General features: G+C 28.7%; 11 protein-coding genes and 1 pseudogene across 22 annotated transcripts; 7 read left to right on the plus strand and 5 right to left on the minus strand.

Annotated features, from left to right (window-relative positions):
- Positions 1-5,015: 5,015 nt before the first annotated feature.
- On the plus strand, positions 5,016-7,365 carry LOC132944682 (uncharacterized). Of its 4 annotated transcripts, none has more exons than XM_061014150.1 (7): positions 5,016-5,481; positions 5,541-5,671; positions 5,743-5,916; positions 5,996-6,346; positions 6,405-6,673; positions 6,743-6,961; positions 7,022-7,365. In XM_061014150.1, exons 2-7 carry the CDS (start codon positions 5,632-5,634, stop codon positions 7,073-7,075), a joined length of 1,107 nt encoding a protein of 368 aa, XP_060870133.1. In that variant the 5' UTR covers positions 5,016-5,481; positions 5,541-5,631; the 3' UTR covers positions 7,076-7,365. The 4 variants fall into 4 exon arrangements, with proteins under 4 accessions (XP_060870133.1, XP_060870135.1, XP_060870134.1 ...); XM_061014152.1 differs by having other exon boundaries at positions 5,016-5,462; XM_061014151.1 differs by having other exon boundaries at positions 5,016-5,445.
- A 2,252-nt stretch (positions 7,366-9,617) lies between these two features.
- Positions 9,618-14,681, minus strand: LOC132944494 (large ribosomal subunit protein eL15). Its single transcript, XM_061013863.1, has 5 exons — positions 14,522-14,681; positions 14,012-14,203; positions 13,794-13,930; positions 10,006-10,116; positions 9,618-9,896 (listed from the first exon to the last, which is right to left on the minus strand). Exons 2-5 carry the CDS (start codon positions 14,181-14,183, stop codon positions 9,702-9,704), a joined length of 615 nt encoding a protein of 204 aa, XP_060869846.1. The 5' UTR covers positions 14,184-14,203; positions 14,522-14,681; the 3' UTR covers positions 9,618-9,701.
- A 233-nt stretch (positions 14,682-14,914) lies between these two features.
- Positions 14,915-17,260, plus strand: LOC132944493 (proteasome subunit beta type-5). Its single transcript, XM_061013862.1, has 4 exons — positions 14,915-15,189; positions 16,257-16,652; positions 16,723-16,927; positions 17,008-17,260. Exons 1-4 carry the CDS (start codon positions 15,049-15,051, stop codon positions 17,094-17,096), a joined length of 831 nt encoding a protein of 276 aa, XP_060869845.1. The 5' UTR covers positions 14,915-15,048; the 3' UTR covers positions 17,097-17,260.
- Positions 17,261-27,226: 9,966 nt separating this feature from the next.
- LOC132944382 (E3 ubiquitin-protein ligase AMFR-like) lies at positions 27,227-51,005 on the plus strand. Its single transcript, XM_061013691.1, has 8 exons — positions 27,227-27,848; positions 40,059-40,316; positions 47,722-47,883; positions 47,967-48,274; positions 49,672-49,955; positions 50,256-50,362; positions 50,427-50,632; positions 50,792-51,005. The coding sequence occupies exons 1-8, from the start codon at positions 27,606-27,608 to the stop codon at positions 50,967-50,969; spliced, it is 1,746 nt and encodes a 581-aa protein (XP_060869674.1). The 5' UTR covers positions 27,227-27,605; the 3' UTR covers positions 50,970-51,005.
- A 1,985-nt stretch (positions 51,006-52,990) lies between these two features.
- On the minus strand, positions 52,991-55,965 carry LOC132944383 (dolichyl-diphosphooligosaccharide--protein glycosyltransferase subunit DAD1). The gene is made up of 2 exons (XM_061013692.1): positions 55,569-55,965; positions 52,991-53,233 (listed from the first exon to the last, which is right to left on the minus strand). Exons 1-2 carry the CDS (start codon positions 55,774-55,776, stop codon positions 53,103-53,105), a joined length of 339 nt encoding a protein of 112 aa, XP_060869675.1. The 5' UTR covers positions 55,777-55,965; the 3' UTR covers positions 52,991-53,102.
- A 1,861-nt stretch (positions 55,966-57,826) lies between these two features.
- Positions 57,827-66,015, plus strand: LOC132944401 (microtubule-associated protein RP/EB family member 1). 5 transcript variants are annotated; one of them, XM_061013719.1, is made up of 7 exons: positions 57,827-58,245; positions 60,159-60,332; positions 61,816-61,922; positions 62,192-62,426; positions 63,652-63,740; positions 63,805-63,954; positions 65,826-66,015. In XM_061013719.1, the coding sequence occupies exons 2-7, from the start codon at positions 60,173-60,175 to the stop codon at positions 65,886-65,888; spliced, it is 804 nt and encodes a 267-aa protein (XP_060869702.1). In that variant the 5' UTR covers positions 57,827-58,245; positions 60,159-60,172; the 3' UTR covers positions 65,889-66,015. The 5 variants fall into 5 exon arrangements, with proteins under 5 accessions (XP_060869702.1, XP_060869700.1, XP_060869701.1 ...); XM_061013717.1 differs by lacking the exon at positions 62,192-62,426 and adding an exon at positions 63,257-63,509 and having other exon boundaries at positions 57,837-58,245; XM_061013718.1 differs by lacking the exons at positions 57,827-58,245; positions 62,192-62,426 and adding exons at positions 58,987-59,181; positions 63,257-63,509.
- A 225-nt stretch (positions 66,016-66,240) lies between these two features.
- LOC132944400 (ubiquitin-like modifier-activating enzyme 5) lies at positions 66,241-68,763 on the minus strand. Its single transcript, XM_061013716.1, has 7 exons — positions 68,272-68,763; positions 68,073-68,208; positions 67,510-67,706; positions 67,255-67,441; positions 67,051-67,178; positions 66,772-66,986; positions 66,241-66,689 (listed from the first exon to the last, which is right to left on the minus strand). The coding sequence occupies exons 1-7, from the start codon at positions 68,421-68,423 to the stop codon at positions 66,451-66,453; spliced, it is 1,254 nt and encodes a 417-aa protein (XP_060869699.1). The 5' UTR covers positions 68,424-68,763; the 3' UTR covers positions 66,241-66,450.
- A 1,066-nt stretch (positions 68,764-69,829) lies between these two features.
- On the minus strand, positions 69,830-73,998 carry LOC132944986 (uncharacterized). Its single transcript, XM_061014565.1, has 4 exons — positions 73,660-73,998; positions 73,383-73,506; positions 72,315-72,473; positions 69,830-70,991 (listed from the first exon to the last, which is right to left on the minus strand). The coding sequence occupies exons 1-4, from the start codon at positions 73,773-73,775 to the stop codon at positions 70,383-70,385; spliced, it is 1,008 nt and encodes a 335-aa protein (XP_060870548.1). The 5' UTR covers positions 73,776-73,998; the 3' UTR covers positions 69,830-70,382.
- A 3,638-nt stretch (positions 73,999-77,636) lies between these two features.
- Positions 77,637-79,957, plus strand: LOC132944820 (uncharacterized; annotated as a pseudogene).
- Positions 79,958-82,296: 2,339 nt separating this feature from the next.
- Positions 82,297-87,338, plus strand: LOC132945947 (cyclin-dependent kinase 10-like). Its single transcript, XM_061015786.1, is given in 11 exon segments — positions 82,297-82,550; positions 82,657-82,823; positions 83,237-83,309; positions 83,464-83,644; positions 85,946-86,148; positions 86,219-86,238; positions 86,240-86,381; positions 86,454-86,616; positions 86,704-86,825; positions 86,943-87,069; positions 87,160-87,338. Coding segments are annotated over 11 exon segments (1,224 nt in total). The 5' UTR covers positions 82,297-82,534; the 3' UTR covers positions 87,170-87,338.
- Positions 87,184-88,462, minus strand: LOC132945948 (large ribosomal subunit protein mL42). Of its 4 annotated transcripts, none has more exons than XM_061015790.1 (2): positions 87,931-88,462; positions 87,184-87,698 (listed from the first exon to the last, which is right to left on the minus strand). In XM_061015790.1, the coding sequence occupies exon 2, from the start codon at positions 87,681-87,683 to the stop codon at positions 87,330-87,332; it is 354 nt and encodes a 117-aa protein (XP_060871773.1). In that variant the 5' UTR covers positions 87,684-87,698; positions 87,931-88,462; the 3' UTR covers positions 87,184-87,329. The 4 variants fall into 4 exon arrangements, with proteins under 4 accessions (XP_060871773.1, XP_060871771.1, XP_060871772.1 ...); XM_061015788.1 differs by having other exon boundaries at positions 87,922-88,462; XM_061015789.1 differs by having other exon boundaries at positions 87,184-87,728; positions 87,931-88,461.
- An 8,139-nt stretch (positions 88,463-96,601) lies between these two features.
- On the plus strand, positions 96,602-113,588 carry LOC132945946 (septin-7). 2 transcript variants are annotated; one of them, XM_061015784.1, is made up of 11 exons: positions 96,602-97,156; positions 107,897-108,095; positions 108,158-108,343; positions 108,499-108,739; positions 108,822-109,041; positions 109,129-109,318; positions 109,390-109,549; positions 111,278-111,322; positions 111,494-111,629; positions 111,692-111,846; positions 111,933-113,588. In XM_061015784.1, exons 1-11 carry the CDS (start codon positions 96,866-96,868, stop codon positions 111,979-111,981), a joined length of 1,872 nt encoding a protein of 623 aa, XP_060871767.1. In that variant the 5' UTR covers positions 96,602-96,865; the 3' UTR covers positions 111,982-113,588. The 2 variants fall into 2 exon arrangements, with proteins under 2 accessions (XP_060871767.1, XP_060871768.1); XM_061015785.1 differs by lacking the exon at positions 111,278-111,322 and having other exon boundaries at positions 96,605-97,156.
- Positions 113,589-121,896: the final 8,308 nt, after the last annotated feature.

Genomic DNA, 121,896 nt, shown 5'->3' on the forward strand with positions numbered 1-121,896 from the left:
CATATTATACGTAGTACGTACGCATGTAACACGGTTATGGTACAAACGTCGGTACTAATAAAGAAGTCGTGTGAAAAATCGTGTACTGAGTGAGCACGTAACACGCTCAGTTGTCGTAAAATTGGTGATTATAATAGAGTTATGTTTTATGTAACGGACACAACCAGTGGAACGGTGAAAAAAAAATACGCAAAAGCGGAACCTCCTCGATCTGTGACACCTCTCTCGCTCCAAACCCGGACCTTTACTACACTCAGTGAATTAAACGTAAAAAAAAGTACATTATAAGCACAGTCGACTTGGTTAATAGCTTTTATTTCTGGGCATCTTTGGCCACGGAGTGTTAATACGAGCGATTGAAAATATTATTTTACTATGGGTATTATAATTTATTGTTGTTTTTACTTTATGCGTTTCCATTCATGCTACGCAATATTCTTGAATCTTACGTTAATTTTACACGTCTTGTGCACGTACACTTAACATCTGCGTGATATCGGTAATCGGTATCACTTCTCAGGTATGCATAATATTATTATTATAAGATGCAGGGAAGGGTTAATATCTTAGGACAATGATGTAGCAAAATTGTCTATCCAATACGCCGTGTTACAATAATTTTTGGCACCATAGATACAATTAATAATTGTTAATTAGTATTAACGTACGCATATGTTACACGATCAGTGCCATAGCTAGGAGGTTAAGTGTAGAACCCCCCCCCCCCCCAAATTCCTTAATTTCAAATTTCTCAATTCCTATTCATTGCCAAAGTCTTGATTACAGCTATCTTTGTGTACATAATATTATACTATATCAGAATTCACAATTAACATATTATGCACAATATGCAGTATGTTTCTTTGCAACTTATGAGTTGACAATTTATCGTCTGAATAAATTCGTATAGGTACATGTTATGCTGTCTAAAGTTGAATTAAATATTTAGCTTAATAAAATATTATTAATTACTGTATTCACCGATAATTTTATTCAAATTGAATGTATTTCAAAAATATAATATTACACATTTTGTATACGACTGGCGAACTTAATATTTTAACGCTATCATTTTTTAATAATTTAAAATAGAACATTCTTAATAATTTGTTTGCCATCTTCATATATGCTTCATAAGCACAGTTGTTTATAGTAATTTTAAGTCGAAACTTGGACGAAATTAGATGTTTAAACGAAGATTAGCGTTATTTATTATAATTTAAAAACATTATTCGTAGTGACTTATAACTTTTACTTATATTATTCTATTTTATCAGGGCCAGCGTTAGGGGGGGGGGGGGCAAAGCGGTATGGAAACCCCGGTTAGGTTATTATATATATTAGTACATTAGAAAACGGAAATATCTAATATTCATAAACTAATAAATGTTCTCCTCTATGGCTTTATATTATATACTATATAATTTTTATTTACTTATTTATTTTTATCATCTGTATAAAAACATGATATCTTTCATAAAATATTGCTCTGATATTTAAACTCATACCATGTTTTTGGTAGCACTTGTACTTCGTATTCTTATGAGTTATGGGGTACTTTGGCATTTCTCATTTTAAAATTTTAAAATTCAAAAAATTACAGACTTACCAAATACCTACGGTAAATGTGATTGTTTTCAAAATGAGTAGTCGGCAGTGAGATAAGTATCGTAAATTTGATTCAGGTTACCAAAAACGAAAGGAAAAACAAAACCTTGAAAAAAATCTAAATGGTGCGTTAAACAAATTTGTTTTTTCTTCAGATACTCTGGACCGTCTGATTATTGAGCCAAGGCCGAATTCATAAAAATCCATCCCCGGGCTAAGTACGCACACATTATTATTGCTTCCGAATATGTATATTATATTTATTTTGTTTTTTATATCCTTTCTCAACAGATGTTTTTTTTTTTTTTTTTTACCATTATAATGTCATTTTCTGTATTATTTTACCGGCGTGGAATTTCCAAATAAATTATAAAAACATTTTACCTTTCAGTAAGTAAATCAATTTTCTTTTCGTTAACTCCGACGATTATCATTATCTCCGGTTTACCCTTTCGACAAATTTGTAACCAAAAAACTATCGACACACGCCATGGGCAATTTTAACAAGTACACATAATACCTATATGCATGAATTTAATCATATATTTTCGTAGCTTGCAACCGACCGAGCACGAGGAAATCATATTTATTATTCGGATAGCAAGACGATGGCGTAATTACATTATACGATCTCCTTAAACTAGACAGCTGCAGTGTAGTTGTCTCTCGGTGTGAGTGATTTTCCCACTGTTAGCTGCAATGAGAACCATAAAACACCATCCGAAAGCGAAAACGCTTCGCGCGCTGACATAAAATCTTATAATCTTATCGTATGTAATATATTATATAGTGAGGTCGAATCGTTTCATATTTTCTTGTCGCACTTCTCACGGAACTGCCACGTCCCTCCTTACACCCCTCAATTTCACCGTCACTTCCCGTCTGTTCCTCCACGACCATCTCTCCTGTTCCGACACCAACATATACGCACCTCGATCTGCACAGCCTGGCTTTCTCGTCCGGTTCGCCCGGCCGCTTTCCAATAACGCCACTGCAGAACGAACCCCGTCGTCGGGCGGGCCCGGTTTCAAGGACGCGGGCAGCATTTCCGTTACATATATTATGCTTTCGGCGGCGGCTGTTCTCCAAACTCGTCCTGCTCTTCCCGATCCTTTTTTTTCCCTTCCTGTGGCTGCTGCAAATGTCGCCGCTGCATGCCATATCTTATATTTATCTCCGCCGTCGAGCCATTCTCCTGCGCCTCCGTCTGATTCACTTTCGGCCGCATATGTTGTAGTGCACCACCCCCAAGCCGTCGTCGCGCCCAACGAGAAGTTGGCCGGTCACGTCCCCCGCATCCCGGTCCGACAGCCCGCCGGTAGTCCTCTCGTCGCCCTTGGTGCTGCAGTATGTCTCGTTTTAGGCGCCACTCCAGTTAGGCGCTAGTGGTGGGAATTATCGTTCCTTTTGTTGAATTGTTCCAATCGGTACAGTTACAATAAAGTAACGATTCCAAAATACTCGTTACATCGGTACAATCGGCACGTCATTCTTTATTTAGTTACACTTGTACTCACATTCGTATTGTTCCGCGTGGAACGATCAAAATAGATATATTTAAATGGGTACTCGTTATTCTTGCAATGGATATTTATGAACGAATAATATGCTTCATAGACCCTAACCTAACCAACCATTATACAACACTATTTTACTGTATTTTACTGCCTAATAGGCGCCCTCCAGTTCCACGGAATGGACATTCCTTACATAACCGGCGTTTCTTCTTATAAGTTTGTCCAGTCTTTCTTTGATCGTGTGCCTAGTCAGTGTAATATTTTGAATACTTGAGTTTAAATATACAAATCTCGTTACTACGATCCATGATAATATTATTTATAATACTATGACATTATTTAACTTTAACATATTATTTCGTTTTTAGCACATTTAAAACGGAAAATTTATTAATTCAACTATAGCCAGATGTAAAATATATTAGCTGTGTATTATTTATACCATATTAACGTTATGCCTATCTTATAAGTTATAACTAAAATCTGCAGGTAATTAATACAATGACGAACAATGGATATAGGAAACTTAAATATCAATAAGTAAATGTATTTAAGTAAATGCGAAAAATAAATGAAAATGAAAATTATTATTATTAATTTTTTTTTAATTTATAAATTGTAACAATTATAAATGCATAATATTCAGACTTTATTACGCTGTTTCAAATCCTCACGTTATACCCGTTTTCAATTACCTATATTTTCTATACCAAACGCGACGCACAAAAAATGTAATCACGGCAAAGGTATCACTATGCAGGGATATCGGATATGCAACAATCAATGATTATTCTACGAATACAATTTCATGAAATAACAGTACATTGCAATGGCGCCCAAGATATATTTTTCAGGTGTAGCAAGAAATAATTTCACCCACTCACCCACCCCCTTACAAACTCAAAATTTTATTATTTTTACATATTATCATATTTTAATTGACAATATTAGTAAATATTAAGGTATCAACCAATATAATCTGTGATTAATAATGAACATATTTCAAGTTAATTATTTTATGTTATCATACCTACCCACCCCTTATTTTCAATGTGTAGCGACCGCTACACCTAGTAATAGGGTTGGGCGCCACTGGTATATTGTGTGGCAAAGGCGAGAAGTGGGCTATTCCAGTCGATGTTTGTGATTGGTTTTTCATAATAACGTAGTTAGTAGTTACGTAGAGGTAGAGCTATAGGTAATACAGACGCATAAGCAACTTGCATTCGATTGTTCTATACCGAAATAACCATTATTCAGTGTGACACTGTCACGTATGCATTATGAAAAATGCTCACAAACTGTGTAATAATATGGCCCTCGGTCCTCCTATGGTGCTTTGCCTATATCACTTTAATATCTTAAACCTTGGTGGGCATCTACGATGTGCGTCGGTGGTGGCGCGGCGGGTGGCGGCCCATTTTCCCTACCGTGTAAAAAACCATCAAACATGTTATGCGTTTTAAATTAATTATTTCGTATTTGACTTGATTTTAGTCAAAAAAAACTTTCTTTTTTCAAGTGTAAGCAGTGCTTACTAACACTAGTAACACACTGGCACACTGCTTACATTCACCCTACACAGCTACATCGCTGTGCGTACCACAGGTTGAGAAACGCTGACGTAGACCATTAACTAGTTTTTTAGTTAGCTTTTTTTGTGCATATACTAATAACGTTGGACTATAAATTATAGACCAACGACACCGATACATAATAGTTATTACATATTATATCTGTGTGTAGGAAATGCGATCACAGATTACAGAATTGATAATAATATTATTATTGTGATTACCACTGCGCCACCTGCCGCACGACGTTGCATAATGCATTTGATATATGATAATGATAATAACGTAATCGTTATTACTTTATACTTATTAACGTATTATCGTTATTATTGTTTGATTTATTGTCTTTTTACAAACGTTCGGCTCAATTAGTGCACAACTGGGCACATATTATCTACCTATATATAATTGTCAATTGTCATACAGACATATAAAATATAAGTATGATTGATATTACAGTCATTGCAAATAACACAACAATGAATTACAAATTACGATAATGATAATTTAATATTTTAATGTAGGTATCTAATATTATATCACACGATAATAATATATTATGACGGGATGCCATTTTTTTAATAATAATAATAGTTCATAATTTATCATTATTCCGACCGCGCGTATCAGTGACCATTTCCTTTACACACGTCTTGCCGGAAGGCGGAAGATGACACAACTATGCGATCATCATTGACGGCCACCGGTACGCCACGTACGAATTTCTATTTCTATATATCACCGACGTAATAACATATTAAACGTATTTAATCTATTCTGTGGTAATAATAAACAACTCGTGTGTTTACTAATTGATATAATATTTGTGTACCTGTTGCAGTGTTGGGCCACAGGAAGTGTCGGGGAAATATTGATTTCGAACAATCGTTTTGCCTCCGCCACAGCAACAGTTGCAGCATTACACGTCCAGCATGTCAAAAGAGTCAAAAGACAGAATACTGATTTTGGGAGGTAATTTAAATTGTTTTGCTATTTTTTTTCTTTTAAGTATTTTGTTAAATTTGTTTTTTGCACGGTTTCAGGATGTGGCTTTATTGGTCGTCACCTGGTCAAGTATTTGGTGGACAACGATCTTGCATCGGCCGTGAGAGTAGTCGACAAAGTGCCACCCCAAATTGCTTGGCTCAACGACGACCACAAGGCGGCGTTCGAATCTCCCATAGTAGAATTTCTCAGTGCCAATTTGATAAATCAAAGTAAACTATATTTATTATAGGTATTTACTTATATCAAATAAAAAATATTAAATTAATTTGTTGACATTAAATTCGACAGGTTCTTGTGAGAATGTTTTTGAAGGTTTTTTTGATTATGCTATCAATTGTGCCGGAGAAACTCGTGTTGATTTACCAGACACCATCTATGAAGAGGGAGTCTATAAGCTCGGCATGAACTGTGCTCGTGCTGCTGCCAAGTTTGGTATAAAACGTTATGTTGAAGTGTCATCAGGTCAGTTGACTGCCAACCACAAAGGACCAATTAAAGAAGATGATAAAGTAATACCCCTCACATCCATTGCAAAGTACAAATATGAAGTAGAAAAACAAATGAAAACTATTCCGAATTTAAATTATACAATTGTCCGGCCAGCTATTGTGTACGGCATAGGTGACAGAACTGGGCTCAGTATGTCTATGCCGATGGAATATTGAGTATAAATATTTAACCAACATTTGTATTGTAGCACCAACTATTGCGATTGGTTCTTTATATCGTGGACTGGAAGAGCCTGTTCGAATACTCTGGAAAGGAAGTACGTCTTGTAACACAATACATGTTGAAGACATTAGTAGAGCTATATGGCATTTGTTGAAATCACCAGACGCTGTAGGGGAAACTTATAATTTAGTGGATTGTGGTCAGACCACACAAGATATGATAGCTGAAATTGTGTCCTCATTGTTTGGAGTTAAACACGAGTTTCTGGGCTCGGTTCTATCATCTTTATGTAGAGTATGTTAAATTGTAAATTAATTTATAGATTAATTGATGTTGATTAATTATTTTAATGTTTTGTTGAAGAATGATCTTGATGTTATTGCGTCCGAAGCAAATGACAAACATTCGGTGCCGTGGGCCGAGGCATGCTCAAAGTCTGATGTTCATAACACTCCTTTATCTCCATTTATTCACAAGGATCACTTGAACGGCTATCGCATTCAAATGAATGGCAGTAAATTTATGAATAATTCTAGTTTCACATTAAAACATCCAATTATCACAGTTGAACTACTGAAACAGGTTAGTACAAATTGTATATGCAAAGGATGGGTGTTAATTTTTAATGATATTTGTTTGCAGGTTGTTGATGACTACATTAAAATGAATCTTTTTCCTAAATCATTGCTAGATTAAACGTGTTGAAAGTTACCATTTCATTAAGCACAATTTATTGTAAACTTAATTTTGATATTTTCTGTGATATGTTATTAGTTATTACCATTATTTAATATTTATTTATATTGATTTATTCAAATTTATGAAACAATTATTAATGTTTATCAAGTGAACTTTATTATATAATTGAGTTACTCATACTTATTTTTGGGTATTAGGTATTTGTTTTCAATTATATTCATACATTTATGCTGTGTTAAGTGGGCCAAAGATTAAAAAATAAATAAATAGAATACAAAAGTACATTATTTCATGTGTTGATTATTCTGACTCATTCTACATTTATAAGATAGATGTTAAGTTTTTTTAAGCTATTCAAAAGTACCAACGTGGTAATGTGCACAATATTAAGCCACAATTACTTAATTTAGCAATTGAGTGCAAAACATCACTTAAAAATTAAACCATTAATTCAGAACTATTCTAAAAAAAAATCCCAAAGCTGTTTTCATTTATTATTGTTGTTTAATATTAATGTTTAAAATTCAAATACTTTAAATTTGAACCCTCTACTAAAAAACTTCATACATAATGTTTTTGACCATGAAAATTTTAATATCAAATTAAAGTAAAACCCAAGTTGCAATTTGGCATATGTTGGCGAGGATCTAGAAATTATTAATAGGGAGTGCCGAGTGATCAAGGAAATTGAATACTATCAGCGCAATATTTGTTTTCTCTCAGACCCACGCGCAACATAGACAAAACGCATTTAAGCAGAATCGTTTTTTTTTTGTCTGTTTTTAATTAATCTTAAATAAAATCACCCATTACAAAAACGATAAAGAATAATATTTTTGAGGGTTGACATATCAATTTTATATTTTATGATGTTTAATACTTTGTGACAATATTTAGACAAATCAATATTTCATACTATAAAAAATATTATTCTCTATTGTTTTTGTAATGGGCGATTTTACTCTAAGATTATTGAAAACATTAAAAAAAAACAATTCTGTGTAAATGCGTTTTGTCTATGTTGCGTGTGGACCAGAGAGAGAAAATAAATAGTGCACTGACATCCTCTCAATATGTTTTTAGATCACCACTTTGTACAAAAATGACCTGACATGCAACTTTTTTTTAAATTCTTACCTATAAGCTAATTTTAAGTTGTAACTCGTGTTTGTTAAAATTAACTTATGCTTTTGTCATTTAACAATAACATTATTTATAGAAATAGAAATATTGAAATAATAAATATAATCAATTTTAACAATGATTTTAAAAATCATACATAAAAAAACAAAAATGAACCGCATTTAATTTTAATAACTATATAATTTTAGAATTTATCATAATTTCATAGAACTAACTAACAAAAATACTAACATTGTTGATTAAGGGGTATGAATAGTATTGAAAAATTCTATGAAAATGTATTTTTGTATTTCCATTAATATGGTTTATTGAGTGGTTTAAGAGTAAATACACCTATTATCAATATTGTAGAAGAGAAGTTAATTTGTCTGTATAAAAGTCAATTTTAAATATTTTAAATACTAAACTCAATAATTCAAATTGAAATAGTAAAATATCACAAGTTTTAGAGTTAAATATTGGACTTTGAAAATAAAATATCGAAAATCGACTCCTATACAAGCCTGGATAAACTTCTTTTCAATTTGTATAATAGATGTTCATACTATAATGTCACTCAGTAAGCTATATTGTTGGAAATACGAAACTAAGTTTCAGTGTTTCACTAAAACTCACATTTGTAATATAGCGTGTAAAATGCTGTGTTATTGACATGTGCGGGTGCCCTTCGCTATTTAATTAGTCACTCACACTAATGGTCACTTCCTACGTGCCATAGATAATATAATATTATCTATGCTACTACACAATTACACGACCTGCATGCACACAAATAGAAAATTGCCTATATTGAACTCCTTAGAAACGGTCAGTATACCCCTTAAATTTGTATTGCTATATTTTCAATCTAAAACGAACATTTATTACATATTCTTGAGTGGTTATTTATTTGCAAATATTTCAATTTCTTCTTCTGGTGAAATTTGAGTATCAAATTGCACCATAGTTAATTTAATTAAGTATTCCAAAATTGTTTCGACAGAATATAACATCACCCACACTTCTTCAATTGAACAAATAAGATTTTGCAGCTTCAATAATTTTTTTCTCAATATTATGATTTACCATGTAAATAATTGGGTATACAATATTACAGATACATTATCACATAACGGTTCAAATGGACAAATCTATTCTTAAGTTCTAATATCAAATTATTAAAAAATTGCATCAGTGTTCTCAGTATTACAAACAAACAATGTAGAAAATTTGCATTTAACAGAACTAATTTTGCCTTGTTAACATGTTAATAAATTGGCCTATAATCAAACTTAATGTTTGTAATTGTAATTGCATTTTAATTTTTAACCGAGTAATAATTTTATATTCACATAATTTACTCATAACAAACTAAAATTGAAATAACAATCAAGGATTAAAAAAGACAAATGAAAAATTTTCAGATAAAACACCATTTTATTAACATATAATGTTGCCATATAAACGCAATACAAAAGAGCATAATATAATAATAATGGATTTATCGTTTTCTGTGAAGCTGCAAGGTGTTCTTGCGCTTCCAACATGCCTTCCTTGATCCACCGGTTGTCTGTGAGAAACCGTGACCTTTTCCAAGACCACGGGACGAGCGACCAGCTGATGTCTTTCCACGCAATTCTCTGTGCTTGTGAACAGCATTACAGATCCAATTGATCTTGGCATCTCTACGAATGGCCTGAAAAAAAGAAAAATAGGAATTTCATTAAATAAAAATAATATTCATTTTTAAAATAGATCAATGAATAAAGAATCATGATTTAAGTTTTAATTAATAAGGAACTTACTGGGTGTGCGGTATCAACAGTAATAACTTCGTAGAATTTGAAAGTTGAGTCTTGTCCTACCCAGTAAGAGTTAAGGACACGGAGACCTCCACAACGACGTCCAACTCTTTCCTATATTACAGAATAAAAATAGTTTTATATTAAATTACCATTAACTGACAACTAATAAGGTACAATTAAAATAATTTACTACAATAATACAAATGAAAAAGTAATTTCTCTCTCCTTGATGATAATTTAAAAAGTACAATTCAGATAGCCAAGGGAACAAAATGTATTTTTGTCCACATTGAAATTGTTCAGTGATTATAACAAAACACAATTTATCATCATCATTGCAACTTTTATATTTATGTATTTCACATCAATATTGATAATATTTCAGTTGGACAATTAAATATAGCTTAAAGTAAATATTTTTTATTCTATTTAAGTTCAGGAGGAACCTTGTGGCAGAAATATTTTTTGCCAGGCAACATCTTTGTCTTCTTTTTCTATCCCCTACCTATACTATCTAAATTTTTTTTTTTTTTTAGTTGATGAGACAATCAGAGTTTGATATTTTTAGTTATAATATTATGTAAGTTAGATTAACATAAGCCACAACTAATATTGATGCATCAACACTGAGTAGTGAGGGATGACTGAGGGGTACCATGAACAAACTTTCTGGATAACATTTACAAAAAGTATTCTTTTAGTTAAAACTAAATTTCAGATAGCCAAGGGAACAAGAATGTATTTTTGTCCACATAATTTTTCAGTGATTTATTAACAAAACACAAAGTATCATCATAATTTTCTATTTGTCATTAATCGAATGCATTTAACATGTTAAGTTAAACAAATATATTATAAGTATAATTTATAAATTTTAGATGGCCAAGGGAACAAAGTATGTATTTCTGTGCACATTATTATTCAGTGGTTATTAACAAAACACAAAGTATCATAATAATAATTTACTTTTTATTTAATGTAAGGCTGAACAAAAACAATGGAAATTTCAGATAGCCAAGGGAACAAGATTGTATTTTTGTCCACATAATTATTATTTCAGTGATTTAATTACAAAACACAAAGTATCATCATTAATTTTCTATTTATCATTAATCGTATGCATTTAACATGTTAAATTAAACAAATATATAAGTATAATTTCTAAATTTCAGATAGCCAAGGGAACAAGATTGTATTTTTGTCCACATAATTATTATTTCAGTGATTTAATTACAAAACACAAAGTATCATCATAATTTTCTATTTATCATTAATCGAATGAATTTTACATGTTTAAGTTAAACAAATATATAAGTATAATTTATAAATTTCAGATAGCCAAGGGAACAAAGTATGTATTTTTGTCCACATAATTTTTCAGTGGTTATTCACAAAACACAACTTATCATCATGATAATCACATATTATTTGCAACTTATTGCCATTAAAATATATAATAATATTATTACAAACTAAACCAATTAACTTGCAGAAATAGTTTTAAAATTATTTTTGTTTAAAAAATTAGAGGGAACATGAAAATTAAACTTTGAATCCTCAGACATCCAAGGAAGATAAACCCTTCACAAAATTACATCAGAAGTTATACTCATTTATCATCACTGGATTAAAATGCTATTTACATTAAAATTTTTTAAAATATGTTGAAGATCTTTATCTTAGTGTTATGGTCCAATATACATCATATTATATTAATATTTAGTTTTCAGACATCCAAGGAAGATTAACCCTTCACATTTAAATCAGTAGTTATTAACACATATTTGTCATCATGAAACTTACTTTTACAAATCCATAATAATGAGTATTGTCTAATACATAATTAAAATGTTTTAGTACAACACACTGTGAATTAAAATGTATCAACTTATCAGATATATGAAAATTATCCTCATCTAATGAAATAAGGAGTGGTGCATGGTACATAATCATCATAAAACCCCACATTTAACATTTTTTTTTTTATATAAACAAACAATGTATAGAATCAATCAGATATATGAAAATTATCCTCATCTAATGAAATAAGGAGTGGTGCATGGTACATAATCATCATAAAAACCCACATTTAACATTTTTTTTAAATATAAATAAACAAACTACAATGAATAGATTCAATCAGATATATGAAATATATCCTCATCTAATGAAATAAGGAGTGGTGCATGGTACATAATCATCATAAAACCCCACATTTAATTTTTTTTTTATAAACATAGAACTACAATGTATAGAATCAATCAGATATATGAAAATTATCCTCATCTTATGAAATAAGGAGTGGTGCATGGTACATAATCATCATATACAATAATTATAATTATTTTAACACTTTGTAAAATTGTAGTTAAAAATAAAAATTCAATCAGATATATGTAAATTATCCTCATCTAATAAATAAGGAGTGGTGCATGGTACATAATCATCATTAACAAATATTATTTTAACATCTCACAAAATGTTAGTTAAAAAATTAACTTTTATCAGATATATGAAAATTATCCTCATCTAATAAATAAGGAGTGGTGCATGGTACATAATCATCATTAACAAATCATTTTAACATCTCACAAAATGTTAGTTAAAAAATTAAAACTTTTATCAGATATATGAAAATTATCCTCATCTAATAAATAAGGAGTGGTGCATGGTACATAATCATCATTAACAAATATCATTTTAACATCTCAAAAAATGTTAGTTAAAAAATTAAAACTTTTATCAGATATATGAAAATTATCCTCATCTAATAAATAAGGAGTGGTGCATGGTACATAATCATCACATACAAGTAATTTAAATGTATTAGAAATACAGTATTTAATCTATCAGACATCCAAGGAAGTATAACCCCTCATAGACTATCAGCAGTTAGTAATGCATATTTTGTCATCATTAGATTTTAAGTATTTTGAAGTAAATATAAACTAATAATATTAACCATAATAGGTTAATGAAATAAGCTATCAGTGTTAAAAATATCTGCATTTATTAAATAAGGAGTGGTGCATCGTTCATAATACAACATATAGCTTAGTAATTAACCACATATGATGTATAATATAACAGATCTAATATGGCTTTTAATTTTAACAGCTTTAGCATAGCATACAAATTATTATTACAAAATTAGATTTTATAATATCCGAAATGAAAAATTGATTATAGTGCAAATTGCAAATACTATAAAATAACCTAAAAATCAACAAACATTTTCATATTAATCTTTTAAAATAAAAAAAAAAAAAAATATTAAATAGGTAATAGTCAAAAGCAAGTGCATATGCGATTTGGTTGGAATAAGAATAATAATCAAAATAGCAAGTAATGCAAAATTTAATAAAATATAAATTATGTTTTAGGTAACATTTAGAAATGAAACTCAGAATGTTACACAAAACATATTATATAGTTCTACAGTCTTTCGATTGGTGAACTGTCCTATACTTAGGCAACAGACATTATTCAACTCTGCTATTTAAAATACTCTTTATTTGAGTATAAATACTTAGAAACACTGAACGAGGTGGTATTATACTGTCGCCATTTTAAGGAGATATGGGGGTTCACCAACAGTTAACAATCAAGAAAACTTTAAACCACCTGTGACCAAGACATACATTGGGGATGTTGCACTAATCTTCCTTTACTAGACAACCCAGCCCCCACAGTGAATATACAGCAAATTGTAATTTTAAAAAGACATATTATAAATGTAAAACACATAAACCTAGTACAATGCATATTTAAAATAAAAGAAAAATTACCTCAGCAATTGACTGCAGACAGCGTTTAGGTTTCAATTCATTTACTCCATGGCTTTTGGGTTTACCATAAGTAGCACCTTTAGGTACTGGACGCTTGCGGCCACCACGCCTGATACGCACTCTAAATATGGAGAATCCTGTTCAAATAAATAAGTAAAATGTGTGGTATTAGAAAACATTTAATAACATTGGGGCTAAAGGTTAGTCAAAAACATTACCTTGTTTAGCTTTGTATCCCAACCGTCTAGCTTTATCGGGTCTAGTGGGACGTGGCGCACGGTGTACGCGAGTCATTTGTCTATACTGCCAGACGCGAATACGCAACAAATAACGTAAAACATCGCTCTGCTTCTTCCGGTACACTTCTTGCACGTACTTATAACCACCCATCTTAGGAGACCGACCTAATCCTGTAAATGAATAACATAACCTCAAAAAATATTCAATCTTATTTTGGAAAGCAAGACTTTCATCAAGTTTAGATAATTACAAAAAACAACAGCTACGAAGAACTACAGAGAAAACTTAAACAAACAGTTATAAAAGTAGAATTAGTTTTTAAGTTATAAACGTGAGGTTTTAGAAACCACACGTCGTAAAAACGTATAAATCTTAAAGAGTTACTTTTCGTATCTATTGAGACGGCAGATAAACCAATATTAATCAACGTGTAACTAATTAAACTGTTATAGAGAAATAAGATCATAAGAATTAAAAAAATTACTTACCTAAATTGAGTAACCAAAACGTGTGCCGAAAATTAGTAGAAAAGGAACAGGGTCTGTCCCGTTCCACAACAAGTAACAACACGAAATACGAATGAAGATTGAAGTGTGGACGCCGCAATGTTGCCAAAGTGCCAAAGTAAAATACATTTTTTGGTTATGAAATATTGTCATGAAAATAAATTTGAATAATTATAAAACCTTATTAAATTGAATTCATAATTTTCTTACTAATATATTATTTCAAAAATAATAAATTGAATAATGATTGAAAATCTTTAATTATTGAAAAAAATTTTTATATATTTTGTGTAAAAAAAAGACAACGTTGCATTTTAAATATTTTGTGAGGTTATGTGCATACTTTTTGATAATGATAAATCAACAAATATATTTTACATTATCATTTAAGAAACAACATTGAGATTAAATTAAAAGAATAGTTATTATTTATTAAGCCACAGACGTTAGTGGTTTTTTGAAAAACTTTTTACTCCAAAAAATAAAATTGAATTTGAATATTAGCAATCATGGCAATGTTATCTTTGTGTGGGTTATCCGATGATACTCTATTCAAGAGCAAATGCGAAGTTGAAGAAAATGAAGCATTCGAAACTTTCCGAAGTGACAATACTGTAAACCAAATGAATTTGTACTCACTTCCAGGAAACGTAAGTGTCAATCATTGTTATTTGGACATAAATGAGACTCTAATTGACAAATGTCTATGTCTTATATATTACTTAAAAATATATGTATGTTATTAGTTATTACTTATTAATATATTGTGCATTAGTGCTTCGATAATAGTACTTTAAAGTTTTCCATGACACAAAGTGGCAAGTACACTTAATTATTTTTATTCAAATATAATGCTTAAATGTCTAAATTATAAACCAAAATTAATTGTTTTCATAAAAACAAGGAAAAAACTACCAAACCAGTAGGTGAAAATGAAGAAATATATTAAATACTTACCATTTTCTTTTGTAAAATGATAATGCTAGTTATTTAGATGTAGTTTAACACATAATAATTTGGATCTTTTCGGTTGTACGTTAACCATTTATTACTTTACGGGACACCCCTTTTTTGAAATGACGTTAGTGATGCCACTCGCTTGGTGCGCTGCGCTTGGACAAAAAATCAAAAATATCCCTTGACTTGCTATGCAACACCACCAACCGCCATTTATCCACTCTTAATATGTATTATACGTATACCACTATTTGAATTGAACAGTTGTTATTAAGAGTGGATATACTGCGATTACCCTGTGATCAACTTGAGGTGGTGTTGCATAGCAAGTCAATGGATATTTTCGATTTTTTGTCCACGCGCAGGGAGCGAGTGGCAATGTGGGCATCACTGAGGTGGTATACTTATAACAGAAACAATCTTGTTTTTGTATGTTGACAAATAAATATACTTATAATTACAGCATTCATAATAATTATTTATACCTTATGATCTTAGCTAATTTAAAAACATTGGCAATCGGAAAAAGCCTATGATCTATTGAAACTATTTAAGTATTTTATATTCAATTACCTATTTACATAAAAAAAGTGTTGTACCAAACTTAATAATTTATAAATTTAATATTGCTTGTATCCTATGTATATAACTATAACTATATATATCTAACCTTAAAATATAAATCAGAATCAAAATTGGGTATATGAATATACTATTATTATTGAATTTTAATTAATTAAATATTTTCTTTATTCTCTAGCCTGTTGAAAACATGCGAATGATAACTGCTCGTGATACAATGGGTCGCCCAATCGAGTTAAACTTTCATCATGGTACTACAACATTGGGATTTTTATACCAAGGAGGCATAGTGTTAGCAGTTGATTCTCGTGCTACCGGAGGACAGTACATTGGTTCTCAATGTATGAAGAAAATTGTCGAAATAAATGATTTTATGTTGGGTACATTAGCTGGTGGTGCAGCAGATTGTGTTTACTGGGATCGTGTTCTCTCAAAACAATGCAGACTACATGAGTTAAGGAACAAAGAACGCATTAGTGTTACAGCTGCTTCCAAAATTATGTCAAACATGATTTATTACTATAAAGGATATGGATTATCTATTGGAATGATGTTAGCTGGATATGATAAAAATGTAATTATCTACTTTAATATTTACAAACTTGTAGAACTAATTAAAATGACAAGAAAAAACATTGTTTTAGGGTCCATCTTTATTTTACATTGACAATGATGGTTCCAGAACACCAGGTAAAGTGTTTTCGGTAGGTTCCGGATCAATATATGCATTTGGTGTTCTTGACTCTGGCTATAAATGGGATCTAACTGATGAAGAAGCTCAAAAACTTGGTCAAAGAGCTATCTTCCATGCTACTCATCGAGATGCTTACAGTGGTGGAATTGTTAGAGGTAATACATTTAAATTTAGATTATTTTTCTATTTTCTGTTATTTGATTTTCTAACTAAATTATTTTAAAATAAATTCTAGTGTATCACATCACTAAAGATGGATGGAAACATATAAAGAACGAAGATTGTGATGAAATATTTGATAGAGTTAAGAATGAAGCTAAATAATTAAATAGTTCTAAATGTTATAATTATAAGTACATAATTTTGTATGGTTTATAAGCATTCAAGTATAAAAAAATTAATTGTTTTATAAGTATTCTAATTTTTCAAAAATAAACTATCAATGAAGAATAATAATTACAATAAAAAAGAATTTTTCTTACAACATACTTCAACTATATTATATAAAATTATAATTTGTATGTTTAAAAAGACTATTCTATGTTAATTTAAACATACCAATTAAGGTATTATCCGAGTATTAACTTATAATGTCTTATATCTGATAAGTCTATGTCTATAATACATATTTAAAAAATACTATTCCTCGTCATTAAAATAGTTTTTATTTTTATATAACTCTTTTTTGTAAATTCGATATTTAATATACAGCAAATTAAATAATTGAATTTAAACCAAATGTTGTACATTTGTAATCTTAGATCTAGTTTTTGTAATTTAAAATTACTGACTAGGTTTGGTCAAACATTATTGAGTCAAAATATCTAAATGCTCTCCTGAAAATGTATGGCTGTATAGTAATTTTGTGTAAAGCAACAAAAACACATTACCGGTATCGAACAGAATTTGCTAAAGGCTAATCTCAAAAACTATCTGACCAATTTAAATAAATGTTATATCAATAGTTTCCTTGAGATTGAGGGTGTTTTTATTATTAGAGTACTTTTTTTGTTATCACTGTATACAATTTGACACCATGTCACCGGGTAACCGTCCATTGTACTCTTTTATATTATAATATTTAAACTTTGAGTATTATAAAAATTTACAGTTTTTCCATAAAAGATCACATATTAGAGATTAGACTTACCTACACGAGAGTCCTTTGTGAGATATTATTTCAAGGATACTTTCCATTTTGTATTAGTTTGTAAATACTTAATTTACATAAAGTTGTAGACTAATAATTTATTTATAGTTTCTAACATTAGTAAAATACTTTATTTGTTTATAATTTATCACTTTATAAAACTACAAATTTGAGTATTTATTGTATATTTATAATATGACTAGAGTGTAGACTATATATTTTATATAATATAGTCCATTTAAGTGCTCCTTTTTAGGATTCCGTACAGTAAAACGGGACCCAATTACTAAGGCTCCGCTGTCTGTCTAATGGCACACACTCAAAAATAAATAGGGGTAGCATATTGAATCGGTTACCTCTATATTGGCTGATTAACTAATGGCTATAGCCTATAATTATTCAATAGTTTATTTTACCTATTTTTATACGTAGTAGAATTTTTATGTTATAAATATTTTGGAGCTAGGGGGTCCACTAACCCACCTACCAAAAAAATCAAGGGTAGGAACTGCTAGTGTGCGCCACTGTGTCTGTCACCAGGCTGTATCTCATGAACCATGAAAGTTAGAAAGTTGACATTTTCACAGATTATGTATTTCTGTTGCCACTATAACAACAACTACTAAAAATCCTAGAACATATAATATAAGCAGTGTTGCCAACATGTTTATAGCTGATAATGGTACGAAACCCTCCAACTCACACTTGGCCGGTTTTTTCATTCTTAAATCAGCACTTGATTATGTCTAATTATGAAGGCGGGTTATATTTAATAGTATTATGGACATAGGACTATGGTAGTCATAGTCGGACTGGCCTATAGTATAGACGTGCAAATGTATGTTAAGCGCTTGACCGTATGGCCTTTCTACCAGTCTCTAAATAATAAAAATGTTTTATAATTTACTTATATTTAAAAATATTGAGCATGCTGCATGCAAAGGGTGTTTTGTTTGTTTACCCCCTCCCCCCTCCATTGACATTTTTTCCCTTAACAAATGTATTATTTATAAGCGAAAAATGTTATAACTAGGTTAAGTTAGAATACTAAACAAGTTCAAATCTTTTATTGATGGTCTTATATTATCCGTTACCTAGCGTTAAAATAGTGATTAGTTACTAAGTACAATTTATGAACAACTTTGAGAACTATATCTTACAACAAAATTGCTAAAAACTATAAGTCCATAAATGTAAAATTAGGTTGGTAAATAATTATGGGAATAACAAATAATTAAGAATGATTATTTACATAATTTTACAGGTCACAAACCCTGTGTTTTCTTTTGTTTTCTTATTCACCCTTACCTTTTCAAAAATCTAGCCAAAATAGCGTAGGTAACGCCTATGGGTTCAACTTAGAAAAAAATCTGTGGTATAATAACTGAAAAATGAGTACCCCTGCGTTAGTTCCTCCAAATCAAGCACTGCAAATATAATATGATCCCTATTTTCTGTATAATAATTAATATTATATAATATAATATATAAAATATAATAGGTATACACTTTAATACTTTATTTAAATTGATTAATATTCTGACTTCTGAGAAACATAATAATTATGATTTATGACAAATTATACTAGGTAGAGTACTAGAGTAGGAATATTCAATATAAAATAGCAAAAAGCGTCATAGCGATATAATAGATAGTCGTATTATTGTAATTTGTATAGTAATATATTTAGTTATAGCGGGCGTGTTTCAGTTTTCAATAACCTAGCTATATATAGGTAGCCGGTACTCGTTAGGTACTATATTATTTGTTACTAACCTAACAAAGGGGCGTCGTTTCGAGGACGGTATTATTAATAAGAACACCGCACTAAAAAATGTATGAACCGTGAAACAAAAAGAACAAAAGAAATGAGAGACGAGATTATAATATTCATTATGGGCGGCGACAGCGTGTAGATAGGTATCTAATAATGTAATATTGATATTTAATAACAGAACTTACAACTACTGCAGTTGTATCATAGTTGTATGTAAGGCGTATAGCTTGTTTACAGAGTGATTCTCTCTAAGCATGCTTCACCCCCAATTGGCCTATTATCCTTAACTAATGCATTTTACAACCCCGTACAATTGACCTTCCTCGATAGAATTTTAGGGGGCGATACATTTTTAGAATTTTTTTGTAAAATTTAATATTTAAATATAATGTAAATCTTTTTTGGTGTGCACCTAGGTACCTGTTATACATGTTTTGCCGATTTGTAGGGGGGAATTAAAAATAAAGTATACACGGTGAGATTGTGAGAAAGTAAACACATGTATGATTGAATGAATGGTACCATTATAATAGTACTAAATAATGTACCTATATCTAACCTATATTACCTACATACGTAGCTATACCCTAGAAATTACCAAAATAGGTACTCTCTAAAGTCTGCTATGAAAAATTAAAAATTCTAATATTTATTATTTTCTTTAAAAAATGTTTTCATTTTTTTGTTTATCTCGAAGCCATTGGCACGTAGGTATAAGTATATCTATTTCCTTAATAATTAATTTTTTAAAATATCAGTACAGCTATATAGGTGCTTTTAAGTTTTAATAACAGGTATATTAAATTATTAATATGTAATATTATATACCTATAGGCTATAATAATAAATATTTTTCTTATTTGAAACTCCAAACTGACTATATGCCCTACATTGACATAATATAGTCAGTTTATAGTTCATACATTTTTGAAAATTATCCTTGAATTTGTTTTCCTCCTGGCGTAGTGGCGTAGTTACTGCAGAGGCAACAGAGGCAGTTGCCTCGTGGCGCGAAATTCTTTGAGGGCGCACATGATATGTGGTAAGCAAGCACGGATTAAGGGGGGGGGTCTAGGGGGGGCCACGGCCCCTGGTCCTCGATAGTTAAAATTTATTTAGGGGTCTAAGATTTGTCCATTAACACTGCATAAATCACCTAAACAAAAATCGATGATTATTTAACAAGAAAAAAGCTTGTAAATTATAATTTATAAATAAAGTGATATACATTATTCATTATTTATTGCTATGTACCTAATACCTATATATATTTATTATAACAGGTACCTAATATTATTAAATAATATATACATTATTATGTTTTTTCCGTACAGGGACCTTATTTAAAACTGGCCTCTGGGCCTCAAAATGTCTTAATCCGGACTATTGGTGATAGGGGCCTGGTGGTTGTCAATTATTTAGTAGACAAATTATTATAGTTAAAATGTAATCAGTATATAAATTAGCATGTGAAGCAATCAGTCCTAATAGCCAAGTAGTTAAATTGGCTTATCCAAGAACGCCTCACAGGTCTTGCTTTACTGAGTATTGAAACTGAAAGAGCGCGAAAATTTTGATACGATAATCAACATTTTTGCCAGAAAAAAAATGTTTGATTAGTTTGTTTTTTTTATTGTAAAGACATTTGTTTTTTTTACTGTTTAATTATTATTAACTGATATTTTATAAATGTAATGTCCATTCTAGAGGATCAAAGAAAACAATTGTAATTTTATATAATTACCCGAGCAAAGTATTTCATAAGACTGTGTAATATAGAAAAAGTACAAATAATATTGGTTTTATGTACCTAATTTAAATTTATTTTTATTTAATTTGAAACAATATGTTTAATGTGATATAAGTGTGATTGGTTGATCTTATAAAAAAAACATACCCTAATATATAAAATTATGAATAATTAATTTGTACTTCACGGTTTTTATAGTTATAAAAACAACACTTTAGTAGTTTAGTACTATACTAAGTACCAATATTAGTAAAAATCAAAAATTTTCCTTAAAAATGTACCTACAAAATTCTAAAACAAATGCCCTAAGATTTCAAAAAAATATTATTCAGATTTGTTATGCCCTGAGACATTTGGTTTAAACTCAGTGTACTTGGCTATATTTTTTGACCTAACAATAAAAAACCGTAAAGTTATGGTATTTTATTGATATTATCTTTATGTAAGTTAAGATCATTTAGAAAAATTTAAATCTAATTTTAGAAATTACAGAGTAAAATGTATTATTGTGAACATAAAATTTGTCATGTTGTACGTTTGTAAGCCGGAGACGAACAAAATATATGTCCGTGTGCCGTTCTCTTTATAACTTATATTACTACCTTGTACCTATACCTATTATCAATTGGCAATAACCAATACCATGAGCTATTTTTGTTTATTATCCTTGTTGCTTGATTCTTAGTTTACTTAGGTTTAGTACTTCAACTTTCAAGCAAAACTACAATGAAACAGGTACTATAGGTATATACAATATAAACACTAAATAGTCTATAATTTATTTTTGGGTTGGTAAAATCACAGAATAGATTAAATTTCTATTATTTCTATTTCTATTCTGTGGTAAAATATAAAATACGCGTTGTATAAAAAAATTAACTCTTTTTAACTACCTATTAACTGTATTAATTAATTAATTTCTAACACACTAAATCGTCGTGTGATTGAGGGCGTACGACAAGTGCCCTGTAATCGCTATAGCAGATCGCAATTTGTGGTAGGTTGTAGGTAGACTGCGTACGACCAGATAGCCTATAATATTATGTAAATTATTAACATTGTGCAAATACGAATTTATTATTAGGTAGGTCACCGTACTGTCCGTACTAATTATTTTTATTATAGGGCTATTTTTTCACTATGTTATTTTTCCGGTGACCACGTTTCCGGGGTTATTTATTAAGCAAATTAAAAAAATCATTTGATTAAGTGATTGATTTTTGGCAATAAAAAAAATTTTCTTATTTAAAAAAAAGATAAGGACTATTTAAATTTAATAAAATATCTAATTGAAATTTGAAAATATGTATTAAAAATTCTAAAATCAGAATTTAAATAAATACATTTTTAAAAATGGGGGTGACTGATGAACCGATGAGTATACTTGGTGAATCAATAATCGCCCTGTATAGTGTATATAGCAAGCGCATATTGTCTCATATTGACCTCAAGTCTCATGACGGCATACCGATACCTAAATATACATACATTTTATAATAAAATTATACAAAGATTTCGAGTTTGTTCGATAGCAATGGCCAATGGGGCTGAGCGCTAACGTATAAACCAGTCGTCCTCGTCACCTCATCGTTCAACCAGCTGACAGTCACAATGACGAGTGACGACTGTCAAAATTCTAATTATTCCTATTTGTATATTATAAATTATAATATAGTACAATAATTTCATACACGATACACATGTCCATTTCTTGAATTCAGGCCTTCTATAAATACTAATATACTGCTACTTGAACGATCTACGATATAGTTCGAACGTGACCTAAGACCTGCAGTCACCTTTGACTGATTTTCTTTTTTTAGCAACCTAGGTAGAGACGTTTTCTCTCTCTGGTCCACGCACAAAATAGACGAAACGCATTTACGCAGAATCCTTTTTTCTATGTTTTTAAGTAATCTTAGAGTAAAATCATACATTACAAAAAAGATAGAGAATAATATTTTTGAGGGAATGTCATATTGATTTGTCTAAATATTGTCTCAAAACAATTTAAACACCATTTAAACGTACAACATTTTTTTTGTTTATTTTTAAAGTCGAATAACAATAAAATATAAAAACGATATCTATGTCATTCCCTCAAAAATACTATTCTCCATATTTGTTTGTAATTGGTGACTTTACTCTAAGATTACATAAAAACATAGAAAAAATGATTATGCGCGTGGGTCAGAGAGAGAAAACAAATAGTGCGCTGACATCCTCTTAAGTCAACATTTGAATGAGTTGTTTACTATAGTCTATAGTTAATCAGTTTTAAAAAGTTTATAATGATTAATGATCCGTAAGAGGACAATAGTCCTTAAAAATAGTTTTACAAAAGTATAAAATAAAATTTATTTAATGTTAAATTGGATCTGATTATATTGCACAACAAACACTTCAAAAATTGAAAAAAATATTTTTTTATTATTGTATAATATTTTATGGATTATCTTCATATAATTTTATTCATGGGGATTGATCAATACACCACACCATTATTAAATATTTAATATACTATAATGTAACCAGGCGTCCAACATTAGGGGAGATTATCCAGCATTTATAGAAATCGTTGCTGTTGTGTATACGGATAATAGCATGACCATTGAACAATAAAATCATTTATGATATTTTATGAAGCTGGTTGAAACTTGAAACTTGGTAGTACACCATTGTCAATTTGTTAATATACAGTGTGTCCCAAAAGTCCCGTATCACCCTTAATATCTCCATGTAAAATCACTATATTTAAACGCGGTTTTTTTTACAGTACTAAGTATGAAAATTCTGATTGAATGGCATAAAATTCATTTATATTTTTCTTTAAATTCAAAAATTTTCAAAAAATTTTTTTACGCATTTAAGAATTTAAAATTTTTAAGATAGCCATTTTGTTGAGCATATTTTTTAAAACAGTTCAAAAAAAAAAATACTAAAATTAAATAAAAATTAACCAAGTTAGAGCAAGTTATGTTTTTGAATAATTGTAGTAAAAAAATAAATATTATTATTAGATATGAAATTAGATATTCATTATTGAAATGTGAAATAATAATATTTATTTTTTTACTACAATTATTCAAAAACATAACTTGCTCTAACTTGGTTAATTTTTATTTAATTTTAGTATTTTTTTTTTTTGAACTGTTTTAAAAAATATGCTCAACAAAATGGCTATCTTAAAAATTTTAAATTCTTAAATGCGTAAAAAATTTTTTTGAAAATTTTTGAATTTAAAGAAAAAAATAAATGAATTTTATGCCATTCAATCAGAATTTTCATACTTAGTAGTGTAAAAAAAACCGCGTTTAAATATAGTGATTTTACATGGAGATATTAAGGGTGATACGGGACTTTTGGGACATACTGTATATCAACTTTATGGTAACGTGTTAAATTATGGACGACAAAATCAGAGTGGATCCGGGGAGGGGGATCTTCTCAATCACCGATGTTTCCCACTGTGTTAAGCTAATTGGTTACAACCTTTTTGTACTTTTTCCCCCCACCAAGAAAAATAAACACTGGATCCGCGGCGGATCATTCGCCACTGGACAAAATTTAATGAAAATTATAGTACCTATATACTGCATAATAAGGTAGCTTATTATCTATTGATACTTGATAGATACATTCAAATGTCATAAGAATTTGAAATAAATACAAATAAAATGATGTGTTGGTCGTTAGTCAATTGAAAAATAATATTGTAATGGTACTCATCATCAATATTCTATAATCTATATGAATATGGTAATTACCTAAATAAACAAAAATGTACCAAGAAAATAACTAAATAAGTGTATACTAAGTATTGGAGATCACCTTGTAATTTGTATACCTTTAAAGTTTAAGTATCCGTTTCTTGTAGACATTGACGCCGTCGTCGTGGTCAGTGGTCAATGCATAAAATGCTGAACCGGTCGTCGAGTTGTCATTACGATGTGCAGTTCAAGGGCATCTGTAAACAATATTTAACGCTAGTGAGTAATAATAATACCGGAATCGATCCGTAGCCTACAGCGCAGTGTTCCGGTTTTGTTTCGTTTCCGGTTATTTGTGTTAAAGAATATACAATTTCATTAACAAATTAATACCATTATAGTACATATACTTATTCTATTTTAAGTACTCCGTGAATTGAGATTCGAGTACTAATCTCAATTCACTATATATATTATAATCATTAAACTCTTCAGATGGGTATGTATGTATCCGGGAAGGTGAGGGGGCTATAATAGTTTAATTCTATAAAAAAAACATAACATGATTCAAGGAAACCTGTGGAGGGTACGAATAGCATATAATGACATGTCTTGACAACTTACCAAACAATAAACTGTAACTATATTGTGTACAAAATTAAAAACATTTCACAACAAAAATTTAAAACTGAAAAAAATCTAGGAAGTATGCTTCTTATAATCTCGCTAGTTATGCTAATTTGTGGCATAGGCGTATTCGCCTCAATAGGTGTGGCAGGGGTCATCATGAGGTTTGGACATCCCCTTCAAGCAACGAGACATTATAATTCTTTGGTTGGACTATTTGAGTACCTACCGATACCGAGTAAGGCTGTAAGAGACGTAAGGGATTTAAATTTGAAGCTATGCAAAAGCTATGCAAAATCCAAATATTTACCGATAAGTAGAAATAGTATATACAGCCATGTCTAAAAAATCTATAAAATAATTATCCAACCACCTTTACCAATAGTAAGCAATTAAGCCTAGCTAGGGAGAACCTATGTAATATATATCAATTTAGCAATATTAATTATTAAATTAGTACCTACCATATTATAGTGTCATCGCGAATTTCGTATAAGTTGAACAAAAAAACCAACTATAAAAAGAAAATTCTGAACACGGGTTAACAGAAATCGCCAAATCAGAATGATACGGTGACCGTGTAATATATTATTATCTAGAAAACTACCTATACAAATAGTGAATTTTACCTAGTACCTTTAGAAATAGGTCAGATATTGTAGATAGTAACAATTTTGTCATTTTGTAGTCAGTGTCACCTATAAGTTATAACTTATAACTATATAAATTATAAGATTTATAACTAAACAAAAAAATTGTATATTTGTATGTATCTATTGGCTATATAGCTATTATTATTTATTTATTAATTTATCTTTTACTTATTAATATCTTATTATTAAAAACGAAATTTATTTTTGGATTAATATTTACAATATTGCCGATATTGATTATTTGAAATTTCTTAATCCTAAAAATACATTAGAAGACGAAGATTATCTATTAGGTAGGTAAGGGTAACCATATTTTGTAAATATGTTATGAGTAGGTAATTATGAGTTATGACGCTTTAATAATTAATAACTAATAACTAATAAGTATAACCAATTTTTAAAGGATTAGACCTTTATGTCTTATAAAAACTAAAACACCTTATTGAGTTCCAATAATGGTATTTCATTTTTATATTTCATTCAATTTAGTTTTACTTAAAATCGATATTACGTTTTATGATGTGACGTGGGACCTGTAAATTGTGTAGATGGGCTTTATGACTTTGTTGTTCATTTCATTTGCATTTTAAATATTTAGTGAAATAATAAATATTAAATAGGTAGGACCGAGCGAACCAAAGCATCATGGTAGATAATTTATTCCTCCTTGAGTTGGATGTCTAAAATAATCCATAGAGGGAGCTACTAGCTCAAAACAAAATATCAAACGTGACGTTATGACGTCACATTTATTATCATGATACTGTTCTACTGAGTAGTGAGTACTGAGTACAACCACAGAACAACACGGTACGACTGACTTCTCACTAGTCACTACTGTATTGTTGTTTTATCAGCCAGTTTTATGTCCTATCCTGCTTGTTCGTTTTCAATGTTGTCGTTCTTGCGAATTACGATTTTTTGTCAATAGGTAAATTGTTTTTGAACATAAGATATTAAGATATAATATTAACGTATGTTAGTACGTCTATGGTGTAATTCTAGACTCTAGTGAAACTGTTGAAGTGTACCTACTATGGTTAATAAACAATAATTTTCTTTTAAATTATGTTCGAAATGTGAATTTGATACTAATCTCTGTTAATCAGTTCGTCTACCAAAAAAATTAGTAGACCTATTTTACAAATAGACCATCTGGAAAGAGCATGTCATTCATGATGGTTGACCGACTGCCTGTTCCTAAACTATCTACATATATTTCGGCTACTGTATTATCCATTTCAGCAGCTACCTATTATTCAGTTAAATACAGCTTTGATGCATCACATGAATCAAATTCTAATATTCAAGTTGATGAAGATCCGACAAAAACCGATCCAATGGATGTTTATTATGAACAAATGCTTAATGTATTGGCATTTATGTTGCAAGATCCTCTATGCTTTTTGGTAAGTTGACTCATTCGACATATTTAGTAATATTTAATTCATAAATATGATGATAAAATAGTAGATATTAAGTACCTAGTCAGTAAATTGACTTTGAATGGTTTTTATTTTATGATTCGAATGTTAAGATGTTATTTCTTCAGCTTATTGTAGTCTGTAGAAAAATATATATTATGTAAGTATAAATTGTAGGATTTTTAAAATTAAAACTAAAACATTTTAAATTATGTATGTATCCTTACATATATATTGTTATTTCTTATTTAATGTACCTATACAACTTTAATGTGAAGTAGTAATTACCTACAAGATAAACCTATAGATAAACCATACATTTTTTGTTTGTAACCTATTTTCCTTAGTGAATAATCCAAATATCCAATTAATTTCATTTTATTTTGATACTTAAATTAATAAATATTTAATATATTTAGGTAGGTACTATTTGGTACTACCTTTAGTTTGAATATTATATTTTTAATTAATCATGAATACATTTATTTAATCAACAACTTAAGGTTGAAAATGGCTTAATGATTATGGAAAATAAAAAAATCCAAATTAATTTATAATTGAATAATATTAAAGAATATAAACTGATCAATTATACATATTATCTACATACATTGCCACCTTGGGCTATATGACACATATTATGCAAAGGTTGTTTAGAATTCCAGCAATTGTAATATTTAATTCATGTAATCATGTGTGATAATAGAAATGAAGAATACTAATAAGAGTTTATTGTGTAACATTCATCTAGTTAAAATTAGTTATTATTTTTGTTAACCTCAGTATTTACTACAATAGAGAATATTTAACTAAATTAATTAAATTGATCTACCTTCGCATAAAATAACTTTCAAGGTAAACAAAATTTGAAAAAAAAAACTAGAATATAAAGATGTTATCCTTATAAATATTTGAATAATTTGGATTCCCATGTCTTTATTCTTATACATTATTCAGCTTTAGCTTATAATTTATTTATATGAAGTATTGATAACACAAAGTAAACAATTTCAATTTGTTTCTTTTTTTTTTCCATATTCTTTTATAATATAATATTTATTTAATAATTTTAACTGTTTTATACTAATTACTTTATTAGTGCAATAGGTAAATGAATTATGAATTTAATAAAAACAATTTAAAAGTTAATACATCCAATGCATTTTAGATTCTTATTTACTACCAAAAAAATTTAAGAAGAATTTCGGTGATTTTTATTCTAAATCTATTTTTTTTGTTTTTATATATTATATGTAGAGCTTCTCATAAAAACCTCTGTGTGTTTGCGTCCGTGGATCATATTGTTTTATTTATTTTGGACTTTATTATTTATTAAATTATATAAGATCGAATAATCCCTACATAGCTTACAGTAGAGAGCCTAGATAATAATCTTTAAAATATAATATTTCTTTTTTTTAAATAGCTAATAGAGTTTAACTTTAAATTTTGTATTATTCTGTAGTTCTATTTAAGTATTAAATAAAACGTACGGGTTATTTTTATTTCCTTCTTATAAATACTAGGATATAAGATTGAGGAAATAAAGGTATTTATTAATTTTATTTGAAAATAAATTATATGTTTTGAATATTATGTTTGACTATATAGCTTACTGAATACTGGTTACTGGGTGACCTTAACTATTTTGGTTCCGTATCTTAATAACGAAGTAATCGGCAATATAACTAAGAAGGACCATAGAAAACAATCATCTCCCTTATTATAAATAAATGTTATGAATAGAACCGGTTGCCGTTATCATTTTAATCATTTGCTTAATTTTTTTCGGAACTCAGTTGAATTTTCTTAATAAGTATAATAGAGTTAGGTATATATAAATATATTGTAATCTTATACTATAAACATTTTGTTTTAGGTATTTATTTAAAAATATACGGATCAAGCCCAACGTTAATATTTAATTTTATTACCTAGTTAATATTTTACGAATACTAGCTTAGTTATTTATTGGTTTATTTATGTATCCCCTGAAATTTTTGGCGGAATGAGAGCGGCATCATAATGTGTTCATACTATTTTTACAAAATTATATTAATATTATTATACCTTCTAGCTTCTGTAACAAAGAAGTAATTATAATATTATTAATCACTATAAATGATTTTAAAATTGATTTAACCTTGAACTCTAAAAATAATATAATAATAACCTATAGCATAATATGTTGTTAACTATTGGCCAATACTCCATGGTGTTTATCTTAAAATTATCTATTTTATATTGTTGTCAATTAATTATAATACTAAGTTCGAATATTAGATGAAACGTAAAGGTTTCTAAATTTTATCTTCTGTGAACAATCATACACCATCTTTCAAAATATCGTATTAATAATATTTAATAAATAAAATATTATAGGTATTATTGATTTACGACGTAACTCAATATATTATAAATTGTATGTTTTTGCTGATGTAGTAGTTGAAAGCCCCCTTGGTTTAGAAACTTTAGGGACTTAAAAGAATTATGAGTTGTTATTTTTGTCTATATAAATGAAGGATGACGGGTTAGTCTTGGCTTTATTGGCGATATGTTTTAATATTTTAAAAATTATTTTTTTTGTGATTGAAATTGGCTATGTAATATTTAATTACTTGGCTTTATTGGCGATATGTTTTAATGTTTTAAAAATTATTTTTTTTGTGATTAAAATTGGCTATGTAATATTTAATTACTACAAGACTAAAATTATATCAACTCAAAAATTAACGTATTTATTAAAAAAAATTTTTTTAAGAAAATTTCATACCACGTCTTAGATTATGTGCGGCCGTGGCGAAGCGAATAATACTATATTGTTTTTACAACGAAGTATATTGTTTTTTTTTTCGTTTAGACGATATTTTGATGCAGCAAAAATGCTTCAATCTTTGATATTTAGGATGGTTTCTGGTAACAAATTTGATCTAGTTGTCATTCTCAGGGATATAACTATTTAACACAGAACAAAACAATGTCTTAATAATCGGGAAAAATTTATAAGAAACAGTGGGTAAATAGAAATATTTTAACGTTTCGTTTATCCTCGCAACCAGTTTTCGAAAAAATTGAAATTTTTTTATTCAAAAATAATAACCTCGATAACAACTGTAAGGACAAGACTTTACTGAAAATATTTAACATTTCTTAAATACAAATTAAATATTTAAAATATTTGCCAATTTGGAGGTTAAAAAATATAAAAGTAAGTTATAGTCTACAGAATACAGTTATAGTTATACTTATAGTAGTTATTTATAGTTAAATAATTGAAGAGGACGTTTGTTGTCTCCGTCTGACAAACGTACGACATGGAAAATGTTCGTTCACTAGTTTCAATAGCGTGCTGTTAGTTTTGATATAAGAGTGAATTGGCCTATTATCAAACGATCGGTTTTTTACAATATTTTAATTTTTAAATGAGTTATAAGTATGTAAAGAATTAATTAAAATAAAAAATACTCATAATTAAATTAAAAATTAAAATATCGTAAAAACCGACCATGAGAACACAGATAAAGTTCTTAATTAAAAGTTTGATAATGGGTCAATTCACTCTAATATCTAAACTATTGAAACTAGTGAACGAGTGTTGAACGCTGTTGTACGTGTGTAAGGCGGATACAATAAATGCATGGGTAACGTCCACATAAGTTAAAAAAGAATATTTTGATAATAATACACCTAATCTCATAATTAATTAAATTTTAATACAATAATTGATGTGTAGGTATTTTAGTTATCTTACATTACATGAAAATATTTAATTCTATAATGTATAAATTACTTGGATGTATAAAAGTAATAACAGATTTACTTAATGTCAGATTAACTTAATTAGACACATTTTATTTACAAAAAATCATTTTGTTTTGATATGAAAAAGTATTATTTTTCATTTTCTAACAATTTTTAACTATATATCTGTAAAAAAATAAAATCCATTTTACATTATAAAAATTATATAATGTTAATTACGTACTTATCAAATTTAATGTAAATAATGGTAAATAAAAAATCTACCGTTATCTAAAACATGATGTGAATTATTTGTGTTCATTATTCGGGAAGAATATTATAATAGGTATATAAGTTATAACATCTAGAATACTGAATAGTGATACCTATAATTCAGTGAAATTTCATTTATTTCGTGACTTAGGTCAAGTTCCTAAGTCCATTAGCTCTTCTCGACTAAATATATATTAATACATATTTTATAACATGAAATGCTCAAATATGATAAATTCACTTTATGTGCCTACACAGTATATGTTTAATAAATATAATGTATATTATACATATTGTACATAATTGTGTACCAAGGTCGTGTTAAAATGTTGTGTCGAAGTAAAAAAAATGTTGGTCTGTTTAACTACCTATATTATTCTTTCAAATTTTAAGACTTCTATAAATTAATAATTTAGATATAGAATATTTTAATATTTTATAATATAACCGGAAATCGAAATAGTGTATAGTCAGAAGTAAGAACTAGGAAGAGTAAAGTATACCTTGGTAATTATAGCAATACGCTGATGTATGTGGGCTGCGAAAACTTTGATTTGGCCCTAAGCTAATAGATAAGTATAATATAACCTTATGAGATAATCGTTTATCATAAATGAAAACATTTGTTAAATGTGTGTGTAAGTATAACATTGACTATTGAAATTGAATCATTTAATAGTTATCAAATATCGAATTAAAATGGTGTGTGTTACTAAAACTAATGGAGTTATCCAGTCAGGTACACAGCTATTGAACTATATATAACTATATGGTATCTTTAGCTGTTACTTGTTGGAACCTAATGGCTAATACCACAGAACAATACCTATGTTGTTTTACATAAATTTGACGAACTTATCAACTACCTATAATATAATATAAAACGAAAACTTGAATAAATTAATAAAAGACTCAATAAGTACGTATCTTTATATTTATATCTATAGGTAAATAAATATAACAATTATTTGTGGATTAATATATATTTTTGGAGCTTTGTATTATAGAAATCTGTTTATAACTAAATAGTATCATAATATGTTCTTTTTTATTGGTAAAGCTTTTAGTCAGTAACTATGCAGCCCTACAGTCAGTTATTAATAAATCTACGATTTTGTTGGCCGTACCCTAATAAATAAATCCTTAACATTTTTATTTTTAACTAGCTGTCCTGCCTGAAGTTGTTCAGGCCAAAGATTTGTATTTTTAATAAATATATTTGTACAACATTTATATGCCATAATTCTTCTAATTTATTATAATATAGCTGATCCCGCACGCATCGTTGCCCGTAAAAAATGTCAAATTTAAAAAAAAAATTGTGATTGTTCAATTCGTTTTGGGTGTTATTCGCTGCAGTAAATGCAACTCAGCGACCCCGGTAGGCAATCCGACTACGTCGCTACGGTATTTTTCATATTTTAATAAGTAATAATAATATAAAATATCCACACTGACAAACCGTCTTAGCTCAGAATCGTTTTTCGTGTACAATAATATTATATCATTGAATTCAAATTTAGTACCATCCATTAAACAATGATCCACTGTACAGAAGAGCCACATCCACTTACCCACCTTTTTGTTATCATTTTTTACCACCCAATTAATTTTTCCAAAACAAATTATACATTAAGGGGCCTCCCTACTGCCGTAAATTTTAGCGGAAAAGACCTAAAGTATTGACAAAATTAAAGTTAGTTAACGTTGTTTGATTTTGAAAAAAAATTTGAACCCGCCAGAAAATTGTCTATAGATCCTACGAAGCACTTATTAAAAACGGAAAATGTTCCGTACGATCTACAGACATTTTTCTGCTGAATTCAAATATATTTTTCAGAATAAAAATCAGACAACGTTAACTAACCTTAATTTTGTCAAAACAAATATATGTTTTTGTAAAATTCGTGTAGTGAAATTGATATGGTTGTTGATTATTGACATGTGCATGCGCGTACGAGAGGATACCCGCATTTAATTTCACTTACATTAATAATCATTTACAACTAACTTATAAATTAAGAGTTTAGTATTTAATGGAGTGTGTTTGTTTTCGGAAATTAGCGTAACTTTTTACAAACGATTCCACTCAAAACTCCCTTCTCATACCAACCCCCTCATTTCAAATCTTGCCACTCTCACAATTCCTGGGAACCCTCCCATGAGGCTCAGAAGGAAATGGTGTCGAGATCTTCTCAATGAGTAATCTAAAATCTAAAGTATAGCAAAATACAAAAAAAAAATCATCAATAAGTGTAGTGTTACCACTGGGTGACTTCTCCCATCAAGTACTCATATATTATATTTTCTATCATCGCTTATTCTTATTGTTCCTAAAAAAACAGATTGTATATACCGTATAAAAAAATAATAAAAAAAAAATTTACAACTAACACATTGATCCTGGGCGGCTATGACGAGATTAGAAATTGCCTAAATGTTGCCCCTTAAATAATGACCGTAGCGAGGCCCCTTAAAACCTACCCCGTGACTCAACCGATCTATTAGTGAAAACCGTATTAAAATCCGTTGAGTACTTTTCGAGATATGCGCGTATATACAAAAAAGGACGTTATTGAAGTCTTAGTAGGGATCGCTAATTTTTACTGGTAATAAATATAGCTATGTTACTCAGAAATAATGTAACATTCTAATGGGAAAAGAATTTTTCAAATATGTCCAGTATTTTTTGAGTTTATTCGTTACAAACATACAAGTCTTCCCTCTTTATAATATTAAAATATAGATAGATTTAAAAAAAACGTTTGTTTCAAAATCATTGATTTTATATTTTTATGAAATTGAAATTGTCAGCAAAGCATTTATAATTAATGACGAAACATCTAGCTCTTACATGAGTTACATTGATTTTGCTTAAAATTTAAACTTTAGACATATCATAAGATTTATTTTTTTAGTTTCTATGAGAGTATATATCAAATAATGATTCGATGACCGAGACAATTTGACTGCTAATTTAATGCAGCCAGGCCTGGCTCAAGGGGTAGGCAACATAGGCCCACGCCTCACCCTAGGCGTACATATTGTTAGGGGCGGTAAAATTCGATTTTGCTTAGTTCACTATTTTCGCTTGAGCCAGCCCTGAATGCAGCCATGTTGGTAATATCAGGGAAAACATAAATTAGCCATGTAGGTAGGTATATTAGTTGTTTGTTGCTTATAATTTATAAATATAATATAATTGCTCAAAGTTTCACAGTATGAAGAAATGGTAGGTCATTATGCATTTTTTATGGCACTATAATTTTATTCAATATTTTTATTCTTAGAAAAAAGAAATATGAGAATAAAAAATAAAAAATTAAAGAGTTATCTCTGGTTTCATATAACGAAAGATAATAATAATTTATAACATTTTTAAAACAATAAAACATAGACTTATAATTTTTGAATGTTCATTCGAGTTAGATTCTGGACAAACTTTTGAAGTCAATCATTCGTTTTAAATTTTTTTAATAGTTGTGTGTCTTTTGTGTGATTGTTTTTAAGTATTATTATTTTATTTTCATAGCAGAAGAAGTGTCCTAAAAATGTCAAGTATTCCTATTATCTAAAGATCGTAAAATTGTAATTTTATAGATACTTGAAAATTTTCTTATGAAATTAAAAAAGGTGGATAAGTGGATGTCGCTCTGCTGTACAGTAGGTTACTAGTGGGTCACTGTAATGGATGGTGTTAAATTTGAATTCAATGATATAATATCATTGTATAAGAAAAACGATTCTGAGCGAAAACGGTCAGTCAGCCTATGATTTTACCAAGTATATTTGATGATATTATTGTGAATAAAGTAATTTATATATAACCTATTTACGTGGAACCTTGTTTTAAATTTTCAATCTTTAGCCATAAAAGTTAAACATTTTATACATTTTTAACCACAAAATAATTAATAAATTATAAATTTGATAAATGTTGTCAAAATTTGAACTTTAAATGCTTATAAAAAAAAATTGTGCCTATGTATTTTTAATATTTTTCAACTGCTATTAGAACGATATATCAGGAGCCTTATATTAAATTTTCACGCTTTTTTACCCAACAAATAAAAATTTATTGATATTTATAGAAAAAAAAACTAAAAAAATTGAAAACTGACAATGTCCGTAAATAGCTCAAAAAGAGTCAAAATATTTTCAACATTTTATGGTGTATAGAAAATGCTAATATGAACATTCAGTGAAATTTTCAAGTATCTACAGTCATTCGTTTTTTAATTACAATAAAATAAGAAAATTGTTACATGAGAAATCGAGTAAATATCAAATGTTGTAAAAATATAAATTTCAGACGCTCATAAAAATTTAATTTAAGTTTCTTCTAGACATTTTTTTTTTTGATAAAGGTAGACAAACTTATGAGTAATCTTTTATTACATTTTCAAATCTTAGATTTAAAAAGAAAAATTTTTATGAATTCTCAACTCAAAATAATTTGCTATTTTTCGTGATTTTTCCTTATTTTGTCAAAATTTGAACTTTAAATTCTTATAATAAAAACTGTGACTAAGGATTCTTAATTTTTTTCATCTGCCTTTGAAACAATAACCTAGGAGCCTTCTATTAAATTTTCAAGCTTTTTTAATCAACAGATAAAATTTTATTGATATTTATAGAAAAAAAAACTAAAAAAATTGAAAACTGACAATGGCCGTAAACAGCTCAAAAAGAGTCAAAATATTTTGTAAATTTTATGGTGTATAGAAAATGCTAATATAAACATTCAGTCAAAATGTCATGTCCCTACGGTCATTTGTTTTAGAGTTACACCAAAAACCAAAATCGATTTTCTCGAAAACAGATTTTGCGTAAAAATTCCCGTTTTTCCTTAATTTTTCTTTTGTTTTTCACGTCGCTTGTGAAAACTACTGGGAAATTTTTACTTTTGACCCCCCAAAGTACCAACTAGATTCACTTTCCTATCAGAAAAGTTACTATTGAAGAAAATCCAAGCACTTTTACTGTCCTAAAAGGTGATGACAGACACAAAAATAAAAAAAAAATAAAAAAAAAAACACACATCATTGTAGAATCAATACATTCATCGCTTCGCTCAGAATCTAAAATGTAGTGTATTATATTATATATTATGTGTTGTAGATTAACGATTAACTATATTATATTATCGTTTTTTTAAATACAAGTAAAAAATAAAATTCATTGTTCATTTGTTATTCAAATGAAATATCAAAAACCTTTTTTATAAGTTTGGATTTTGGTGAACGTGAAATCGAATAGTAACCTACACGAATTTTAAATTTATCATTAAAATGTATAAAATAAATCCGCAGTTGATACAGAGGAATGGAGAAATTGAAAATAATTTTCGCATCGGGTAATTTTGAAGTTTGTTATGAGTTATGACTTATGATTATCCTACGATGAATAAATTATCAATATTATTGTCTTATATTTAGTTCATCGAATTCAATCTTACTTCACTCTAATTTATCATTATCATTTATCATAATAATATTATGACTAGTTGTTATTTCAATAACACATAGCAATGGCGTATTGACATATCATAAGTTCATAATACATTTATTATATAGATACTACCCATCATTCTGTGTATTTTCAATACATTTGTAGTTTGTTTTCTCACAAATAAAAATAAATGAATAAATTTTCTTTTTATATCTAGATATTACATTGGTTTTAATTTATTGTGTTATTGACTTTAAATTTTTAATTAATTAAATATCTGTACATTTATTTTACCTATTACCATATTGATTATGAATACTATAGTATACATAGTATACTGTACTATACTATAGTATTCATAATCAATGATACCTATTACCTACACTGCCCACTTCATATTATATCGGCTAGTGATGATTCGCTTGTTGTATTGTTTTAGTAATGTCTAATGACAATTTGAACTAATGGATTTTTTATAATTAATAATGAGTATTTTAATGTATTTTCATTATTTAATTTAAAAGTTAATATTAAATTGATTTTTTTTTATAACCTTATTATAAAAGATAGAACTTGAACACTAATTATACTATTATTATAAAATATATCGAAATAATAAATATATCATCAAACAACAATACATTTATAGCAAAGTATCCTAATTAGAAAACTTACAAAACATTATAAAAAAAAATTAATTATTATGACAGCATTTATAGATAACGGATTAAATTTATAGTACCTACCAACAACTCATAGTTTGATGAACTCGAGCGTTACTTTTTTAAAGGAGTTAGGAGAGAGGTAATTTTAACTGTTAAGGTCAACTAGACACTAGTCGATAAAAACAAAATTAATACCCTTGACATTATTAAACAATAAATATGCAAAACTCAGACATTAGACAAAAAATCATGAGTAAATGCAATAATTTTTTTCATAATAAATTATTATAAATTATATAAAATGTATTTGCATTTTATATAAAATTTCAAAGATGGCCTCTGTGGCTCGACGGCAGATAGTGATCTGGTACTGTATGATAATATTAATTTTAATACGATCGGTAAAAACAAATTGAGTTGAGCTTGGTTTTCAGGAAAATATTTTATTTAAACCTTAAACCTGTACCATCCACCAGCGGCGGCGTAATTTAAGGGTGGACGGTCAGGGTATTAACTGTTTAGCAACAATGCTTTAAAAATATTCATTAATTGCCCGGCAGAAGTATAAATAGCTATAATTGCTTTCCCGACTTTTTACGCCCGTCACCTGACATACATATTAGGTTAGGTTAGGTATAAATATATTATCCATAGACATATTAATAAATTTATTAATATGTCTATGATATTATTATCTGACCATCAGCCACAGTGGCGTTTTTGAGACGGGAGGTAAAATTTTTGACTGGTCCAAAATAAAACTGAAAAAAAACCAATCGCTATCAATTACATTACATTATAATTGCATTTTTATCAATTAATTAATTTTTTTGAGAGATAACAATACCTAAATAATTAATACATATGTAGAGGGATACTTAAATATATTACCTATTAGCTTCTATATGAAGGCCCAAAACTAGCCCATACCGCTCATGACAAGGGGGTGGGCAAATGTCCATCCTGACCCCCTCCCCCCCCAAATGACGCCACTCATCAGCCATATCAGGGTATTGTAAAACCAATACAAAATGGCCTGGAATAGTACAAGTTGGAAATTTTATTTTAAATAAGCTCTTTCAAATTGAATTATACGATATTGTAGTTAATTGTTGGGGTGGGGATTTTTCACACTTACAATAATTTACAAGCCTACTTACATTAATTGAATTTAAATATTTATTATTTGTAGTTTATACACTTATTCGCACCCCGTTCATAACTATGTCTTGTAAAAATATAAATATGAATATTAAATATTTATAAAAATAGAAGTTAGTAGTTTAGTATTTAGTATTCATGTTGTTCATTATTATTATCATATAAACTAGATCTAGATTGAGTGTGTTTATTATTAAATTGCTATTTGTTATTGTCGACCTAGAAAAGTTATTTTTGTATTACTATTTTTGTAGTTAGTATATTTTTTGAAATTGTTTTGTTTGAACTTATTATAATTTATAACAAATCGTAATATAAAAATATAATATTATGTTATTGAGCATAATTAAAATTAAAATAGGTACCTAATATAAATTGATTTCATTCCGTTTTTTGCCATTTATCATAAACTACCTAGTGCCCGGTTTAGAATTATCGTTTATACCCCTTTATAATTTATAGTTATTCTTATTAGTTATTTTTTATTAGTCATTCCCGACACTGAAATATCGTAACGAATAGAATTTTATCAAGTTCAGGGAAATTATATATTATAATAATATACTATTAGCATTTAGCTGTTATACTGACTTTGACAGGATCAATTTCTATTAATAACTGTTTGAATATATAGACCGATAAAAATATTAAAGTATTATATTTTATTTTATCACTCTGATAGTCTGATCTCAATTTAATCAATTCTGTGGCCTGGTTTCTGGTACTCAGATGTTTTTAAAACTTGTATTTTCTATTTATTTATTATTACGCAATTTGAATAACGAGATTTAAATTAATAAATTTAATACAATAATTACAATTTCTCAAAATTATATTTGTGTGTTTTAGTAATCAACTGTTTTTGATGGTTGCTTTTATTAATTAATTTTTAAATATTTTTCAGGTTCTTTGTAATGGTGCAATTTGTAGCATTGTGATGATAGGCGCCGTTATACAGTCACTGGTTCTTGGTAACTTAAGACCCGTAGAACACGTACAATTTCGGGAACGTCTATGGAACTGGGTTATCTACAAATTCATTTTTATGTTTATAATCCTCAAAGCTTATACATTGGATAAAGTAGCTCTTTGGCTATTTTGGTATTCTACCCTAGGATTTCTTCATTTGATGACCAGTTTGTGTAAAGATCGATTTGAATATGTAAGTATGTCAATACTTTAATATTTTATTATATTATGTTATTACCGAGCAACACTTGCGAGTACGAGTGTACGACATCTAAAGGACTTCGTACACGTAACACTATAGTTTGTAATAAAAATGTTATACTTATTTGTTATTAAATATTGGCATATTGCGGTCGCTGATGCCGCAAATAAAGATATAGCCAGACATATAGGGAGTACTAAAACAATGTAATTTATTATAGAGCATTTTTTAGGTAGTAAAATAGTAAAATATATAAATAAAAGTAGGAAAAGTAGTTAACTGCTCTGCTGCAGTGTTGGGAAGGAACGCGTTCCTTTTATAGGAACGAAGCTCGGAACGCGTTCCATTTAAAATATAGGAACGAGGAACGGGAACGAGTTCCTATTTTGAAGGAACTTGAACGAAAATTTCTGTTCCTCAAATAATGAAAAAATTTTAACACGTTGAGTGCCACAGTATATTTTATGAAGCGCATATAGTGTGTTTCCGCGCCAAAACTGAGCCGCGACGCCGTCGGTCGACTACGTGTCGTGTTCCGGGTCGTTTCCGGTTCCGCGCGCCAAATTAGTTCTTCTCAAACAAAACAAAATGTCAGTATAAAAATATTTTTTCAAATAAATTGAATTAAAAAAAAAAACAGATTGTTGTATCATACTATGTCCTATACTCCTATGGGCTATAAGCCTATAACCTATAGCATATCTCTATGTGTGGTGTATCGTGTATAGTACACACTATACACTGTATACTATACTACTATAGTAATATACATGTATAATATTATGCAATTATGCAATATGAATGTATATATATAAAGTTTCAAGTCTACGCTATACAACTTTTGAATTATAACAAAAAAAATCTAAGACAAATCATTTTTGTTAAAAATCGGTGCTCCTAGAAAGGAGTGAGTTAACCGATTTCAGTGGTGGTCAATGGTGTTTTTTGCGAAAAATTTTTAAGTCAGAAATAATCGGTTAACTCTCGCGGTTCGATTATTTCTGACTTAAAAATTGTTCGCAAAATACACCATTGACCACCACTCAAATTGCAAAAAAAGGAACATGAAGGAACGGGAACGCGTTCCTTTTTAAAAAGGAACGGGAACGCGTTCTTTTTTCGGGACAGGAAAGAGGAACGGGAACGAGTTCCTTTCTTACAGTAGGAACGAGGAACGGGAACGAGTTCCTTTTTAAAAGGAACTTTCCCAACACTGCTCTGCTGTTGTAGGTATAGTAGGTGTACCTACTACCTACCTCTTCGCATCGTCATTGAGTCACTGTTATGTATGTGTTAATTTAAATTCAATGATAAATCACCAAGTATATGTTATGATATATTTATATTGCTCAAAAAGTCAACTAATAAGTAATAAAGTAATTTATTTTACTATAAGTATTTCGTAACAAGGTAGGTCTAATTAATTATTGCTAAAAACATTGCATTTCAAAATATCATTGTGTATAAATAAAATAATAATTAATATATGATAAAAGTTTCAAGTACCCACATATAATATTCTTAAATTACAACAAAATAACTAAAATCATTCTTATTCGTTTAATATCTAATTTTGACCAAATTTGAACTTCAAATGCTTGAAAAAAAAAATTGTATCTTTGCTTATCTTTAATATTTTTAAAAAAGTATACTAACAACTTATGAGGATCTTTCTACAATTATCAAATCACCAAGAAAGCTGAAGTTAGAAAAAACATTAATATTTATACATTTTCAAATTATTTTTTTAGAGGGTTTAATGTTAACAACTTATTACTCTTTAGGTAAAGAAATTGACTAAAATTAACATGATATATTCAAATTACTTTAAAAAAACAGGTTGTCATTTAATCCCTTTTAACTGCTTTTAACCATGTAACTATTAAACCATATGAAACCTTATAATCTATAATATTTAATTTTATTACGATTAAATAATTATATTAATTTCCTTATAATTGTATATGTATACAATTATACAAATATATAATGCAATTATCATAATGTGATAATATAGGCTATGGCATATTTCTGTTAGTTTCAAATCGTAAATCATTATTCATTACAGTTATAACGTTTAAAGAGATTATAAAACATTTATTTAAATAACTCACTTAAAAGTTTTTGATTTTTTAAGCAATTTAAATGTAAAATATGACTTAATTTATTCACATAGTAATTTGAATCCCCATTATTTTTCATTGAAATTACTACTAAATATTGGTCTAACTTGAAATATTAACCATTATATACCTACAGTCCATAACCTCTATACATTTTAAGATTATAATTTATAACGTTATAATATTAAATACAATTGTATATTATTTTTTCTCTATCAACCCATACAGAAAATTAATGTGATATAAAATTGTGCGTCACACTTTCACAGTTTTATCTTTCTTTGTATAAATAAGTGAGGGGGTATAGGAGGGGGGTTGCTCCTGATATTATAGTCATTATACTAGTTAGTAAATATTGAATAAATTACCTGACACTAAATCAATATAATTATTGTTCAGTATTCTAAAATAGTTAGGTATATTAATTTTAATGCTTGAATAATAATTTGTCTTCATTTATTTTTAAATGATGAATATTTTGGTATCCTTAATTCACAATAATAAAAATAAATATTCAATGAAAATAATTGAATCAGTCTAAAACTTTTTAAACTGTTAGGTTAGGTTAGGTTGACAGTTCAGTGGTTATATCAAACAATTGGTAAATATTTATGCAAAAATAATTTATATGTTTTATTTTTTTTATATATTTTAACAGACTAATTTCAAATCAAATATTTTAGATTGTTATTAACCTTGATAAGTGGAACTGGAACATTATAATATTTTAGATTCTGAGTGGAACAATGAATGTATTGATTTTACAATGATGTGTGTTTTTTTTTTGTATCTGTCATCACCTTTTAGGACCGTAAAAATGCTTATATTTTCTTCAACAGTATCTTTTCTGATAGGAAAGTGAATCTAATTGGTACTTTAGGGGGTCAAAAGTAAAAATTTCCCATTAATTTTCAAAAGCGCTGTGAAAAACAAAAGAAAAATTAAGGAAATACCGGAATTTTTAGGCAAAATCTGTTTTCGAGAAAATCGATTTTGGTTTTTAGTACAACTTTTAAACAAATGCCGTAGGTACATGAAATTTTTTCTGATTGTTTATATTAGCATTTTCTATACACCATAACATTTTCCAAATATTTTGACTTATTTTGAGCTGTTTACGCACATTTTCAGTTTCCATTTTTTTTAGTTTTTTTTCTATAAATATCAATAAAATTTTATCTATTGAGTAAAAAAGCTTGAACATTTAATAGAAGGCTCCTAGGTTATTGTTTCAAAGGCAGATGAAAAAAATTAAGAATCCTTAGTCACAGTTTTTATTATAAGAATTTAAAGTTCAAATTTTGACAAAATACGGAAAAACCACGAAAATTAGCAAATTATTTTGAGTTGAGAATTCATAAAAATTTTTATTTTTAAAACTAAGATTTGAAAATGTAATACAAGATTATCCATAAGTTTGTCTACCTTTATCAAAAAAAAAAAATGTCTACAAGAAAGTTAAATTAAATTTTTATGAGCGTTTGAAATTCATATTTTTACAACATTTGATATTCACTCGATATCTCATGTAACGATTTTCTTATTTTGTTGTAATTAAAATACAAATGACTGTAGATTCTTGAAAATTTCACTGAATGTTTATATTTTCATTTTCTTTACACCATACAATTTTGAAAATAATTTGACTCTTTTTGAGCTGTTTACGGACATTGTTAGTTTTCAATTTTTTTAGTTTTTTTTTCTATAAATATCAATAAATTTTTATTTGTTGGGTAAAAAAGCGTGAAAATTTAATATAAGGCTCCTGATATATCGTTCTAATAGCAGTTGAAAAATATTAAAAATACATACACACAATTTTTTTTTATAAGCATTTAAAATTCAAATTTTGACAACATTTATCAAATTTATAATTTATTAATTATTTTGTAGTTAAAAATGTATAAAATGTTTAACTTTTATGGCTAAGGATGTAAATTTAAAACAAGGTTCCACGTAAATAGGTTATATATAAATTACTTTATTCACAATAATATCATCAAATATACTTGGTAATATCATAGGCTGACTTACCGCTTTCGCTCAGAATCGTTTTTCTTATACAATGATATTATATCATTGAATTTAAATCTAACACCATCCATTACAGTGACCCACTTGTAACCTACTGTACAGCATAGCGACACCCACTTGCCCCCCTTTTTAATCTATTATAATTGTACTTAAAAATTTGAATATTTATTTATTACTGTAGTAAGTTAAATATATTATTTTGTCTGTTGTCTCCTATTTATTATACTTATAATCAATAAATTAAATTTTTGAGTTTTCTATTTCAGTACTGAATTTTAGATTCTGAGTGAAACGATGAATGTATTGATTTTACAATGATGTGTGTTTTTTTTTTAATTTTTTTTTTTTTTATTTTTTTATTTTTGTGTCTGTGTACACGATAAGTAGTCGAAATAATGCTTCGATTTTCGACTTCAGTATCTTGTTCGATGGGAAAGTGAATATCGTTGGTGCATTGGGGAGGTCAAAATTTTAATTTCCCAGTAGTTTTGCTGATGTGAAAAACAAAAGAAAAATTAAGGAAAAACGGGAATTTTTACGCAAAATCGATTTTTAACAAAATCGATTTTGGTTATTGGTGTAACTCTAAAACAAATGACCGTAGATGCATGAAATTTTCACTGGTTGTTTATATTTGCATTTTCTATACACAATACAATTTTGAAAATAATTTGACTTTTTTTGAACTGTTTACGGACATTGTCAGTTTTCAGTTTTTTTAAATTTTTTTTCTATAAATATCAATAAAATTTTATTTGTTGGGTAAAAAAGCTTGAAAATTTAATAGAAGGCTCCTAGGTTATTGTTTCAAAGGCAGATGAAAAAAATTAAAAATCCTTAGTCACAGTTTTTTTTTATACACGTTTAAAGTTCAAATTTTGACAAAATACGGAAAAATCACGAAAAATAGCAAATTATTTTGATGAGAATTCATAAAAATTTTTCTTTTTAAATCTAAGATTTGAAAATGTAATATAAGATTACTCATAAGTTTGTCTACCTTTATCAAAAAAAAAATGTCTAGAAGAAACTTAATTTAAATTTTTATGAGCGTCTGAAATTTATATTTTTACAACATTTGATATTTACTCGATTTCTCATGTAACTATTTTCTTATTTTATTCGTTTATTTTATTCGTTTTCGCTCAGAATCGTTTTTCTTATACAATGATATTATATCATTGAATTCAAATTTAACACCATCCATTACAGTGACCCACTTGTAACCTACTGTACAGCAGAGCGACATCCACTTATCCACCTTTTTTTTGATTATGAATACTATTGAATTATATTTTTATTTATGTAAAGTAAAGTTGTAAAATAGTGAATTGTTTCTCCGGGAAAATTAGAAAATTAGAAAACCTAACCTAACCTAACCTAACCTAACCTAACCTATACCTCCTATGTCTTTATGTGATAATGTGTTGGGTAATTATTTTAGTGATACAAATTATCACTGATTTTTTATTAATGATAAATTCAATACAGTTTTAAAATAATATTAACACGTTAAGTGCCATGCGGACGCCGGCGGTCACATCATCGGTATGCCAAGTATATTTTTCAGTGTCATTCCAAATTTGTATATTATACTATTTATTTGAAAAAAGTTTGAAAATATATCATAATATACATTAAAATATTTGTTATGTTTCACGCTACGGCGCTTTTTGGTGCATTATTGTAGCGCTATGGATAAGTTAATAATATAAAACCATATTCATTTACGGCCATCGGCGGTCATGTGGCATGGTAGTAATGATCAAGTGTGGCTGCTGGCGGTCTCAAAAGTATAAAATTTGAGATTTACAAATGAACGCCGACGGCCGCATGGCATTTAACGTGTTAAAACAATAAGCATATTTTTACATTACTTTATATTCCAATTCAAAAAGTATATATATTTGAACATGTACCATTGTACCTAAATTGTATCTTTTAAGCTATTTTTTTTTTTTAGTTTATAGTCTATTTTTTTGAACAGCTTAGAGTCCTGTGTACTAGGAAACTTATAAGAAGTAATTTCTAGTTGGAATCTGCACAAGTTTTATTAATATTGTTTATTAACTTTAAATTTTTATTAAAACAAATAATAGAGTTATGATATCGACCTATTGGCTATTATATCCAGGTCACGTGAACACGATAATATTAAGTGATTTTTTGATATCCACTGATTCCCTATATATATTTAGCCATATGCGACTACTGACCAGACTTCTCAATAGCAGGTGTGCTGAAGTTAAAATGTTCCAAAAAAGTTGTCATTAATTTTACAATGTATACTGTGATGAAGGACCAGCCAGCATCATAATATGATAGTATCATAAGGTTAACTTATTAATGTTAATAGGTCTATGGATAGTATAGGTACTTTAAGGCTTAAGTTATAAAAAATACCCCTTGAAAGTTATGTGTAATTAAATTTTTTTTTAAACAAAACCGAACCGGCCGCACATTCTCTGTTGTAATATCAAAACTTTTCAATTTTTTATCGTTTTATTTTTTATTTTAAAGTAATTTTATTGTGCTATCAATTAACATATGCCATCAAACCAGAAATGTACAAATTATTTTATTAAATTAAAAAAAGTTGACAAAAATTAGACAAAATGTTTAAGATATTCTTGGTATTATTCTGTAGTAAATACGGTTATTTAGACTTACATGCAATTTCCTTTCAAAAATACTAATTTTGTGAACTCTTTAAATTTTATTGATTTAATACAAATAATTTGTTCATTTCTGGTTTAATTGAGTATGTTAGTTGATACAATAAAATAGCTTAAAAAAAAAAATTACGATAAAAAATTTATAAAGTTTGAAGTTACATCAGAAAATGTACAGTCGGTTCAATTTTGTTTATAATATATTAAATATGTAATTTGAAAGTGCTTACTTTTGCTTATTTCTATAGTTTTTCTTTCCTTAGTTATAAGCGTTGTGATGTGTTATTATTATACAAAAATACACTTACTTCTTACAATAAGTATAATAAATTAGTTTTTCTCATTTTGAAACAATCAATGTTATTTTTAATACTGCATAATATTATTAAATTTAATATTACTTTACTATCACTGTCTATTTTTCTTATAAAAAGTAGGGTCAATTTACAAGTTTGATATTTGCAAAAAATCTAGTTTTAAACTAAAAATTAATTAAATTTAGCTTTTATACAAATCAAAAATTCAAATATTATAGAATAGTTAAAATTCAAAAATCATTTGTTATAGATGTGGATGTCTATGGGTACTGGAGCTAGAGTGAACTGGAAATATATTCATATGTCTGTACTTTTATCTATTGGATTTATATTTTCTTTGTTGCTGTTGAATTTTGCATACCTTGTTGGCCTCACACTATCAAAACATATATTTGCTTTTATGGTCATAGAGGTAATAATATTTTTTGTTATTTATCATTTTATTTTTATTTTATTTACCTGCATTATAATTTTTATCATCAATATTTTTTACAGTGCCTGATGTTGGCTGGAAGTATTGTCCATATATTTCTCCGACATTATATCCAACTTTTTCATCGAAACTCTATAAACCATACAACTAGTCCTGGTAAATTGATTTACTACGCAGAATTAGGTTTGGATCTCGGTATACGTGTGATGGAGATCCTTCATTATTCACATGCTATTATATGGACCAGTTCATATTTAACTATGGCTGGTTTTGTAATATTTATGCATATGAGACAACTGATCAGTGATATTCAAAAACGGCTACAAAAACATAAGAATTTTCTTTGGGTCCATTCTCATCTAGAAAAAAAGTAAGTTAGGTATAGACTTATAAAAATAAAATTAATTAGTGCCTCCATCAATCTCACATTAAAAAAAAATAACTCAAAATGTTGTATTAATAAAATGATAGATCTTTCTGTATTTAATTAATATTTTTGCTATAATTCATTACTGAAATAAAGATATCATTTAAAACTTATTTCTCTAAAAATATTATAATCTAACTGTATTTTCATAGAAATAAAATCTATAGCTATAAATATTATTTTCTATAATTGTTTCATGAATATATAAAAACAGTATCAAACATTTATTAATCCTTAATATTATAATATTAACTATTGATATCACGTACATTAAATATTAATTTTATTAGTAGTAAAATAATAATATTTCAGGTTCTGATGTTTTAGTTTATAATATTTAAAGTAAATGGTATTTGTATTTATTAATGATATATTGATATGAATCTGGTTATATAGTAGTCATTATAATGTTATATAAAAAACAGTTAGAGATATGCTACTGACTCATACAATAACACAATTCAAATGTATGTGTAACTATTACTCCTTAAAACATGCTATGCTACCTCTTTAAAGGGGTAAAAAAACGGAATAAAAACGGTCTTGAATTATTCATCCTTTTGCTTTACTAACCTCATATATGTTAATTCATATAGCATAAACAATATATTTTAAGCAAAAAATAAATTATAAAATACATATTAATATATAGGTAAAAAAATATTTTATATTATACATAATAATATAATATTGTATGTAATAATATTGCCCTATATTACACCTAATAATCCAATTATTTGTGTAGCATAAAATTCAAATGAGCCTATGCATAGTAAAATTTGTTTACTTATATTATGATATTTGTTAGTAAAAACTAAAAAGTTAATATAGAATGGGAGGAAAGAAAGTTTGGAATATTATTGATCCACAGTCACAATAGAAATAATTGATGAACAAAAGGGTTAAATAAATAATGTTTTAAGGTATTCATACGGGTAAAATGTATTGATATCTCCACCTAATTATAAATATTTTAAAAAAATGTGCATTTAAATAATTAATAAATTAAAGAATTAAAATACTAAATGTATAAACATTGTCATATTATAATGAATTGATACTGTATGATTTATTATTTTTAATTTTTAAATTCTAAAGTGGGGTATAAATACTTTAAATTAACTATTGAGTTTTTAGGTGTTTCTTTAAGTAAAATATTAGAAATTTATCTACAACATACTTACATACCTATCAAAAATTTAATAACATTTTGTCAAGGTAAACAATTTGACTTTCAATACCAAACTATCCCTTTAAAATATACAATATTGTGTTCTATGTTCCTCCAGTTAATTATTATTTATTATGGTAAATATTTATTAATTATAGTAATATTTTAGTTATCCTATGGCAACTGCCGAAGAATTAGATACAAATTCTGATAACTGTGCAATATGCTGGGAAAAAATGGATTCTGCTAGAAAATTGCCTTGTGGTCATTTATTTCATAATGGATGTTTACAATCTTGGATGGAACAAGAACCATCATGTCCAACATGCAGATTGTCATTAACATTAGGTCACAATCAAAGTATGCCAACAAATAATGCTGGTCAAGAGTTGTTGGTTAATCTTGCTCATCCTCACATGACTCACATGCCTCATCATTTTTTCCACTTCGATGGTAATTTACAATTATTTGGATTTTGAACAGTTAACTAATTATTTAATTAAATTAAATTATTTAGATATTAATAATTTTGTTTTAAATATTTAAATTTAATACATTTTAGATTTATTCTATACTAATTGAAAACTATTTCAATTTTAGAAACATTTTGGACCGTAACCATACAAACTTAATATGTAGTTATAACTTTTGATTGCAAGTTCTGAATCATAATTAACGTTTTTAATGATATTTTAATTAAATAATACCAAAATACTTACTAAAAAAAATTTATTTGTTTAATTCTACTTATAGGTTCTAGATATTTATCATGGTTACCAAGTTTTTCTGTTGAAGTAACACATTCTCTAAGACCTACAAGTCAAATACACACTTCACAAATGGAAACAATGGCTCGACAAGTAAGATTTGTTTATAAATAAATTGTTTCAGTATTATAATCAAGCTGTTTTATTTATATATTAGGTTCAACAATTGTTTCCACACTTTACTATGAATTTGATTATTGAAGATTTATCAACTACTCGTTCTGTTGATTTAACTATTGATAACATATTAGAAGGTAGATTGGTGGCACCTCAACAATTTGTGGAAGAGGAACCTGTTATTGTTGAAACTGTACCGATTGTTAACAGCGTTGAACAATTTATCAATACACCTACACCTGCTAGGTAAATTAATTTTGCAAAATATTTATTATTGTTGGTAATGCATTGATACTTGATATACAAATTGTTTATAGCCTGTATATCAAAAATACGTTTTATATAATTACAATCTTTAATGTTTTTTTTTTTTGTTTAACACATTGAACTTATATTTTATTTTAGCTTTAACACAAATATTAGTGAACCTGCAATAGATGGACTTGTGAGTATGGGCAGCCAGTTTTCTAAATCACCCGATGAAAGAGAGAATATGCTAAGAGCTCGAAAACAGGCAATGATTATGAAGGCCAGACAGAGGTACATGAGCAAAGATGGAGACGGTTCATCAAAAACTGATTAATCATGGCATTGTAAAGGCACAGACACGCACACACACGCACACTCACAAAAAAGAAAACTAAGACTGTGATTAGAAACCCATTATTTGATTTTAATTTAAAAATATAATATAAATTATTTTATTTATATAAAATAATACACATGTTTCAGGAACTAAATGTCTAATTCAAAATTTCAATCTGCACAAATGTCCAAAATAATTATTTGTCCAAGTAATTGAAATGTCCTCAAACGTATTTCTAAAATGATAACTATAAAAAAAAATGATATTGGTTATACCTACCTCGTAGATTATACCCACTCTGCTGTTAATGTACATGTATTCTTTATGTTTGAAAAATACTTGTTCATCATTGAATGTTTGGGTTTCATACATATTTCCTGAATTTTGAGATACTTTCACGTAAACTTACTACCTTTCATTAAACTAAAACTAAGTTATACATACATGTTGAATTAAATATCCTTCTTTCAGTAGACCCCCTTATATATTGTATAACACAAACGAGAGTTTATTGACCATATTTATATTTGGGGGGTTTTTTTTTTATTGTAGAATTTAATTAATGCGGACACATCTTTGCTTTTGGACTTTTGGTTAGGTAAATATTTTTCCATTCATCTACATATTTGGATATATCTAACCTAAAACTAAATTTATAGGTAATTCCTAATAAATATCAAGTTTTAAAAATTGGCTTTCAGACTACGACTTTAAGAATATAATATGTACGATATTTGACAATTTGTTTTGAATATTATTCTATACTTTTACTACTTCAATTGTGATTTAAGTCCCACCTGGGATTATTTTACAAAGCAAATATTTTCAATGGGTTAAAATGTTGCTAAACTATTGTTAAATTTATTATTATTGCATTTATCAATTAAAAATGGGAAAATTATAATCTTAATTGTATTTATGGATGTAAAAAGGTTATAAAAACATATTGTAAAATTGCTCAGTGTAATTTATAGTTTCAAAAAACATTTTGTTAAAATGGATAATGAAACATGTCGATTAATTTAACGGGCCAATTATATATGTATAATACATAATGTATAGGGTTTTTCATGTATGATGGGTTACCATTACAAATTCAAGTTGAGTGATTTTTCTATAAAATGTAGTAAGTTACTGTTATCAATAATTAAACTTTGGTCTCACACATTTATCTAATATATATATACAGTGTTGTAATAGAAAAGTATTTTTTAATTATTATTATTTTTTTTTAATTGGAGTATTTGTCAGAATGTTTAAAAAGTACAATAGTAAGACAAGATTTCATATTTAGGTAATTTAGAAAAGATTTACAAATGTATACCTTGGCAAGCACCACACATATTATGTAAGTGACATATTTATAAAAGCAAAATTATATTTTGACTGTGGAAAATTTCACAGAATTAAATAGAAAATAATATATAATAGGTATTATGTATATTTTTAATAGTCATTAACGACCGTAAAAAAGAAGGTCCAGGATTAAAGTAAACTTGGCTTACAAAGGACATTTTTTTAGAACATTTATTACGGGAATACTTCTCAAATAATTTTTTATAACGGTTTAAATATGAGCCTTGTTTCTTCTTATTAATACATGCATACATTTATAACATATATTATATTTATTTTTATTGATTATTTGTAATTAAATGGAAGATATTATATAAAGCCAAGACCTGTCATGTAAATTAATGTAATTTATATTTTAAACATATATTTTTTTGTGATAAACCTATATTAGAAGACTTTTTTGCACTTCTTATCACCTCTACATTTCAATAAATTTATTACCTAAAATATTTTATGTACTTAAGTAATTGTATGTATTGGCAGAATTGTGTTAACATTCAGATCCTAGTCAAATTGTAAGTCCTATTACATAAGTTTTAAACATTTTAATTATTAGATAAATAGTTTAGTTTTTAGTATATTATAATATGTTTTAATAAGTTAAAAATGTAAAAATTATATTAAAATTATTATTTTTTATGAAGAATAAAAATAAGCATAAATATGTGTATAAGTGTAAATTATATTTATTTAATCCTTTATTTACACAAAATATATTTAGAAATAAAAATGGAGCCGTACAATGCATTATAAATTTGAACCTTAATGCTGAAATTAACCTATAAAGTTTACAATAGTTAAGTGAAGCACAATATGTGCAAAAATAAAATCAGCAAAACCACGTTCTGGACTTATATCACTGAATTGTGCTTTGTTCTGCGGATTTGCTTGTAATCGTAAACATACTAAAACAAAAAAAAAAATTTAAACATTAAGACATTAAACAGACAAAATAATATTGTGAAGTAATGACATCTAAGGTTTTTATAAAAAAACACGATTAAAGGGAAATAATTATTTTATTAGAAATTCTATTGATTTTAATGAATATTTAACAGATTTAATCAAAAAATGTCATGTAATAAATTTTAAAATAATCTATATACAGTTAAACCTCTAAATACCGGACACTCTTGGTTACCAACATTTTGTCTGCTATTCAGAGAGTTCACAAAAAATGTCTGCTATTTAGAGGTGTCTGTTAATGGTGGTTTCACTATATGTATATAAGCCAAATACCACTCACTAACTCATTCATCGCTACATCTCAAAAACTACTAAACGAATGATCTAGGGGTTAGCAATCAGAAAGGATTTTCTGATTTTTGAATTTTAAAGAGGTGGTCAAACCGAAAGATCTTGGGAATCACTTAGTAAATTGAAACTTTTTTTGTTTATAAATGGTTGCCATTGGTTGCAGATTATAATAGTTATAGTAGACAGTGGCGTATTTTGGGGGATGTCCACCATGACATTAGTGTTATCATTTATTTTAATAATTATAATTAAATGGTATTTTTATATAAACGGCAAAACTGAAATTAATTTGATTAGATTTGACGAGACAGAGATTTATCTACAGATATCCAGAAATTATTTGAATTTCACCGGGTCATTACAATAGTTAAATAATTTTTTAAAAAAAATGTTAATTCTACATTTTGTATCTACTTGATAATCTTTTTTTAATGAGTTATCAACCAACTTTCTAGCGATCATAGTTAAGGAAAAAAGTTAAAAAATAGAAATTTTGGAACTGTTCACGCTAACGTTTTTATTGATTCAACCGCTTATGCTTTTATACTGATTGGGTGTGATATCAAATCTCTCTCATTAATATTAAAGCTAGCTAAATTACCCACCCACTTATCATTACTGAGTTACATTTTTCTTATTTTCCTAATTAACACAAATTCTTGAATTTTTCAAAATTCAGACTTTTCATTTTAATTAGCATACTTGATTAAGAATCAAGAAATTAATAAAATATTGATATTATAAATCGATTTTTTTGTACACACCGACACCATTCTAAACACGGTGCTCGTCTTTTAGACGTGCAAGCAAGTACCGCGTTAGAAACGGCGCTCGTCTTATCGCATCAACATATTAAAAATAGTTCTGTCGACCATGTAACATAACAATAGTTACGTTAAAGTTAAACACGGTAATTGTTTCAAACGCATTAACAAAATAAAAGTATTTGGTCTCCAATGTGTTAATAAGAATCATAGAAATAACGAATCAATGTTTCATCAACTAATATACAATATTAATATTATTTAAAATTTTTAAAATAATATTGTTATTTTTATTATTATTCTAAAATAATACTTCAAAATGCAAAATAAACCAGTTATGTCTAAGTTTTTACGTATTACAAAAAAAGTGAAGTTTAAAAATTAATTTTTCAGTCGTTTCCAGATAAATTTTTATACATTTATAATAAACAAATAGGTGAGGCGAAACACACCGTGACTATAGTTTAGGCTACACCTACTGAAAAGCGCCGCCGTTGCAATTTATTTGGCAACTAAGTTTATTTTAATGGGCTTACAGAAAATGTAATATGTTTTGATTTTGATGATTTGTTTGAGAGGTTCAATAAATGTTGGACACCCCTTGATAAATTACCCAAAATACGCCAATGATAGTAGACATTAGTATTATAAATTATTATTCTTTTGTCCATAAATGGATAGTTGCATGTTACTTGTGGGCAAATCAGGTACAAGCATGGGTCAAATTGTCACTTACATAGCCTTGATCAAAGAAACTATATCTTAAAACCAAATGTGTGTAACTTGTATAGGTAAGTAAGAGCTCAAAAACTATTAAATTAAATTTGACAAAAATCTCAGAAATGGATTTTAGAGATGTCAGAAACTTAAGAGTAAATAGTTTAAATCAGGTTAAAACATATATACAAGTGCCAAATCCAAAGCTTTAAAACAAAGCTAGGTATACTGACGCCAATTTTCCCGTGAACTGTGGTACACTAAAACCGAGATATATCTAATATAGTAGGTACATAGGCCTAAATAGCCTATATATCTACTGCGACAAAAAGAAACTGCACACAGACGAAGTCGGGACACTCAGCTACCTAGTTAATTCAAAATTTATATAGCTATAGCTATTGTCTCATAAATGATTGATCAATTGATCGTTATATTTTAATGTTAAATTAGGTAAATACTAAAAATAATAATATTCATGTAGGTACGAGGAGTTACTTACCGCCGAGTACAAAACAGCTAACTGATGAAATAAAACCACTGAGGAACGAGTTGAACGGGAATGTGCCTACTAAACAACAGTATGCAAATTGTACTATTCCAGTCAGCATTATGTAAAACAAATAAGCATCGATTATCTTAAGTTTTTTCGATGTTGTCTTCGTGTAATCGTCGTAAAACTTTGAAACAATTCCTAAGATTTTAGCCATTTTTAGAAACTAATGGATTTTCTTTCCGACTAAAACACTATTATGAAATAGTTGTGATTGACTGTCGTTGAAAAGTAGACAAATAGACAGACCGACAGTCAACAAAAATAATTATTAATTAACATTTAGCAACAAAACGGAATCCGTGACATAATACAAGAAGCCAGACACTTTGTAGTGTTTGTACTATCATCTACGTGGTCGTGACGTTATCACTAAAAAATCAAGTAATCAAAAACGAGTACGTGTTATCAACAACGAACTTGCCGGTTCATGGACGAACCGCGTACATAATATTTGTCCATGTTTACCGGGAACCGCCAAACTGCGCGATAACCTAATAAGCGCGCGGTTCCGAGAACACAAACTGAACACCTCAACGGCAAACGCTCATATTTTTCAGCGACTAGAGAACGATATACCCGAGCCCCGCATATATTATTTGTCTTGTCTTTTCAATATAATCACACATTCACACATCGAGTAAAAACTGTATTAGGTATATTCACGATTTAATATATATATAGCGTATACTATCTTAAATCGCAGGTATAATATGTGAATATGTGATATTAAAACTCATCACGTTGAACTGTCAAAGATAGGTTCCTGTGCAAAAGACCATACATTACATCGGTGAAAAATAACAAATAAAAAGGCTCTAAAACATTGACACCGCGTTGTCATGTCAATAACGAAATCGATTTAACACAACCGATGTTGGATCCATGCATATTATATATAGAACTCAAGAACTGTGGGTGACACAATGCGGTGACAAAATATGCAGTTGCCAAGGGCGGCACCAGTTTATGAGAGGCAAATTCGGAATGAATCCCGTGCCCTTCCACCCCAGTCCCCAACAATTAACTTTTGAATAAGGGAAGCGTAAATTATATTTGCCTATGGCGGATTTTACCTAAGGCTGGCCCTGCTATTACCTACTTAGATACTAACTATTATTATTAATTGTTATAAGTACTTAGTACTTACTAGTTACGATACCAAAACTGAAAACGACCATAAAATAATTATTATTGCATTTATTGGATATCAGTAGGTATATGACACAATTTTGGCGTCAATATACATTTGGGTAAGTTAAAAGCAAAACAAAATAGAATAAAGAGCTAAACAGATTAATTAAAATACTATGTGTCTGTGCAAATCTATAATAGGTATTAGCATTTATTATATAATACAATGGTATTAGGTACGATTGTATGAAATATTAAAAAGTTGGATTGTACGAATAAAATAATAAATAACAAACATTGTATTACATTGTATTACATAAAAATATGAAATCATATACGATGTTTTTCCAAGAAAGTTCTAATTCTAAGACCTAAGTTATCCTAGCACCATTGGCGCAAATAGGGGGGGGGGGTGGCTTTAAGGGCTAAGGCCACCCACATCCCAAACGTTACTTGTACCTATGATTGGCACACGCAAATCACTCACAGTCATCTATTAATAAGTAAAAATGACCAGTGACCACCCAATATATCCATTAACACAGCACCACAGCACCCCAGTCATACAATCAAACGGGTAACACACGTTTTTGCCTTTCGGTGTAACTTTAAAACAAATGGCCGTGGATACATGACATTTTCACTGGTTGTTTATATTTTCATTTTATGTACACAATATTATCAAAATATTTTGATTTGTTTTGAAATATTTACGGACGTTTTCAGATCCAATTATTTTAAGTTTTTTTTATATCAAAGTCAATACAAATTAATTTGTTGTCAAAAATCATGAAAATTAAAAGCAGTGACAATTAAAAGATATTAAAAATCCAGTTACAATTTTTTTATAACAATATACACTTTCGAGAGATTTTTGGAATTGAACATTGGCTAAACTGATCTCCTTAAAATCGAAAAAATTGCTGTTATCACGTTTCGGGATGTAATTTTATTATGAGTAGTAGTTGTATATTCTGACACCCGCGCTTGTTGACCGGTTTTTTAGGTGAGGTGTCCCCCGCGATCAGAAGTTTACCTGGTAACTGGTGTCGATCAGGCTACCACAAAAAGAAAAAAAATACTCATCGGCAGCCGTCGTCGTCGCCGAGCCCGTCATCGCGGTACCCGAGTCCGACGTGATTCGTCGAGTGGGAAAATTCCGATATTTTTCGTTTAATTTTTTTTTATTATTATTTATTAACTAATATAGTCTTCTGTCCGCGAGTGCTTCGATCAAGATTTCGGGACGCTCAGTCACGTCGACTCACGTTCGTCCCTCAGTCGTCACAGAGTTTTCGTTATCACTTTTCCTTTTTGCGTCAGTCACTCTCACTCGACGCTCAGTGTCTCAGTCTGACTGCGGCTGCAGCACTTATAGCACACTGCCAATTATTGAGAAATCGTAGTCGCGGCGAACACCGATCAAAAGATAAATAAATTACTGTACGAGACTGGACGACAACTGCGTTCGACGGCATCGTCGTTTCTGCAGGTAAGTGCTAACGTCCCAATTTCGTCCTCGGCGCTCTACTCGCTCGCCCGTTCTCGTATTTCCGAGTAGGCGTCAATCGACGACGATCTCAATCTACGCGATCGTTTTAACGGAAACTTCTCCTTATACTGCGATTGGGCACGGTCAGTGTACCTCCCCGCGGGCGCCCGATGACGTGACCTTATTCGTAACCGCGTTTGCCGCACTCCGTGCATACATCATTATACCCTTCCCGTTCTCCCACGTAATCTTGGTGGGGGTGGTGGAGTTGCCCGCCGGATTCCCGCGCGTACCGCAAAGGTCGTAATTTTTTATTAAAAATAAAATCTCATCGAGTACCTATTCCCACGTCCCACGAAGTCGTTCGCCAGAGGTCCATACTTGTGATAACGTTTTCCCGCGGGTATAGGGGTGGTTACCGCGAGCCTTTAATTTTCTTCTCGGGCGACAACGCCGTCCGACCACACCAAAATTCGAATCGGTTGCCGTTGCGCTCAGGTTGGTTTCTTCCCGTTTCAAGCCAAAACGGTTTGTCGAACGTGAAACAGCCGACAACTTCGTCGTGCGTGTGCGCGTCGACACAGATTCAAACACTTCGCTTTTCAACGTCCGATCTTTTGCCGTTAAACGTTCGACGCCCGTCCTGCCGGTGATTGTCGTGCGTCGTCTCAGCACACCCAAGGCCCAACATTAGAGACGTTCCTATTTTGATTACTATACTATAACTATTAATTATTATCATAATTTATCATTATTATTATCGTCATCGCTATCGTAGTTGCCGTTACGATAATATAGATTATAGGTAGTCATACAAGCCGCTTTAACCTTAAATCTATTGGATGCCGTTTTTCAAGGTTTTTCCGATCTGTTTGTCACCCGCTATCCGCATTACCTCCTAATCGGCCGATTGTTTCACTCAATAGTGCATATATGGTAATATCTCGCTTGTCGTCAATTGATATTATTTATAACGCTGACGGTCGTCGTCAGTCGTCACCATATTTTGTATTCGATATTAACTACGTTATTTCGTTCGGTAATTGCTCTTTTTACACGGTTCCAGTACCCAATTAGCGCAAGTACCGTACATTTTCATAAATTATAAATTCATAAATTTAAGAAACCGTAAGATGTAACATGTCGTGTTTTTTAAAATCATAATAGTTAATCGTGATTTAGAGCTAAAACTTAAAATAAATTGTGTGTCTTTACTGTTAGTGATATTATTTAATATTATTTATTACCTAATAAAGATTAAATAACCAATAAGTACCTACCCTTCTATATTAAATTGATAGTTAATAGTCATTAAAAAAATGTTCTGCATCTTCTAGTTATCTCCGGATATAGATACATAAAGAATCAATATTGTGTTTAAATTTGTATTTTTATCTTACATATTTACCTATTTAAAATCAAAATTTAAAATTAGGCTAATTTAAAAACAAAATTGTTACTGAAATAAAATATGACCAATTGAAATACAAAAAAAAAAATATTTAGTTTAAACACCTACCCTACCTTAATATTTTAAGTGCCTATTATTAATTATAAGGCTATAAATTATACAACAAAGATGTTTCTATCTGAAAAAAAAATACCTACCTACTTGTTTTTTAGTATCCATTAAAATTACGAGTAGGAGTTTTTTTAAAGAATAATATGTAGGTACTTAAGGCAATTAAGAAATTGATTAATATTATAACTATCTTGAATTTCCTACTTAAACACTTTAAACTGTTTAATATTCTTATAGCCCCGTTAATTAAAATATTAATATGGAATCATTGTTATAATATGTGTAACAACAAACTTTAAAGAAGTTGTAGTTAACCATATTTCTCTTTTTTTATTATATTATTCCGTATTCGGTATTATTAATATTATAAAAATATTTTATATTATTTTAGAACCACTATCAAATATGGCTATAAATGTGTATTCAACTAATGTGACATCTGATAACCTAAGTCGTCATGACATGTTAGCATGGGTAAATGATACTCTGTCTGCAAGTTTTACGAAAATAGAAGAACTATGTTCAGGTGCTGCTTACTGTCAATTTATGGATATGTTATTCCCTGGTAAGTCATTATGATTACTAAATTATAAATTTAATACATTGTAATTAATTTAGGTATTCAATTTGTATTATTAAAATGTATGTTTAATAATATTACAAACTGTAGGACAGATATTTATAATGATCCAATTGTTTTCTTTGTTACACATGTCTAATAGAATATATGGGTATTATAAAGTAAATGTATACTACAAGGTATATTAAACAGTTAAAAATACCTATCTAAATGTTTCATTTCACATCCTTCTATATGCTCTACCAATTGTATGTTTAACGAACCAATTTGTAGGTTAATACCCAATTTGGACGGCCCCTCCTTAGAATAAGAATAATTTGTATCTTATTACTAATGTATATTTCTGTAAATTAAACTAAAATGTATGTCTACTTCATGTATGTAATATACTGACCTCGCCTGTAAAATAAAATATATTTTCTCTGTTAAACTATCAACAATATTGTAAATTATAAATGAAAATAATAACTGTTGACAAGTATAATTTAATATTCCTTAATACAATTTTGACATGCCTCAGTCCACTGTAGCTTGGAGGGCAAAAAATACACATGGTTTGGTATTTGTATACATAACCTAATGCATAAAATCCTAACTCATAGTACAGTTCAAAAGATAATATTATTACATATGTTAAAAAAAAAAATATATTTTTACTATCTTGTAATTTTTATATTAACACTATTTAACACAAATTTTATTTAAAGCGGTACAATACTAATAGGATTTTTAATAAATATTTGGTAGATTAGTTACTAAATGTGGAAATTATAAATCCATTATTCTTATGATTGAATTGTATTTACTTAACATGCTTACATTTAAAAAAAAACATTCTTAACTATTGAAAAAAAGTGAATCTAAATTATAAAATAATAAAAATAGGTTAGAAACACATTTTTTGTATAATATAACAATGTCCTAACTTTTTTATTTGAAATGTACAGGATTTTTTGTGAGTGCATAGACACATTTTTTTAATATTTAATAAATTCTTCATACCTATTATGTATCCAATGTATACATTTATAACAATGTTGAAAACATTATCAGCTAGAAAAATGATTTTTTTCGAGTACATTTAACTGATTGTTACTTTATGATTATATCGAAACAAACTGTAACTGTTAAGACTGTTCCTCTCATTTATTATATGTTAGAATATAAATTTGACCTTACTAAAGCATCATAAACTTCTCTCTAAATAGTAAACCTAGAATTGGTAATTGTCGTGGTACTTTTTTATATCTAGTTCATTATTAAAATTGTAATTTAGTACCTACTGAAATTTACTAAACATCTATGAATCATTATGGCTATAGTATGCTTATACCTTTATAGCCTATATTATTATTTTCAAAAAAACTCATATACATAATCACATAAAATAGTTTATGATTACAGATTATATCAACTTTTTATAAAAAATGTTTTAATCATTAAATTGTTATTATTATTGATTTTATAGGTAGTGTGCAAATGAAACGAGTCAAGTTTAGAACAAATCTTGAACATGAATATATACAAAATTTTAAAATACTTCAAGGGGCTTTTAAAAAGATGGCAGTTGACAAGGTATGTTGAAAATGTAATTAAAATTTAAAAATGTGTCAGCAATAACAAAATTAATTATTAAATATTTAATTTAATAAGATTTAAAATAAGTCTATATTCTTTTAGAAAAGTTAAAGATTAAACGTAGGCAGAAATAATATTGTATATTTTATTAATTATTAATTTTCATAATCTAATAATATACTGAGTATCAGTTATAATACGTTGGGTTTTATATTTATGGGTTTTGTATTTACCCACAATTGGGATGGTAAAAAATTACTTTACAGGTGATACCTGTTGACCGCTTAATCAAAGGACGTTTTCAAGACAATTTTGAATTTTTACAATGGTTCAAAAAGTTTTTTGATGCTAATTATGATGGACGTGATTATGATGGCCTTGATGCTCGTGGTGGTGTTATGATTGGTTCTGGTGCAGCGGAAGTGTGTGGATTTCAAGCACCTCCACCATATCGTGTACCACAAGCTGCTCGCGCTTATAAAAGCCCGTCCTATGGACATGGTATTCATAAATGCTCGGTTTTTGTGTGTTAATTAGTCAGGATAATATTATAATTAGTGAACATTCAAACTTAGATTTAATCTTCACTTGTAAAAAGAAAAAAGTTTAATATTTATTTATTTCTTAAAAATACTTATTTTTGCATGTCAATATAATATGATACTTTATATAGTCTTTATAGTTATTATTTACAAAATTATATTTTGTAAAATAATTAAATAATAGCAATATCATCAAATATGGAATGTATAAATCTTTCTTCATAGTTAAATCATATTTTAGATAGAATGTTGGTATTTAAAGTTTTATTTGGTATATTATTTTTTTTATTTTTGTTTCTTAACAGGATACAATATTACATGTGTAAAATAGTATTAACATACAATTTTAAGTTACTATATTAGTAGAATCCTATAAAAATTAAATAAAAATAATATTGGAACAGAGTAAACTTCTTAAAAAAATTAAATATTTTAAATTATTTTATTCTCATTTCTCGTGATGTTTTCTCTAGCCTTTATTCAATCTTTAGAATTATTGTTATGCTCTTTTAGATTGAATAAATAATGTATATTGAACGTACAATTTTAATTCATCACCAATATCTTTTTCTGCTGTTAAGAAATAACAAATTTAACAATTATTTATTTTACTATTTGATTTAAATATATCAATTATGTTTTCTTTATGTTTATAACTGTTGTGATTGAATATTTGTGGAAACAAGCTTAACAAGTTAAAAAAAATGGTTTTGATTTATTTTTATTTTTAGATGTTTATTATTATTATTATTTTTAACTTCATCCTTTTGTTTTATTTTTATTTTGCAGATAGTACCTATAGATAGGCTGGTCAAGGGGCGTTTTCAGGATAATTTCGAGTTTTTGCAATGGTTCAAAAAGTTTTTTGACACCAATTACCAAATGAATGATTACGACCCAGTAGGTGCGCGCAGTGGTGAGGGAATGGGAGCAGCCGGTGCAGCAGCCAGAGCAGGTCCTGTCAAAAAGCCATCGGCGGCAGTACCGCCTAGAAATGCCACCACCCAAAATCGTTTATTCCGTCCCGCGAGTAACAGCAATAGTTCGTATTTTTAACTCGAAATTATCCCAAATTCCCAATGTTATTGCTTTTTTATGCTTGATTTTAATTTATTTTTCTTAAATTGACTCATAGTAATACATTTTGTATTTACAATTATTTAATTTATTAAATTGGTTTTTAGTGTCTAATCGTGTACCCACAACAAGACCAACAGCACCAGCCAATCAGCGTGATAGAGGCGATCATAAAATCGATGAACTTACTAGACAGGCAAGTTCAGTCATAATATAGTTTAATTTCAAAAATTCTATGTCTATAATTATTTTTATTATAGATGAGTGAATTGAGAGTTACAGTTGAGGGTTTGGAAAAAGAACGCGATTTCTATTTTGGTAAATTGCGTGACATAGAGGTGATATGCCAGGAACAAGAAAGTGAACATCCATTATTCTCTAAAGTATTGGAAATTCTTTATGCCACTGAGGTATGTAAATGGGTTCTTATTTTATACCAATTGTTAATGAATGCTAATATCATGTAAATAATCTTAAGGTTATATACTGATAAATTTTAATCATACTTTGAGTTCATATCTTCTATATTTAAAATTTTGTAATTTATTATAAATAACTAAATTACTCACTAACAGATTTTTAGGATCTTCTTTTGGCTACTTTTCAATTATTTTGTTAAAGGAATTTTGTACTTAATGTTGGCTAAAAACATTGTCGCTGGACATTCCAATAATATATTTAACCTAACAATTACATTCTAATTAAAACCACCAAGACATAATACAATAAAATACGATTTTTAACAGCTCAATCTAACTATCAAGTGAACATTTGTATAATATAATTTTGATTCATTTGTAGATTTTCTGAAAAAGTAATTGTTATTGTATTTATATTATTAAATTTTTTGTTTGAAAAATTTCAAACATATACTTCAGTGATTTATAATATTGTAGTTCAACAGTTAGAAGTATTATAATGCTGTGTGGTCAGGTAGTACTAGAAATATTAGATTTGGAAATCACAGTCATGTTATACATGCTGCATTGAATATTTGAAACATTAAGAACTAGATAAATTTCAAATTTATTATAATATTTTAACCAATAATATAAATAACAACATATAGTTATTAGTTTAGAGGTTCTTTAAGCAAAATGTACACATAATACATATATAAATAATAATAGTACAAATATTATCCTCCTTGTCTTAGTGTCATCTGGATAATGATAACAATTCTTTAAATAAAATTGATTTCAACTCTGCTTAAATGTTAACTTTTCTAAATCAATAAATTATATGCGTTCAGGAGTGCATTTTTATTGTATTTAAAATTAAGCACATTTGCCAGTTTTCAACGGATATACTGTATGTTTGCAAAAGCTGGGTACACTCAATAACTCAATTGCTTATATTACTTAGAACCCTATAAATATTTTAGAATTCTGTCAGCGAGAGATTGATGGTCCATTAGTCTAGTTTCATGTCACACAAAAAGTATTTTAAAATATGTATAGTGTACTGAGTAATATGGGTAATATAATTATACAGTTACCTTGTTTTTGTGAATACGGTATATATTTTTAATTTTCTATGATTTTTTTCTTGTAGGATAAATTTTAAAACCTATTTAATAACAAATGCTTGACATACTGTATCAGAGGTGGTTGAACTTTTTTTGGTCAATTTCTATAATTATGTAACCAAAGATTAAATTTTTAAAAACACATTTATCCGTCAGTAATTTATTTAATTTTTTGGGTGTTGTGAGTATGAGATTTGTTTAAAAAAAAGAGTATAGTTATACATTATAATCTCTGGAAGTGAGATCCAAATTTTAGAATTAGTATCTATATTATTTATAAATAATAAATATTTTAAAAATCATGGGATTGGTGCAGTAGAGTATACAAGGGGGGTCAGATCCCATCCCATTGGCTTGGATAATCTTGTTTGATGTGAATATTGAATCAATTGAAATATTATATTCATTGTTCCTTATTGTTAAATATTTTACTACCTAAGTAAAAAGTTTTGAGAGTGGAGTTTTTTCAATTTTTCCCCTCCCATTTAACTGTTATTTTCTTTTTTATCCTCCCCGCTCCCAGAAATTATGTCTACACCACTGGATTTGTGGGTATATACTATATGTTATCGCTGTGTAAATAATATTTTATTAATTGCTTAATTTTTAAAGGATAAATTATGTCAATAATAATAATAATACGCTTTCATACTTGCTTAGTTTAACTTTATCATTAGACATGTACAATATTTAATATAATAATGACTATTAAATCAACTGTTCTAAAAAAAATGATTATTGGTTGTATTTTAGGAAGGATTTGCTGCTCCAGAAGAGGTTGATACTAACAATCACGATGATGATGAAGCTTACTAATAGTCTCTTATTTAATTTTTTTTACTTAATTATGATTTTTTTAATGATATTTATTATATTTTACAGTACGCTATTATAATAAACTGCTAAAAGCACATGTTCAAAATTGTGTACCGTTTCTTATTAATTTTTGTTTTTTTTTTTTATTCTGTATTATTTATAATTATTAAAAGATGACCGTTACCATGGCTCAACTTAATTAAGCGGAACTTAAATTTATTATTATTTTTATTTATAACATATATGCATATATTACATATATATATATATTTATATATAGGAATAATAATTTATAATTTAATGAAATTGCCTGTTGAATATTCAATAAAAATTGTTAAAAAAAAGAAAAAAGTAAAACATAATTTGTATCACAAAGTTGTTTTTTTATAACTATTATGATACATACAATACATATTTTGTTAAATTATTATTAAGTATCTTAAATTGGAATTTATGTAAGAACAAATATAAAATACTTAACATAGGTCTATATTAGAAAAAATTTTAATTACAAATGGTTTTATGAGGCGAATTAAAAATATATTTTAAATGTAAACTGCAATCATAGCAATGACAATTGTTTTCTAAGATCGTCTACGTTTAATTCGGTTTCTTTCACTAAGGATTCTTCATTTGGAGCTGTTTGATCAGCAGATGGATAAGCAAATTCTATTCCATCATTCAGTGATAAGTATTCATCATCACTTTTTGTGCTGTTATTTATATTTTCAGTTTTTAATGGTTCAAGAAGTTCTGTTGTGTTATTTGATGCTGTTGGTTCATCTTCCGCTAATGATATCCCTTGAATATTTATTATAATTAGTAAGAAACCAGTTGTAATTTGTTGGTTTTAACCTGATATATAATGCATTTTAATACTAACCCCATTCATTATTTTCATGAGTAACTATATCTTCAGGTAGATCAACATTTGTGCATTCTGGTTCCTCTTTTACCCTATTTTTAAATTCTGACTGTTGTTTTAAACAGAAATTATCACTACAATTCGGGTTTGGTTTAATCATCATGCTTGGAAAGAAATCAGATAAAGCATTATATCCTAAGTACCACGAAACTGTTCCAAAACCCAGTAATTTCCTAAAAAAAACCATCCACACATCAGTATTGCACATTAACCAAGTTATAAAATGGTAAATATTACTTTAATGAATTTTGAACTAGCAATCCTGCAACAACACCCATCGTTGTTGGTAAACTCGCTGCACAAACTCCATCCTTTTTTAAAGTTTTTTCATCTATATCTGAAGCGACTACCAATGGAGGTGCACACTAGAAATTATGGTAAAATAATACAGCTAATTAATATCAAAACGTTTCACTTTGGTCTTTATGGCAAATGTATTACTGCAAAGCAAGCGGATTCTCCAGGCACAATATACTGAATATGTCCACATACAGCATTTTCACTAACACCCGATTCAAACCATTTTAATCCTAATTCATTACATGCTGCATTAATTGTCATTCGGGCTTCGTAATTGTCCACGCAGCTCAATACCAAATCAACTCGATCACCATTAATTCCTCCAGTCCTTTTTCAAAACAAAACAAATGTTAGTTCATTTTTTTATACTACAAATAAATAATATTTGAGACATACTTTAAGACGTTCAAGAACTCTTCAAATTGGGTGCTTAGCGTGATGTTTGTATTGTATGTTTCAATCTTGACGTCTGGATTAATTTTTGTCAATGTCATTGATGCGGCTGTCACCTTGCTCAGACCCGCTTGGGATGGTTGATAAAAGAGGCGGTTCATATTGGCTAGTTCTACTTTGTCGTAGTCGAACAATACTAACTGAAAACAATAATATAGACTTTTCAGGCCAACTCAAAAGTGAATGTCATCACGATGTTTGTTTTCTTTCCTTGACTAACGCACATCATACCTAGTCAATTTATATTGAAATATTGTGTTGTTAGCTTTAATATTAAGAGGGAAATGGCCTATAATCAAATTTAACATAAGGACATTTATCAGTGTTTATACAATTGCATTTTTTAGTCTTTGACAATTAAAAAAAAATGCTCATGTATCAAAAAGGAAAAATTGAAATATAAAAAAGCAAACAGCCAAAAACAAATTTGTAATGTACTAATGTTGCTCATTTGGTTGGAGAGAAAAAACAATTGGTGGACAATTTTTTTAATTAATGAGCACTACCTTTCCTATGCCGCAACGCGTGAGCATCTCTGCAGTGACACTGCCAACTCCACCGACACCAACCACGACCACTGTGTATTTCCTGATGTCCTCGTAATTCTTAACGATGCCCATTCGTTGCAGGGCCATTAACCGGCTAAAAAAGTAGTGTCATAAATATATTATTTATAACAACTAGATACAGATAGTAGACGCTCACCTGTACGGGTTCGAATCAACTACTTCAGCTGACATCTCACGGACCTTGTGTTCTGCAGTTTCTTGCGAGCCCGGCGCTTCGGTCAGCTCCATCAGAGTCTTCTTGAAGTTCTCGATGCGCTTTTTGATGTTTTCCACATCTTCTAGAGACATCTTGGCGGACGGTCACGAAACCCACGGGTAAAAAATATAATTCAACTGTAGCCAGTGAAACTTCTGCGAAGGGGTTACAGAGGGTAACTGTGTAAACGGCAAAACTATGAACGTAAAAGTAAAAGTTGTACTACACGAGACGTGTACTAAGTTACTAACTATAAATTATAATTTATAATACGTTTATATAATAGTAAGAGTAGAGGAGTATAGACGGTTTAGAGCAGATTACGCGTGTCACATAACTACCGCACAGAGCTGATAAGACGTAACGGACACGACGGCGACGATCGCGTTCACGGTTAGAAGATAAGGTCGGGACACTTCCCTATTTAACAGCTACGGTTCATAGCTAAATAAATAGTCTAATAGTAGCCAACAGGTCGCTCAATGCTTAGAGAGGGCATTTTAGTTGAGTTTATTAGTTTTATTAGGCACCTCATATAACATTAAAATGTTCTATGGACACCTCCAACAGAACTTAATTAAGGTTATGTATACAATTTTAAATATTTTAGCGGCAAACGTAAATTATTATTATTGATTTAAACCAGAAATATCATATATATATATATAAAAATATAGGACCATAAATAGATATTAAATTGTATAGATACATGGCTTTTTTTCCTGACTACCGTTAATACTTTCTACATTTAGAATCCCCCATAGCAGTGGCGGTTTTGGTGGTGAGGCGGCGCCTCGCCTAAATTTTGAAGTAATTAATACTCGACAAGTATACTTCATGGCTCATCGATAGCACATATTTCGATTGTAATTTTTACACGTATTTATGATTTTATTTGAGAAAAAATTCTTCTCTAGGAAATTTAATAATATGATTTATGAATTATTATTCATTAATTTATTATATTGTATTCATTTTGCGTTTATTACCAAAAATTGCGATAAACCGATAAGAAATTCACGAAATAATTATTATGTAAACAAACGCTGGTATTCACGGGATATATACTCAATACTGCCGATTGCAGTAGCCGAGAATGTTTGATTCTGCGGTTTGAACGTTTCATCGTTTTCAGTGGACCCAAAGACTAAAATTATTTACGAGAAACCAGTGCAGAGATACTTGAAGCAAACTATTCGAGTATCAACGCCATCTAAGTATTTAAGCGCAATTAGCGTTTGGGATTTGGGGAGGGGGGGCAAAAGCCTTACTTTGATAATATTGAATAAGCTTTAGGGGGGCTATGAACTTTTGGTGGGGGGGGGGACTTAGCCCCTAAATCCCTCTATTTGTGCCTAAATATATATTATTATTGACTGGAAATCATACGACATTGATTAAGTTTGTTTATTTAACTTTCCACTATACACATCAATCACCATACTAATATAAAATAAAAAGATAAAACAATAAATCTAAATATTTATTTGAAAAACTTTAATATAATATATTATTTGAAATATCATAAATAAAGTACAATATTAGATTGTAATATAATCAGATATTCACACAATATGCAGATGAGTATTGTACAAAGTTTAAAAAAACATTAAAAACTATTTTTTGGGGATATTAAATAAATAATATACCTATGCACATTTTGATTATTAAAAATTGATTTTCATAAATCTTTCAAAACATAAAATTATCTTATAAAATACTACACATATCTTATTTGGGCCTCTATATATAGTTTTATAAAAAAAAAAATTAAACATAATATGTAAGTAAAACAAAAAATAATGATTGATGTACAATTCTTTGAAACAATAGTTCTTGCTAGGCATTTAAATATGTTTTTTGGTGAGACAAATAAAATGTAAATAAATGTTTTATACAAAATATACAATAAAAAGCATTAAAATAATATTTTTGTTGGATTAATTATTAAAATAAATAATTTTACTAACAATATTTTGTATAACTACATGGAAATAAAATATAAATATAACATGACAATATGACATTATTGTTAATGAATTTTTTTTAATTTAATTGATAGCCTTGATATCGTCATGGTTATTATTATAAAGTGGCAATTTAATGATAAAACTTATAATTAAATTACCCAAATTATGAGTAAATTTCATATCATAACAATTATCAGGGCAGGGAAATAAAATTCTGTTCACACAATCTTTGAGATCCCCAGGCTTAGAAAAAAAATTAAATATAAACTGTTGAAGTTCATTTAATTTTTGTTCATTTTTTGTGGTTAAATATGTATCCTTATTATTAATAGCATTTTTATTATTGAAGCATTTATATGATGTTACTGTAACATTGAGTTTTAAATTATGTATTAAATCAATAAAACTTATGCCAACTGGGTACCCTAAGTTCGTAAGTATTATTATTATGCCGGAGTACCCAGTTTCCCTAGCTGTGTCTATTAATTTTTTTTCAGACATAAGCGATCGTCCTACTATTATGGAATTTTCTATGACATGATTCAAGATTGATAAAATGTTTTCCGTTACTTCTGCCAGGATAACACCAGACAGGGAAGTAGTAAGCATAGTTTTTCTATGACTCTTCAAATCCATCATTACTGAGTTGTTCATTAATGATTCATCCAAATTAACGATGCTTGTATTGGCCTAATCAAAACAAACAATGTATTCATATTACAAAATATTTCATTAAGTACCTACCAAATGTATATAATTAGCATTGTTATATCACATATTTCAGTTATTTTTATTTACTTATTAACTAACATTTAACCAAAATAAAATTAATAAAATAAAATTGTATATGACAATGCATAAAAACATGTTCTTTTTAAATACTTTAATTTAAGCCTTTATAAGGTTATGAATAGAGCCTGGAAGTTCAGCCATTAAAAACTACACCAAAATACGGGCTTAAATAAATAAAATAATATGCATTCAAATTTTTTTTTTACGTTAGGTTAGTTTAGGTAGAAATAATAATTAAAAGAAGGGGAAAAAGATGCATAATTTAATGAATATGAATTATTATGTTGTATTTATACCTTAGAAATACAACTAAACTTTGTGTTCGGACGACGGACTCTTAGAGCTTCAAAAGTTAGAACGTTTATGTAAAGTCGTATCACGACAGTCTGACAGGGTGACACTATACAATTTTTGTTGTCAGAAAATATAAAATAATTCATTAAATTATATCAAAAATACTTGGAATTATAGATTGCTTCCATAAGAAAACTTAAGAGGACACTACAGCTGCATGTGTTGTCTCAGTATTACAAATGTACAACATTACAAAAACTGTTTTACGTGAGATAGAACAACTCAAGAATACAACAATTAAGGTTTTAATTAAATTTAACCTTAAGTATTATCGGGACATAAATTAGATAATATTAAAGTACACATTTATACCGGTTTTTATTATTAAGTTTTCATAAAAATATTTTTCAAGAAATATATTTTTAAATAAACTCATGAAATGTTATTAAAAAAAAAAAAAAAACAACAAATTATATTAAAAAATTATTTATTAAAATATTGCATATTTTGAAAACTAAAATTTCATTTTTTAACTTTTTAGGCTGTGATTCAAATTTGTAGGTGATCGCTGATCCAGAAACTTTTTGATGTACTTAGTAAGAACATATGAATGCACAAAATTAGATAAGGTACTATGGGTGTTAAAATTTGAAGACACTAAGGTTAGGTTACTATTGGCTCGTGTTGTGTTCTGTATAAGAATATATTTAATATGTAAGTAACAAAATGTTGGTAACACACAACAAGTACAACTTGACTATTCTTAACTCTACAGCTTAGTGAAAACCTTGATTAAGTGATAATTCTTCAAAATTGAGTTTATTGTAAAATATTAGTAAGAAAAAAATATTTCAGAAAATGTTAAATCAAAAAATCAAAGAAGTCTAGAAAATTGTGTTCTCATAAAATGTAGAGAAAGTGACTTACATAAAATACCGGTAATTTGGGCATTAAGTCTAAAACAGAATTGTCAAGAGTTTCATCAAAGCTTGAATTGTTCAAATCTATACAATTTTCCGGCATTACAGATCTGCAACTCGAGTTGTTCATTAATGATTCATCCAAATTAATGATGCTTGTATTGGCCTGATAAAAATATATTATTAATATACCAATTACTTTACAAAATATTTCATTAAGTACCTAATGTATATCACCAGAGCAGTAGACATGAAAGGGGAGGGGAAGGGGTAGGAGGGGTTACAACATGGAAAGTAAATAAAATTTATTTATTATATAATAGGTAATTATTTTTATCACCCCTTTCCTGTCAATGGCCCTGACTATCGCTGTTATAGTCATATTTTAGTTCCTAAGCGAAGAAGATAAGTGTAAATGTACAATAATTTTTTATGAGCGTCTGAAGTTAAAATTTTGACTAATTCCATCAAAACCACAAAAAATGGCTAAACATTTTATGAATTTCTATGTATAATATCTAAACTTTGAAAATTGAATATAAGCTTCTCCTTCAGTTTTCCTATATTTAACAAATAAAAAAGTTTACAGGAAAGTCAAATTAATTTATTACGGGCTTTTTTAAAGTAGACATTGGATATTCACCGATAAATTAACAAATTCTCATATTATGATTTTCATATTTTGTCGTTATTAAAAAACTATTGACCGTAGGTACTTGAATTTTTTATTAAATATTTATTTTGTCGTTTCCCATACCTGATAAGAATTTCAAAATATTTTAATATTCTACTGTTGTGGAACTAGTGGCCATAATTTTGTCCGCAAATTAATTCTTTACCAATTATTAAGAAAGAAATAAACATTAGGCTAAGGCACACGAGCCCCAATTTACAACACCTTCCTCTATAGGTATTTTATTTCAAAAACATTTTAATATTGATTAATATATAATAAAATTATGGTAGTTAAGTAGGTATACACTGCTTTTTAACGGGTAACTTATGAATTAAGATATTCTATATCTAAAATCTATAATCAAAAATCCTTTTTATTAAAAACAATTATTATAGGTACCTGTTTTTTTAAAGCTGCTGCGGTATCTTTCCAATTTGTACCTATTTGGAGATGTATCTTGATCATTTTAGATGGGTTTATGCATAGTGAACAAAATGGGCATTTAGCTTCTAGGTTTGACAATCTTGAAACAATATCATTAAGTTACATTTTAGTACTTATTTATTATAATTTATAAGTAATGCTAATTTTGAAATAAAAAAGTCAAGCAACAATAATTAAATTATACTACTATACTATTGGATGTCAGAGAAGAATAAATAATATAGTTGCCTACTTGTTGAAGCACATGCCAAGGCATTCAGCATGAAACAAATGACCACATGGAGTTGCAAGTACTGTTTCGGGATACATTCCGGTAAATACGGCATTACATATTCCGCAACAAAACATCTTGATGTTTGCCGCACGAATTCGCGATTAAATAAATATCAATAAAACGAACAATTAATGAACAATACTATAAAAAAAAAGTAATAATAGGTATACTACTGTAAAATACAGGTACTGAATATATTATGGCCAATGGGTACCTATACCTATATAATATATTACAATAATAAGTAATAATCCGATCGTGTTATTCTGTAATCCACGCCATTGTGTCAAGTGCCAACTACTGAACTGCCATTAATTTGCCACACTGTATTACTGTGCCTGTGGTTAGGACATGGCTAAATAAATTGGTTACCATGAGTAGGGATTTCCATTTCGCTTTATTAATATAAGAAATTTAAAACGTTGCACCTACCTACCTATGTCCTATACCACCAACTCAAGAACAATTAACAAGGCACAAATATTATAATATACCAATTATTTATATGTAAATTATCATACTATAATCAGGATTTGTAGGAGCTCAGGATTTGTACTTTGTAGATAATAATATATTCATAATTTTATTTCACAATATCGATTGTCAACTAATGCTATTTTAGTATTTTCAAATTATTTTAATATTTTATTTAATCTTTTATTACTTTTCACCACAGAATGAAATTTTCTCGAAACATTTTCTATTAGATAAAGAGATTAAAAGAAATTTAGGTATATTTAAATAATTTAATGTAAAAAATCAGAATAAATATACTTTTGTTAGCTCTTTAGCTTGGGTCGCTTTGATAAATTTTTTCATTATTATAAAATGTTATAATAATTTAATACTCTAGACATTCAGATATTCAGACTATATTATATTCAGTGGTTGCCGGTTGGTACCTGCTCCGTAACTTTATTGGACACTTGATCATTTATTTTTTTTTACTTATAACTTTTTTTTTTTTTATTATTATTAATAAAATACACAATTTGTACACAATAAGGCACAATAAGAGTATGGGCTATGATAAATAAAATATGAATAACGTGAGGAGGGAGGCCCAAACTCTAACTTGGGGTGAAAGGATGTCATGGAGTGGACGAAATGGGAAGTGAAATTTTGTTAATTACTTATAACTTATATCATTGATTATAAATACTATAGTATTTATAATCAATGCTTATACTTTATAAATTATATTATGGAATATGATTCAATATAAAACACTCAAACAGTTTAGATTGTTGGAGCATCAAAACTTGCCTCACTCTTAAGTCTTAAGTTTTGCCAAAACCCTTACTGCAGGCTCACGTCTTGTAAAATAGTTAGATTTTGATAATTTTATTATTATAATTTGAAAACTGACTACTTTGCAGGTCACATTTGGACGCCGATTCTGAAATCTATTTTCAGAAGTTGTAATGGACCATGACAAAAAAAAATGTTGTTTATTTTATCGTGTAATAAACGTTTAACTTCTAAACACATTTTTGAGCATTTTTAAATGTATTTCAATAATTCAATACTTCATACATTGAGTATTGACGAAAACCGTAGGGGTGATCCTGGTGTTTATCATAGACCAATAAACCTAATGTACAGCACTTAGATAGATAAGTCAGGAGTACGATAATATAGAGCGAGCGAGAAAGAAACTAAGTAGTAAAATGTATTCAGTATCTCAGTCAGTGGCGTATACATAACTTTTGTATGGGGGGGGGGGGGGGGGGGATCGGTTGCAAACAAATTATTATGGAACAAAAATACCTAAACCTAGGTATGTGCACATTTAAATACCTAATAAATGATAAAACATATATATATTCAATACATTTTATTTTAAATTCTACAAGTAGTTATATGTATATAGTTATGACTTGTTCGTACAACTGACATAATATTTGTTGTTGATTTTTGTTTTTAGATAATAATATTTATTATTTAAGCTATTTTTAGCTATTTTTATATTTCTTTTTCTAATGTATAGGAAAATGTATTATTTTATTATACGCACGGACATGCGGGCGTCGTCTCCGCCGCGTTGATATCGGTGACGGTGGCGACTGGCGACGGCCCGTGGCTGGTCTGCCACATATTATTATCTTATAATAATTGATTATACTTGTATATATAATATACATATTATCAAATATCACATAATACGATTATATGAATATGAAATAAATATATGATTACTGATTAATATTAAGTAAATTATTTTTAATTAATTGTTGAATGTGTTAAAATAAAAATTTACAAAAAATCCTTGCCATTTTTTTTCCTTGTAATCTCCTTACATTAAGTCATTAAGAACACTATTTTATAAAATGTAAAAAAGGCCTATTGGGGGGGATCTGACCCCCACATCCCCCCCTTGAAAACGCCCCTGATCTCAGTTCCAAAGCTGGGCAAGTTAACCAATTTTTTTAACTAGTTAAAGTTAATTTATCCTAAAATAAAAAATAACTAAGCTAAGTTAAAAGTTAAGTTACATTTTTTTTAAAAATACTTTCAATTACTCATAAAAGTTTTTTTTTATCTCATCGTAGGAAAATAACTAGTTTTGGTACAAAGTAAAACAAATAAATAACAAATGCACAGACTATATATTATACAGCTGTTTTAGATTATTGTTATAGCAGCTGTACCTTACATACATATCAAAATTATATATTTGCAGTATAATTTAAATATTAGTATTTATTTATTAAAAACAATTAAATAGTAGGTAGTTGAATCTTGAAATATGATTTTTTTCCATTTGTTTCCATTAAAATACAATAGAAATATAGAATAGAATATAGTATAATATAGTACTTATTTAATCATATTCTACTTAAAAAATATAAATTAATCTACTGCTGCTAGTTCTGCTATAAAGCAACCTTGTGAAATTAATAATTATTTTCAGTTTTAAATGTTGTCTAATCTAAATGTTTCTTTTTTGAATTTGAAGGAAAATGTTTAAAACATTGATATAAAAAAGAAAATATTTACAGTTCACATTAAAATATAAAATATTAAAATGTTACTTCAAAAATATTTTTACAGTTCTAATCTCATCAGTTTATTAAATGTAGCGATCAAACTATTAGAACTAATAGAAGTGTCACAAAATTACTTAATTAATCCTGGCGGTTCTCAGAAATATCAATGCAAATAATATACAGTTCATAAATCATAATAAGAACATTTTTGTAAATAACTTTAATTTTAACAAAATAACTAAGTTAAGTTACAATTATTTATAAAAAGAAATAACTTAGTTACTAAGTTATTTTCTACATTCTATTTTTTTTCCCTGTGTCTAGAGCACCGGGCGCCCGGTTAAATAATAGAATACCGGGCGCCCGGTCACATTGTAGAGCAATGTTGCCATTTAGCATTGGGCGCCTAATTCAAATTTATAATAATAGTTATTTTATTAGGGAAACTTTAATTGTTTATTTGGCCTTTACTAACCTTTATAGGTATCTTTCCCTTAAATTGTATAACCTCATGACAACTACCTATACGAGTTTATTTACAGTTACCTATAGAAGTTTATTCACAGTTTTTTCACTTTTTCAGTTTTCAAAGTGTGTTTTTTGTTTTTTAAAAGTTTGTTATAATATAAGTATGAAACTTCAAGACACTTTTCAATCGTTTGAGGAATTTGAAAGTTGTTTTGAGGTCTACAAAGACACAAATTATGACGATTATTTTGTAAAAGACTGTAAGACATTGGCCTCAATAAATGCTAAATATCCAAATGGAAAAATTGTTACATTGTAAATCCAAGTATTATTATATTAAGTTTCGTTGTGCACGGAGGTAGCTACAAAAAAAAAAAAAAAATACACTTGACCAACGCTTCACATCGTAAGTAGATTTATTTTATGTAACTAAGTTTTAAAAGTACAGATTCAAAATATTAAAATTTTTTAAGTACAATGCGCCAAGGATGCGAAGCTGGAATTTATTTGAGAGCTTCAGACGATGGTAAATCACTTGTAATCACCAAAATGACAGAACTTCACAATCATGAAATTTCCCGGGTGTTATACAGTCATCTCCCTAATCAAAGGAAAATCACACCTGCAAATAAGGCTATTATATTAGAGCTGATGGACCTGAAGGCCAATAAAAAAATGATACAAAATAAGATAATGAATGATAGTGACAAAATTATAACTTTGAAAGACTTGTCAAACATCCGTACTACAGCCAGTAAGGAAAAAATTAGTCTTGTAATGAAGTTATAAATAAATTGAAGACAAAACATAATTGTACCGTTGAAGTTTCAACAGATGAGGCGAATAACTTTAATGGAATTTTCATACAATACCGATTTATGGCTGAATCATTCCATTCATTTCCTGAAGTAATATTTTATTACATCTTACTACAAAATTATATAATATCCACTATATACTAAGAATTTTCCAATAATGGTTTTTAAAGGTAGTTTTTGCTGATGCTACATACAAATTAATTGACTTAAGACTGCCGGTATATGTATTGATGACAGAGGATAGAAACGGCAAAAGCGAAATAGCAGCAATTGGCCTATTAGTTAATGAGGAAGAACAAACATTGCGCTAGGGAAACATAGGGAAATTACTTGTGACAAACGTAATGTCACCCCTGATGAAAGGGATAGTGCAAAAGAAATTATTCAAAATCTAGTATACTGCAGGTCAGAATTGGAATATTACAATTTATACCAACACTTTCAGGATGTAGCACCAGAAACTGTTATTGAGTATTACAATAAAAACTGGCATGGAATACGGGATGAATGAGTTATAGGCATGACGTACATGACCAGAAATTTTCTAAACAAAACAAATAACAGATTAGAAAGTTTCAATGGTAAACTTAAATCTATTATTTCATGTTTTTCCACTTTAGAAGATTTTGTGGATAAATTATTTATTGTTTTAAGCTGCGTTAGGTTAGAAAGAGATAAGAATGCTGTAAAATTAGTCCAGGAACAGCTTATTCAGATGCCACAAATTCCTGAACTGTAAAAATATTATACTCTCTTAACACCTTATGCATTTAGTTTTTTAAAAAAACAATTTGAGTATGAAGACAAAAGTAATACTCTTCAAATTACCAATGATTACACCTGCAATTCCATAAAACTTTCATGTCGTCATGTCTTAAAATTTTGAAATCTATCACTGACACCTTTGTTTGATGCTGATTTATGTGATAAAAGATGGACGAGACACTATTATTACAAAAATCAAAGTGTTTAAAAATGTTGAGGTCGTTCACTGTGATAGCAATACAACAGTTAGTACACTACACAGAAAAAAAATAAAAGTCCCATCTACTCATGAGAAGTTCCGTAAGGCGTCAATAATAGGAGCAAATATTGCTGACCTAGTTTCGAGATCGTCAAATATTCACTACCACCGAAAAATCGAACAGTTGGAATTTGTTTAGATACTAAATTACTATATAGGTGCAGATGATGAAGTTATAGATTTGGTTGAAGAAGAATGCTGTGTAAACAATGTTGTGGATGCCGATGAAGGTAACTTTGAAGTAGTTGAAGATGGAGATAACTTTGAACTTGTTGAAGATGGAGATAACTTTGAAGTCGTTGAAGATGGAGTTGTGATTGAAGATATTGTGTCAGTAGAAAAATGCGATGTATTTGTAGAAGGTAAAATATCATTAATAATCAACATAATATAACATGTGTTAATTTGAAACTAACACTATATAGGTGCAGATGTCATTGATGTCATGGAAAATATACATGTCACCTCGAAATTGTCTAACAGTCAGGGTAATTATTTTGCAAACAGAGAAACAGATGTTTATACAAATACTTAAGTACTTAAACTGTTTAGGCATAAAATCATTTATCTTACCTACTAAAGTAAGAACATGTGGTAGGCCAAAAGGGGCATAATATATGACATCAATCGGCCTTCCTAAAAGGCTTAGAACTGGAGGAGCATTAGCTCAAAAACTGAAACAAAAACTAGAAAGATTGGAAATAGGGATATAGCTGTCAATTCAGATGAACCAACCTATTGTCTTTGTAATCAGATTTCATACGGAGAGATGATATGTTGCGATAATGATTTATGTCCAGTAGAATGGTTTCATTTTTCTTGTGTTTCATTATTCAACAAAACCAAAAGGTAAATGGTTTTGCCCTAAGTGTCGTGGAGATCGTCCAAATAAAATGAAGCCTAAAACGCAGTTTTTCAAGAAAAACTACAATAAAGAAAAAGAGGATAAAGCTTAAGATTTTGTATTTTTAATTTTAAATTTTTAGGTATTAACTCACCATATTATATTATTATTTATTATACGATTATTGGTTATCGTATAGCCCAGCGGTTCTTAACCTTTGTGTAGTGGCGACCCAAGATATTTACCAAATTTTTCATGCGACCTTTTTATAAATAATGATCAATGGCGGAATAAAAAATAACTATTGGGTACTCTTAATTTAATAAATTTTGTTACTCATATTACTTGTACTAATAACAGGCTATAATATTAACTACATTATATTTAAAAATAAACATTTCTTTTAATAATTGTATTGTATATATTTTTTAAATAATTTTTATTTTAAATAATGAAGAATTTAATGACTTCTTTGGTCTTGATGTTGCTTCACCAATGAATCAATTTGAGCTTCTATGGAGTTAGTAAGTGAAATACGCATCGTGGGTTCGACATCAAGCTTATTTCTTCATTTGGTTTTGATTGTAGTTAATGTCGAAACTCCGGATTAGTTTATTCGGCTTTAAAGAAGCATTTGCTAGTAAAATACCGCAAATAACACATTGTGGCAAATCCACTCCGTTTTCATTTATATAAGTAAACCCATAATTAATATATTTATCAATGCGTTTATATGAATAGTTAATCGATATTTTTACCTTTTTTCTAGGCATTTCGTTCATCTCTATTTCTTGTTTATTTATATTATTGATTCCGTCATTTCATTTTCTTTATTTTTAACTACCACAGGTTTTATGAAAAAAAGATGAAAGTGATGTCTGTTTGCTCATTATAAATGTTTAAATTTAAATAGGTATACAAAATTATTAGTCGATTTACGAATAATATTATACTAATGCTAACGATTATTCCACACTGGGTGCAGGTAGGTCGACTATACGAATAAGTACCATACGACGTTCTCAACATTGATAATTGATTCTAAGAAATATGCTGGTCAAAAACTTATCAAATACTATTACTTATAGCTATAAATTATACTTTATCGGTTGACATTAACGGAAACGAATAAATGTGATAAGCTTCTTTGTACCAATTATCAATACTGTAAATTTACGAAAACGGTTTCATTTATTATTTATAAGACTTAAAAATAAAAATATTACACCAACGTTTTAAATTTTAGCCGACCCATTTAAAATTATTGGCGACCCAAAATTGGGTCGCGAACCTATGGTTAAGAACCGCTGGTATAGCCGATCAAATCCTGTGCATTATCATATTTTTATGTATATTTACAGTGTGACTCGGTGCTCTACTATATATCCGGGCGCCCGGTGCTCTAGACACAGCGTTTTTTTTTAACTAGTTAAGTTAAAAGTTAACAAAAAAAGTAACTATTAACTTAACTTTGAACTTTGTAACTAGTTACTGCCCAGCTTTGCTCAGTTCCTTATGAGTTATGCAGGTTCCTTCACTACTTTACGTTCTTTCTTTCTCAGTTATATGGTTATATTATCTGATGATCGCCTAGCATTGAGTGCAGGGCGGAGTGGACAGCGCGTCCATTATAGCATTATATTATAATGTTACATGGTTATATTCGCTTGACTAAACCGGTGTGAAAAATAATGCACCGGGATGTTTGGACCATATCATTTACATGGTTCATTATCCCGATACGGGATAATGTGGGATAATTTTAAACCGGTTTAGTCTAGCGAATTTCTATATATAATATTGTTCTACACTTCTATAATTATAGTTTACAGGTCTATGGTACTTAAATGGCCAATAGGTACTAATCTACTATCTATCACTCATACAGGTATTTCAATTTACATTTTTAAATTCATCAATTACAAATATTCACTATATTTGCAGAAGTTAATTTAACAAATTATTAAAATAATAATTCATTTATCTTGCTTGGGTCATAAGACATAATGTAAAAATGGTTTTTTACACTTACATAATTTGTAGAAACATAACTTTATGGAGTAAAACGGATATAAAATTTACCGAAGCCCATATTTATTAATTAAATATTTAAGCGCTTAAGACACAGGTAAGGCGTAAGCTGAAAAAAAGTTCAGGGGCAGCCACGATGGATTATCTAGCCGGGCTGCATATTATGTTGCCTTTGCTGCCCCTGTGCTGACTGCGCACGCCTTTGAGTATGATTATTATTTATTACTTATTAATAAAACAAATAATTTGTTTTGCATATTAATATATTATTTTAATGTTCCCTATAAATTGTTCTATGCTATAATAAATATAAGATTAAATTAATTAAATACACCGTGGCACCGGTAATTTTATTCCGTTCTACGGGCACACTTGCTTTCTGGTGATAACAAGTAACAACAATCGGCTTTTTGTCCCGAACGTCGGAAACTTGGAACGTCGAACACCACAATCCAAAATTCATATTATTTATCACAAAAAATATTTTGTTTGTTCCTTGTGGTCTGTTATGTTTCATGTTTCAAACTTGTATATTAGCTAGTAACTTATATAATATATAGTTCTGTATTAGTCTTCGGTACGATTTACTAGTTACAATTGGATGTTAACGTTGGTATTTTAATTCTCATTTAAAACTTCAAACAATCCACCGATCAACATGGGAAAATCTAAAAGTGCGTTTTACAAAAAATTTACCCAGGGAATCTTGTACAATTAAATAAATAATTCTAATTTTAGTATCATAATTTGTTTGGTTTTAATGTTTGGTGTCATTTTTAGAAAAGCATTCGAAAAAAAGCAAAAAAGAAAAAACTGTAGAAAGTGGAGGCATTAAGAAATCAAAACAAGTATTGGCAGATTATGATCCTACTGGCCCAGTAATGCTTTCAGGATCATTATATTCTTTTCGTGATCTTAAACCTATGCCGATTCCCGAAAAAGACCTTGTTAGTAGTATTCATAGCTTATAACAATCATACGTGTCCCATACACGATCCGTTTAGCTCTGTCTTACTTAAAATTAAGGTTTTATATGTAAAGTGAACTTAGAAATGCACAAACACTCACAGTAATTTAATAACTGACTGTCATGCAAGTCAATACGGTTGATTATTTCATGACATGCCTTAAACTGAACAGTCATTCGGTTTCCTACCACATTGACAGAACTTATTTGAATACTCGGGACACTTCAAGTGAAACGAATCGTGTGTGTGCCGCTTTAAGTCAAAATTTTTTTTTATTTATATAAATATGTAGGGATCGATTAGTGGAATATACATTTTGCGCATGCATAATTTTAAGATATATTTATTATGATTTTGATTATTTTTAATTGTGAACTCTTGTAAATATTTAGCTTGGACGTTGTCGATTTGTTGCCGAGTTTGAAAAATTGAATCGCATAGGTGAAGGAACATATGGTGTTGTGTGTAAGTAAAATGTATTATTTTATCAATATCATAATAATTTTTGATTTGGTCTTAGTACACTAATCATAAACTAAGTTTGGTGACTTATAAAGTAATAGTAGACTAACATTGTATTTCGTTAGTTAATTGCATTTTCTTTTAAATTGTTCATAAGATCGTGCAAAGGATTCTAAATCACCAGTTGAAAAAATTGTTGCATTGAAGAAAGTTCGTATGGAAAATGAAAAGGAAGGATTACCAATGAGTGCACTTCGTGAGATATCTTTGTTATTGAAATGTGATCATGAAAATATCGTTCGCCTACAAGAAGTTTTAGTGGGCAGAAGTTTAGACAGGTAAATATTTAAATAAACATGATTGTATTTCATATTTTCATATACCAGGGGTCATCAATATTTTTCAACAAGTAAGCCACATTAAAAATTTCAAGTATCTGGTAATCCACCACTATTTGCTTAGGTATACTATTTATATGACTACATGCGTTATGCAGCATAATAATAAATTGTATAATCTTCCATTATTTCTCCATCGGAATATTTTATGTTTTTCTTCGCTAATAAATACTATTTACTTTATATATACAGTGTAAAGGTGTGTTTAAGTTTTAAACTTTAAGATTAACGCACAAGATCAACAGATATTAGTATAATTAATTTTTAATAATACTGACCAATATTCCACTAAAGATTCTAAGGATAACCCTTGGCAAGTACTGTACTTTTAAATAAAAGTTATGGTTTTGTACTATGAAAACTATTTGAGGAATAACAACACATTATTGTGAGCAAGATACTTATATATTATAAAATGGCTTATCCTGTTAACCCTATATAATGAAATAATCTATTCTTAGAAAATGTTTGACAATGATAACAATTATATATCTATGCAATTACATCAGCTATGAAAATTGTTATTAAAATTAAAACAAACATGGTTACAATGATATTTGATGACATTTTATTTACAACTTCTGATATAAGTAAATTCATAAAGAGTATAATAATAAATACAATTATATTGTTTATGCAGTTTTAAAAATTATTTATTTATTTTTTTTTTTTTTTATTGGGTAACCCGCGGCAACATAGGCCATTGGGTGTGGGGAGGGCACTGTAGGTTTTATATTGGGTAGGTTTGGTAGGTTTTATATTGGGTAGGTTGGTACACGTGTGTGTTGTGTTTTGGCAGAATTTCTAATGGGGCACCCGTAGGTTTCTGCCGTGCCCCGGGGTGGGGGGATGGCGGCACTTGTTCTCCGGACACCGTGACTTGCACGGAGAAAAATGCCGCCCAGTGGTCGAGGATCGAACTCGGACCGGCTGTGCCGAATCCGTCGCGTTAGACCACTCGGCCACCTCGTCCCCCCAATTATTTATTATTTACTTAGAGAATGTAACAGAAAGACATGTCAATGAAATAACTTTTGTTCTAATCAATATTTTTTAACTTTTTTTTATATAGTTTTTTGACTTGTGCCACACGTATAATATAACTTTATTTTTAATACTAAAAATAAAAAAATTCAAAATAGCCAATTTGTAAATCTTGTTTTTTCTAATCTAATCAAATGGTTTATTTTTTAATTTTTTAAATTAAAACTAATTAATATGAAAAGTAATAATTTAAAAAAAAATACATACCTAGCTATTTAAAATTCTATATTTTATATTATATTTATGTTGTTATTATTAATTTTTTAGCCGTTAAGTTGAATTAATATTATTTGTATACTATATTTTAATATAATGATATACTTTAGAAGTTTCAAGTACCCACAAATAATATTTTCAAATTACAACACAAAACTATAATCGTTTTTTTTTGTTTAAATATCTAATTTTGTCCAAATTTGAACTTAAAATTATTATGAAAAAAAACTGATTATATTATATATTTTTTAGGTTTTTTGGAAAACAGAATTAACTACTTGTTTTACATTTTCATTCCTTAGCTATAAAAATTCAACATTTTATACATTTTTTTTGATTGCAACATTTTTACATTTATAATTTTATATGCCTATAAATAGCTCAACATGAGTCAAAATATTTTGAAAAGAGTATGGTCTATTAAAATTGCTAATTTGAACATACAGTTAAAATTTAATTTATCTACAGTTATCTTTTTTTAGAGTTACACCAATTCGATTTTGGGTTCAAATTCCCATTTTTCTTTGAATTTTTTTCCCAGTGCTTTTGGAAACCACTGAGAATTTAAAAATTGTATCTTCCCAATGCACCAACCCGAAAAAATGCTGAAATTGGAAATCGATGCATTATATAGACTACTTATAATGTAAACACATAAAAAAAAAACACATCATTGTAAAATCAATACATTAATCGCTCCGCTTAGAATCTAAAATTAAATATTATGTTATACTACTATATTATGTGAATGTGAAGTGTAAGCGTCTATAGATAAAACAAATTTGAAAATATTGATTAGAACAAAAGTTATTTTGTTTGTTACGTCTTTTTTTTACACTCTGTATTCTGAGATGGAATAATCTTACAGAAGATCTCAAGATTGTTTTATTTATCAATTTATAAAATGTTTGGTCTTAGTCTCATATCTGTATTATTATAATATTTTGACTTTAATTATATGTTTTAACATTTATTTTTTAGTATATTTCTGTCTATGGAGTATTGTGAACATGATTTGTCCAGCTTATTAGATAACATGGCTACTGCATTTACTGAGTCTCAAGTAAAATGTATATTTTTACAGCTCCTGAAAGGACTTAAGTATTTGCATTCAAATTTCATTATTCATCGTGATCTCAAGGTATCTAATTTATTGATTACAGACAAAGGATGTGTAAAAATAGGTAAATATATATTAACTGGACATTATGTACATAAGCTATAAGAATTAATATTTAATTTTTCTGTTTTAAGCTGATTTTGGATTGGCTCGTTTTTTTTGGTGTACCGCCAAAGAAAATGACAGCCAAAGTGGTAACACTTTGGTACAGAGCTCCTGAAGTCTTATTAGGATCTCCTAAGTTGACAACAGCTATTGATATGTGGGCAACAGGATGTATTTTTGCTGAGCTTTTGCGTACGCTATTTATTTTATTGTTATTTTATTTCCGAACATAATTGATTATTATTTAATTACCTTATAATTTAGTTCACAAGCCGTTATTACCTGGTCGTACAGAGATACATCAACTAGATTTGATATGTCAACTTCTTGGCACTCCCAACGCTTCAATATGGCCTGAAATTGACACATTACCAGCACTGAAAAATTTTACATTGAGACCACAGCCATACAATAATATTAGACCAAAGTATTTAACATCTCAAATATACATGCTCACAAATTAATTTTTCGTATTTATCAACATTTTAAAGAAAATATAAATTTTTATTCTTAGATTTCCATGGTTATCAGATGCTGGGATTCGTCTTTTGAACTTTTTATTCATGTATGAACCAAGCAGAAGAGCAACAGCTGAAGAATGTCTACAAAGCTCTTACTTTGTTGAACCACCATTGTGTAATTATCTTACATAATTGTTTGTTATTATATACGATTTTAACTGTATATAACAACATATTTGTTCATAGTTTACCACTTCTTAAATATTATTTAACATACAATTTACATTTTTAGCATGTGATCCTAAATTGATGCCTACATTCCCACAACATCGTAATTTAAAACTTAAAAAACCATCAAATCAACCAAAAGTTTGTCAAACTATTCCGCCAGTTGTACCATCCTTAACGGACTTATTAAGGTGACTATTTGCATATAAAAATACTAATTATGATTCATGACTGTCATTTGTATTATTAAAATATAATACAAATATGTTTTTCTGTTACAGTTGGAAGTAGAAGAAGAAAGAACATTTTTTGTAACTTACAATCATTTTAATCCTTGATATTATACAATTTTTATTCAAAAAAATCATTTCAAAACAATTTTATATTTACTCTTATACTAAAAACATGAGCCTAGTTTGCTTTTAAAAACAATAAACATAATTATATCAGATTATAAATATTCTCTGTCTACAAGTTTTTGATGAGCAAAGTTTCTTTTCCATTTTTTGGGTGGCACCCAACGATGTTTGGTGGTGTACGTCATTTTCATAAGTTCTTGTTGCACTATTTCATTATTGGGCTTACTGAATACTTCATGCACAAAGTCTTTATTTTGAACTTTTAACACTGAGTTGTCCTGCACTTTGTTGACTGGTAGTGGTTTGGTGCACTCATATGGGAAAGAACTCTCCGGATGATAACACACTATGGTTGACGCATCATCAGTGACAACAATGGCACGTTCGTTCTTGCTGGAGCGCGACACGGCGCTGGATAACCGTCTGAATAATCGCAAACTGTTCATACCGGCGAAAAGAATCTAAGATATAATCGCAGTGGCCAGTGATTACTTAGCACAACGATTAGAAAAAAATGATTAATAGTGAATACGGAATGCAAAATACAATATGCAAAAATTACGAAAACTATGACAAAATAATTGTCTGTGGAGTATAATATTATAATACTATAATATTTGTCACGATGAAAACGTTATCGGTAAAATTATTTTATCACAGCTTACAAAATAAGTAATAACATACCCGAGTTACCTGTTAACCTAAAAAAATAAATTTCCGATGAAATTTCAAATTAGTATTATCTTGAGTGGCGAGGAGTATTATTCTTATAACTCAGCGAATCACGAATTACGATCTATACTCGATAGAGGAAGCTGTAGAGAGAATAGATAGATCCGTGACAAATTCGATCCGATGGCGACTGTAATATTATCGTAATCCGCTATTTCCGCCGATCGATAGTCCGAGTCTCCGCCACCAAACCGTTTTCTTTTCCATGATTTCACCGCCACCTGCCCTCGCCCACGGTTGTTCAACCACGGAATAAAAAACGGAGTTGTTGTCGTTTCACGGCGCGCATTCGTCCCGCGTACCGCGTCCGTCCATCCCGGTACAACCGTCCGACCATCGTCAATATTTGATAGTTGATAATGTGACGTGCGGATTTTTAAAATTTAAAATTTTTCTCCCGTTTTCCAGTTGTTTCGTTCGATTCTTCGCCGCGTCCGTTGTTTCCCGACCGCAATCGCCTCAAGATGCAGAGGAGCGGTGAGTAAACTGTCGTGTCCGGCAAACCGTTGTTTTCGCGCACGAAAACGACGCGACATCCGCGCGAAACGATCGTCGTCACCGCCGCCGCCGAGAGCGAATCGCTGCGATGTCGGCTGCGTTTCGGCGGACAGTGCTCAGTGTACGCTGTATTGTCGGTGACGACGCGTTTTGCGCGCGATACTGCCTCAGGTGAACACGTAGAACACGTCTGTGTCGTCCGTCCGTTTTCGTCGCGCGAAAGCCGGATTCCCCGTTGCGTATTATTGTTTGTTTCCCATAATAACAATTGTTGTAGTGGTCGCTGCTGTTGCGGTGGTTGTTGTTACTTGTTGTTTTAGTTGTTCATGTTGTTAACTTTCAAATTACCCATAAACCATTTTTGTCGATTTTTATTTGTGTACCTATTTTGCATTTTTTGTTTTTTTGTTATTTGATTTTTTTGTTTTTTTTTTTTGGTCCGATCGTGTTGTGCATTGGCTTCTGAAATAATCGCCGAAATATTCGTGCAGCTGTAAGTACCGCCATCAATTTATTATAACTTTTAACTACCTTTACAACCTGGGTCTCTATCGCTTGTGTGCGGGTATCCAAAGAGTTTAAAATATAATTCTCGTTTAGGTACCTATTAACTATTTGTTAGTTGAGCGATACCGATTCTCGTAATCACCTTTTGTTGCTTTACTGTCCCTGTATGTTGCAAATGGAGAAAACATAAATACTAGTATTAAATAATTAGATTTGATTTTGAGTGATCTAGATAGGTACAAAAGTACTAATGAGATGTGACTAAAGAAAAAAAAAAAATTCTAAAACATTAGGTATAATTGCGCATACCTACTAATGCAAATATAAATTAATATTAATATTAATATTGTATAGCCGTAGATAACAGTGGTGTATTTACTATAAACGGGGACAGATAATGCAGATAGTGCAACTACATGGCCCCTTCTTTTTTTATGACTAATAATTTTATTTTATCATTATATTGGCTATCAATATGATTTCATTATATTTTGATGTCTGCTCCCTACAAAAAAATGTAGGTACCTAAATATTACCATTAGTATAAACATTGTCATTTGATAGGAATTGTAGGAATTTCAAAAATTTAATAGAGTTATCTGATTTGTATTTATAAATAAATTAAAAATGGATTAATAGTAGGTATTAGGTACCGGTTTAATGTTTTTATTTGTCATTATTATATCTGATTAATTGGAAATAGGTAAACACCTGTTTATCATAATTACCATAATCTTAATTCCTATTTAAAATTCATGGTAGTATAATCAGTATTAATGTTAATGTATTAGGTTTATACATAAATATACATAACAATAAAATAAACAAATAATAATGTATGTATATAGATAATTCATTATTCTAACATTTTATTACCTACCTAGGTATATAGTTAATGAGTTAGATATTTTAAAAATAACTGCATTAACTTAATTGAAGTCATGTTATGTTTTACCTAAAATTATTAATTTATATTTGATACTTGTAATATCTTATAGTATTGAAGTTGAATAAGCATTTTGGTACCTATTTACCTCTATACCTATTATAACTTACTCATTTTGAATATATGAACAGGTTTATATTGTAGGTAGTAACTTATTAATCTATACTTTTGACTGCTTGTCATTATAAATACTGTTGAATATTTAATTTTATTCATTGTTACCATAGGTAAAACAACAAAATACATATTATAATTACAGTTGATAGGTAGTCACATTAATGAATATTTAAAAAAAATTGTAGCACCTTGAATAAAATATATATACTTAGGTATACATGTTTATAATGTTTAATGGTTAAAAAGTTTTTATAGTTGAGAGATAATAATAGCATCTAAATCATTATATTTTTTCAATTAGTTGAAAAATAGTGTGCAATTGACATACTTGGTCGTGCTCAATTAACTATTTATTTGATGTGGGCACCTATCAACTGTTCATTTATTCTTGACATTTAATTGAATAACTAATTTAATGTTTATGCATGTATCTATGTGGTTTGTTAGGTAGTATAGCTTTGGTTACTTAATAGTATTATATTATTTTAGTTAAATGCAGCATGCAAAAGGTTTATTTAATGATTATACACTATTCAGTATATATTCATAATATTATTTTTAAAATATGACTTGGTCATTTGTAATTTTCATAAAAAGTTAAATAGACTTAAATTTTAAAATTTCTAATATTTAAAATTTTGAAAGTCGATGACAATAATTTGTAAAATATTTAGATGGAAAGTTTTCTAGTAGCTTAGTTCTTTGAAGTATTATGTAAAAACTTAAAATCTGTGTATAAACATTTTTAAAGTAGCATTGAAACTGAAGTGGGTGATTCACCTAATGAATGTTTAACATTTTATGAATAACCTTTTCCTATTTATGACTTATGTTTATGCGATCAATTAGGTATTACAATTATAGTTGATATTTTATGGGCAAATGAAACTATTATGTTAATTATAATATTATTATAGACTCGATTATCACTTATATAATTGAATCTAAAATTATAGATTTTTTTTTATCTGAAGCATTAAATACTAATTGTAGGCATTTAAAATGTATTTATTGTCATTAGAAATGATTAGAAAGTTGTTCATATGAGTCATGTTATTGTACAACATGAGAAGAGTTCCACCACAGAATTTAAAATTAATGGTTCTGGAGTCAGAACAAAATCGAGTTTCCTTTGGAGATGACTCGTCTGTACCTCTTGTCAACTGGTTTATTTTTATATAGATCGGAAGTGAGCTCATTTTGGTTTACTTGTTGTAATTCCAGTTGTTCACTGAGTTGTCTCACTGTATATTGTTAGTAGTTACTTAGTATTTCGTTTTAGATAATCTAAATAAAATAAGTTACACACCTATTGTTGAACAATAGTTTTATTATGTTTAATTTGTTACATTTTAATAGTACCTACTTTTTATTATTTTAAATATACAACTATTTTATTATATTTATGGAAATATTTCGAAATGTTTTATGGTTTAAAAATTTCCCGACATTAAACAAAAGAATTTCATATTTAAATACATATTTCAAAAATATTTTGAGAAATAGGTAGTCCGTGATTCAGATGAAAGATAACAAACTGCTATTAGAATAAAAATATAATTTCTGTACTTAATTAAAAAAAAAATTAGGTGTTAAGATTTAAAGCGTTGAATGAAGGCACAGCATCCTCCCTCAATTTCAAGAAAATTAAAAATATTTCTATGGTCTATTAAAGTTACTGCAAATACAAATGTGTATAGCTGTACAGGTACTCAACCCTAAAATAAAACCTCTGCATTAGTATGTTAAACTCCTTTCCCTAAAGCCCCCCCCCCTCCCACCATCTATAGAAAAATCCTGACTACGTCACTGATACGAATCGTAATATTAGGTAATAATATAATGAATCTGATGAATGATTACTATTAATGTGAAACTATTAATATTTATCACTTTATTTTCGTTTTAAATAAATAACATTTTCGATTAATTTAAGACAATCTGATATTTACTAAAATAAAATAATTAGATAATAGCAATTAATTAGGTATATTCGAAATAGATTTAATAGTCTTTTGTTACACTATAATAAACCCATAATATTCTCGTTGCTCTGAGTAACTGGTGCAAGACCAATTATTATTATGATATTACTTTTTTCGACTCACTTATTTAGACGTCCCTATATCCCTACGGCCTACTTATTTATTTGAAGGGAGGAAATTAATTTAATATATTTTAAATAACTATCGTAGAGGCGTGTGGAATTCCAGATATTCCTTTAAGTACGAGGAACCTATGACTTATGAGGTTATGAATCATATAGTAAAAGGTTAAATATATAATGGGGGACTAATGCTAGTCTTATTTTGGCTCCGGCTCGTGTATTGGTTGGTGTAATCATCAGAAAACGATATAATCATCACCGGAATTTCTTCTTTCTACCCAGTAGACCAGGAGCATACACAAGGGGGGGGGGGGGTTAGGGGTTCATCCAAATTTCAGGAAAGTTTCTGAAATTCAGACTGACATAAAAGTTTTTAAACGTGGGAAAATGTATTAACTAAAAAACCCCCGTAAAATATTTTTTGTGTACACGCCTGCTGTAGACTAAAGAATCAAAAAATAATTAATAAATAAATAAATTATACCAATATGTTTATGCTCTACCCCTCGCTATAATATGTATTAGCACGGCGACGTGAAAACGGTCAAGAACCGTTGAAAATCGGACGATGCCGAAATAAGGAAAATATTATTCCCAAGGCTGACTGACGGAAAATACTGCAGTTATTAGAGTACTCAATGGTCGCCAGCCGTCGTGTAGGCGTGGTATATAATATAAACCCGACCAAACCAACAGCGTAAGCTTGTTCGAGATGATCGTCGTCCAGCGGGTAACCGAGTCATTTTTGTTGGTCAGTCGTCTTCTACTCTTCTATGCGTCCGTCATGTTCAATTCCTGATCCATCCGTTTTTGCGCCGACGTCTGCAAGTATTTCATTTTTTACATTTAAGTGATTAGTGTTGTGCGGTGCGTATTATCGATGCTCATACAGGTGGCCGCGACAAAGTAAGAAGATGCGCATAATTTACTCACAACTCACTCATGTACAGCATACTTAAATGTACTATTTACATAAATAAGTGCTAGCAGATATAAAAATCTATATACATTAAAAAAAATATTTTATAACATTGGTATTTGGCTGGTGAATCTATTGAATGAATCGAATTAATTAGGTATTATGAATTACGGAAACAACTTAAAATAATATTTATACTACGTAGTAAATATTTTTATATCCAAGTTAATCTAGTAGAAGAAGGTACCTTGTAATTTATTTATTTTCAAAAATACGGGGTTGTGCCCGAAGTTATAAACATTACATATAAGAACATATAAGTAACAATAGTTGTACAGTTTAATAATAACTCAATAAAATATACATTTTTAACTTGGATATAAAAATTATTATTGAAACATTGACTTTGAACGTATGTCGGTATTGTATTGATTTAAATATAAATCAATCTTCGTAATTTGGAAATCATAGAAAATAATGTTGATAAGTGAACACAAAATACAACAATTAATGTTATAATTGAACATAAGTGGATTATGCATTGACACGGTGTTTGCTAAACATAAATTAAATGAAAATGACAGCTGTATAATTATTATAATAACCGTACCTAGATTAGCCATCGTATAGTTAATCTAACTGTTGTATTTTGTAGCTAAAATAATATGTACTATAATATGGTACTCTCGCTCTCCTACAACTAGAGTTGTTGATGATGGAGAGTCTTAGAGGAGATGGAGGAGGGTCGAGATAAGTTTTTAGAAACTTCACACTTCTAACCACATGAAATTAGGCCCAACTATTGTTAATACTTCTAACGTTCGATGTTTTATAATAACATGTTGTTGTTATTGGTTTTATACTTATTATTAGGGCGTGGATTTAAATGGTTTGAACAACAAGACAAATTCACTAAAAATGTATGAAATAATGGATTTATATAATAATTATTTTTGTTACTTGTTGGGGAATAATTTAATTTATATTTTAACACATTTTAATATTTTATTGATTTTTACAAAATTTACAAAACTGCAAAAATAATTTTAATTTTTAAGTTCATTAATAATAAAACAAATTTTGTGCTTAGAAAGCATTTTTTAGGACCTTCAAAAAAAAATGCAATTTGCATTTAAATTCATGTCCTACATACCAATTATATTATGCAATTATTACAAGCAATGATATTGGCATTTGTTTTTTAAATTTTAATTGTGGTTTATATTATGTGACGTTATTTAAATTATTGTGATTTTAGGAATGTGTTTTTTCAACTTTTTTTCCTGTTATCGTATTAACTAATTTAAAAAAATAGTTTTAGACTTATGCTTAGGTAGGGACATATTTCTGTAAACTGTAAAATATCATGTTGATTTTCTTTTTTTTAGGTAAAATATTTACTTATAATTTGTTACTGTTGATTAAATATTACGGATACTTGGATTGCTAAATATTAATGCAAGTGTATGATAAAAAAAAATCGTATGAAAGGTTGTTTGTGTGTAATTAAATCAAACATTAAAGAATAGTTTAATTCAGTAATGATTTAAACTATTATTGTACAGGTAATTCGAAAGATTTGTAAAAGTACCTAGGTAGAGTATTTTTATTTGTCAACAGCAATTTATGTGGTGCAGAATTGTTGTTTTTGTAAAGTCTACATATGAGACGATGAAATTAATTAATATTTCGTTTTTATTATTCGCAGTCGAACCCCGTGGTAAGTAGACGGTTACTTGCTTCGGAGGTTAAGTAAATAATCTGATAAAATTGAAGAATAAATTATATAAAAATACTTTCTAGCATTCTCAAACCAATCATTTGCTTTATTATAATATGGCATCTGTATTTATTATTCCTTAGGTTATTGGTGTTATTAAGCGACTTTCGCAGAATATTCATTGTTATAGGTATCGAATGCTTATAATTTATATTTGCTAAAATCAAGTCATTTTCTACAACACTAATATATTTATAAATTTATAAAAAATATATCCTCTCTGGTTTGAGACTTGCATTCTATATTTTTATGTATATCGTATCTACATGTTGACATATATGGCTCGTAGGTTCTTGTTACAACTTGTAGCTAGTACAAATTATTGACCCATGGGAATTTCATTATTAGATCGATCGAAGCCTTACATTTCCCAGTATACTATCTATACTTTTTATTTTTTACTTGTGTCATCTCTTACGACATATGGACATTGGACATGGTACTTTCTTAACAGAAAATAATCCGTTGTAGTGGTGTTGATTTATCGTTGTCTCGATTGGAGGATAGCATTACATTATGTGTAAAATACCATCGTTTCCTTCCTACGACAGAGTACGTTTTTCCTAATTGGCAGTTCCATTCAAATGTCTCATATAATAATAATTATTGTACTTAGCAACATAATTTTTACTGATCCTTACGCTTGTGCTTATGTTTATTTTTTAAATCTCAAGTTTTATATGTTTGTTTGTTATTTGGATTTTGACTTTTGAGCGTACAGTGTAATGTTAAATTAATTTAATTAGCAATAAATATTTTTCCATTTTTTTTTAGAATAATGAAGTGATTCAAAAGTTTCCTGTAGCAAAGTTTTAGAACAGAAAGTTCTTCTATTGTTGGTTCTTTGTACAGGTAATTTTTTGATTTTAACATTGGGGTTATATCTTTAAAAATGACTATCGAAAATAAATAGTGCATAATATTGGTATTTTTTTTATTTAAAAAAATTGATTTTAATAACTGAATGAGTTTTAATCTTAGTAGTTAATCTTGCGAATTATAATTCTATGGAATTATTTATCGATTTCTTGATGAATGACGTATAATTTATATCTAATAGGTAGGTACAATGTAAAATATTGTACATCTTATATTATAGGAATAATACAAACATTTTGGACACAGTCATACAGAATTTTTACCATATTTAGGTTACACAAATAATAAACGGTAGATTTGTTTGAAAGTGTCGTTAAGTTTTTATTTTATAAAATCGGCAATTCTTATTCCTAAACAATAATATTTAAAAAATGTAGGTATTATAGCAAATTTGAATAGGTATACAAAATTAACCCATAGCGAGTTTTCAACTGCATATACTATACGCATATTTAATTATCATTTTAATAAAAGAACATGTGTGGGAAGTCGTGTTAGTATTCATTTCTGCAAAATATTATATTAATTCTTTATACTCTAGTCGCCTGCAGTTAAAGTGTACATAATATATTTCAATTTATAAATGCCCCGAACGTGATTTGCGAACGGATATAGTATTTGTGTATTTATTTTTTTGCGATATAATATAGTCATCATCATAAATATAATAATATGATTGTCAGAAAAAAATGACTAGTGCTCTTTTCACGAAGACGTCGCGCCGCGCCTACCGTGTGGCAACACTGTGCCGTCGACGGGGCATCTGGCGCGCGCCGGCATCAAAATCCCGCCGTCCCCAAGCGCGCGCGCGTTAGCGACCGTGGCCGCCGCCGCCGACTTCATGCCCACCGGGCGGCGGGCACCGAGCAATCCGCGGCCGGCGCAGTTAAGAGACCGCGTTCGCGCCGCGCACACGTTCGACGACGCACCGACGACAACGACGTTAACGACACCGACTACGCATTCGGCGGGACTTCTACCCTCCGTGTTGTGGGTGGCGCGTTTCCAGTACGGTGTGCCGAGTGTCGCATACTACTCGTGTTTCGCGCTCGTCAGTCGTTCGCAAGTGTTCTTGTTTGAAAAAAATTAATTTTTTGTCGTCGTCGTCGTCGCTGCCTCACGTGGGGAAATACTAATAATATTATGATTAACGGCGAAAGCGGCGGCGACGGCGTCAACGGCGGCGGAGTAGCCAAACCGACGCCCCCGCCGACGTTGCCCAAGTCGTACACGCCGAGCGCGGCGGCCGCGTACCGTTTGGCCAGCATGGAACGCCTGGCCCAGCGTCAGCGGATTTTCGAACAGGGCGGACCGCCGCCGCCTTCATCCACCGCCACCACGGCAGCGTCTGACGATCACCAGCAGCACCACCAGTCGTCCCCGGCTGGACCGCCGCCACCAGTCACCGCGCCCAAACCCGTGCTCGGCACCAAGGCAAGCCTTTTCTTGTTGTAGTCTTTCCCGGGTGGGCGCCCCACCACATATTTTGTTGCGTGGGGTTAGGTTTGAGTAATGGTCTTTTGGGTGGGTGGTAGGGTGTTGTTTTCCCGATCCGTTGAGATCACGCGGGGGTGCATCCTCCCCCCCAGAATTATCGGTTTTTAAAGGTCACACCCTTACCTAAGGCGTTTCACGTGCGATTCGTCGACACACCGCGATCGTATAAAATATTATTATTTGAAATCGTTTCGAAAAAACTATGTTATTCACTTATTCCCATCGATTGGAAATAACAATTATCCTTATTTTGCACCTCGGGCCACGAGTGCTGCGTATGTATGCCACCAAGGTGGACACATTATAATATAATATCATGTATATAAATCAACCTTGATACAAGTCGGTCGATGGAGGTGGTCGGTTTATAATATGTATATTATTTTTTAAACGTCTCGTTATCGAATTCTTTCGCTGACGACCGCATGTAATATGGTATTGTCGCTAAATTAATTAACCACCTAATCAACGTCCGCGGTGATAATATTCCGACCGACGGATGCAATCGCGTAGTGTTGTGCACACGTGTAAACTCTCTCGTTTGGTTATATTTTCACAACAATCAATATACGCTCGTTAGGTACTTCAACAATGATTATCGTGTTTTTGCGCTGGTCGGAATGAAACAACAAATTGTGCAGGAAATCGACGTAGATAAGACACACTCGAGCCGCGGAAGCCGTGAACTCTGGAGTGATTATTCAAACAGAGTTAATACATATTGTACTCGTACAAGAACGGTTATAATAATATTATCTTATATTTTTCTCTGCCGCTCCGCGCGAGTTTATTCTTCCCCTTTTAGCAACTAAAAAAAGAGCGACACACGCCCGGTGTAGCACTAGGAGTACACACTCGCGTGTATAACTATAATAACACATCGTATACCTACCTATATATTTTTTTAAATTCCAGATGGAATGATAATAATTATAATCCGTGAGAAACCCGTCAGTTTTTTTCATTAGTTTTATTAATGTTCTTTCTACCCTTTTCATCATCCGTCGGTAGGTAGATATGATGACGATGACGATATTGTTACAACTATTATAAATTATCGTATCGTGTCGTCGATGTAACCAAGTTAAGTTGAATTGTAGTTTGTCTCTTTTTTTGGCGTTCAGTCTATTGTAATATCATTGTCATCAATGTCGTGCCCAACACATATCAGTATAATATCACACTCGTCATTTGTCAGATACTTTGCACAGTGTTGTTTGTGCTTGCCATATGTGAACGTGTGTTATACATTTAAATCGGTTTGCAGTTGTTCCGTCATTACTCATTATAATATAGACGCTGGCCAATAATCACACTATTTATCAATTATTATATTACCAGTGTTTGTGCACCACCTGTATGTCGACAAGTGTTGACGTGCAATTTTGCCGCGTTTCGTCTGCTCCACTATTTCAAACCCACGTTTTTAGATTCAAATTTGATAATCCCCGTCGAGGATATGCGTGGCGTTGCTAGAATTTAGAAGGTACACGGTCTAAAGCTCTTCTGGCTGCTACTACAAATTATTGACAAATTTATAAGTATAACTATTGATCCAATATCAAAATAGTAGATTTTTTTTTATACATTTTCCAAATTATTGTTAAGCCATTGAAATTTGATTGGTGAGTTTTACCGGTTACCCACTTCCCTGGCCGAGATTTACGCTCGAGCCCAAAGATATACTCAACAGATACGATTGCATTGTTTGAGCGACACATAAAGAAATTTCCATTATCGTCAAAAAATACTAAACTCGCACACGTGTCGCATATCTATTGTGCGGTTATTATTATATATTAGGTATCTTATTTGTATTATCATTATTCTTTTTATAATAATATGTAGAGCTACGTGAAACCCCGGTCACTCAACTCTCCGTATATAGTTAAATATGTTTTCGTTGCAGCGGTCGATCTGCCCTATATAGTGTACATTTTTTATTATTATTACTTACTCCGATACCAACGGCATGTCACCTTGTTTGTATTCAGCTGTGAGGTCCCACTGTTATTGTCCTTTGATGTAAATTGTATTACACCGACCAACGAGGAGACGCTACCGCGACCTTTCTGAACGGTATCGCTGAAGCTTTCACATCTACTTGACGACGAGGTCTTCCCATTGCAAATAATATATTTTACACCGGGCAAACAGTAGCACAATAATACGACTGTTATAAACTGGTTTATTTGAGTCACACGTGTTTTTGCCAGAAAGTAATTTATCGATTTATCGTTATTTTTTATTATATTGTGAGTTTTTATGGAAGTAGTTGCGTAGTCATTATGACACACTCATCAGTCGATACCGAGGTATGTTTAGTTAATGGACAATTCTTTTCAATTAAAGGTTTGATTTTTAGTCCATTCTATTCTTTGGTGAAGAACTATCCCAATCATTTAATATCCCTTGAACATATTACAATTTTAAATTCTTATAATAACCGTGTCAATTAACTGTGCGTGAAAGGTTAGAAACATTAAGTTTCACGTTTAAAAATATAAACAATTTAAATGAATATATTTTTAAGTAAAACAATTTATTAGTCTGGTTTTTGTTTTTCAACTGTCCACATTATAAACTAAAAACGAATTCTATGACATTTATTAAAAGTTAAGATTTATTGATTTTAAAAGTAAACATTTAAACGTTCGAAATTATGAATTCGCAAAGAATGTTTACCACCTGCAAATATATATTCACGTGACTGTTAAATATAAAACCTGTTTTATTTTCCAAATTATAAAGTACAATTTCTATTGGTTGGTTTGTGACATTTTAGTAACAGTAAGGTATAGTGACATTCAATGGGCTGATACATTTTATAATAATTGATTATTAAATCAATATGCATTATGCTATTTTAAGTTTTAACTCTTCTTTCAACCGTGAGTTAAACAGTTATAAAACTTATATTTATAATTTTATAATATATCTGTGTAGACGACCGGTGTTACGAAACATCTCTGTAAATATATGAAGCAAATTCTCAGTACAACAATTAATTAATTTTTTATGCTTTCTCAATGATAATATTAATAATTGTAATAATAAAATAAAATATTAAGTTCGGTATATTATTTTATAAAATGTGACTATATATTCTTATTACTACAAATTGTTTATATTTAATTAAATTTAGCGTCACCGTCACACTCATCAGTCATCACGCTTATATATTGTGTCATTAATTCATTTACGTATTACTTATTTTATTATTTGTAAATTCGTTGTATTTTAGAATTTCATTGAATTATTACATATCTAAAAAAGGGTTGCTGTTATTTTGTTGCTTCATTCTAAGCATCTTATAAGTATTACCTTCTATACTTTGGATTTTTTTCTGCGATTTGCCCGGATCAATATTTTATTATTTAAATCGATATTTCACTGAGAGCTATGTATAATATTGTTTATTACTACATAGCAGTACAGCTGTTTAGATTTCTACTGCATTGTATATTATTATATTTGAAATTTCCATGATTTCCAAATCTTTTTAATTAATCTTAGTAATTATAAAGGTTCTTTGTTGTAAGAATTGCTGATACTAAGTATAATCTATAAGGTCACTATTATATTCATTATGTCAATGATATTACATTATGAAAAATATCTGCATATTATAGTAAATGTTACGGTTATTTATTATTTTCTCGAATTTTCCTTAACGATGTGTGCTGATCTACAGTTGTGTGGTCTTATAATTAATACAGTTATAAGTTATAACTAGTACAGTTTAGTACAATTAATACAGTTTTAACTTGAAATTATAATACGATATAATTTTAGTTTGTGAACTTGACGAAAGTGCAAAATTTAAAGAATAATCAACTAGTTCATTATTATTTTAATTTATCGTGTTACTGTTATTCAACTGAAAATGATAGATTCTTGTTATCAATGATAAAAAGTGTTGTCCAATTTAGTGGCTAATCGATGGTGAGATAAATTTAAGGATTTTTCATTTTTATATCGTATTTAATGTCCAAGGTTTTATTACTCGTTGTAATATTTGTATACGAATAATATCTACTGTTTTTTGCTAAAATAAAAACTAGAGACTTATAGAACAATTACAAATTAATTTTTGATTAGATTCATAGAGTTAAAAATTATCAAGTATGTCCATTTTATATTGTGCACCTTTTTGTTTATAATGCTATATTATACCCACTTTGATGTTAAATATGTACCCATATTTGTAAAAACTGTAAAAAATATCTTGCGGGTAATATACAAACACTTTAAGTATTTACTAATACATCTACCTGGAGCAGTCTAATAGATTTTAAGAGGTATACAATACACGTTGGTTGCAATAAATTATTGAAAAACTTGACTTTATTACTCTGATATTAAACCAGATGATGAGTCATACACTTATAAGCTATATTTTCAATGGTACCTAATATTACCATAGAGGGAAGGTGAAGCGAAATCGTACAACTGCAGTGGTGTTTACCAATATACGTCGCAGTTGAGGCATAATTTAAAATGAGTAATTACTAATTACAAATGCTAAAAATTTGTAATACATACTTAATCGAATTTTTTAGCTATATCGAGGAGGGATACATTTTAACGTTTAAAGTTTAATATGTAGCAATATTTTTGTGTTTTTCTAATATTGAAAAATTGATCCATACATATAAATTATAAATATAGGTGTATGTACTATTTACCTAGTTGACAATGTGATGTTTATATTTTTATGATCCCTTGAATGAGTACCAAGCTGTATATGAACAGAACACATGCAATAGACTGACTATCAAAATTAAAACATTTAAATCTCAATAATTCGTCGACTGCATGCATAATTTTTTATCGCTAAAATGAGTGTTTCAAGGTTGTTTTAAATTATTGTTTTTGCTTATTCCACTAAAAGAACTTAAAAGAACATTTTGAGTGTTTCCACTTGACGACAATTCTGTTTTATTTTTTCTGGACCTTAGTATTTCATAGATGTCAATATGCCATTTTTAATATTAGGTACTTTTTTGCGTATTAGGGGTTAAATTCATATTTTATGCATACACGTGTTTCTCTCATATTATTTTTTTAGTTAACTAACCGTAGTTTTATTTATACTTAAACAATAATCTTAATAGTGGCTGTTGTTTATAACTGAAGATCACATTATTTTTTTCGCTAGGTAGTGCAAGCATAATGTACAACTTAGTTTGTGGTTTTTATTACACTAGGTACTAAAATTTCTAAATTTTCGGTTGGTTAATAGCAATAGCCTCGTGCAAATTTAAATTAAATGGGATCATTCATTTTGGCTTGCTATTGTTGTGCGTTTGTATAACATTAAACGTTTTGTACTGTCTTATCAGTATGTTTATTTTAGAACATTCGATTACGTGTATGTACTCTAATAAGAGAGATAAAAAAAAACATGAATTTTAAACACATATTTTAGTATCAGTACGTGACGTATACATTCTAAGGAAATCGATGTGTATATGGTCTGTCAGATTCAATTTGTATCCAAGTTTGGTGACTTGACGATCTTGACGTATAGACTATTATACGTAAATATTAATGTTTTACAAATTGTTTTATGAATACTCTATTTTAATTTAATATTATAGGTGTACCTACTATTATATATTTTTTTATTGCTACATAGTACATATTATATTTTGTTATACAGATTCCTATAATTGCATTTGTTTAATTTTAATTTGGATCCATCAAAGTTGTTGTTATTATTTGTTTTAACATTTTAATGTCGATTAGTGTTCAATTTGTTTCACTAGTTTTTAATTTTATAAGTGAAGAATACCCATTAGGTATTACTGTTGTAATAGTATAATATTATAATTATGTTTCATATTGTAAAAACAATATGGTGGGTACGTATGTAGTTATGTCATATCACAGTAATGCAGACGTAATGTAGTGTTATAAATTAAAATATTTATAGTTTTTGTAGTTACCTAAGTGCTTAAAGTTATAACGTATACCTAACTTTGTATAATACATAAGTATTGTCGTATTGAGATAAGCTACTAATACCGCCGTAGTGAAATTCGTACTAGCAATTTTACAGAATACTGACCTTGAAATGTAAAAAAAACTACAGAGGGCTGCTCTGAACAGTATTGTTGATTTTGGTTGCTTTTCCGGGGGAGAAAAATCGATCGTATGCGTAAGCGTCACCATGGCGACCACAGCTGACTAATATTTAAGAATGGTTCTCGGTGTATTCGCTTATTTGATTTTAACCTTGATCCTTACACTGTGACACCACGTGCTATTAATTTTCGTGATAATAATTTTTAACAATTTTGTTTTATAGAATTTGCCGCTTTTATTCTGTTTTTTCTGACTTAAATAGCAAAACCTATGGTTATTTACAACATCAATCTAAGAAAATAATGTTTTTATATAATACATTTTTGTATTCCACTTTAAATTACATCTATTATTATGTTTACCAACGTAAAATTTATTAAAATGAATATTATATTATTATTATTTATAATAAATAAACATAATTTGTTATAAAATTAAATAAATAATAATACTTATGATAAAAAGTACCTAATTTTATTCATAATACACTTTCTAGAAGTAAAAATAAAATTAGACACTTTATATAATATATTATTATGTATAAGTTATACTTATTTTAATGAATGGCAGAATATTAATTTATTGTATCTATAGTCTTTACACTTAGATTAATGTTTGGTAAAAGCTAAATGAGACGCATAATATAATTATTATGCAATGAGCTCATTATTTTATATTTTAGTATCAGTAAACATTTTATTGATTTATATATTGTAATGACGTATAGATTAATGATCCATATCATTAATATGTAAAACTATGGTTGCACTTGAATACAATACTCGAAGCACATACAATGTCGATAAATATTATTTTTATTTAATGAAATCATAGTCATCAGCGGCCAAACTAATATAGTTATTACTTATTAGTTATTATTTATTACTTATTACTTATTAGTTATTAGTTACTGATAGGTGAATTATTAAACTACCAAGATTTGTATTGCTGTTATCGGGGTTTTGTCTGGAAAATGACAAATTGAATATTCTTGGGTTTATAATAAAATATACATAACATTATCAGTATTATATTACTATTGAGTGAAACATAATATTTTTTTTTGTAAGGTAGTACTTAATAATATTATATTTGTTCGGTATTATATTTTGAATGAAAAAAAAAATTTGATGTGTAGGTACCTAATATTGTAGTCAATTATTTAGGTACATTCCTATATTAGGTATGAATATTTTTTTTCAAATACAAATTAATTAAGTATATTTTATTGAATTCAAATATAAAACATTAATCATTTCGATTTTTTGAGATATTAATTGTTCTGCGTGAGTACATGACATATTATAATTGTTTAATAAATACTCATGTGAAATGAATAATTTATATATTATACAGAATTAAATTTCAATCTCAAAAAGAAGAGATCAATCACCCACTAAGTGTTCCTTGTCTAAATATAACTGAAATATGGTTTATAACCTTGTTTGCTAACTATTTTTACGGAATAATAATTGTTGTGTGAAACGGAAAAGTATAGTTTTGGACGAGACAGGCGCCAACGATAAAATCGTTGAAGGCATTTTTCACTAATATCTACGAATTTAATCGAATTTTGACATTGCTGGTCGGTTGGTGTAGTTTACTGTTTACATATTGTTGCTGAAAAATACATCATGCTGTATCTTCCGATCGGAATCTGATGGACGTATAGGAATGTTTCTAAAGTATGCAATATTTTAATGCATAGTGTAATAGTGCATACATTTCTCGGAGATGCTCTTATGATAAGTTATATTTCAGAGATATTTCAATCCACATCCACGAAGGTGTTCTAAATGCAGATTAATTAATGTGCCTACAAACAAAATCCCATAGAAAATATAGCCAATAAATGTTGTGGGGAAACGTATGCGACAAATATAATCATGAAAACAAAACATTTCGTGTGCTATCGTTAAAATAATGGAGAACAATTATTATTATCAAGAAATATACAAAATATATTTGTTTTAACTTTTAACATACATTTTCCATATTTACCTTATCATTAAATGTGTTATTTGGGGTTATTATAATATTTGTGGTATGTAATAATCGAAGTATCATAATAACTTTTTTTTTTGGGGAATGTCACCTCGGTTACACCCAGATTTCTTGCTTTAACCCTTATTAAGGTTTCTTCACATGTGTTTTGTTTCTGTGTTACTAGCTTCTCCATAGAAATTACGTCACCGCGCTCTAATTATAATATTAACCACGCCTTAGTACATCAAAATAAAGATTATTTTTGAATGATATGAAGTTGTGAGAAAATTAAATTTGTCAATAGAACCATTGTTGTATAATTTATCATGTGGTCGTCGAACATACATGATTGAGATCATAGCTTTTCCGGATTAATGTTATAAATAATAATATTTGTATTACTTAGTCATTTTAATGACGTTATCTTATTTTATTTTCCTGTATATATCCATAAAAACAAATATAGTTTGAATACTTTCTAATAGCGCTTAGCACACAAAATAATTGAAATCAAGAAAAAATAACATTGTTTTTATAACCGCAGACAAATGTCAAATATTATTGATTAATTATTGTTAACTGTTATTCTCTATTTCTCTCTTATATTTGTTGGTATTTCAATGTTTTTAGCTGGAGGTAAATGTAGGTACATTTTTAATTTTATGATACAATTATTAATTACAACTTACCTTGTTACAATTTGATATACCTATGTTTCATAAATTTTGGTTTTGATGACTTATTAACGTATATGGACAATTAATCTTATTAATGTAATATATAGGTCTTAAATATTACTATTAATTTTTAATTTAATCTATTCTATAATGATCCAAAAAAATGTAATTCAGATTAATGTAATTTGTGTATATGAAAAATATTCTTTACCTCAAAATACATTTAATATTATATGTATATAAAACTATTTTAGTATACAATTTATACATCATGCATTTAATGTTTGATAGTGTTGCGCCTATAAAATGTAATTTAAATCATGAGTCGAAAATACAATAAATTACATTATGAGTGTGGCAGTGATAAATGGATAAGCTATTTTATTATGTTTGAGAATCTTATAATGCCATTGTGATTTTTCTGGAACGTGATGGAGTAAAAATTTTGTGTAAACCCGCTGAATTGATTTTGGTACAACCGTGGAATATTTTCGGGGATTATTTTTTCATAAGGGTTTTTCAAATAGTTTTGTTAACTGCACGAGCGCAAAATGTATTCAAAATATTATCGTACGTGAAATAGTTTGTTATAGGTATTTTGTAGGCACGAGATTTATAAAAATATAACATTGTGTCCAATTTTGAAATACATAGTGATAAATTGTAATTAGTTATTAGTTTTTTGACTGAATGTCTAAATATAAGATTAGTTAAACTAGGTTAAAAATGAATTACATGGCACATGATCATTTGACTTGCGTCACTCTTGGACCACTGTATTGGTAGCAAAATATATTAAATCATTTAATTAGTTCATAGTTGTGATATATTTTTATTAGAGTTGTTAATATTTTTAAACTCATTATTGTTTATCATAATATTATATTACACATGTTTATTTCAAGTATATTTAATTTATACTCGTATTGTACTTGCGTGCGTGCGTGCGTGCGTGTGCGTGAAAATAAGTCAAGTTTGAGTAATAAACAGAGATAAAATTTAATGTGCATAATAGTATACAGAAAGCAATGTGTGTGTGGTACTATGGTGAATCATATCTATAGAATATAGATTCTGTCGGTCATTGTAATTTGTAATGTTGTGTAAATAATAATTATTAAATCGTCACCTCTCTACTTTATAAATTATTTATTATTATTATTATAATTTTTTATATATTTTAAAATTAATAATAATACAACCGAGTGACTACCTACTATAGGTACCTATTAGTATGTGTTACGATTATTTTCATACCATATTGCTGATGCGGTGTTTAGGTTACTATTATACTTTATATTTAATCTTAATTTATGCTTAACATACCTATTACAGTATTACCTACCATTAAGTATTTATTATCCATATCCTTCTCAAGAGTATAGTTATTATGTGGATTAGCTATTGTTCTACGGTCATCACACATAAGTCATAACTCTTAATCAACCACCCTTGAGCCTTTTAATCGTATTTATTGCGCCCAAGTTACAATTGGTTTGTATGCAATCATAGTTTCAATAATAATATATAAGATTCTTTATTTGAATACCTCTTTTCGTGCATATATTTGACATATTGGTTATTCGACTTTTTGACACTTACAATAATTATTACATTTTTAAGTGTACACGTAATTTTTCATACATATTATGTACATACACATTAAATTATTATTTTTCATAGTGGATAAATATATAGCTAGGTACTTTAATATTATGAGATTATTAATTACCAATAATTATCATCATTGATTTTTAAATACTTTTAATTATACAAATATTTAATTGTTACTTCAACATGAACAATTTGGTATAATTTAGTGTTGAAGTATATAAAATATTTTAAGATTGTAGGATATTAAGCATTTGATTAATTTTTTTGTTGTTCTTTTTAAAATGTTTAATCTTTACTATTAATTGTTTAGTTACAAAGCAAACGAGAGTTATTCTTCAAGAATGACGTATCGGCAAACAGTGGAACTCCGTCTACTGTTCAATCAAATGCCAATTCAACTTCTCCGGTGCCCCATCAGAACTCTGTTACCAGTATAAAAACCAATCAAAGTACAAATTTACCATCAACTGCTCCAATGAATTTACCACGTGTACCTGTTGTTGTTAAACGTATGTCTTATGATTTTTGTTATTTATTTCACTTCAATTATGTTTTGATTTTAAATTAATAGTCGAGTCATCGATGGAGCCTACAGAAAATAAAGAAAAACTTTTAAAAACAGATCAATCAGGAACCGGAAAGGTTAACGATAGGAAAGTGAAAAAATTAGATGGATATGTTGGATTTGCCAATCTACCCAATCAAGTATATCGCAAAGCTGTAAAGAAAGGCTTTGAATTTACTCTCATGGTTGTTGGTAAGTTTACTAGAATTTTGCACAGATTTAAATTTTGTTTTATATTTTTTGTATTTACTACATATCATACCTACCTACTGGCCATTTAGTATTTTATGTGTCAACAGGTGTTAGGTGTTTTTTTATGTTAGATTTTAATATAAACATTGTTATAGGTAGATCGGGTCTTGGAAAATCCACCCTAATTAACACAATGTTCTTAGCTGACATATATGGCAAAGAACATCCGGGTCCCTCTTTACGTGTTGGCAAAACAGTAAGAGTTGAAACTAACAGATGTTTGTTAAAAGAAAAAGGCGTTAATCTTTCACTTACGGTAGTTGATACCCCAGGGTTTGGTGATGCTGTTGACAATTCAGATTGTTGGCAACCGGTGCTCGAATATATTGAGTCCAGGTAAATATAAACTTTTTTATTAACCCTACATGTCATTCAATTATAATGTATGATATTTTAATTGTCTTTTTGATATTGATAGGTATGAAGAATACTTAAATGCTGAATCCAGAGTTAATAGAAAAGTACAACATGATAGCCGTGTACATTGTTGCTTATATTTTTTGGAGTCAAATAGTCATGGAATGACTCCATTAGATGTAGAATTTATGCAGAGACTTCATGACAAAGTGAATATAATTCCCATTATTTCCAAAGCAGATACAATGACTCCAGATGAAGTGACAGAGTACAAAAAACAGGTTTACATTTTTTTTACATATGCTGATTTATATTTACATGATAAACTATGTTTAATATTCTATATAAACTATTTTTACTATTATTAGATTTTAAAAGAAATTGCTCAGCATAAAATCAAAATTTACGACTTCCCTGATTCTGACAAAGATGAAGATCGGGAAAATTTAAAAAAGCTTAAGGCACGTGTACCATTTGCTGTAGTTGGTTCAACCGAAGTTCACGAAGTGGATGGAAAGAAAGTACGTGGTCGAAAGTATCCTTGGGGTTTAGTTGAAGGTAAACACACTCAAGTTCACTTCAAGTATGATAGGTAATGAATAATTTTTGTTTGAATTTATATTTTCTAGTGGAAAATCTTGATCATTGTGATTTTGTTGCCTTAAGAAATATGTTATTGAGAACACATTTACAAGATCTAAAAGAAGTGACTAGTAATGTGCATTACGAAAACTTCAGATTTAGAAAATTGGCTTGCTTCTCAGCCGATGGTCCTAAAGGAATGACCAAGTGAGTTAATATATTATGGTATATGAGTAATCAAGTTTGATAACCTTTCAAGGTTGTGGTTTGCGCCCCATTTCATATTTATAGAATATCCCATCTTCTATATATCCAAATAATATCTGTTTATCATTTATTTGGCTGATTTTTGGATGAGACCCTCGAAAAAATTACAATAGTTGCATAAATATATTTTATTTCATTATAACCATTTAAAATATTTGTTTTGTTTGCTATTTTATTTGTTTTGCATGGGCTTTTTGACCATAAAAAATAACTTTTTCTTGTCTCAAGTCTAAATATGCTGTAAATTAATTTAAATGTAGAATTTCAGTATACTGAAGTGCTAAATAAAAACCCTAACCAATATAGGTATGTGTGTAGGTATATTAGTTGTTTCTAAAATATTTATTTTATTTAAAAAATAAAATTTTGCTTGTGTAGTAGGTTAGGTGTATTATTGTTTCATAATATTTCCAAAATGTAGTTGAAGATAGTCATCAGAATATTTTATTTTTTTTGATCTCTTGTCGACAAAGGTTGATAAAAATGATAAAAAAACATATTATTTATTATGTTATTAACAGAAAAAATAACACATCTGTCACTGTTTTATTTGATACACTGATGTAAACATTTATGAATGTTTTTATATTGTTCATTAGTTGTTCATTCAATATTTTCTTATTTATTATCAATTATTATATATATGTTTTTAGTATAATGTAATACAACAGATATTTTAATTTATTTTATAAAATTAAATTAAAATGAAACATAAGTTAAATATAGTATAGAGATATATTATATTACAGAGATATCTTAGTAAAATAGATTTTAATGGGGAATACAAATTTTCTTTCATACTTTTGTCATAAATTTACAAGAGTAACATCAGGCAGAAATAGATTTTTGTCCGTTTTGGTTAGAAAATACTCCTAAATAAATCAGTTTTTATTTCAAACATTTGGCTGCGGCTGAAAAAAAGGTTTGCCATGTTAATTTTAGCAAACCGCGAGCTAGGTGTTGGTTATAATAATAAAGTGATAGCGCTTATATCCACTCCCTTTCCACCACCATGTGCATAAGCCCACCATCAGAGGTTACTCATGTATGAGAATGAGACACAAAGTATATACATAATAATATGGCATTGTGAGCATTAATTATATTAATGAAACAATCATTCTTTTGATGGGCCATTTACTAAAGTCTGTTAAGAAATTTATGATAGATTAGTAGAGTACGGCAATTATTATACAATAATTGCTTAAAAATAATCAAATAATTTGATTCATTAATTAATTATTGCATTTTTATATAATTTTATGATCGTCTAATATCTTATCTTTAATACAAATATTACTTGTTTATTTGATTAATTGATTTGTTAGTAGTTAAACATGTAATTTTATCGCCTATCCCTAGAGATGACACTAAAAATTACTAAAAATGATATGTATCTTGAGAAAAAAGTAAAATGTATAAAATATAATGTTATTAGTGAATGGTATTTTCAAGTATTAATTTATGAGTATAAGTTGGAAATTGTTAAGAACTTCTTAATCATAATTCTTGTTTAATAAGAAAAGTAATTAGATTAGTATTTTGTAGTTCATAGCATTGAACGCTTTTTTATGTGAACACAAGCTTTTTTAAAACCATTATACTGATCATGTTTTATAATATCAATTAAAAAAAAAATTATTATTATTTTCTTACACACTGGTCCAGCTCGTGCGCCCCAGGAGCAATCAACAATTCCTTCGTTGCCGTTTGGTAAGTTTCAGTTAATAGTATGAATGAAACAATACATTTTACCTCATCCAAAAATTAGTCCAATAAATTTACAACAAATTAAGATTATAAAGAAACATTGTAATTGGTATAGCATTCTAAGCTTGTTTTATTTGAATGTACATAATTTGTTTTTGTCGTTTTTAATGATAGGAATCCATTAGCCCAAATGGAAGACGAGAAACGTGATCATGATGCCAAACTTAAGAAAATGGAAACTGAAATGGAACAAGTGTTTGAGATGAAAGTCAAAGAAAAAAAGCAGAAACTCAAAGATTCAGAAATTGCTGTTAGTGTTTGGTTTTTACTAAGATGTAGTTCAAAAAATATAAACATTTTCTTTTTCAACAGTTGCAACAAAAGAATGAACAAATGTTGAAGAGATTAGAATCTGAAGCTAGTGAATTGGATGAAAGACGTCGACAACTTGAATTAGAAATCAGAGACTGGGAATCTAGCAGTGGTATAAGTCTTGACGAACTGAGAAGGCGATCATTAGAGAGAGAGTATGTCATATTTCTTACATACATTATTGTAAATTATTAGTTAATGAATCAGATTGATACAATATAGTTAACTTGTTGTGTTTCAGAACTACTGATGGAAAAGAGAAAAAAATCAAGAAAAAAGGATTATTCTGAAACGAATAGTGCCATAATAATATGTATAAAATCATATTATTATTTATTACTATTATTTATCTAATTATTATTTGACCAAGTTGTATGAATCGGGTACAATCTTGTTTGAACAGTTGTAATGTAACTTAGACTGTCAAACTTGTTACCAATAATGTGTGCATACCACATTTATCATAACAATATTCTTTTTATTTTTTACTACCTTAGTTTTAATGATATAGTCTTAATAATCTTATCCAATCATTGAACATTGTAATATGCGTTTATAAATAAATATACACATTATTTGAGTAATGAAATAATTTGTAAGTATTTATACAATTATCATAGGCAAATTGTTTTTCAGTTCCATAGTGTTTAGATTTTAAACAAATGAAGCTCAATATTGTGTAATCCAATTATAAATGAATATTACTGCCTAAAATTTATCAAAACCGTAATTTTTAAGCAAACACCAACTAACTATTTTATTCATTCCAGTAATAACAGCATTTAATTTTAATTGATAATGACAACTCTGTGAAGTATTGTTCTCTATTTCCAAGAAATCGCCATATTTTTCTTTTTAAGTTTATATAACATTAACATAACATGTCAAAAGTATTATTATTGTTTTTTAAACTTGCTTTTTTTTCCCAATAGAAGTTAATTTAAAGTTCAGAAAACCATAATTTTTAATTGTTAGTTTTTAACAAATTAAATTTGCAACTTTAATAATAATTGTTACTGAATGCATTCCTTAAATAGTTAATCTTCGAACAAACCCATTATTAAAGTTGTTTATGCATTGCTCAAAGTTTTTATTGAATTTATTTAATAAAAAATTCTATCTTGTATTTAGTATATTATTGTTTCAATACATTTGTATTATTGCTTGAAAACCTATGAACAATAGTATTAATTAAAGTGCCCTGACATTATGTCCATCCAATAGTATTTACTTTACAAACTTACAAACTGGTATTTTATAGTTTTTATTTATGTCTTAGTTGGGAATATTGTTAAGAAAAAATATGTTAACATTTTATTTTTGTATGAATTTAACCTTTGATTTAACATATATATATATATATATATATATATTAATTCATTTACTATTGTATTGTAATGAATCTTGCCTTAATTTTCTGGTATCTGTAATATTTATCTTTTATATTAATTATGTTTTAAACTCATGCACACTTATAAATATGTGTATTTCTATATTTACAATACCTAATTTACCATTTTTGGACTGTTGAAATAGTGAGCGATATGTCATGCACGGTTTCAATTTCATTGTTAAATAACAACTTTGTGCTTTCCATTAAGTTTATTCCTCCACCGTGAGTATCTACTCAATATTGTTAAACCATACGGTAAATTGTAAATATATTTTTAAATACCATTAAGAAAATAACTAGTAACTTTTAGATACTTAACTACCTACGTAAACTAAATATTTTTAGTATTCTTATTCATTCTTTATATTTTAAATTTTTAAATTATTGTATGTTTGGTATTGATTTATATAAACAATTACATTTTTATAGAAATTAATAATATTTATTTGATTTGTTTATTTTATGTAATATAGTTTTTTTTAAAAACTGTGTACTTAATAATAATTAATTTTGATTTTTTTTATAATGAAGTACCTAATTTTTTTTTTTAATATTGACCAATAATATTTATCAATATAAATACAATTCCATATATTTTATAATATGTATTATTGTTGGTTGTTGATTAATAATTCATTATGAATACCTAGTCCATGGAACTTAGTACTTACTACATACAATATATTATTTATATTGTTCTAATATACTTTATGTTATGAACATAATTTATTTTAGTATTATGCTTTATAAAACCCAAAACTTTACGGGATTACCTAAAAGTTGGTCACAGTTTCTTTATTACATTTTGACAACAATTTAGATCCATTCCAAATTTTAATGAAAATTATTTTGGGCATTAGTTTGTAAATATCTGTGGATCAGTGTTCAGAATTGACAGGTATGCGTCTGAAGTACAAATTATAATTATTAAGATATTATCACAGATATTTATAATTTTCTTATTTCCTACCGAAATATGTAGGTATTGTTTGTTTCTATCAATATAAATTTTGAAAAATAAGGTGAATATAAAATATAAATCCATATTCACTTACATGTTATATAGACACATAGTTAAATATGTTATATTTGGAAATTTGGAATAGAATAAAGTTAAAATTCTGTAACTAAGGTGAGATGTAGTATTGAAAAATTAGGAATTGGTTAAGGGGGCCCCGCGAGTCTGGGTTGAGTAATTTTGCACTTGGAATGTAGCTTAAAAATTATTGGATTGAGCTCATCTACTTAATAATTCCCAACTGTACATGGGCAAATAGTGTTAGGTGCAGTCGTACAGAAAGACTACTAACTACTTATGTGGCTATGAAATAACTTATATTTTTTCAATTTAAAAAAAAACTGGTTTTTTTAATAGGTATAATGCATGGTTATTGTTAGGTAATTATATATTTATTAATTATAATAATAATAATAATAATAATATATATATAGTAGTACACCTAATTTTAATTTTATCAGTTTTTATAAATTGTGCTCTCATTGGCCAACCGCATCATGCGGCTAAGGGAATATTTTTGCCATAATTGGTAGTGGTAGTGCGAGAAGGAACTTTGAAATTGACCAACGAAAGAAGTGAGAGAGCATCAATACGATATCCACCAGTTTTTTCAAAAACTAGGTTAGAGCCACGGAGTACGGACTAAGATATAATGGATTGGAAACGACATGGTCGGCGGACGGCCACGAAAAGGTGTCACTTAGCTGATAAGTATACTGTTCTTGAAGTTTTCAGCGCTACCGGTGGTTTTATTTGACTTCACAATTTGTATCTTAGTCCGTGTTTTATACAGCGGGCGCTGTAAACTCGTAAGAACACATTGCGACCCTCTGCACTTTGCCTCTTTTACTTACATTCGTGGCCGTGATAAGTTGCTCGTTTCCAGTCCATTATATCTTAGTCCGTTAATCACCAGCTGTCAGCCAGTGAGATGATGAGACTGAGTTCCTGCATAACTATGGAATAGTCATGGGGAGGATGTTTTATTTGCGATATTGTGTCGGTCGGTCTGTCGACTGTATAGCTATGTTACAATAATAACAATAATTTAGGTAGGCTACCAATACGTATAATACGACGACGGACGGGTTTTACGACTGGATTTAACAATATAATACGCGCGCTTTACAGTCGTAAAATGTCATAAAGACGAGTGAGGGTGTATATTATACTATGCGGGTTGGGCATATAGATATTTAGGTAGGTATACTAAATCTTATAAGTTATATGACTATATATTTTATATTATATCGTGTAAGGTGCAGTAACTGAACTCTTTTCGTTTCGATGGGGTACCTTGGGGAGTGCATAATAATATATAGGTACTTGCAGCCTATATAATATAGTGCGCAATGTGACCTTTTTCCATTCATTTTTTTTCATTCCTTTCAACAAACACACATGCCGCACGGGTGTATATTTATTTGTTGACCATCGAACGGCACTCGAAGTCTGAAATTCAAAAAAGCGGCTATGATCACTAGTATAGTAGACAGTTGTAGTAGATAGTACTACTGGTCCTCCAATATTATAGTGATTGTTTTGCATAGTGTCCAGCAATCTACTGTTTTCTGATTTTTACGAGGGCTAAACTGTTTAGTACATATTTAAATTAATATTACGTCATAACATTTTTACCTATAGGTAGGTGTATAATATAATATGATTACAATATACCTACGACCTACCTTTAGGGCCATACAATGCTTGTAACCGAAAATATTTTTCCTGTTTCGGTTATCGGTATTTGTTATTTTCAATTTCGGTTATCGGTATTTATTATTTTCAATTTCGGTTTCGGTATCGATTTTGGTTTTTAACGGTTTTAACTGGTATTAAAAATCGGTATCTAGTCCTGTAGGGTATATAATATAACCAGTGTTGGCTATAATAGTAACGTAACGCAAATTACAAATTACTCTAACGCAATTACTTTTTCAGTAACGCAGCAGTAATTTTATTACATTTTACTTAAAGTAACGCAATTGTAACAAAATTACTTTTAAACAGTAATTTCTATGAAGTAACGCTCTATCGCGTTATTTTCCACGTTATTAAAATAATAGTTTTGAAAGTACCTATTACAAAAACAAGCCGATAGGATATCCCAGAAGAATTAAAAATCAATTATATTTATTTTTGATTACGATAATAGTTAACAATATTACTTATCATTCTAGAAATGAATGTTATCAATTTATTAGCAGGAAAAAATAAGTTCGGTTTAAAAATAAAATGTAATAAAAATTAATTATTATTTATGACTTATGACTATACAGCCATATAGGTAAGATGATTGTACATTTGTACATTGTACATAATACTATAATAGGTCTAGTGATAATAGACCACTAGGTCTATGATTGTAAAATATATACATAATAATTGAATCATATGAATTGAATATGGTTAAAAAAAAATAATGAAAAAAAGTAACGTTATTTGTAACGCACTACTTTATTAATGAAAAAGTAACGTAACGTGATAAAAATAATTTTAAATAACGCAAATGTAATTTAAATACAAATATTTGAAGTAACGAGTAACTTAATTCCATTACTTTTTAAAAGTAATTTATCCAACACTTAACATAACTATATTTAACTATAATTATTATAGTTAAATAGGTACATTTTATACATTACATATACGGCTATACAGTATAGATCGCAGAAACGTAATGGACCTCTGTGGGGCATGAGAAAGTTAATTAATATGAGTTAAGTTAATACAGAACATGTAAGTTACATGTTAGTTATGTAAAAGTTACAAGTTAAATAGAAAACAAGTGATGATTTAACTTATAGTAAAAATCAGTTACATTAATATTTTTGGTTGAATATTTATAACCCATACCATTATGCTAAGGCCCTGCAATAGCCAATAAGTAAATCTGATAGAAATATGAAGGTAGGTACACAAAAACAAAAATAAATATCAAGTAAAAATAATATAATATGTAAAAGAATATCATTAACAGAAAAAATAACAGAAGTGGAAACCATTCATTGTCCAATGTCCAATGATAAATACCTACTACTAAGTAGGAAGTATACTAACAGAAATGTTGCTTAATTTTTTAAGGGATCACGACACCATTTACCATTATCTCTTTATAAAGGTCAAATTGAGTTATGTCATTATCTACCATCTTGGTAGTGCAGTTATTGTTGAGAAATTTGAAACTTATATATTTAGGCGGAACTGTAATTTTCTATGGAAACTTAGGTTATAATTAAAAGTTAGGTTGTGAAATACTGAAACACCGAGATATATTATATATGGTACCCATCTATAATAATATGTAGCAATGTAGTATAGGTAGATATTAATTCAAGGCTGCAGGGCATTAACGAGTTAAAAGTTAAAATTAAGTTAAAACGTTAAGTTAATTAACTCGTTACTTTTTTTTCAAATTAACTTTTAACTTAATAAGTTACTTTTTTTTCAAGATTAACGTGTTCACTTTCAGTTAATTTTATTTCAAAAGTATCTAAATCAAGTTAATTTTAGTCCGAAGAATAATGCAAATTTTTTAATGGGTTTTTACTTTGATGTATCATTTTAAATTTCCCCAGTAATTTTCTTGAGTGTAAAGAAAAACTATCTATAGAATAATCTATAGATTTATTATAATAAACCATATTATGTGTCTGGAATTTTTTTTATTTTTGCAAATTCCCAAATTTTAACTTTACACTAAGTTAATTTTTTTTCAGAGTTAATTCTTAACTTAACGAAAAAAAATACGACTAACTTTTAATTTAACTTTATTATTTTAAAATAAATTAACTTAACGAGTTAAAAAAAACCGTTAACTTGCCCAGCCTTGGATATTATATAATGTATATATAGGTACGTATCAGTTAATCACTGTTTCTCTGCAATTTGAAGGAAGGATCCCTGGAGTATACTATGAATTTATTACATGGGTGAGCAGGTAATCCAAGTCCCCGACCAGTCTATAGTTTATTGTACTGGCATCTGATTTCAAATATGGTATACTATGTACCTATACATTTTTAATATTTACATTTTTAAAGATTTGTTGAATGTGCGCCTGCTTATAGGTAGTATAGGTACCTACTTGAATTCGAAAATATGGAACGAATAACTACGAATTTTTTACAACCGCACGTTCGCAAGTATTTTTTTAAATTAAGACTTTTGTTATCAGCTGGAATCAAATTATATTTTCTTCTCAAAAAGTGTTCTACGTTTTAAAAACCGATATGATTTTTTCGTTTTGTTAAAGTGTACCTACTTATATCGCTTTTTGATCTTCGAAACAATATAGGTATAAGGTATATATCCGTAGTTCGTAGTTCGTAGAGACAGTTTATTGTTTCTACTTTCTTTATAATACTATGTTCGTTTATTATTGTATTATATTATTAATAATTTAAAATTATTTTATCTCATGCACGATGCATTTTTGTAGTAAGACATTATCCAAAAGTTCTTGGCTAATATCATATTATTATCCGGTTAATGTTAACATCGGCCAACAATTAATAGTATTCATGGCAGCTAATGTTGTGTTATCCGTCTATTGTTGAAATTATCCAAATATTAACATAACCTGTAACATGAACACGGCACTACCTATGTACATTTTATGAACATAAGTCTCAAAACCTTACATATTAGACGTATTATAATATTTATAGTGATCCCATCACAAAGATTATGCAACAACTGTTGCGTTAATTTTTTAACTTTTTAGTTTTTTTTATGTTGGCTATAAATACATATTATAGGCATATTCGTGGTGTCATTTGAACCATGCAAATTGCAAGGTATACATTTGCATGTTTAAAATTCAATATTATTATGATTAAATTGGTTAGTCTCTAGACAGGGTTTGTGGCTTCCATAAAAGTATTTAAATATGCGTATTAAAAAAAAATTTTAAAGACGACACTGATTCAACAAACATTTGGACCAACAGCAAAATGCATAATACTATAAAATAAATAAAGAGTTGGGAGTGCTTGGACGTTCAAAGTTTTGTCAATTGTAATACAACATAATATACGAACTGAGTACCAATAAAACGTCTTAGAACGAATCGAGTTCCTTGTTGTTTTAAGGTATATATAGTGGCGTATTTAGGGGGGAAGGCGACAGGGAGCAATCACCCCGGGGCGCCAAAATCTTAGTCCTCAAAGACTTAACCTAACCTAACCTAACCGTTGCTTATAAAAAAAAAAATTATTTAATTTTAATTTTATTGAACGTGTTGAGAAATTATATTAGTGATAACCTGCATCTTTCTTATAATATCTTTTAGATTTCTATACATATTTCTATATATTATAATGTATTTTATTATATTGTCATAAAAAAAGGCAAAAATCTAAATAAATAATTTGTTTATTTGATTATTAAGGTTGACTTTTTTATTAGGAATAAAAAGAGTGGTAATGATAAAATAAAAGCATTTTCTAAATTAGTTGAAGCATAAATGCAATAATATACATTTTGGCTTATCACTTTTACATGGCCTTGAAACGGATTGAAAAAATTTCAGTTTTGATTTTGTATGTACCGGTTTTATTTTTTTCGATTTTAGTTTAAACTTTTCAATACCAGTATTAGGAAATTTCGGTTTTGGTTTCGATTTTATATACTGGTTTCAAATTTTTTTTCGGTTTCAATTTTGGATTTAATATCGGTGTCAAGGTCTGGACTATTTACGTTCATTTTTAGTTTATTCATTTTTTGAATCACCGGATCAAGCGTTCAAATCGCCTGTTGGTGTAAAGTAAACTTTTCAAAATGTTAAAATACAAAGATTTTAAAAAAAAATACCGTTTTTTAAATTGTATTTTCGGTTTTGGTTTTTAATTATAATACCGGTATCAAATTTTTTTCAGTTTCTGTTTTTTAACGGTTTATACCGGTTTCAAGTCCTGCACTTTTAACGGAGAAAAGTAAATTGTAAAAAGGGGGCTTAAAAGTTTTTTGTAGAAATGAGTAAAAAGAAACTGAGAAAAAAGATGTGCCAAAATCGTAAAAACGCCTCTGGGTATACAGTCAAATTATGACGCATTCTATAGTGTACATAAGCTAATGTTTAAGAATAATAGGTGAGTAAATGTATTCTATAGTTCTTGTTTGTGTTTTCATTTGAAATAATAAAATATATGTCAGTACTTTATATTATAATATAATAGTTGCAATAAGTAAACGAATTCTGTGTTAATTTATTTCATACGTTTTATCCTGTTGGCTGTTATAAGTGAAATGGCGGCTTGAACTTTATTTGTCACATGAGACAAGATGATTTCAAAAACACACTAATGCGACTTGCACTACCTACCAACTATTGGTTTCTTCAAAAAAAAAAAAATGTGGGTAAGTGGATGTCGTACTGCTGTACACTAGGTTACAAGTGGGTCACTGTATTGGATGATGTTAAATTTGAATTCAATGATATAATATCATTGTATAAGAAAAACGATTCTGAGCGAAAACGGTCAGTCAGCCTATGATATTACTAAGTATATTTGATGATATTATTGTGAATATAGTAATTTATATATTTACCTATTTACGTGAAACCTTGTTTTAAATTTTCAATCCTTAGCTATAAAAGTTGAACATTTAATACATTTTTAACTACAAAATAATTATTAAATGTTGTCAAAATTTGAACTTTAAATGCTTGTAAAAAAAATTATACCAATGTATTTTTTGATATTTTTCAACTGCTATTGTAACAACATATCAGGAGCCTTGCATTAAATTGTTACGCTTTTTTACTCAATAAATACAATTGTATTGATTGTATTTATAGAGAAAAAAACTAAAAAAATTGAAAACTGACAATGTCCGTAAACAGTTCCAAAAAAAAGAGTCAAAATATTTTCAAAACCTTATGGTGTATAGAAAATGAAACTAAAAGCATTCAGTAAAATTTTCATGTATCTACAGTTATTCGTTTTTGAATAACAATAAAATAACAAAACCGCTACATGAAAAATCGAGTGAATATTGTAAAAATATGAATTTCAAACGCTCATAAAAATTTAATTTGATTTGTATGTACATTTGATTTACTTGTAGACATTTTTTTTTGATAAAGTTAGACAAACTTATGAGGAATTTTGTATTACATTTTCAAATCTTAGATTTAAAAAGAAAAATTTTTATGAATTCTCAATTCAAATAATATGCTAATTTTCGTGATTTTTCCGTATTTTGTCAAGATTTGAACTTAAAATGCATATAAATAAAAACTTTGACTAAGGATTTTTAATATTTTTCAAATGTCATTATAACAATATAGTAGGAGCCTTGCATAAAATTTTTAAGCTGTTTTACCCAACAAATAATGTTTTATTGACATTCATAGAGAAAAAGACTAATAAAATTGGAAACTGAAAATGTTCCTAAACAGTTCAAAAATAATCAAAATATTTTGAAAATTTTATCGTGTATAGGAAATGCAAATATAAACAACCAGTGAAAATGTCATTTATTTTAAAATAACACCAAAAACCAAAACTGATTTTATCAAAAACCAATTTTGCGTAAAAATTCCCATTTTCCCTAATTTGTATGTTGTTTTTCCCGGCGCTTTTGAAAACTATTGAGAATTTTAAAATTTGACCTCCCAAATGCACCAACTAGATTCACTTTCCCATCAAACAAGATACTGTTGAAGAAAATCGAAGCAGTTTCATCACACAGACAAAAAAAAAAAAAAAACACATATCATTGTAAAATCAATATATTCATCGCTCCGCTCAGAATCTAAAAGCACATTCCACCCCATTTTTCAGGCAT

Source organism: Metopolophium dirhodum, chromosome 5 (assembly GCF_019925205.1).
Source record: "Metopolophium dirhodum isolate CAU chromosome 5, ASM1992520v1, whole genome shotgun sequence".
NCBI classification, from domain to species: Eukaryota; Metazoa; Arthropoda; class Insecta; order Hemiptera; family Aphididae; genus Metopolophium; species Metopolophium dirhodum.

Excerpts from the sequence above, each read along its gene's own strand:
- LOC132944682 (XM_061014150.1), top strand. The coding sequence starts at position 5,632 with ATGTCAAAAGAGTCAAAAGACAGAATACTGATTTTGGGAG. Across the intron at positions 5,917-5,995 it reads TGCCAATTTGATAAATCAAA|GTTCTTGTGAGAATGTTTTT; the intron begins GTAAACTATATT and ends TAAATTCGACAG. Across the intron at positions 6,674-6,742 it reads TTCTATCATCTTTATGTAGA|AATGATCTTGATGTTATTGC; the intron begins GTATGTTAAATT and ends GTTTTGTTGAAG.
- LOC132944494 (XM_061013863.1), bottom strand. The coding sequence starts at position 14,183 with ATGGGTGGTTATAAGTACGTGCAAGAAGTGTACCGGAAGAAGCAGAGC. Across the intron at positions 10,117-13,793 it reads GTCTGCAGTCAATTGCTGAG|GAAAGAGTTGGACGTCGTTG; the intron begins GTAATTTTTCTT and ends TCTGTAATATAG. Across the intron at positions 9,897-10,005 it reads CTGTTGATACCGCACACCCA|GCCATTCGTAGAGATGCCAA; the intron begins GTAAGTTCCTTA and ends TCTTTTTTTCAG.
- LOC132944493 (XM_061013862.1), top strand. The coding sequence starts at position 15,049 with ATGGCAATGTTATCTTTGTGTGGGTTATCCGATGATACTCTATTCAAG. Across the intron at positions 15,190-16,256 it reads TGTACTCACTTCCAGGAAAC|CCTGTTGAAAACATGCGAAT; the intron begins GTAAGTGTCAAT and ends TTTATTCTCTAG. Across the intron at positions 16,653-16,722 it reads TAGCTGGATATGATAAAAAT|GGTCCATCTTTATTTTACAT; the intron begins GTAATTATCTAC and ends ACATTGTTTTAG.
- LOC132944382 (XM_061013691.1), top strand. The coding sequence starts at position 27,606 with ATGTCATTCATGATGGTTGACCGACTGCCTGTTCCTAAACTATCTACA. Across the intron at positions 47,884-47,966 it reads TTGCTTTTATGGTCATAGAG|TGCCTGATGTTGGCTGGAAG; the intron begins GTAATAATATTT and ends TATTTTTTACAG. Across the intron at positions 48,275-49,671 it reads CATTCTCATCTAGAAAAAAA|TTATCCTATGGCAACTGCCG; the intron begins GTAAGTTAGGTA and ends GTAATATTTTAG.
- LOC132944383 (XM_061013692.1), bottom strand. The coding sequence starts at position 55,776 with ATGGCTAAAATCTTAGGAATTGTTTCAAAGTTTTACGACGATTACACG. Across the intron at positions 53,234-55,568 it reads TAGCTGTTTTGTACTCGGCG|TATGTTTACGATTACAAGCA; the intron begins GTAAGTAACTCC and ends TTTTTGTTTTAG.
- LOC132944401 (XM_061013717.1), top strand. The coding sequence starts at position 60,173 with ATGGCTATAAATGTGTATTCAACTAATGTGACATCTGATAACCTAAGT. Across the intron at positions 61,923-63,256 it reads AAAAGATGGCAGTTGACAAG|ATAGTACCTATAGATAGGCT; the intron begins GTATGTTGAAAA and ends TTTATTTTGCAG. Across the intron at positions 63,955-65,825 it reads AAATTCTTTATGCCACTGAG|GAAGGATTTGCTGCTCCAGA; the intron begins GTATGTAAATGG and ends GTTGTATTTTAG.
- LOC132944400 (XM_061013716.1), bottom strand. The coding sequence starts at position 68,423 with ATGTCTCTAGAAGATGTGGAAAACATCAAAAAGCGCATCGAGAACTTC. Across the intron at positions 67,707-68,072 it reads CGCGTTGCGGCATAGGAAAG|TTAGTATTGTTCGACTACGA; the intron begins GTAGTGCTCATT and ends TATTGTTTTCAG. Across the intron at positions 66,987-67,050 it reads CTAGTTCAAAATTCATTAAA|GAAATTACTGGGTTTTGGAA; the intron begins GTAATATTTACC and ends GGTTTTTTTTAG.
- LOC132944986 (XM_061014565.1), bottom strand. The coding sequence starts at position 73,775 with ATGTTTTGTTGCGGAATATGTAATGCCGTATTTACCGGAATGTATCCC. Across the intron at positions 73,507-73,659 it reads CTTGGCATGTGCTTCAACAA|ATTGTCAAACCTAGAAGCTA; the intron begins GTAGGCAACTAT and ends TATTGTTTCAAG. Across the intron at positions 72,474-73,382 it reads CAGCAGCTTTAAAAAAACAG|GCCAATACAAGCATCATTAA; the intron begins GTACCTATAATA and ends TATTTTTATCAG.
- LOC132945948 (XM_061015790.1), bottom strand. The coding sequence starts at position 87,683 with ATGAACAGTTTGCGATTATTCAGACGGTTATCCAGCGCCGTGTCGCGC.
- LOC132945946 (XM_061015784.1), top strand. The coding sequence starts at position 96,866 with ATGATTAACGGCGAAAGCGGCGGCGACGGCGTCAACGGCGGCGGAGTA. Across the intron at positions 108,344-108,498 it reads ATTTACTCTCATGGTTGTTG|GTAGATCGGGTCTTGGAAAA; the intron begins GTAAGTTTACTA and ends ACATTGTTATAG. Across the intron at positions 109,550-111,277 it reads GGTCCTAAAGGAATGACCAA|CTCGTGCGCCCCAGGAGCAA; the intron begins GTGAGTTAATAT and ends ACACTGGTCCAG.